Source organism: Chiloscyllium plagiosum, unplaced genomic scaffold (assembly GCF_037043375.1).
Source record: "Chiloscyllium plagiosum isolate Xiang-an unplaced genomic scaffold, Cpla_swu_hap1 HiC_scaffold_7, whole genome shotgun sequence".
Taxonomy (NCBI): domain Eukaryota; kingdom Metazoa; phylum Chordata; class Chondrichthyes; order Orectolobiformes; family Hemiscylliidae; genus Chiloscyllium; species Chiloscyllium plagiosum.
The window spans coordinates 106,901,050-107,045,228 of NW_028270145.1; the positions used below are offsets into that span (position 1 = coordinate 106,901,050).

General features: G+C 42.8%; 2 protein-coding genes across 3 annotated transcripts in view; both read left to right on the top strand.

Moving 5' to 3' along the window:
• Positions 1-53, top strand: part of pdia5 (protein disulfide isomerase family A, member 5) — a 125,530-nt gene extending 125,477 nt beyond the window's left edge. For both annotated transcript variants that reach the window (XR_006312204.2, XM_043694262.2), the window contains one exon: positions 1-53. This exon is cut by the window's left edge and continues 1,011 nt beyond it. The gene's annotated coding sequence lies outside the window, so the exon portion shown is untranslated.
• A 23,016-nt stretch (positions 54-23,069) lies between these two features.
• Positions 23,070-90,984, top strand: sec22a (SEC22 homolog A, vesicle trafficking protein). The gene is made up of 7 exons (XM_043694261.2): positions 23,070-23,249; positions 36,031-36,234; positions 52,567-52,730; positions 54,135-54,314; positions 67,291-67,409; positions 87,480-87,545; positions 89,312-90,984. The coding sequence occupies exons 2-7, from the start codon at positions 36,053-36,055 to the stop codon at positions 89,510-89,512; spliced, it is 912 nt and encodes a 303-aa protein (XP_043550196.1). The 5' UTR covers positions 23,070-23,249; positions 36,031-36,052; the 3' UTR covers positions 89,513-90,984.
• Positions 90,985-144,179: the final 53,195 nt, after the last annotated feature.

The following is a 144,179-nucleotide window of genomic DNA, read 5'->3' on the forward strand; positions in this document are numbered from 1 at the left end:
ATATAGAAGAATTATCTTATTGAAGAAATCTAATTAAACATTCTTGTGTTTTACTTGCACTGGTTTTATATGTTCCACTGGTATTTGAGGCCTCTTGAGTGTATGTGAGGAGGAATTATAGTTCCTGGTATAAAAATGTAAGGAACTCTGAACACATGTTTATTGTGTGTTGCTTTCCACAAAAGAACAAAGTTGATTAAATTATCAATGGGAATCCTTCCAAAGTTTTTGACCTTCTCATCTCCAAACCCAGTAGGTGTTCACTTTTGGGGCTAGACCATTCCTAACTCACGTCCATTGGTGCAAAGTCTTGCCCGCTCTCTGGCTGGGCCAACAGGTACTGCACATCTCGAGCTGCCCTTAAGAACTTGCTGGTTTCCTGTTGGTGAGAATATTTTAATTTGATTGGATCCTGAAGTAAGGGGGCATGGTAGCATTACGGTAATGTCACTGGGCTAGTAATACAGAACTGCAGGGTCATGTTCTGGGGACTTGGGTTTGAATCCTACCTATGAGGACAAGGGCAGCAGATATATAGGTGCACCACATCCTGCAAGTATTCCCCCAAGCCATGAGCCACCCTGACTTGGAAATATGTCACCATCTTTCAGTATCACTGGACCAAACTCGTGAAACTCCCTTCCTAATAGCATTATGGATTGCCGACAGCAAACTGACAGCAGTGGTTCACAAAGACAGCTCACTACTACTCCCTCAAAACCAGCCATGAATGAGCAATAAATGCTGGGCCAGCCAGCGACACCCACATTCCTTAAATGAGTTTCTTTAAAAATAGCAGATAATAAAATTTGAATTCAATAAAAATATGGAATGAAAAGCTATTCCAATGGCACCCATGTAACTGCTGTTGACTGTCTTAAAAACACATCTGTTTCACTAATGCTGACACTTGCCATCCTTACCCAGTCTGACCTACATGTGACTCCAAACCCACAGCAATGTTGTTGACACTTAACTGCTCTTTGGACAATCAACAATGAACAATAAATGCTGGCCTAGTCTGTAATACATGTATCTCATGAGCAAGCAAAACAAAAATTCAGATGTGGTTGTTACAGAGTCATACAGCACTGAAACAGACCCTTCAGTCCAACTAGTCCATACAGATCATCTTCCCAAACTAAACTAGTCCCACATGCCAATGTTTGGTCCCTATCCTTCCAAACCTTTCCTATTTATGAACTTATCAAAGTGTCTTTTAAATGTTGTAACTATACCTGCATCCACCACTTTCTCTGCCAGTTCATTCCATACAAGCCACTGTGTTAAAAAAAAAAGTTGCCCCTCATGCCCTTTTTAAATCTTTCTCCTTTCACCTTAAAAAATATGCTTCCTGGTTTGGACTCCCCCACCCTAAGGAAAAGATCCTTGTCATTCACCTTATCTATGCTCCTCATGATTTTATAAACCTCTATTTAAGGTCATCCCTCAACCTCCTACGCTCCAATGGAAAAAGTCCAAGTCTTTCCAATCTGTTTTTATATCTCAAACTCTCCATTCCTGGCAACATTCTGGTAAATCTTTTCTGAACCTTTTGCAGTTTAATAATGTCTTTCCTATAACTGGGCGAACTGCAAACAACTGTTTGTAGGTACGTTGTTGGAAGGGATTCTGAAGGACAGGGTTTACATGTATTTGGAAAGGCAAGGACTGATTAGGGATAGTCAACATGGCTTTGGGAGATAGTGTCTCACTAACTTGATTGAGTTTTTTTTTGAACAAGTGACAAAGGAAAATTGACGAAGGGAGAGCAGATGATGTTGTCGATACAGACTTCGGTAAGGCTTTCAACAAGTTTCCGCATGAGTTAGTACGGTTGGATCGCATGTATTCAAGAGAGCTAGCCATTTGGCTACAAAAAAATTGACTCAAAGGTAGGAGACAGAGGGTGGTGGTGGAGGATTACTTTTTGGACTGGAGGCTGTGACCAGTGGTGTGCCATAAGGATTGGCTCTGGGTCTATAACCTTTTATCATTTACATAAATGAATATAGGGAGTATGGTTAGTAAGTTTGCAGATAACGCCAGAATTGGAGGTGTAGTGGACAGAGAAAACTGTCACCTCAGATTGCACCTTGATCAGATGGGCAGATTGGCTGAGCAGTGGCAGATGGAGTTTAATTTAGATAGGTGTGAGATGCTGCATTTTGGTAAAGCAAACCAGGGCAGGACTTGTACAGAGGAACCTCAATTATCTGAAGGACACAGGTGGGGAGTATTTCACTTGGTTCATCGAATGCCGGATAACACAGTTAGCCAAGCATCAGGATTATCCAAAATCAGATTATCCAAAATTCGGTTAATCAAATGCCAGATAATTGAAGTTCCTCTGTACACTTAATGGAAAGATCCTAGGGAGCGCGCTGAACAAAGAGTGGTGGAGGCTGGTACAATTGCAACATTTAAAAAGCATTTGGATGGGTATATTAATAGGAAGGGTTTGGAGAGATATGGGCTGAATGCTGGCAGGTGGGACTAGATTGGGTTGGGATTTGTCGACGGGTTGGACCAAAGGGTCTGTTTCAATGCTGTACATCTCTATGACTCTATGCTGCCTGACCAGCTGTGCTTTTCCAGCACCACACACTCAACTCTGATCTCTCGTATCTGCAGTCTTCACTTTCTCCTACTTTTGGAATACTGTGTTGAAATTCTGGTCTCCCTGCTATGGCAAAGATGTTGTGAAACTTAAAAGGGTTCAGAAAATATTTACAAAGATGTTGCCAGGATCGGTGGATTTGAGCTTTAGGGAGATGCTGAACAGGCTGAGGCTATTTTCACTGATTCGCATTCCTGATGAAGGGCTCCTGCCAGAGACGTTGATTTTCCTGCTCTTTGGTTGCTGCCTGACCTGCTGTGCTTTTCCAGCACCACTCTATTCTTGACTCTGATCTTCAGCATCTACAGTTCTCATTTTCACCTATTTTCCCTGGAGCGTCCGAGGCTGGGAGGTGACCTTCTAGAGGTTTATAAAATCATGAGGGGCATGGATAGGGTTAATAGACAAGATCTTTTCCCTGAGGTAGGGGAGTCCAGAACCAGAGGGCATAGGTTTAAGGTGAGAGGGGAAAAATTTAAAAGGGATCGAAGGGGAAACTTTTTCATGTGGAGGGTGGTGTGTGTATCGAATGAGCTGCTAGGGGAGGTGGTGGAGGCTGATACAATGACAACATTTAAAAGGCATCTAGATGCTTATATGAATAGGAAGGATTTGGAGCATTATGAGCCAAATGCTGGCAAATGGGACTAGATTAATTTGGAATATCAGGCCAGTATGGACAAGTTGGACCAAATGGTCTCTTTCTGTGCTGTACATCTCTGACTACAGCCCTGTCACCAAAAATCCCTACATTATATAGTAAGGAATGGTAAAAGAGGACATCCTGGGAATTCTACAGACTTGTCACACATCCTCATCACCTGATGTCATTCTGATACATCCTCTCATGTACATGTTCAGTAACTACTCTTAAGGCAAAGATATAAGCCGTTTGGTATGCTTTCCTTTATTGGTCAGAGTACTGAGTACAGAAGTTGGGAGGTCATGTTGCGGCTGTGCAGGACATTGGTTAGGCCACTGTTGATATATTGTGTGCAATTCTGGTCTCCTTCCTATCAGAAAGATGTTGTGAAACTTGAAAGGGTTTAGAAAAGATTTATAAGGATGTTACCCGGGTTGGAGGATTTGAGCTATAGGGAGAGGCTGAACAGGCTAGGGCTGTTTTCCCTGGAGCGTCGGAGGCTGAGGGGTGACCTTGTAGAGGTTTACAAAATTATGAGGGGCATGGAGAGGGTAGATAGGCAAAGTCTTTTCCCTGGGCTCAGGGAGTCCAGAACTAGAGGGCATAGGTTTAGGTTGAGAGAGGAAAGATATAAAAGAGACCTACGGGGCAACTTTTTCACGCAGAGAGTGGTATATGTATGGAATGAGCTGCCAGAGGAAGTGGTGGAGGCTGGTACAATTGCAACATTTCAGAGGCATTTGGATGGGTATATGAATAGGAAGAGTTTGGAGGGATATGGGCCAGGTGCTGGCAGGTGGGACTCGATTGGGTTGGGATATCTGGTTGGCATAGACTGGTTGGACTGAAGGGTCTGTTTCCATGCCGTACCTCTCTCTGACTTTATGGAATTAACCCTTTTCTCCTCATCTGCTTAACCAGCTCTGACATTGCAGTTGCTGGTACTAGAATGGAAAGAAGTGATCAAGGTGACACGCACTTCACCAAGCCCACTAGATCCTTGCAGGCAGCTTCCTTTGAGGTCATTCGCTGTTGACTGCAAAATCTGAGCCAAAATAGTTTTTGAAATTAGATTACTTAGCATGAACACAGAATTCCAGTGTCAAGCATTTCTGAAGTGAGGGTGGGTGGAGTGGATGAGCTGGGCGCCAGAATTTCTCAGCTGGGAATTTCTGGCAGAAGCATAGTTAATATCTCAACTGTTTTCTGTGAGTAAGTACATATTGCATTATTATTTTGAGCAAGGACTAAATTTAATTCTTCAAATTAGGGTCGTGGGAGCGATTGCTTCAGAGCTGAAGGGCAGCAGCTGTCTGTATCTCCTTCAGAGCCATGCCCTGTTTACAAATGCACTTAGAATTGTGCTTGTTGTTTAAAATTGCTCTGCATATAATTTTTGTCTTGCTAATTTATGTACCACATTGAACTCATCTAATTCCCAAGGGCCTACCATTATAATGTGACCTAAGAACACATGAATCTCAAAGACATTTTAATAAGTATAGATTTGTTTTATGAGATGAGTGACAAATTACGCTAGCCCCTTTTGCGAGCTTTTTAAGCAAAGGTTCAATTTATAAAAGTACTTCCAACGTTCAAAATAATGTTCCAAAGTCACTTTGCCCATCATTGTCATGGAATTATTTTCTTGACATTAGTGGCTGTTTTGGTTACATCAGTCACTGCTTCCAATGGTAAATGATCGTGGGAAATATAACCCTCCAGATATTTTAAGTGCAGTTATTTTTTTTCATTCAGCTATCTTCACAGAATTGTCAGTGATATGAGAGGAGGAGACCATTTGGTCCATTTTACTGGCCCTTTTGAAAGAACAACATGGTTTGCCTGTGCTCTTTCACTCACAGCCCTGCAAGTACTTAACCAATTTCATTTTTTAAAGTTGCTATTGAATATTGTTCCACCACCCTTCCGGATAACATGTTCCAGAATACAGCGCTCTCCTCAGCTTCCTCATCACCCCTGAGACAGGCAATGGCCAATTTGCAAACTACTTCTGCCTGTAGGAAAGCATTTAAAATTGTCAACAATTTGTTTCTGAAATGGTAGCAAAGCTACTTTGCAGTGATGTTATGACTTTTTTATTTATACATTCCCACCTGCCCACTGCCCCCTCTTTACCCTACAACCACATTTAATTACCCCTATCTTTCCACTCATCTCACATCTTCCTTTTTCTTTTCCTCACCACCCCTGCACTTTGTTTCCCTGTGCTATACTCCTTTAAAACCTGCTGCATTTCTTAACATTTATCTGACAAAGATCACAGTCCTGAAACAAAAACCCTGTTCCTCTCCACGGATCCTCCCTGACCTGCTGAGGCTTTCCAGCATTATTTGATTTTATTTCACATCTCCGCAGTATTTTGCCCTGATCTGTTCACCGTGTTGCCCTCAAACTGATCACGAGCAAAACTGAGAGAAAAATTTGTTTATCTAAGGGGTCAGCTCCCAGCGCGGTCACCAGCCACCTCGCCAATCAGTCAGTCAGTTGTGGTTTCAAGTCCCGTTTAAGGACTGGAGCAGAAATATCAAGGCTGATAGTGTCATGCAATACAAAGGGAGTGCTGCACTGTTGAAAGTGCTGGCTTTTGGATATGACGTCAAACTGCATAAATTGTCTGATAATCGATCCTTGTCCAGTGCTTGATCACTTTTATCTGTAGGTGGAACTCCTCAGTCAAGTGATCAACCCTTGGGTTCCTGAGAACACGAGACAGAGAGAATAGATTTGTTATGGATGTACGTTTGCTTGCTGAGCTGGAAGGTTCGTTTTCAGACATTTTGTCTCCATACTAAGTAACATCATCAGTGAGCCTCTGGTGAAGCACTGGTGTTCTGACCCGCCTTCTATTTATGTGTTTAGGTTTCCTTGGGTTGGTGATATCATTTCCTGTTCTTCTTCTCAGAGGGAGGTAAATGGGGTCCAAGTCAACGTGTTTGTTAATAGAGTTCTTGTTGGAATGCTGTACACACTACAAAGAGCAGAGCAAAATCACCTAAATGGTGTACTTAAAAAGAACAGGTACCCAATGAACACAGTCTGACGGTTTCTCAGTAATAAAGCCAAATAAGCTGACAAAATGTGACCAGAAACTCTAGTCACTCACCCCTACATCAAAGACATGTCAGAAATGACAGCCAGACTACTCAGACCTCTTGGCAGCATGGTAGCCCACAAACACACTAAAACAGCAGCTAATGAACTTGAAAGACCCTATACAGACAACAAACAAAACTAATATCATTTACAAAATGCCGTGCAAGAACTGTAACAAACAGTACATTGGACAAACAGGCAGAAAACTAGCCAGCAGGCGAAATGAACGTCAAATAGCCTCAAAAAGACATGACCTTCTCTCACTAGTATCCTTACATACAGGTGAGGAAGGACACCACTTCGACTGGATAACACATCCATCCTAGGACAAGCCAAACAGAGACATGCACAAGAATTCCTAGAAGCATTGCAATGCAACCGGAATTTTATCAACAAACACATGGACTTGGACCCCATTTGCTGCCGTCTGAGAAAAAGAACAGAAAATGATATCGCCACAGGAAATGACGTCACCAACTCAAGGAAACCTAAACACACAAATAGAAAGCGGTTCGGTAATGCCAGTGCTTCACCGAAGGCTCACTGATGATGTTACCTAATATGGTGATGAAACATTTGAAAATGAACCATCCAGCTCAGCGAGCAAAAGTACATCTAGATCCTCAACTGAGATTTGTTATTGCAAGTTAAGGACGACTTAGAGTCATAAAGATGTACAGCACAGAAACGGACCCTTCGGTCCAACCCCTCCATGCAGATATCCCAACCTAATTTAGTCCCACATGCCAGCACCTGGCCCATATCCTGCCAAACCCTTCCTAATCATATACCCATCCAAATGACTTTTAAATTGTGCAATTTGTACCCACCTCCACCACTTCCTCTGGCAGCCCATTCCACACATGCACCACCTTTTGCATGAAAATGTTGCCCCTTAGGTCTCTTTCATATCTTTCCCCTCTCACCCTAAACCTATGCTCTCTAGTTCTGGACTCCCCCATCCCAGGGAAAAGACCTTGTCTATTTATCCTATCCATGCCCCTCATGATTTTATAAACCTCTATAAGGTCACCCCTCAGCCTCCGGTGCTTCAGAGAAAACAGCCCCAGCTTATTCAGCCTTTCCCTATAGCTCAAATCCTCCAACCCTGGCAACATCCTTGTAAATCTTTTCTGGACCCTTTCAAGTTTCACAACATCCTTTTGATAAGAAGGAGACCAGAAATGTACACAATATTCCAACAGTGGCCTAACCAATGTCCTGTACAGCCACAACATGACCTCCCAACTCCTGTACTCAGTACTCTGACCAATAAAGGAAAGCATACCAAACACCTTCTTCACTATCCTATCTACCTGCGACTCCACTTTCAAGGAGCTATGAACCTGCACTCCAGGGTCTCTTTGTTCAGCAACACTTCCTAGGACCTTACCATTAAGTCTATAAGTCCTGCTAAGATTTGCTTTCCCAAAATACAGCACTTCGCATTTCGCTGAATTAAAACTCCACCGACCACTTCTCAGCCCACTGGCTCACCTGATCAAGATCCCATTGTAATCCGAAGTAACCTTCTTCGCTGTCCACTACACCTCCAATTTTGGTGTCCTTTGCAAACTTACTAAGTATACCTTTTATGCTCCAAATCATTTATATAAATGATGAGAAGTAGAGGACCCAGCACCAATCCTTGTGGCACTCCACTGGTCACAGGCCTCCAGTCTGAAAAACAACCCTCCTCCACCACCCTCTGTCTTCTACCTTTGAGCCAGTTCTGTATCCAAGCTGGAGAGGGTTCAGAAGAGATTTACCAGGTTGTGTTTGGGTATGGAAGGTTTGAGTTATGAAGAAAAAGCTGGGACTTCATTCACTGGAACATAGGAGGTTGAGAGGCGACCTGATAGAAGTTTATAAAACAATGAGGGATATAGATCAAGTTAATGGCTGTCGTCTTTTCCCTAGGATGGAGAAATTCAAGATTATGGGCACATTTTTAAGGTGAGAGGAGAGGGAGTTAAAAAAGACATGAGAATTTTTTTACACTGGGTGGTTCATGTGTGAAGTGTGCTTCCTGGGAAAATGGTGACTGTGGGTACAATTACAACTATTAAAAGATATTTGGATAGATACATGAATAGGAAAGGTTTGGAGGGATATGGGCCAGGGCGAGGCAGGTGAATAAAGAAAATTACAGCACAGGAACAAGCCCTTTGGCCCCCAAGCCCGCGCGATCCAGATCCTCTATCTAAACCTGTTTTCTAAGGGTCTGTATCCCTCTGCTCCCTGCCCATTCATGTATCTGTCTAGATACATCTTAAGTGACGCTATCATTCCTGCCTCTACCACCTCTGCTGACAACGCGTTACAGGCACTCACCACTCTGTGTGTAAAGACTTTCCACACATATCTTCCTTAAACTTTTCTGCTCTCACTTTGAACTCATGACCCCTGGTAATTGAGTCCCCCACTCTGGGGAAAAAAGCTTCTTGCTATCCACCCTGTCTATACCTGTCATGATTTTGTAGACCTCAATCAGGTCCCCCCCCACCTCCGTCTTTCTAATGAAAACAATCCTAATCTACTCAACCTCTCTTAATAGCTAGCACCCTCCACACCAGGCAACATTCTGGTGAACTTCCTCTGCACCCTCTGCAAAGCATCCACATCCTTTTGGTAATGTGGCGACCAGAACCATACACAGTATTCCAAATGTGGCCAAACCAAAGTCTTATACAACTGTAACATGACCTGCCAACTCTTATAGCTAATACCCCATCTGATGAAGGAAAGCATGCTGTATGCTTTCTTGAGCACTCTATTCCCACCTGCAGGGTACAATGGACTTGAACACCCAGATCTTTCTCTACATCAATTTTCCCCAGGACTTTTCCATTTACCGTATATTTTGTTTTTCAATTGGATCTTCCAAAATGCATCACCTCACATTTGCCCGGATTGAACTCCATCTGCCATTTCTTCGCCCAACTCTCTAATCTATCTATATCCTGCTGTATTCTCTGATAGTCCCCTCCACTATCTGCTACTCCACCAATCCTTGTGTCATCTGAAAAGTAGGTAATCAGACCACCAAGATCTTCCTCCAGATCATTTATGTATATCACAAACAACAGTGGTCCCAACATGGATTCCTGTGGAACACCACTGGTCACGGTGCTCCGTTTTGAGAAACTCCCTTCCACTACTCTCTGTCTCCTGTTGCCCATCCAGTTCTCTATTCATCTAGCTAGTACACCCTGGACCCCATGCAATTTCACTTCCTCCATCAGCCTACCATGGTGAACCTTATCAAATACCATACTGAAGTCCATGTATATGACATCTACAACGCTTCCCTCATCAATCAACTTTGTCACTTTCTCAAAGAATTCTATTAAGTTGCTAAGACATTACCTCCCCCACACAAAACCATGCTGCCCATTACTGATAAGCCCATTTTCTTGCAAATGGGAATAGCTCCTATCCCTCAGTATCTTCTCCAGCAGCTTTTCTACCACTGACGTCAGGCTCACCGGTCTCTAAATACCTGGATTATCCCTGCTAACCTTCTTAAACAAGAAGACAATAATAGCAATTCTCCAGTCCCCTGGGACCTCACCTGTGTTCAAGAATGCTGTAAAGATATATGTTAAAGCCCCAGCTATTTCCCCTCTCACTTCCCTCTGAAATCTAGGGTAGATCCCATCCGGATTGGAGACTTGTCCACCTTAATGCAGTTTAGAATACCCAACACTTCCTCCTTGTGCCAACTTGGCCTAGAGTAATCAAACAGCTATCTCTAACCTCAAGATCCGTCATGTCCCTCTCCTCGGTGAATACCGACGCAAAGTACTCATTACAAATCTCACCCAGTTTTTCTGACTCCACACATAACTTTGCTCCTTTGTCCTTGAGTGGGCCAACCCTTTCTCTAGTTACCCTCTTGTTCCTTATATATGAATAAAAGGTGGGACTAGTTTAGTTTGAGATTATGTTCAGCATGGACTGGTTGGACCAAAGGGTCTGTTTCTGTGCTGTATGACTCAATGAGGGTGTTGTACTTAAATGCATACAATATACAAAACAATGTAATTAAACTTGTGGTGCAGATTGAATTTCGCAGGTACCATGTTGTGAGTATCATCAACACATGGCTGCAAGGGGCTCAGGGCTGGGAACTAAATATCCAAGGTACATGTTCTATCAACAGGCAGGCAGATGGGCAGAGGGGGCAGGGTGGCCTTGTGAGTAAGAAATGAGATTAAATTGAAAGCAAAAAGCGATATAGGATTGAAAGACATTGAATCCATGTGGGTAGAATTGAGGAACTACAAAGAAATAAGAACCTGATGGAAGTTATGCTCAGACCTCCTAGCAGTAGTCAGGATATGGAGCAGAAAATAAATCAGGAGATAGAAAAGGATATAAGAAAGGCACCATTACAATATTCACGAGGGAATTCAATATGTAGGTGGGAAGGAAATATCAGGTTGGTAGCGGATCCCAAGAAAAGGAATTTGTGGAATGTCAAGAGATTTTTTTTTAAGAGCAGCTTGTGCTGGAGCCCACTAGGGAATAGGCAATTCTCGATTTTTGGATATGAAATGAGGCAGACATGATTAGGGAACACAAGGTAAAGGATTCCTAGGGACAGTGACCATAATATGAAAGAATTCGCCCTGCAGTTTGAGAGGGAGAGGTTTGATTTAGATGTAATGGTATTACAATTGTGCAAAGACATGATAAAGATGCTGGCCAGAGTTGATTGGAAGGGAAATCTTTCAAGGAAGACAGTGGAGCAGCAATGGCAGGACTTTTTAGGAGTAATTCAGGCGGCACAGAGAATTTCATCCCGAGGAAGAAGATGCATACGAAGAGGGGACAAGGAGAGCGTGGCTGACAAGGAAAGTCAAGGACAGCATAAAAACAAAGGGTTCAGAAAAGATTTACAAGGATGTTGCCAGGGTTGGAGGATTTGAGTTATAGGGAGAGGCTGAACAGGCTAGGGCTGTTTTCCCTGGAGCATCGGAGGCTGAGGGGTGACCTTATATAGAGGTTTACAAAATTATGAGGGGCAAAGATAGGGTAAATAGACAAAGTCTTTTCCCTGGGGTCGGGGAGTCCAGAACTAGAGGGTATAGGTTTAGGGTGAGAGAGGAAAGATATAAAAGAGACCTAAGGGGCAACTTTTTCACACAGAGGGTGGTACGTGTATGGAATGAGCTGCCAGAGGAAGTGGTGGAGGCTGGTCCAATTGCAACATTTAAGAGGCATTTGGATGGGTATATGAATAGAAAGGGTTTGGAGGCATATGGGCTGGGTGCTGGCAGGTGGGACTAGATTGGGTTGGGATATCTGGTCGGCATAGACGGGTTGGACCAAAGGGTCTGTTTCCATGTTTCCATCTCTATGACTCTATAATGTGGTGAAGATTAGTGGAAGCCAGAGGACTGGGAAGTCTTTAAAAACCTGCAGATGACGACTTAAAAACAATAAGGAGGGAGAATATGAATGATGACAGTAAGTTAGCTAGAAATATAAATGAATGTTGCAATCATTTTTTTAAATATCTAAAAGGTAAGAAAGAGGCAAGAGTGGTGATTGGACTGCTGAAAAATGAGGCTAGATATGTAGTAATGGGCAACAAAGAAATGATGGAGGAACTGAATAGGTACTTTGCATCAGTTTTCACTGTGAAAGATAGCAGCATACTGGAAATTCGAGAGTTGGGGGCAGAGGTGAGTGTAGTGGCCATCAACAAGGAGAAGTTCTGGGGAAGCTGAAGATGGATAAATTACCAGAACCACCTCTCAGAATTCTGAAGCAGATACTGAGGAGTTTGTCGAGGCATTGGTGGTGACCGTTCAGTTATCACGAGACAGGGAGGATGCCAGAGGACTGGAAAATGGTAATGTAACAGCCCTATTTAAGAAGGAAAGGAGGCAGAAGACAGAAAATTATCGGTTATTGGTAAGATGTTGGAGTCCATCATTAAGAATGAGAATGCGGAGTACTTGGAAGTGCATGGTAACATAGGGCTGAGTCCCCATGGCTTCATCAAGGAGGGTCATGCCTGACAAGTCCATTAGAATTCTTTGCGGAGATAATCAGCAAATTAAACAAAGAAGAGCCCGTGGACGTGATTGATTTGGATTTCCAGAAGGCCATTGACAAGGTACTGCACAGGATGCTGCTAGATAAGACAAGAGCCCATGATGTTAGATGAATAGAGGATTGGCTGACTGGCGGAGGGCAAAAAATATGGATAAAGCAGCAATTTTCAGGCTGGCAGCCGGTGACTCATGGAGTTCTGCAGGGATCAGTGTTGGGACCACAAGAATCCGCATTATACATTAACGATCTGGACAAAGGAACTAAGGACATTGTTGTGAAGTTGCAGATGACACAAAGATAGATGGTGGGACAGGTAGTGTTGAGGATCTGTGGAGGCTGTAGAAGAACTTGGAGGCAAGGAGTGTGGGAAGGGAAGTGGCAGATCGAATACAATGTGGGGAAGTATGAAGTTACGCATTTTGATCGAAAGAATAGAGGCATAGACTATTTTATAAATGGGGAAAGGCTTCAGAAATCTGAAGCACAAATGAACTTGGGAGTCTGAATGCAGAATTCTCTTACGGTTAACGTGCAGGTTCTGTTCGTAGTTAGGAAGTCTACTGTAATGTTAGCTTTCATTTCGAGATGGCTATGAATATAAGAACAATGATGTACTGATGAGTGCTGTTAAGAAGGCATACGGTGTGTTAGGTTTTATTGGAAGAGGGATTGAGTTCCGGAGCCGTAATGTCATTTTGCACCTATGCAAAACACTAGTGCGGCCGCACTTGGAATATTGTGTACAGTTCTGGTCGCCCCATTACAAGGATGTGGAAGCATTGGAAAAGGTGCAAAGGAGATTTACCAGGATGTTGCCTGGTTTGGAGGGAAGGTCTTATGAGGAAAGGCTGAGAGACTTGGGTCTGTTCTCATTGGAAAGAAGAAGGCTAAGAGGGGATTTGATAGAGACATACAATATAATCAGAGGATTAGATAGGGCAGACAGTGAAAGTCTTTTTCCTATGATGATGATGTCAGCTTGTACGAGGGGACATTACAACAAATTGAGGGGTGATAGATTTAAGGCAGATGTCAGAGGCAGGTTCTTTACTCAGAGAGTGGTAAGGGCGTGGATTGCCCTACCTGCCAATGTAGTGAACTCAGCCACATTAGGGAGATTTAAACAATCCTTGGATAAGCACATCAATGATGATGGGACAGTGTAGAGGGACGAGCTGAGAATAGTTCACAGGTCGGAACAACATCAAGACTCGAAGGGCCTGTTCTGTGCTGTCTTGTTCTATGTTCTATCTTCTAGGAGGATGTATAAGGCTCTGGTCAGACTGCATTTGGCAAATCGTGAGCAGTGTTCAGCCCCATATCGAAGTAAAGATATGCAGATGTTGAAGGTCCAGAGAAGGTTTCCATAGGAACTTAGGAAACGTAGGAATGTGGGAGTAGCCAATTCAACCCTTTGAGCCCCGTCCGCCATTTAATACGACCATGGCTGATCTTATTCTGGTCTCAATGCCAGTTTCATGCCTGCTCCCCATAGCCCTTTATCTCACTTTTCATCAAAAATATATCTATTTTTTTCTTGAGTTTTGAGTCTTGATTCCGCCTCCACTGCACTCGGCAACAATGACTTCCACAGATTCACAATGCTCTGAGAGAAGTAATTTCTTTCTGAACCTCTATATCTCACTCTATATCTATGCCCTCTTGTTCATAACTGTCTCACAAGGTGGATCATGTGTTCAACGTCTACCTTGTAAATCCCCTTTAGCATTTTGCATACCGCAATCAGGTCCCTCCTCATGCTTCTGAACTCCAGCAATTACAAGCCCAGGCTATTCAACCACTTCTGGTACGGCATCCGTTTCATCCCTGGAAACAATCTGGTGAGCCTCCCCTGAACTGCCTCCAGTGCCACCACATCATTCCTCATATAAGGAGACCAAAACTGGACACAATACTCCAGCCGTGCTCTCACCGATACGTCATATAATTTTAACAACACTTCTTTTACTTTTATTATCTAGTCCTTTTGCAATAAATGCCAGGATTCCATTTGCCCTTCTTATTCTATGCTGCACTTTTAAAATTCATTCCTGTGATGAGGGCATCGCTGGCCAGTCTGGAATTTATTGCCCATCCCTAATTGCCCAGCGAGTACTTAAGAGTCAACCACATTGCTGTGGATCTAGAGTCATATGTAGGCCAGACCAGGTAAGGATGGCAGTTTCCTTCCTTATAGGGCATTAGTGAACCAGATGGGTTTTTCTAACAATCAACAATGGCTTCATGGTCATCATTAGACTCTTAATTCCAGAGTGTTTTTTTAAATTCAAATTCCACCATCTGCCATAACAGGATTCAAACCAGAACATTACCTGGGTCTCTGGATTAATAGTCCAATGATAATTAACAGTCCATTAGGCATCGCCTCCCCTATAATGACCCTATAATACCTGCATACTCACATTCTGCACTTCGTGGACAAAGATGTTCAGATGCCAGTGCACCGATACACTTTAAATCAGCTTCCCATTTAAATAATAATTTTCCCTTTCTTTTCTTTGGCCAAAAAGAGCAACCTTGCACTTCTCCACATTATACTCCATCTGCCAGATTCAGGCCCATTCTCCTGGTCTATCAACATCCACCTGTAATCTCCTTATCTCATCACTGCTCGGTTCCCCACCTATTTTAGTTTCATCTGCAAATTCTGCTATGTTACACCTCTCCTTGCTTGCAGGTTATTTATATAGATTGAAAATAGATGAGGTCCAAGAACTGAACCCTGCGGCACCCCACTGGTTATAGTTTGCTGTCTAGAGGACCCATTTATCCCAACCCTCTGCTTTCTGTCAGTCAGCCAATCCTCTATCCAAGCATATACTCTAACCTTAACTCCCCTGAGATCTAACCTTCTGGATCAGTCTTTTATGCAGCACTTTGTCAAACCCCTTCTGGAAGTTTAGATATACCACATCCACTGGATGCCCATTATCCACCTTACTGGTTACATCCTCAAAAGATTCCAGCAAGTTTGTCAATTGCCCTTTATGAAACATTGTTCACACTGAGAATTGAGTTTTGTCATTCCAAGTGTTCAGTTATGTCCTCCTTTGTGATTGACTCTGGTAACTTCCCCAGTACAGAGGTCAAACTGACTGGTCTATAGTTTCCCCCTTTTTGCCTATCTCCTTTTTTTGAATGTGTTTGTAATCCACTGGTACATTTCCAGGATCCAGAGAGTTTTGGAAAATCATAATGCCAGCTCCTACGCTAGGGTGCAGGCCATTGAGGCCCGGCAACTATATAGAATCCCTACAGTGTGGAAACAGGCCCTTTGGCCCAACAAGTCCACACCAATCCTCCGAAGACCAACCCACCCAGACCTACTCCCCTACATTTACACATGATTAATGCACCTAACCCACACATCCCTGAACAGTTTGGGTAATTTAGCATGGCCAATTCACCTAACCTGCACAGCTTTGGATTGTGGGAGGAAACCCACGCAGACACTGGGAGAATGTGCAAACTCCACACAGACAGTCACCGAAGGCTGGGATTGAACCTGGGTCCCTGGTGCTGTGAGGCTGCCCTCAATCCCATCAGTTCACTTAATTCCATCTCCCTAGTTATAGTAATTTCACCAAGTTCTTCTGTGGTGACTGCAGTTTTTGGGAAGTATTTATTATCTTCCACTGTGAATATTGGTTTGGTACCCCTGCTATTTTTGAGTTTCCCTTTATTACCTCATCATTTTCATCCTCTAAAGGACTAACATTTACTTCCTTTTTATATACTTACAGAGCTTTTGGTACCAATGATTCAATTTGATTTATTGTCACGTGTATCTAAGTACAGTGAAAAGCTTTGTTTACAAGCAGTGCAGGCAGATCATAGTCAGCATGGATGTACAGATCACAGGGTGAAAAAAATACTTAGACACAGGCATACAGGTTACACTGCACAGGGCGTGTGCTCAGCAAGATAAACATTAGCTAGATCAGCTTTATCTGAAGTTAGACAGTCCATTCATTAGTCTAATAACAGCTAGGAAGGCTTCTGTATCTCCTGCCTGATGGAAGAGATTGTAGGAGAGCATTGCCAGGTGGGATGGCTCTTTGGTGATGTTGGCAACCTTTCCGCGTCAGCGAGTCGTGTAAATGGAATCCATGGATGGAAGGTTGGCTCCCGTGATGGTCTGGGCTGTGCACATAATCTTCTGTAAGGTGAGCCCAGAACCAGAGGACACAGGTTAAAAATAAGGGGTAGGCCATTTAGAACAGAGTTGAGGAAAAACTTCTTCACCCAGAGAGTAGTGGATATATGGAATGCTTTTTCCCAGAGGCCAAGTTTCTGGATTATTTCAAGAAAGAGATGGAGAGAGCTCTTAAAGATAGTGGAATCAAGGGCTATAGGGATAAAGCAAGTACAGGATACTGATTGTGGATGATCAGCCATCATCATAATGAATGGTGGTGCTGGCTCGAAGGGCCGAATGGGCTACTCTTGTACGTATTGTCTATTGTCTATTAGTTTCTTACAGTCTTCATATTTTCTGCTGGTTTCCTTTTATAGTTTTCCCTTTTGTCGTTTCGCAGTATACACGTCTTGGTTTTTTTGATTTTAATTTTATCCTCCAGAGTGCCATTAAGTTTTGAAGTATGATAATCCCTAGTTTCTGCCTTTATGCTATCCTTGACTTCCTTGATAAGCCATAGATGATTTTTCACCTTTTTACAATTCCTCTTGCTCTCAGGAATATATTTTATTTGAGAGATACTTGGTGTCTCCCCAAGCATTTGCCATTGTTCTTCAAATGTCCTGCCCATTGATATTTTTGCCCAGTGCACTTGGGCCAACTCCTTCCTTAGGCCTGTACAATTACCTTTGCCCAACACTAAAGTTCTTGTATGTGACTCTGTCTTCACTCTTTCAATCTGAGCTGAAATTCTAGCATATTGTGGTCACTCATTCCAAGAGAATCCTTAACGACAAGACAATTTATCAATCCTTCCTCATTACATAAAACCAATCTAAAGTAGCTAGTCCTTTGGTTTACAGATCCCAGAGATGAAGGGCTTGTTACATGAGGAGCGGTTGAAGACTACTCAGTGGAGTTTAGAAGGTCGAGGGGGGAGTCTGATCAAAACATACAGAATACTGAAAGGCTTGGATAGAGCAGATGTGGAGAAGATGTTTCCACGTAGTAGAAGAGACTAAGAGCTGAGGCTACAGCCGCTGAGTGAAGCAACAGCCCTTTAGAATTGAAATGAGGAGGAATTTCTTCATCCAGAGAATGGTAAATCTGTGGAACTCATTGTTGCAGAGAGCTGTGGAGGCTGAGTAATGACTGCAATTAAGACTGAGATAGATTGGTTCTTGATTGGTAAGTGGATCAAGGGTTATGGAGAGAAGGCAGCAGAATGAGCTTGAGAAACCATGATTATTCTCAGAGCTAAATGATTTGAGGGAAATTTGATGAAGATAGTCATGATGGCTTTTGATAGAGTGGATATAGAGAAATTGTTTCCACTGACAGGAGTGTCGGTAACCACAGGAGACAGAATTAAGGTAATTTGCAAAGAAAGACTGAGGTAGCTATGAAACTTTCAGATTGCAAGAATCTGTGATCTGTAGCGCACTGCATGAAAATGATGGTGGAAGAAAATTCAATGACAATTTTCAAAAGGAAATTGGATAAATACTTGAGATTGAAAAAAGAACCATCAGTCCGCAGGAACAGAGCAGGGAAAACAGATACTTTTAAACAACTAGAACAGCGACGTTGTGCCAAAAGGCCTTTTCTCTGCAAACAAGAAAAGAAACAATCAGAAATCAGCTACATTTTAAGTTGCTGCTACCATGAGGAGATTTTGTTCAAGGGATTGTAAAATTACATCATCGTAACCTTTTAAAAAATTATTCTGGATAAAAATGCTGACTATTCTTGGTGTATTCTCATGATGCAATAATGGAAACAAAATGGAAAGAATTAAGTAATATAGTCCTTGGAATCTGCAGAAAACCCAGCTGGGACAGAGAAAGACACTAGGGAGGTCATGAGATTTGAGATATATTGGTAGTTGCTTTTTACAATGCAGCATAAGGGCATAACATATGGCAATGGTAGTAATTATTTTCAGAGCTATGCAATAATTTTTACTTCACTGGTGAGAAATAAATCTGACAGAGTGTGTAAGGATACAGTGTCAGATGAATTTGTGTTTAAGTGAGATGTGCAAAATCTCACAATAAGTGAGAGTGACAAAATAACGCAGCAGAACACCTTCACCAAGAATTCAATCTAGAATTCACAAGTGACATTTATTGCTGATGTGTTGCTGAAGATTCTCATCTTGCAGTCATCAGGGCATATGCAAGAATGCCAAATTTCGAAAGGCACAATGATTTACATGGCATGGGAAGAGGGTGCTGAATGTTTAGCGGGTTGACTTTGATCGGTCTAGGCATTGCCATGGAGAATTTACCAGAAGTCATTGTGTTTTTGTTTAATTCAAAGGAAATTGCAATGCCTGGAGAGGTTTCTTCTCTCTGTATAGGACAGGCCCTACACAAGCAAGTGTGAGTGAGCCACATTGCAAGCAAGACTGATAATCTTAAATGAGTTGTTTCTATATTTCTTAGCACATTTGAGATCATTCAGCAATTGATGTCCAATCGCAGAATCACAACTAAGGATAGACATTATTTTATCAGATTTACAAGCATAATCTGCTTGTGAGTAGTCAAATGTCAAGGGGTCTGAGTAGGATTATGGTATCATGATAGCCCACCAACACACTAAACTGGCAGCTAATGAACTTGATAGACCCTATACAGACAACAAGCAAAACTAATGTCATCTTCAAAATATCGTGCAAGAACTATAACAATAACTACATTGGACAAACATGCAGAAAACTAGCCACCAGGCTACATGAACATCAACTCGTCACAAAACGACATGACCCTCTCTCACTAGTATCCTTACATGCAGATGAGGAAGGACACTGCTTCAGCTAGGACAACAGATCCATCCTAGGACAGGCCAAAAAGAGGCACGCATGAGAATTCGTAGAAGCATGGCATTCAAACTGGAACTCTATCAACAAGCACATTGACTTGGATCCCATTTACCACTCCCTGAGAAAAAGAACAGGAAATTACATCACCATAGGAAATGATGTCACCACAGGACATGACATCACCAGCCCAACGAAACTCAAATATATAAATAGAAAATGGGCCACACCACCAGTGCTTCATTCGGAGGCCCACTGAAGATGTTACCTAATATGGTGACAAAACATCTGAAAATGAACCTTCCTGCTCAGCGAGCAAACCTACATTCAGAACCTCAACTTGAGCTACAAATCTTCTCAAAACTCATTAATAGATTATTTCAGAAATTCATCTATTGAAATTTGCTTGTGCATCGTACTGTACCATTATTTGTAGTTAAACCCCTATTCATTCTATTGTAGTTATGACACAATTCTTTCTTTGAGCCTATTTTGGGAGATTAACTGGAGGCAGATGGTGACATAGTGGTAACGTTACTGTGCTAATAGAGTAATACAGCTCAGAAACAGAGCTTTCAGTCCAACTCATCGATACCAACAAGGTATCCTGAACTGAACTAGTCCGGATAGTGAAGAAGGCATTTGGTATGCTTTCCTTTATTGGTCAGAGTATTGAGTACAGGAGTTGAGAGGTCATGTAGCGGCTGTACAGGACATTGATTAGGCCACTGTTGGAATATTGCGTGCAATTATGGTCTCCTTCCTATCGGAAAGATGTTGTGAAACTTGAAAGGGTTCAGAAAAGATTCACAAGGATGTTGCCAGGGTTGGAGGATTTGAGCTGTAGAGAGAGGCTGAACAGGCTGGGGCCGTTTTCCCTGGAGTGTCAGAGGCTGAGGGGTGACCTTACAGAGGTTTACAAAATTATGAGGGGCATGAAGAGGGTAAATAGGCAAAGTCTTTTCCCTGGGGTGGGGGGGTCTAGAACTAGAGGGCATAGGGTTTATGGTGAGAGGGAAAAGATATAAAAGAGACCTAAGGGGCAGAGGATGATATGTGTATGGAATGAGCTGCCAGAGGAAGTGGTGGAGGCTGGTCCAATTGCAACATCTAAGAGGCATTTGGATGGATATATGAATAGGAAGGGTTTGGAGGGATATGGGCCAGGTGCTGGTAGGTGGGACTAGATTGGGTTGGGATATCTGGCCAGTATGGACGGGTTGGACCGAAGGGTCTGATTCCATGCTGTACATCTCTATGACTCTATTTCCCTGCATTTGACCTCTCTAATACTTTCCTATTCATGTACCTGTCAAAATGTCTTTTAAATGTTGTTTTTGTTACTTGCCTTTACCACTTCTCCTGGCAGCTCATTCGATATACCCATCACCCTCCATGTGAAAAAAGCTGCCCCTTAAAGCTTCTTTTTAAATCTTTCCTCTCTCACCTTAAACCTATGCAGTCTAATTTTGAACTCCCCTGCCCTAGGAAAAAGACCTTATCTATATCCCTCATGATCTTAAAGACCTCTTTAACGTCACCTCTCAGCTTCCAATGCTCCAGGGAAAAAAGTCTCAGCCTATCCAGACTTTCCTTAGAACTGAAACAATCCAGACCCAGCAGCATCTTTGTAACTATTTTCTGTGTCCTTTCTAGTTTAACAGTGTTTTCCAATAGCAGGACAACCAGAACTGTACGCAGTATTCTAAAAGTAACCTCACCACTATCTTGTACAGCCGCAACATGATGTCCCAACTCCTATACTTAGTGCTCTGACCAATGAAAGCTAGCATGCCAAATGCTTTCTTCACCACTCTGTCTTTAAAGAATCTATGAACCTGTACTCTTAGGTCTTTTTGTTTGGCAACGCTCTCCAGGGCCCTACCATTAACTTTGCAAGTCCTGCCCTGGTTTCCTTTACCAAAATGCAACTTTAATGCACTAAGTACTAGTTTAAATCTGAAATTCACAACCGGTGAGGTTTATACTCCTGCTCTGTTAGCTGAATTCTAAGCTGATCTCAATGATGGTGACTATTGCATTAGAACATAAGATCTAGGAGCAGGAGTAGGCAACTGAGAACTTGCTCCACCATTTAATACAATCACGACTAATCTCACTTCAGCCTTAACTCCACTTTCCTACATATCCCCATAATCCTTTAACCTGTTACTGATTAAAAATCTTTCATTAAATTTATTCAGTGTCTCCAGTGGGGTATAGATGCATGACCCTTTGAGAGAAGTCATTCCCCCTCATTTCTGTATTAAATGTGCCACTCCTAAGCTTAAAACAGTGACTTCTCATTCTAGATTGTCCGATAAGGAGAAATATCCACTCCACTAGGAGAAAGTGAGGACTGCAGATGCTGGAGATCAGAGCTGAAAAATGTGTTGCTGGAAAAGCGCAGCAGGTCAGGCAGCATCCAAGGAGCAGAGAAAACAGCCCCAGCTTATTCCCCCTCTCCCTATAGCTCAAATCCTCCAACCCTGGCAACATTCTTGTAAATCTTTTCTGAACCCTTTCAAATTTTACAACATCATTCCGATAGGAAGGAGACCACAATTGCACACAATATTCCAACAGTGGCCTAACCAATGTCTGTACAGCCGCAACATGACCTCCCAACTCCTGTACTCAATATACTCTGACCAATAAAGGAATGCATACCAAACGCCACCTTCACCATCCTATCTACCTGCGACTCCCTTTTCAAGGAGCAATGAACCTGCACTCCAAGGTTTTTTTGTTCAGCAACACTCCCTAGGACCTTACCATTAAGTGTTTAAGTCCTGCTAAGATTTGCTTTCCCAAAATGCAGCAACTCACATTTATCTGAATTAAACTCCATCTGCCACTTCTCGGCCCATTGGCCCATCTGATCAAGATCTTGTTGTAATCTGAGGTAACCTTCTTTGTTGTCCACAGTGCTGGAAAAGCATAGCAGGTCAGGCAGCATCCGAGGAGCAGGAAAATAAACATTTTGGGAAACATTCCTGATGAAGGGCTTTTGCCCGAAAAGTCGATTTTCCGGCTCCTCATATGCTGCCTGACCTGCTGTGCTTTTCCAGCACTACTCTAATCTTGACTCTAATCTCCAGCATCTACAATACCCACTTTCGCCTAATAGCATTGAGGGTCTACGAACTGCACATGTTTTTTTCAAGAAGACTGCTCTCCAACTAAGGACAGGCAATAAATGCTGACCAACCAGCAATGCTTGTACTCCAGTCGAGAATATCTTTAAAAGTACATAACCTTTTGGATGATCCAACTCAATGCTGAATGATTTCAAGTACTGCCACATGTATCTGGTAAGGAGTCTGTCATCTCAAAGCATTGCTAAATAAGCGTGATTTCTCACATTCTGCAAGCTGCTCACAGTCTGCAAACCCGTTTGCCACGTAAACACAAGGGTTGCGGATTTTGATTGACAGCCGAGGCTACCCCATCCCGTAAGGCGCGCGTGCACGCCTGGATCCAGCAGGTGGAAGGACCAACGCGCATGCGCCCCGAAGTCCAGGCGTGGAAGAGGGTGCGCGTGCGCTACGCCGTTTGACGCTTGGGAGCGGACTGATGCGTGAGCCGGTCAACACGCATGCGCTGTCTGGGGTGAGGGGCGGTCGCGCCTGCGCGCTGCACTCGCTCGGTGTTTGTCAGACGGGTCGGCGACCTCGTCCCCCACAAACCAGACAGCCGCAGCCCGGGGAGCGGGACACGGACCGGTCACTACAGGCAAAGCACCGGCTCTGGTTCACAGCCCGAGCGGCTGGAGGAAAGGCCTGCGGCCTTGTCTTCTGGGCGACGGGTTTCCGAGGTAACGGATGAGGCCCGCTGCCGGGTAGACCGCGGGTAACCGAGGGCCCCGCTTGAGCTGGGGACTTTGGGCAGCAATTAATCCCCGAGCCACAGGCGGCCTGGGCTCAAATACCAGGCCAGAGAGGGACAAACAACACTAATACTCCCAGTGCAGCAAGGAGGGGGCGCCGCACTGTCAGGGGGTCGGCGCTGAGGGAGGGGGCACTGTCGGAGGGTCGGCGCTGAGGGAGTGCCGCACTGTCGGAGGGTCAGTGCTGAGGGAGTGCCGCACTGTCGGAGGGTCAGTGCTGAGGGAGTGCCGCACTGTCGGAGGGTCAGTGCTGAGGGAGTGGGCACTATCGGAGAGTCAGTGCTGAGGGAGTGCCGCACTGTCGGAGGGTCAGCACTGAGGGAGTGGGCACTGTCGGAGGGTCAGTGCTGAGGGAGTGGGCACTATCGGAGAGTCAGTGCTGAGGGAGTGCCGCGCTGTCGGAGGGTCAGCGCTGAGGGAGTGGGCACTGTCGGAGGGTCAGTGCTGAGGGAGTGCCACACTGTCGGAGGGTCAGCGCTGAGGGAGTGGGCACTGTCGGAGGGTCAGTGCTGAGGGAGTGCCACACTGTCGGAGGGTCAGTGCTGAGGGAGTGCCGCACTGTCGGAGGGTCAGTGCTGAGGGTGTGGGCACTATCGGAGAGTCAGTGCTGAGGGAGCGCCGCGCTGTCGGAGGGTCAGCGCTGAGGGAGTGGGCACTGTCGGAGGGTCAGTGCTGAGGGAGTGCCACACTGTCGGAGGGTCAGCGCTGAGGGAGTGGGCACTGTCGGAGGGTCAGTGCTGAGGGAGTGCCACACTGTCGGAGGGTCAGTGCTGAGGGAGTGCGGCACTGTCGGAGGGTCAGTGCTGAGGGAGTGCGGCACTGTCGGAGGGTCAGTGCTGAGGGAGTGCGGCACTGTCGGAGGGTCAGTGCTGAGGGAGTGCCACACTGTCGGAGGGTCAGTGCTGAGGGAGTGCCGCACTGTCGGAGGGTCAGTGCTGAGGGAGTGGGCACTATCGGAGAGTCAGTGCTGAGGGAGCGCCGCGCTGTCGGAGGGTCAGCGCTGAGGGTGTGGGCACTGTCGGAGGGTCAGTGCTGAGGGAGTGCCACACTGTCGGAGGGTCAGCGCTGAGGGAGTGGGCACTGTCGGAGGGTCAGTGCTGAGGGAGTGCCACACTGTCGGAGGGTCAGTGCTGAGGGAGTGCGGCACTGTCGGATGGTCAGTGCTGAGGGAGTGCGGCACTGTCGGATGGTCAGTGCTGAGGGAGTGCGGCACTGTCGGAGGGTCAGTGCTGAGGGAATGCCACACTGTCGGAGGGTCAGTGCTGAGGGAGTGGGCACTATCGGAGAGTCAGTGCTGAGGGGAGTGGGCACTATCGGAGAGTCAGTGCTGAGGGAGTGCCGCACTGTCGGAGGGTCAGCACTGAGGGAGTGGGCACTGTCGGAGGGTCAATGCTGAGGGAGTGCCACACTGTCGGAGGGTCAACGCTGAGGGAGTGGGCACTGTCGGAGGGTCAGTGCTGAGGGAGTGCCACACTGTCGGAGGGTCAGCGCTGAGGGAGTGCGGCACTGTCGGATGGTCAGTGCTGAGGGAGTGCGGCACTGTCGGAGGGTCAGCGCTGAGGGAGGGGGCACTGTCGGAGGGTCAGCGCTGAGGGAGTGCCGCACTGTCAGAGGGTCAGTGCTGAGGGAGTGGGCACTGTCGTAGGGTCAGCGCTGAGGTAGTGCCGCACTGTCGGAGGGTCAGTACTGAGGTAGTGCCGCACTGTCGGAGGGTCAGCGCTGAGGGAGTGCGGCACTGTCGGAGAGTCAGTGCTGAGGGAGTGGGCACTGTCGGAGGGTCAGCGCTGAGGGAGCGCCGCACTGTCGGAGGGTCAGCGCTGAGGGAGCGCCACACTGTCGGAGGGTCAGCGCTGAGGGAGCGCCGTACTGTCGGAGGGTCAGCGCTGAGGGAGCGCCGCACTGTCGGAGGGTCAGTGCTGAGGGAGCGCCGCACTGTCGGATGGTCAGCGCTGAGGGAGCGCCGCGCTGTCGGAGGGTCAGCGCTGAGGGAGTGGGCACTGTCGGAGAGTCAGTGCTGAGGGAGTGCCGCACTGTCGGATGGTCAGTGCTGAGGGAGTGCCGCACTGTCGGATGGTCAGTGCTGAGGGAGTGCCGCACTGTCGGATGGTCAGTGCTGAGGGAGTGCCGCACTGTCGGAGGGACAGTGCTGAGGGAGTGGGCACTGTCGGAGAGTCAGTGCTGCGGGAGCGCCGCACTGTCGGAGGGTCAGCGCTGAGGGAGCGCCACGCTGTCGGAGGGTCAGCGCTGAGGGAGCGCCACGCTGTCGGAGGGTCAGCGCTGAGGGAGCACCGCGCTGTCGGATGGTCGGCGCTGAGGGAGCGCCGCGCTGTCGGAGGGTCAGCGCTGAGGGAGCGCCGCGCTGTCGGAGGGTCAGCGCTGAGGGAGCGCCGCGCTGTCGGAGGGTCAGCGCTGAGGGAGCGCCGCGCTGTCGGAGTGTCAGCGCTGAGGGAGCGCCGCGCTGTCGGAGGGTCGGCGCTGAGGGAGCGCCGCGCTGTCGGATGGTCGGCGCTGAGGGAGCGCCGCGCTGTCGGAGGGTTGGCGCTGAGGGAGCGCCGCGCTGTCGGAGGGTCGGCGCTGAGGGATCGCCGCGCTGTCGGAGGGTCGGCGCTGAGGGATCGCCGCGCTGTCGGAGGGTCGGCGCTGAGGGAGCGCCGCGCTGTCGGCGGGTCGGAGCTGAGGGAGCGCCGCGCGGTCGGCGCTGAGGGAGCGCCGCGCTGTCGGCGGGTCGGCGCTGAGGGAGCGCCGCGCTGTCGGCGGGTCGGCGCTGAGGGAGCGCCGCGCTGTCGGCGGGTCGGCGCTGAGGGAGCGCCGCGCTGTTGGAGGGTCGGCGCTGTCAGCAATTGGTACTGTTGGGACGTCGGTACTCAGGGAGCTCCGCATAGTCGCTGAATAATTACATGGGGAAATCTGCAATGTCTTGAGTGTCAGATCCAAGCTAGCACCTCATTCTTGGCAGTATCATTGTGGTGGACAGACTGGAGGGTTTCAGTGCTGAGGGGGCTGCCCATTCCATGACTCAGCCCATGAGGCACTTACATGTCTGAGTATCAGTACAGAGAGACATCTAGTTATGTGGGGCTTGGGTGATTCTTATTGGGAGGCATGTTGCACTGATGCTAGAATGTGGCACTTTATTGACCCTGTTTCTCTGTCTGCAAGTATAACCTGTGTTATGAGATGGTTATGTTGTCAGTACTGTTATTGCCTATTCAGTTGGCTGTCAAAAGTCACTGAAGAGGAACCAAGGAGTTCATCCCACTGCCCTGGCCAGTATTTATGCTTCAGGAAGCATCATTTAAAGCAGATCATCAGCTTGTTATCTCACAGCTCTCCTCGAGGTCATACTGTGTGCGCACTTGGGTGCTTTACATCTTATGTGACATTGTGATTAGACTGCAATACTACTTCAATTTGTGGGATCTGGCCATTGCTGGCTGCGCTAGCATTTTTTTATTGCCCTTGAGAAGGTGCTGGTGAGCTGCCTTCTTAAACCTTTGCAGTCCACATGCCAAGGGTTGTCCCACAATGCCAATAAGAGGAAATTCCTGGATTTTGTCCCAGTCCCAGTGACAGTGAAGGAACGACAGTGTGTTTCCAAGTCAGGATGGTAAATGGCTTGGAGGGGAACTTGCGGATAACTGTGTTCCCATACACCTGCTGTCCTTGTCCTTATAGGTGGCAGTGGTTGTGGGTTTGGAAGGTGCTGTATAAGGACGTTTGGTTAATTTTTGCAGTGGATCTTGCGGATTGTTCACACTGCTGCTACTGGGTGTCGGTGGTGGAGGAAGTCGATGCTTGTGGATGCTGTGTCAGTCATTTGGATTACTTTGTCCTGGATGGTGTTAAGCTTCTTGAGTGTTGTTGGAGCTGTACCCATACAGGCAACTAGGGAGTGTTCCATCATGCTCCTGTCTTGTGCCTTGTTGACGATGGATGGGCTTTGGAGAGTTAGGTGAGTTACTCACCACAGTATGTCCTAGCCTCTGACCTGCTCTTGTTGGCACTATGTTTACAAGAGTGGTGATGGTAATACCATTGAATGTCTAGGGGCTGTGGTTAGATTGTCTCTTATAGATTATCATTGTCTGGCATTTGTGTGGCGTGAATGTTACTTCTCTGGATATTGTCCAGAACTTGTTGCATTTGAACATGGATCGCTTCCGTAGCTGAGTCGTTGTGATTGGTGCTGAACGTTGTGCAATCACTGGCGAACATCCCCACTTCTGATCTAATGATGGCAGGAAGGTCTTCAAGTACTTTGGAATATCCAGAGATCGTCAAAGACATTATGCAAATGAAAGTGTTTCTTCACTTCTACACAATTGTGTTTATTGACAACTGTCTTGTTGTTTGTGGTTCCATCCTGACAATGGCCAACCTTTGACCCCTTCATTTGAAACAAGGAGAAGGAATAGGCTTTTCAGTCTTGAGTCTCCTTCAACATTCAGTAAGATCACAGTTGATCTGATTGTAGCCTCAGATCTGCATTTCCTCGTACCCCTAATTATCTTTCACCTCTTTGCTTAATAAGAATCTATTGACCCTGCCTTATAAATATTTGAGCAATCTCCTTCTACTACCTTTTCAGGAAGAGTTCCAAAGAATTGCCTTAGGAGTGTTTGAAATGAGCAATTCCAGATTCTCCCATTGGGGAAATATCCTCTCCACACCTGCAATGTCAAGTCCCCATAGGATCTTGTGTGTTGCAATCAGTTTATTTCTTACCTTTCTTAACTCCAGGCACAATTTGAGCTTACATAAGCTCTCTTCATAAACTAACTCATGCATTCTAGGTATTAGGCGAAAGTGAGTACTGCAGATGCTGGAGATTAGAGCCAAGAGTGTGGTGCTGGGAAAGCACAGCTGCCTGACTCTTCATTCTAGGTTTTAGTCTGGTAAACCTTCTCTAAATTGCTTTGCAGTGCATTTACATCCATCCTTAAATAAGATTACCAATGCTGTACAATAGACAATAGGTGCAGGAGTAGGCCATTCGGCCCTTCGAGCCAGCACCACCATTCATTATGATCATGGCTGATCATCCACAATCAGTATCCTGTTCCTGCCTTATCTCCATAACCCTTGATTCCACATAGTACTGCATTTGTGGTCTCACCGTGCCCTGTATAACTGAAGCATACCTTCCCACTATTAATCAGAGGTAGTCAGCATGGTTTTGTAAAGCAGGAGCCAATGTTGAAAAACGTGATTGAATTTTTCGAGGAAATGACTAGTGTGTTGATATGGGTAGTACAGTTGACATAGTCCATGTGTACTTCACTAAAATGTTTAACAAGGTGGTCATGTGGGGGACTGATCAAGAAGGTAAGAACCCATTGGATCCAGGACAATTTGACAAATTGGATCTACAATTGGCAGGTGAGCAGGATGCAGAGGCTACAAGTGAAAGGTTGTTTTTGTGACTGGACACTTGAGTCTGTTGGCTTACTGCATGGGTCACTGCTGGTTCCCTTGCTGTTTGTACATTTTGGTCTAGATATGAATGTAGTAGGATTGATCAGTAAGTTTGTAGTGTAGTAAACAGCAAATGGGAAAGCTTGGTCTATTGGATGATATAGATGGACTGGTCAGATGGACACAACAGAGGTAGATAAAGTTTAATCCCAGAAAGTGTGAACTGATACATTTCAGGAGAACTAACAAAACCAGAGTACACATGACTTGAGTGCACCTGAGAAGTACTGTAGATCAGCAGGACCTTAGTGTGCATGTCCATATACCCTTGAATCTAGCAGGGCAGTAGAATAGGGTCCTCAAGAAGCTGTATGGGATATGTGCCTTATTCATCAAGGCATTGAATACAATAGTAATGGTGGAATTGTATAAGATATTGGTAAGGCACAGCTGTTGCCCATCCTAATGGAAGGATGTAATTGCACTAGAGAGGGTACAGAGAAGATTCACCGGGATGTTACCATCCTTGGAGTGTTTCAGCTTTGTAGATAGAGTTGTTCTTCTTAGAGCAGAGAAGACTGACAGTGTGAGGGGGTGAGGTGTGAGGAGATCTGCTTGAGATCTACAAAATTGAGGGACATTGTTCGCATAGATAGGAGACTTTCCCAAAAGTGGAAAAGTCAATAACCAGAGTGCATAGATTTAAGTTAAGAGGTAGGAAGTTTAGAGTGGATTAAGGAAGAATCCTTTCACCCAGAAGGCAGTGACTCAATACCTGAAAGGATGGCAGAGGCAGGAGCCATCACACTAAACACAATAGCATACAAGGCTAAGGGAAGATAGCTGCTTTTTGACTGATGTGGGAACAGTGGGTTAAAGGGCTTTTTTCTGTGCTGTAATATTCCTTGGCTCTGAAGTGTTGTTCCTTTTCTGAAGTTGGCTTTCTTGTGTTTCAGCCCTAATGAGTGCAAAACACCATGCTGTTTATCAACACTTAAGTTGTAATGCCATCAATTGTTTTGGAGCACCTTTTCGACTATGGCTATCTCATCTCAGAGGATGGTTGATGAATTAAAATGTTCAAGACTGGGATGGATTTTTTTAAATTAAGAAAGAGATATGAATCAAAGTCTATTAAATGGAATTGAGGTGCAGATCAGCCTTTAATAGGGGAACAGGCTCAAGTGGCTAAATAGCCTACTTCTGTTTCAGTATTTGCTCCTGTTCAAGTGTATGTGCTTGGAGTTAATGATTTCTGAAGATTTCAAGTAAAGGTTTCAAGCTCTTGTTTAGTGAGCCTGCAGTCTGCTGGTCTTAATGAGTTCTGGCATTTCAACACGTTGGCTTGCAGCTGGCTGCACAAGTGAACTAGTGTTTGTAATATAAATACCTTTAATTGCTTACATGACTTTCCATAAGTGACAAAAGCAAAATCAATGCAAACTGTTCAAATCAAAAGTGAATTATCCAATAATTTAAGTTAAACAGTTAAATAGAGGGAAATTTAAGGCGAAGAAAAGTTTGCTGGTTTGAATGACGACACTAGGGATGAAAATCATTGCAACTTGTCTATATGGCCCATCTTGCTGATACTGACTGTTTGAAAATGCTGCTGGTGCTTAGTCCCATGTTCTTACTTTGTGTCAGTAGCTATGATTATACCTGATTCTCACTTATCCATGTTACTTTTATTTATGTCGGTGTTGAAAGTTAATTCTGTAAATAAATTTAAAGATCAGTCAGATGGACAAGTGGGATTCAGGCACGTACAAAATTACGAACAAAGAGTAGGGTCAAAGGGCTAGTGCTATTTTTAAAGAGCCTATATGCATTAGGGGCCAAATGGGCATCACCTGTGCTACAGGCTGCAATGAGATTCATTCAATGTCTTAACTCCACTACCTGATGAATTTTTTTTAGCATTAAATCTCCATTCTATTCTTATTGTTTAATTCAAATGATTGGGTTCTCTCCACTTTAGGTTCTCTGGCTCTGGCCTTGGCAATAACTTTTTGTTTTGTTTTAGAGAAGGAAATCTGCTGTTCTTACCCTGTCTAATCTACACGTGAGTCCACAACCATTGCAAATTGCTTGACTGCCCTCTGAAATGGCCTAAGGGTTTAATCAGCTCAAGGAGAATTTAAGATGGGCAATAATTGCGGCCTTGCCAGTAACTCTTAAGACACACGTGGGAATTTTTTTTACTGATGTCACTGGATTAGTAATCCAGAGGTGCAGGTTAATGCAATGAGGACACTGGTTCAGATTCCACCATCATGGCAGTTGATGAATTTAAGTTCAATTGAAGGAGTCTGGAATTGAAAATTATGGGTAGAGCTGTCATCAATTGTCATACGAGCACACCTTGTTCGCTAATTCCTTTGGAAAAGAAATTCTGCCATCCTTACCTGATTAAATAGATTAGATACAGTTTGGAAACCGGCCCTTCGGCCCAACTAGTTCACACCGACCCTTGGAAGAATAACCCATCCAGAACCATTCCCCTACCCTATTACCTATATTTACCCCTGACTAATGCACCTAACCTACACATCCCTGAACACTATGGGCAAATTAGCATGGCCAATTCACCTAACTTGCACAGCTTTGGATTGTGGGAGGAAATCGGAGCACCCGTAGGAAACCCACACAGACACAGGAAGAATGTGCAAACTCCACCCAGAGAGTCGCTTGAGGTTGGAATTGAACCAGAGTCCCTAGCTGTGAGGCAGCAGCGCTTATCACTGAGTCCCAGGTAACTAGTTCACTTTTAACTACCCTGTGAAATACTTGAGCAAGCCATTCAATTCAAGATCAGTTAGGGATGGGCAACAAACGTTAGACTTACTTTACTCACATTCCGTGAAAGAATGAAACAAAAATCAAAATCCAACTTCTGTAATGTTTCTACAACAAACTAATCTTTACACACGCAATGCTTACCAATTGTTAAAGAGATGGTTTTCATTTATAATTTACAGAGCTGCTGAAACTTGCTGTTGACACAAAATTAGGCAGCACTGTTGACAATGTAGATGACAGTCTATCAATATCCCTTTGTAATTTTATGTTAACTGAATAGGCAAAATGGTGGCAAATGGAGTTCAGTGGAAGCATGTGTGAATTTATCCATTTTGGACCCAAAAAAAGGATAGATTAGCGTACTTCCAGATGGTATGAAGTTAAATATAGTGAATGTCATGTGCAGGTACATAGATCTTTAAAATGTCATGAATAGGTGCAGAAAACAAGAAAGCTAATGGAATTCTGGCCTGAAGGACTGAAGTACAAGGATGCAGAAGTTATGCAAAACACTGGGAGCACTGAGAGTGGATCTGGGCACCACACCTTAGGAAGGACTTATTGGCCTTGGAGGACGTACAATATAAGTTTACAAGAATGATACTGTACTTCAGGGGTTAAGTTATGCGAAGAGGTTACATAAATTAGGCCTGGTTTCTCTAGAATTTAGAAGGTTAAAGGGTGACCATATCAAATTCTTCATGATACTAACAGGATAAGACAGGTTAACTTAAGATAAACTATTTCCACTGGTTGGATATTCTAGATCTAGGGAGTATAGTTTGAGAATTAGGGCCAGACCATTCAAGAGAGATGTTAGGAAGCACTTCTATACACGAAGGGTTGTAGATATTTGGAGTTCTCTTCCACAGGCTTGAGGAGCTAAATGGCCTACTGTTCCAATGAGTGCTCCATTTTTTTATAGAGCAATGTAAATTAATGTTACCCTAAGAATCATTATTGACTCGTTTATAGAGTTTGAACTAATTTGAATAAAGATTCGTGCACCTTGTATCTTTCACTGTGTCTCACACCTGCACACACACAACATTGGTGCTGGGGAAAAAATAAGCACTACCACAGAAAAACTCTGATTTAGCAAGCAGCTTAATGCTAGTCTTTTTGCACCAGATGGGTGAAGATATGTCTTCCCTCAGACTTGCTGATGTCAGTCAGTGGGTTCAGCATACTTAATAAAATAGCTCATCAGCCTGGGAGTGTTTAGTTTCATTTACTTACTCCAAGTGCTTATATGCATGGTTCAATGATAAGCGTGTTGATTTACTTTTACACCTAAATCTATGCTGTGAGGAAATAGCTTTTATTTTATATATTTGCCTTACACGATTTCATGACTTTGTAAAACTTTTAGAACCAATGAAGATGTTTGAAAATGTTTGTGCCGTTGCAGCACTTGGCAGGTTGGCCCATCAACTATGAGCAACAGGTGCAATACTTTTATTACTTTTACACTTAATTCCAACATGTGTCTGGCCAGCCTCCCATCTTGGGCACAGTCCTCTGAACCATCTTGGGTGGTTTCATTATGTTAAAGGCTTTATATAACTGCACGTTGTTGTTATTGAACCATGTGAACTTGACAAAAGGCTTGCTGAGATTGCATTGATTAATTCAGTTGCTTGGTGAAATCACATTTGTGGCAACACGGAACTTGAAAGTGCCATCAGGATTTGAATGTAAGTACTTGAACAATGTAATCTTGATCTCGTTATCAGTGTTACCCAAGAATGTCATACTGTAGAAAGCAATAATTGATTGGCAAACTTGCTTGATGATTTCAATAGCCTGAGAAGCTACAATAGCTAAATTTATAGTTTTAGAATACCTGGGTATTCAAGCAAACTGCACAAGGCAAATGACTGTATTTCACCTGTCCTCCTCTGTATAGCATTTGATCTTGCAAAATGTTGAAAGTCTCTGCATTGTTAAGTCCTGTATTTTGCAGGTTAATGTTGACACCAGCTAAACCTTGACATGGGACTTCAGGTTTGCTGCTTGTAACACTTTTTAAGATATTGGACTTGAAAAGCAGGTGTATTAACCACGGCTTAGTGACATTGGCCGATTGGCGTCAGAGGTTTTGAGTTCAAATCTCAGCTCAGAATCTAGAGCACAAAAGTCTAGGCTGCTACTGGGGGTGCCCTGTACGGGTTGAGGAGTTTGCTTCAGAGTTTGCTGTCTGACAACTTTGGTGGATATAAAAGATCCCCTGGCGCTATTCCAAGGAAGATCAGGGATTATCCCTATTGGCAGTATTTATCCCTTAATCAAAATCATTTTTAAAAAAAACTTATCTGGTTGTTATTGCATTGGCATTTGTGGGAGTAGATTGTATCCAAAATTAACTGCTGTGTTTCCTACATTACAGCAGAGACTGCATTTCACGTTATATTTCATTGACTCTGAAGTGCGTTAGGGTGTTCTGAGGTTGTGAAAAGCACTATATAGATGCAGCTTTTATTGGATTATTCTTGTTTTGCTGTTCTCAGCGTACAGAGTTCAATGTGGTAACTAATGAGTTTGATAGCCAAGTACACTTGTGCCTTTTAAAAAAAGCTGTAGTGAGATCAAGAGAGGCACTTAGATTCACACATGGCAAAGGCTGACATGCAGATTCAAAGTTTATTGTAACCTTTTGATCTTCTGATATTTCATGATCAGTTTAATCAATCAAATTCTAATATGTGTAATAAAAGATATTGCAGTTAAAAAACTAATTGGTTAAGGTTGAAGCACTTGTTTTACATTTTTCTGTAGTGCTTTTAGAGTAGAGGGAAAGAGATATTTTTGCTGTAATTTTATTTCTGTTGCCCTTTTCTTTATTCATTCATGTGATGTGGACATTGATGGCAAGGCCAGTGTTTATTGCTCATCCCTAATTGCCCAGTGGGCAGTTGAGAGTCAAACACTTTGTTATAGGTTTGAAGTCTCATATAAGCCAGATGATGGCAGATTTCCTACCCTAAAGGAGTACAGAAGAGGCCATTCGAGTCTGCAATGACATATCTATGCAACCCCACTTTCCTGGATGAGGCCCATGGCCTTTAACATTGTGATATTTCAAGTGCTCATCCGTGTATATTTTAAAGGTGGTCAGGTTTTCTGCCTCTGTTACCCACCTAGGCAGTTCATTACAGATCCCTACCACTCACTGGATGAAAAAGGTTTTCCTCAATTTCCCTCTAAACTCCTGCCCTTCACTTTAAAATTATGCCGCCTCATTACTGACTCTTCAGCTAACAGAAACAGATGTTTCCTGTTCACCTTGTCCGTACTTCTCATAATCTTATGCACCTCAATCAGGACCCCCTCAGCCTTCTCTGCTCTAAAGAAAACAACCCAAGCCTATCTAGCACCATGTTGTAGCTAAGTGTTCTAACCCATGCAACATCCTGGTGAATCTACTCTGTACCCCTCCAGTGCAATCACATCCTTTCTATAATATTGCCAACCAGAACTGCACGTAATATTGCAGCTGTGGCCTAATCAAGGTTTTGTGTATATATAATGACCAATAAGAGACCCAGCTCTCACTCCTGTGGTATGCCACTGGACAGCAGCCTCCAGTCACAGGCAACCTTCAATCTCTGTCCTTTGTTTCCTACAGCTAAACCAATATTGGCTCTATCTTGCCAAGTTACCCTGAATCCCATGTGCTTTTACCTTATTAGTGATATTAGTGAATTAGATGACAATGATCACCATTAGACTGGCTATTTATTTCAGTTTTTTATTAATTGTATTCAAATCTCACCATCTGCTATGGTAGGATTCAAGCCCCTGTTCTCAGAACATTAACCTGGGGTTCTGGATTACCAATCCAGTGATACTACCACTGTTCCACCACCTCCCAAATATTTTCAAGTTTTGAAAGCAGCTAGATATGATGCACTGAAGTAACAGACAAATATATTTTCCTTAACTAGCCACTCTTTGTCTAAGCCATTGTGCCAATCTGATAGGCAGTTCAAATATCAGATCCATCATGGCTATATCTGAACTTTCATTTGCTCACTATTTCTACTGATAAGCTTCTGGTCACTAGATTGTGATGAGCTGCTGAAACTTCTGTCTTTTTTTCTCCTCCAAGCAATGGGGTGCTAATGCCAAAGTAACATGAGGGAGACTAGAGGAAAATGAAAATATTTAGCAATTTAAGCTCTGAACTTTCAATACATAGCATATTCTAATGCCTGCATGTTTAGTGCAAGCAAATATTGTTGGAAACCTCTCCGGGCGTGCCTTTGTGAGTATGCAGATTATTTTCCATATTCGATAATGATTGAATAATATTTCTTCGTGTGCATCTACCAGTACAATGTTTCACTTAGATCCTTGACAACTAATGTGTCGTATTGCAGTACATGTGCTGACTGTGTATTTTAAATATTCTTTGCAAGTAGCTTCTACAACTATGAAAATATTTAATATATATCAACTTGTTAAAGCATTTTTCTTAAATGTTTTCCAGCCCTTCTGGGAAGTTGTCGGAAATGTCTATGGTCCTGTTTGCTTCTGTTGTGCGTGTCAGAGATGGCCTCCCGCTTTCTGCTTCCACAGATTTTGAACACAATAAAGGAGTACAGGAAGTCAAGAAGCACCTTAAAGTGCTGTCAAAAAAACTAAACCATCTGCCTGACCGATGCACCCTGAAAAGTGTACAGTACAATATACAGTAAGTCCTTGTTAACTGTTTCCCTTTTGCTTTTGAAGGAAAGGAAGCAACTGCATTTTTATCATGTGATTTGTGTGCTTAAGCACCTTGGAACCAATGCAGTGCCTCTACAATAAAATTGGATTTGGTACGGAGTAAAGTGTTGACCTGACATAAATACAAGAAATGTCACAGAAATGCAGCAGGTTTGGCAGCATGCCAAGAGAAAGAAAAAAAGTTAATGTGATGGAAGATGTCTAATTTTTATGTATGTATAAATATAGTTTTGGAGTTGGACTTCAAAATATAAGCATATGGGATTACTAACATTTTTGAATGGTTTGAAAAAAATGGGGCAGACTGTTTTTTCCAGAACATTGCTAATGTGATGCAGTTGTTTCAGAAAGGCTGTAAGGAAAAGCCTAGGAACTACAGAGTCATAGAGTCCTACACATGGAGATGGGTCCTTTGGCCCAGACTGGTCCAAGCCGACCAGAATGTCCATCCACCAACCCCTTTTTCCTGCACTTGACCCATTTCCTTCTAAACCTTTCCTATCCATGTATTTGTCAAAATGCCTTTCAAATGTTGTGAATGTACCCACCTCAACCGCTTTCGCTGGTAGCTCATTCCATATGCGCACCACCCTCTGTGTAAAAAAAAAAAAGAGTTGCCCCTCAGGTTCCCTTTGATTCTTTCCCCTCTAACCTTAAAATGATGCCCTCTAATCCTGGATTCCCTAACCCTGAGAAAAAGACTGAGTGCATTCACCCTATCCATGCCTCTCATGATCTTCTAAACTTCTATAAGATTCCCCCCTCAGTCTCCTATGTTCTAAAGAAAAAAAATCTCTAGCTTGTCCAACCTCCCCCTATAACTCAGACCATTGAGTCCTGAGAACATCCCTGTAAATTTCTTCTGCACTCTTTCCAGTTTAATAACATCTTTCCTATAGCAAGATGACCAAAACTGAACGCAATACTCCAAGTGTGGCCTCACCAACGTCCTGTATAACTACAACATAACTTCCCAACTTCTATACTCAGTGCTCTGACTGATGAAGACCAGTATGCTAAAAGCCTTCTTCACTGCCCTGTCTACCTGTGACTCCACTTAAAGAGGATAGTGCACCTGAACTCCAAGATCCTTCTGCTCCAAAACACTCCTTAAGGCCCTACCATTCACCATGAAACTCCTACCTTGATTTGATTTTGCAAAATGCAAGACCTCACACTTATCTATATTAAACTCCATTTGCCATTTCTCGGCCCACACCCCAAGCTGATTAAGGTCCTGCTGCAATTTCTGATAACCTTCCTCACTGCCCGTGATATTACCTATTTCAGTGTCATCAACAAACTTACTAATCATGCCTTGTACATTCCCATCTAAATCATTGATATAGATAACAAATGGTAATGGGCCCCTGAGGTACTCCACTCGTCATAGACCTCGAGTCTGACAAGCATCCTTCCACTATTACCCTCTGCTTCCTTACCTCAAGCCAATTGTGTCTCCAGTTTGCTGGCTCCCCCTGGATTCCATGCAATCGTACCTTCCTGAGCAGCCTACTGTGTGGAACCTTACCAAAGGCCTTACTGACATCCATGTAAACTTCGTCTTCCGCCCTGCCCTTGTCAACCTTCCTGATCACTTCATCAAAGAACTCTAACAAATTTGTGAGGCATGATCTCCCACACAAAAAGCCATGCTGACTACTCCTAATCAAACCCTGTCTTTCCAAATGCTTGCATATCTTATCTCAGAATCTTCTCGAGTAACTTACCCACCACAGATGTTAAGCTTACTGGTCTATAGTTCCCAGGATTTTCTTTACAGCCCTCCTTAAATAAGGGCATAACATTCGCTACTCTCCAGTCTTTTGGGTCCTCACCCGTGGCCAATGGTGATACAAAACTATCAGCCAGGACACCCGTAATTTATTCTCTGGCTTCTTGCAGTGTCCTTGGATGTATGTGGTCAGGATCAGGAGATTTATCCACCTTCAAACATTCTAATACATCCAAAACACCTCCACTGTGATATGAACTGTCCCCAAGACATGACCACTAACTTCCCCAAGTTCCTAAGTCTTTGTGTCTTTCTCCACAGTAAACAGGGGAGAAATATTCATTGAGGATCTTGCCCATTTCCTGCAGTTCTACACATATATGTCCAGTTTGGCCCTTGAGGGGTCCTATTCTCTCTCTAGTTATTCTTTTTCCTTTTAATATACTTAAGGAACCTCTTTGGATTCACCCTAATCTTCTCAGCCCAGACTGTCTCAGGGCTGCTTTTCGACCTTCTGTTTTCTTTCTTTAGTAAACTCCTGTAATTCCTCTGTACCTCCAGGGATTCCCTTGATTCCAGCTGCCTGTACCTGAACCATACCTCCTATTTTCTGGTCAAAGCCTCACTATTTCTTGTCATCCGGGATTCTCAATTTCTGAAAACCTTGCTTTTCACACTCGCAGGAAGATATAGACCTTGAACTCTAGCTATCTCACTTTTAAAGGCCTCCCATTTGCTGGAGGTCCCTTTGCCTGCAAACAAACTAAGCCCTGCAAGCTCCTGTCTAATTCTATCAAAATTTGTCTTCCTCCAATTTAGCACTTGAATCTATGGATCAGTTTTGTCCCTCTCCATAACTCTTTTAAAATTAATAGAACTATGGTCACAGGTCCCAAAATGTTACCCCACTGTCACCTGTTCTGCCCTATTTCCCAAGTGTAGGTTGAGTTTTGCCCCTTCGTGAGTAGGACCCTCAATATACTGCTTGAGGGAACTTCCCTGCTCTGGCAGTCCCACTCTATGATAGGAAAATTAAAATCCCCTACTATGAGACCCCTACTGCTCCTGTAAATCTCCCCAATCTCCCTGCACATTTTTTCCTGTAATTCCCGTTGACTATTTGGGGGCCTATAATATAACTGCAATAACGTCACCATCCCTTTCTTATTTCTTAGCTCCACCCACAAAGCCTCACTGGATGAGTCTTCAGTTATTTCATCTCTGATTACTGCTGTGATACTCGCCTTAATCAAAAATGCAACTCCCCCTCCCCTCCTTCCACCATCTCTGTCCCACCTAAAGCATATGTACCCTGGCACATTAAGCTGCCAGTCCTGTCCCTCCCTTAGCCATGTTTCTGTAATGGCTATCTAGTTTAAACCCTTCCTTGTAGCACTAGCAAACCTCGCTGCCAACATAGTGATCCTGCTCCAGTTCAGATGCAACCCGTCCCTCCATAGATTGGTGAGCTTTATGTTAGTGGTTGTAAGTTATTAGAGGGGATTCTGAGAACTGGATTTCCAGAATTTGGAAAGGCAAGGACTGATTAGGGCTAGTCAACATGGATTTGGGCATGGGAAATTGTGTATCAGTAACTTGACTGAGTTTTTGAAGAGGTGATAAAGAAGTTTGTTGAAGGCAGAGCAGTAGACCTGGTCTACATAGACTTCAGCAAAGCATTCAACAAGGGTTTGCATAATAGACTGTTGAGTAAGCTTACATCACATGGGATCCAGAGGGAATTAGCCAATTGGATACAAAATTGGCTTGAAGGTAGGAAATGTGTAAGAGGGTTGTTTTTAGGACAAGAGACCTGTGATCAGCGGTGTGCCACAAGGATTGGTACAGGGTCCACTGCTTTTCGTCATCTATATAAATGATTTGGTTGTGAATATAGCAGATATGATTAGTAAGTTTGCAAATGCCACCAAATTAGGTGGTGCAGTGGACAATGAAGAAGATTATTGCAGAATACGATGGGACCTTGATCAGATGGGCCATTGGGCCAAAGAGTGGCAGATAGAGTTTAATTTATTTAAATGTCAGGTATTGCATTTTGGTAAGGCAAACCAGGGCAGTACTTATACAGTTAATGGTTGCCAAATAAAGAGACTTAGGGGTGCAGGTGTACACTTCCTTGAATGTGGAATCACAAATAGACAGGGTGAAGAAGGCGTTTAATACTTCTGCCTTCATTGGTCAGAACATTGAGTATAGAAGTTGGGATGTCATATTGCGGCTTTGTAGGACAATGGGGGGGGAGTGGGGGCGGTGGGGAAGGGAAGAATCCAAAACTAGCAGGCAATAGTTTAAGGTGAGGAGCAAAATTTAAAAGGCACCTGAGGGGTAACTTTTTCATGAAGGGAATGCATGTATGCAATGAGCTACCAAAGGAATTGGTGGAGGCTGGTACAATTACCACATCTAAAAGGCATCTGGATGGGTATATGAATAGGAAGGGGTTAGAGGGATATGGGCCAAATACTGGCAAATGAACCTATGTCATATTGGGATGTCTGGTCAACATGGACGAGTTGGACCCAAGGTTGTGTTTCCGTGCCGAATGACTCTATAACACAATAGATGTTAGAGAGCAAGGAACCCCTGGAGTGTTATAGAAAATAATTTTTACTGTGGCTTATGATAGGTGGGGTCAACATTGAAGACCATTAATTTCTTTTTGATTCTGGATAATCAAGGATTGATCTCAGCTTAGAAAACCTGAAGATTGAAAACTTTTAAGGCAAGTCATAGGAGACCTGAATGGAGTCAGGAGAAAATGTAGTAGATTTTCTAGAAAGGAGCATAGGACAATTCGGGAAAAACACAGTTACTTCAGTAGAAAAGTTTAGTTTGTGATGTTTACAAATAAGGAGTGCAGAGTTAGAAATCTGAGGTGATTAAAAGCTGAGAAAGACTAAACTGATAGTTTTGATAGTATTCATGTAAGAATGTGTTCACAGGAAAGGAACGGAGAAGAATCAGTTAAATTGCATTGAAAGCTTTTTTTTCCATTTGTGGAATATGGTGTCATGAACTAGGCTGGCATTTATTGCCTACCCCTAGTTACCCAGAGAGCAGTTAGGATCAATCATTTGTTGGTTTGGTGTCACATAGACACCACACTAGACCAGACAAGGATGGTATGTAGGCAGTGGCCTAGTGGTATTATTGCTGGACTGTGAATCCAGAAACCTAGGTAGTGTCCTGGGGACTCAGGTTCGAATCCTGCCATGGCAGACGGTGGAATTTGAATTCAGTAAAATCTGGAAGTAAGAGTCTAATGATGACTGTGAATCCATTGTTGTTTGCTAGAAAAACCCATCTGGTTCACTGATGAACTTTAGGGAAGGAATCTGCTGTCCTTGCCTGGTCTGTCCTACATGTGACTCCAAACCCACAGCAATGTGGTTGATTCTTAACTGCCCTCTGGACAATTAGGGATGGGCAATAAATACTGGTATGGTCAGCGACACCCTTTTCCCATGAATGAATCAATTTTAAAAAAGTTTCATTCCCTCAAGGACATGAGTGAACAAGATGGGATTATCTTATTCAAAAACTGACAATGGTTATATTGTTGCCACTAGGCTAGGTTATTTTTTATTGGAGATTTTTATTGGATTCAAATTTCACCATCTGCCATGGTAAGATTTGAGCCCATAATCCTGAGAACATCACCTTGGGGTTCTGGATTACTCATCCAGTCTCATTACCAATTTCGGAGAGACGTAGAGAGATAATTCCTTCGAGTTTGAATCTAATGGATAGTGTTGAGAAACAGGATAAGACTTTTTATTATGTGTTCAAACTGTGTTCTATATTTAGATGGTTTGTTTTTTTTTCCCTTTTGTGTAATAAACCTGTGTCATGAAATAAGGTCTGCAGCCTTGTGTGACTGTTTCAATACGTGACCACTGCATTAACTAAAATTAGAAAAAAGTATAGATCCATCAAGTCCGATTTAATTCTGGGACCTGGCATGCCTAGTACTGCTAAAAACTGGGGCCATTTCAAGCTCCACATTACACTTGTTCACAGATCAAAATTTGATATCTAGTTTTGACAGTACTGACTCGAGTGAAGAATGTTGACCAGGATGCTCCAGAACTTTGTGCTCTTTTTCACATAATGTCACATGGATTCTTTACATTCACCTCAACGAGACTAGGTTTAACGTTTTATCTTAATAGCAGTATCTGTGAACATTGCATCTTTCCCTGTGTAACTGCATTGAGCGTATCTGCGCTTATCACAAAACTGTACGCCGTAAGGATACGATGTGAGCTAGCAGTTTAGGGAGATATTATTGTTGGGGGGAGTTTCTATGCACTCAATGAAAATAGAAAATGAGTGACTCGGTGTGATGGAGAGGAAACGTTTGAGGGACAAAATTGAGTTTATGTTTGAGTGACGCAAGCATAAAGCTGTCATTCATTATAAATGTCGAGAGCCTAAGGGAGGTCACCAGCTGAAATTATAGACTCACAAGCTCTAAGTAAGAGATGATCAAGCCCTTCTTGCTCCTTGGGCTTAGAAATCTTCTCTTTCTCATTCCGCTCTCCAGCTTACTGTGAGTGTGCGGCAATTTTCAAGCCTCAAAATCAGATCACAGTGAGAAAAGGTTTGGGAAGCACTAATATGCATTCTACCGATGAAATTATTCTTATTTCTCTTGCCTGCACTCTTGGTTGCATTATTTCAACATTTGCTTGGCCCCATGCAAATAAAGTAATCGTGAGTTTTGCGGATTGAGACCTGGATGAGAGATGTTGTTGCATGTTTAACAAATGTGGAAACTTAAATGCAGAATAGTGTCTTGCTCAAAGCACTTTTGTTCAAACTTGTAAGCAGGTCGATGTCAGAGTAAAGATCAACTGTTTCTGTAGCACATAGATTAGTCACTGCAATGTGTACATTGAATTAAAGAATAGTTGGTGGAGAATTGGCGGTATGCATGTGGTTGGCTTGGGCTTGTGCAAGACGAAGATGTTAAACTTCTTTTGTTTATTGTACTGGTTGAAACTTGCCTTAAAATGAAAGAAGTGCAAAAAGCCAGCTTTACTATTATTCCAGAGGTCTTTGACTCCCGGACCACATTTGCCTGTTTCATTAATTATCTAAAATGTCACCATGTTTCTGCTGTTCCCATCACAATCTGAGTTCAGCCCCACTGATGTGTTGTAACCTAGCAAAAGAGGTCATTCAACAAAGTCATAAGAGGTGATGACTGACGCTCTTTAGTTCAAAGTTAATGGACTTGTTGAAAACATAAACTGCAGCGACATAAATTTCTCTTCTTCTCTACTGTAAGCTGATGGTTTTATAGTAAATTTGTTTTTCTTCTCCTCCTCCAGTGAAGATATCTAAGTGTATTTGCCCTGATTACACAACAGTGACATTGAATCCAGCTGTAGTTTTCATATATTACAGCCTTCTAAAAAAAATGTTTAGGGAAATAAATAAGCTCAACATTTAGAACAAAGAACAAAGAAAATTTACAGCCCAGGAACAGGCCCTTCGGCCCTCCAAGCCTGAGCCAATCCAAATCTACTGTCTAAACCTGTTGCCCAATTCCTAAGCATCTGTATCCCTCTGCTCCCCACCTACTGTGGTTAGCACTGCTGCCTCACAGCGCCAGAGACCCAGGTTCAATTCCCGCCTCAGGCGACTGACTGTGTGGAGTTTGCACGTTCTCCCCGTGTCTGCGTGGGTTTCCTCCGGGTGCTCCGGTTTCTTCCCACAGTCCAAAGATGTGCAGGTCAGGTGAATTGGCCATGCTAAATTGTCCGTAGTGTTACGTAAGGAGTAAATGTAGGGGTATGGGTGGGTTACGCTTCAGCGGGTTGGTGTGGACTTGTTGGGCCGAAGGACCTGTTTCCACACTAATGTAATCTAATCTAATCTAAATCTACTCATTCATCTGTCCAGACACATCTTAAATGAATCTACCGTGCCTACCTCTACCACCTCTGCTGGCAATGCATTCCAGGCACCCACCACCCTCTGTGTGAAGTACTTGCCGCGCGTATTCCCCTTAAATTTTTCACCTCTCACCTTGAAAGCGTGACCTCTCGTTATTGAATCCTTCACTCTGGGGAAAAAGCTTATCTCTATCTACCCTGTCTATACCCTTCATGAGTTTGTAAACCTCAATTAGGTCCCCCCTCAATCTCCTTTTTTCTAGTGAAAACAAACCTAACCTACTCAACCTCTCTTCATAGCTAGCACCTTCTATACCAGGCAACATCCTTGTAAACTTTCTCTGCACCCTCTCCAAAGCGTCCACATCCTTTTGGAAATGTGGCAACCAGAGCTAGTATGTTCAATGTCTGCAGTGGGAGGCCTTTGGAATCAATCTGGAAAAGAAATAATTCCCATTTGGAAAAATGTGGCTAATAAATCAACATTAGCACAAGATTTGTTAAAACCACACCATATTTGACTATCTCAGTTGCATTCTTTGAAATAAGTGAGACACTTTATGGGTATATAAACTTTAACAAAACATTTGATATAATAGAAGAGAGAGAAGACAGTGACTAATGGTAAATGATTGCTTTTTCAGACTGGAGGGAAGTTGAAAGTGATGTTCCCAGTTGGTGAAAAATGTCCATATTACAGAGGAGGAAGTGCTGAATGTCTTGAAATGCATAAAGTGGATAAATCCCCAGGACCTGATCAGGTGTACCTTAGAACTCTATGGGAAGCTAGGGAAGTGATTGCTGGACCTCTTGCTGAGACATTTGTATCATCGATAATCACATGTGAGGTGCCGGAAGACTGGAGGTTGGCTAACATAGTACCACTATTTAAGAAAGATGGTAAGGACAAGCCAGAGAACTATAGATTAGTGAGCCTGACGTCGGCGGTGGGCAAGTTGTTGGAGGGAATCCTGAGGGACAGGATGTATGTGTATTTGGAAAGGCAGGGACTGATTAGGGATAGTCAACATGGCTTTGTGCGTGAGAAATCATGTCTCATGAACTTGATTGAATTTTTTAAAGAAGTAACAAAGAAGATTGATGAGGGCAGAGCAATAGTTGTGATCTACAACGACTTCAGTAAGGTGTTCAACAAAGTTCCCCATGGGAGACTGGTTAGCAAGGTTAGATCTCATGGAATGCAGGGAGAACTAGTCATTTGGATACAGAACTGGTTCAAAGGTAGAGGACAGAGGGTGGTGGTGGTGGGTTGCTTTTCATACTGGAGGCCTGTGACTAGTGGAGTGCCCTCAAAGATCAATGCTGGGTCCGCTACTTTTTGTCATTTGTATAAATGATTTGGATGTGAGCGTGAGAGGTATAGATAGTAAGTTTGCAGATGACACCAAAATTGGAGGTGTAGTGGACAGTGAAGAGGGTTACCTCAGATTACAACGGGATCTTGATCAGCTGGGCCAATGGGCTGAGGAGTGGCAGATGGAATTTAATTCAGATAAATGCGAGGTGCTGCGTTTTGGAAAGGCAAATCAAGGCAGGACTTGTACACTTAATGGTAAGGTCCTAGGGAGTGTTGCTGAACAAAGAGACCTTGGAGTGCAGGTGCATAGCTCCTTGAAAGTAGAGTCACAGGTGGATAGGATAGTGAAGGCGGTGTTTGGTATGCTTTCCTTTATTGGTCAGAGTATTGAGTACAGGAGTTGGGAGGTCATGTTGCAGCTGTACAGGATATTGGTTAGGCCACTGTTGGAATATTGCGTGCAATTCTGGTCTCCTTCCTATCGGAAGGATGTCGTGAAACTTGAAAGAGTTCAGAAAAGATTGACAAGGATGTTGCCAGGGTGGGTGATTTGAGCTATTGGGAGAAGTTGAATAAACTGGGGCTGTTTTCCTTGAATCATCAAAGGCTGAGGGGTGACCTTATAGAGGTTTATTAAATTATGAGGAGCATGGAGAGGGTAAATCGACAGTCTTTTCCCGAGGGTGGGGGAGTCCAGAACTAGAGGGCATAGGTTTAGGGTGAGAGGGGAAAGATATAAAAGAGACCTAAGGGGCAACCTTTTCACGCAGAGGGTGGTACATGTATGGAATGAGCTGCCAGGGGAAGTGGTGGAGGCTGTTACAATTGCAACATTTAAAAGGCATTTGGATGGGTAAATGAATAGGAAGGGTTTGGAGGGTATGGGCTGGGTACTGGCAGGTGGGACTAGATTGGGTTGGGATATCTGGTCGGCATGGACGGGTTGGATCGAAGGGTCTGTTTCCATGTTGTACATCTCTATGACTCTGTGCCTCTAATTGTTTATAATTTTAAAGTTCACACCTGACTCAAATCTCAAAAATGTGGTAAACATTGAGGAGAATAATAACAGACTTTAGTGGGACGTAGACCAGTGAAATTGGAAGCCAGTGGCAGCAGTATGAAACATTACATATTGGTATGAAAACTGAGAGAGACAATGCAAAGACAATTTCAAAGTAGGTGTAGAAGCAGATATACATGAACATGTACGTTCACATTTTTTTTCAAGATATAAGGTAATGGATTCCTTTACGTTAATAGATAGAGGGTGCAAAGAGTAAAATCTTCATAGACACTGCTCATGCCTCAGTTAAAACATTGTGTTCAATTCTGGGCACTCCCTTTAGAAAGCATACGCATTTCAGCAAATTACTTGCTACAACTAAGCCATTGGAGTGGCATCTCTAAGTGAGATGACCAAATTGTGTCTCATTATAACCCATTTCTCTGCTGTGACTCTGTGCTAACTTAGAAATGATTGTCGCGCCCTTTCATGTGGCCAAATAAGGCTTTTATTCCGTGTTTGGCTGAATTTGAGACCGGACTGTAGAGGAGAAAGGGTAGCCTGTGCTTCCCAGTTTCTATTATGTCACTGGCCCAGGAATCCTGAACCCCAGAATACTTTTCGAGTGACATGGATTCGAATCCCACTGTGGCAGATAGTGAAATTTAAATCCAATTTTTAAAAATCTGGAATTAAAAGCTACTCTAATGGTGACCATGTAACCATTGTTGATTGTCATTATCAATCCATCGAATTAATTGCTGTCCTTTGAGGAAGGCATCTGCAATTCCTTACCTGGCCTACAGAACACTCCAGATCCACAGTAGTGTTGTTGATGCTTAACTGTCCTCTGAAATAGCTGAGGAAGCCACTCAGTTAAAGGGATTAGAGATGGGCAATATATACTGACTGAGACACTGACTCCTGCATGCAATGAATAAAATATTTTTCCAACATCCTAAGATAACATCAGAATGAAAGTAAGGGTTGTGTTTTTAAAGTTCTTACAATTGTCATTATTGTTTTAACAAAATACATCTGTTTCCATGGTTGGTTTGATAAACTCTGAAGAATCATCTAGACTCAAAACATTAGCTTGCTTTCTCTTTCTGTCCATCTATGCTGCCTGACCCTCTGTTTTTATATCTTTCTGGGATGTGGACATCACTGGTTAGGCCAGTATTTATTCCTTGCCCTTAATTGCCTTGGAGAAGATGGTGATTTGGGGAACACAGAGTGAAGTTGGGAAGAGAATTGCAAGATATTGACCCAGAAACAGTGAAGGAATGCCGATATAGTTCCAACTCAGGATGGGGATCTTGCAGCTGGTGCTGTTCCCATGAATCTGCTGCCCTTGTCCTTCCAGGTGTATTAGTTTGCAGGTTTGGAAGGTGCTATAGAGAAGCTTTATTATTGTGCATCTTGTAGATGGCACATACTGTTTCCATCATGCATTAAGGATGTAGGGAGTGAATGTTGCGATATGGGCTGCCAGTGAGGAGGTGATGTCCTCCTGGTATTATCACAAAACTATTAATCCAGGAACTCAGTTAAAATTCCAGGGACCTGGGATTGAATCTCACCATTATGCCAGATATTGGAATTTGGATTCAGTTTAAACAAATCTGGAATGAAGACCGTGAAACCATTGCTGATTATTACAATAATCCCATCGAGCTCACTAATGCAATTCAGGGAAGGAAATCTGCCCTCCTCACTTGGTCTGACCTATATGTGGCTCCAGACCTACAACAATATGGTTGACTCTCAACTGTCCACTGAAATGGCTTAGCAGTTCAAGAGCAGCTAGGGGGCAGACAATAATGCCTACCAGCCAGCAAAGCCCACATCCCACAAGTGAATTTTTAAAAAATCAAGCTGGCTGCTTTCTCCTGCCTGTGTCTGTATCTTGAATGTACTTGACCTTGACTTATCCAAACAGCTGGGCAGTATTCCAGTACACTTCTGACTTGTGCCCTGTAGCTAATGCATAGGCAGTGTGGAGACAGGAGGCAAGTTACTCACTACAGAATTCTAACCTCTGACATGGTTTAGTAGCTAGTTTTTCTATGGCTGGTCCAATTCAGTTTCTGCTCAGTCGTAGCCCCAGGATGTTGATAATGGGCAATTCAGTGATGATATTAGGAACAGAGCAGACCATTCAGCCCATTGCAACTTCTCTGCCGTGTAATATAATCATGTTTGATCAAACACTTCAGTGCCTTTTAGCCACATCATCAATGGCATAAAGAGTTATGGAGATAATGAAACAAAGATTAACCTCTAAACTCAAAAGATTGAGCTTCCACAGTCCTCTAGGGTAGAGAATTCCAAAATTTCACCCACTCTTGAGTAAAAAAAACTCCACTTGGTCCTTAGTTTGAAACAGTGCCCTCTGGTTGTAGATTCCTCTACCAGGAGAATCATTTTACCTACATTAACCCTATCTATCCCTTTAAATATTTTACAGATTTCAATGAGATCTTTTCTTTTTCTTTGAAACTCTTGAATGCAGGCATAGTTTGTGCAGTCTTCATAAGTGGGCGGCATGGTGGCACAGTGGTTAGCACTGCTGCCTCACAGCGCCAGAGACCCGGGTTCAATTCCCGCCTCAGGCGACTGACTGTGTGGAGTTTGCACATTCTCCCCGTGTCTGCATGGGTTTCCTCCGGGTGCTCCGATTTCCTCCCACAGTCACAAAGATGTGCGGGTCAGGTGAATTGGCCATGCTAAATTGCCCGTAGTGTTAGTTTAAAGGGGTAAATGTAGGGGTATGAGTGGGTTGCGCTTCGGCGGGTCGGTGTGGACTTGTTGGGCCGAAGGGCCTGTTTCCACACTGTAAGTAATCTAATCTAATCTAATCTAATCACTTTCCCCCATTCTGGGAACCTACGTTCCCTGGGAACCTGCTTTTATGACATGATTTGGAGGTGCCAGTGCTGGATTGGGGTGGACAAAGTTAAAACTCTCACAACACCAGGCTAAAGTCCAACAGGTCCAAATAAACCTGTTGGACTATAACCTGGCGTTGTGTGATTTTTAAACTTTGTTTTTATGACTATATATTTTGAGCTAAGGAGACCAAAATTGCATAGAATACTCCAGGTGTGGTCTGTCTAAGCTGCTATACAATTGAAGCAAGACTTCATTACTCTGCACATCTGTTCTTCTTTGCTTTAATAGAACTACCTTGTATTGTTTGGCATTCAACGTTGAGGAATAACAGCCAGATTTCTCTTGTTTGGTGATAGTCACTGCCTAGCATTTGAGTGGTCACTTGACACTTATCACTCCAAGCATGTGTATGGTCCAGGACTTGCTGTATATGGACACAGACTGATCCAGAATGCTCCAGAAAGTCTGAGGAGTCGTAAATGTTTCCATACACTGTTCATTTATAAGTGAGTATTCATATTTCTGAGTTTATGTTGGAGGGAAAGTCATTGATGAAGCAGCTGCAAATGGCTGCACTGAGGACATCATCCTGAAGAACTCTTGCAGAGATGTCCAAAGGCCAAGATAATTGACCTACAGATAACCACAACAGTCTTTTGTGCTGGTGAGGCTTCAACCAGCAGAGAGTTTTTCCTCTGATTTGCTAAGGACTGTTGATGCCATTGTTGGTGAAATGTAGCCTTGATGTCAAAGGCAGTCACTCTCTCAATTCTGAAGTGCAGCTCATTTATAAAGTCATAGAGATGTACAGCACGGAAATAGACCCTTCTGTCCAACTCGTCCATGCCGACCAGATAGCCCAACCCAATCCAGTCATTTCTTGTGGTGAAGTCACTTCATGTTCCTTTTCTCAGGAGGTGGTAGATGGGGTCTAACTCGATATGTTTATTGATAGAGTTCCGGTTAGAATGCCATGTTTCTAGGAATTCTCGTGCGTGTCTTTGTTTGGCTTGTCCAAGGATATCCCCGATCTCCTGTGGCTCCACACAAAGGCCACCTTGCTGAACTTTGAGGGGCCCTATTCTCTCCTTAGGGCCCTTTTGCCCTTAATGTATTTATAAAAGGTTTTTGGATTCTCCTCAACTCTATTTGCCAAAGCTTTCTCATTTCCCCTTTTTACCCTCCTGCTTTCTCTCTTCAGTATACTCCTACTGCCTTTGTCGCAGTTTTGACCAAGGCTGTAATGAGGTCAGAAGCTGAGTGGCTGTAGTGGCTCTCAAACTGGGTATCCGTGAGCAGGCTGTTCAACTACAGGTACAGTCTAATAGCACTGTGTGATAGTCCCTTCCATTACTTTGCTGATATGCCATTATATTACATTTGGAATCGGTGCTTTTGGCCGAGACAGCATGTAATTTACTATAGAGTGAGGAGCATCTGGGAGTCAATCTTAATTTTAATTTTTCCCTTTTAAAATTAAATGTTGGGCCGCAGTATCGCTCAGACATTGGAATTTCAACTCGTGACAGAGCAGTAAGCTCATGCCTACTAATCTGTCCCAGTCATGTCACTGACGTGGAAGTGATGACGTTTATTTTTTGCAAGTTGGGCGAGAGAGTCATTCGGTAATTCTTTTCTTGTCGACTATTTTGCATCTTCTGCTGGTTGGTTCAGAATAGCTGAAAGTGTCTGAGCACATTGCCTGCTCTCCTTAATGCCCATGAGGCAGAGACACCGGGATAAAGCAGAAGCTGTATTTCCTAAAAAAACAAGTGTTTATTTGCCCACACTTTCACTGCTCTCCAATTTTGTCTTTTGATGTCTGTGGTCAATATTGTGCTTCAATTGCTGTAGCAGCCCATTGTTACTATATGTTTTGCTGTAAATAAATCAGCAATTTTCATATTTCAACCCAACAGCCCTCTAAGACTATCCTTTAGATTAGATTACTTACAGTGTGGAAACAGGCCCTTCGGCCCAACAAGTCCACACCGACCCGCCGAAGCGTAACCCACCCATACCCCTACATTTACCCCTTTTACCTAACACTACGGGCAATTTAGCATGGCCAATTCACCTGACTTGCACATCTTTGGACTGTGGGAGGAAACCGGAGCACCCGGAGGAAACCCACGCAGACACGGGGAGAATGTGCAAACTCCACACACAGTCAGTCGCCTGAGGCGGGAATTGAACCCGGATCTCTGGCGCTGCGAGGCAGCAGTGCTAACCACTGTGCCACCGTGCCGCCCACAAACTGTGCCACCGTGCCGCCTTTAGTTCACCTATTGATGCCTGAACCTTTGCCATCCACCATGTAGCTCAGAACTTGGCCAAATATCTTTTAAAAAATTAGTTTCGCAGTTTACATGATACTTTAATATTGAGGTTTGCTTCCACACAGCTTTCTTAGCGCAATATAAGATATCAGAATCTCTAGTTGAATCCTAGTTGGCGAATGATGCAAAAGCTTTGGAAATGGTTTAGCATAGATTCACAAGGATGTTACTGTTAGAAAGAGACAAATTTATAATCAAGGATTTTCATTGGTACTGGGAAAGTTGAAGGATGCCCTGCTTATAGGCCTTCAAGATACAAAAGAACACACTGAAATCAATGTCTAAAAACATGTTTCCATTGGTGAGATAGTGCAAGTAAGGCACACATTTTATGATCATCTCAAAGAATCCTGACTTGGAATTATACTGCTGGCTCAAATTCCTAGAATTTATTCCCAACAGCACCGTGGCACTACTCTGTGGTCTGCAGCAGTTCAAGAAGGCAGCTCACCATTACCTTTTCTGGAACATTTGGAGATGGGTTGTAAAATCTGGCCTATCCAGTTAGTTGAGCTAACTGACTGGACAGCTGGTTTGCAATGTAAAGTAATGCCAACAGCATGGGTTCAATTCCTGCACCTGCTGAGGTTGCCCAAGAAGGTTACCCAATTCTCTTTCTCAACCACTCCCCTTGCCTGACTAATGGTGGTTTTACCTTTGATCCATTGACCCCCTCATCCACTGAATGAATAATTTAAAAAAGGCTAGAAAAGTGAAGCACCTGAATAGAGCATAGAATTCTTTTGAAAACCCTCGAAGTATTGTAACTTGTGCAGGAGACCTGTTCATGCTGGTGTAATCCTGCTACTATTGTACTGCCACATTCTGTGAACCTGAGTGGTAGATAAATTTATATACTCTGTCAAATTTGGAGAGCGATTTAAAAAGTGTTTTTAATTTTTTCTATTTAATAGAGGCAAGTGCATTTAATATATTTTGAATTGTACAATAGACTAATTTTAATAATGTACATTCTGCGCTAGTATTTATGAACCATTTTGTTCCAGTAATTGTTTTGTTACAGTAAATGTTCCATTATTTTTTGTATGATACGTTACTAACTTTTTTTCTTCTCCTTAGTTTTATAAGCTCATTGGGACTGGGGTATATGATGATCTGCTCTGAGAATTATCCAAATGTCCTCGCTTTCTGTTTCTTGGATGAACTGCAACGAGAATTTATAACGTTATATGACACGATGAGGATAAATATTGCTGTCAGGCCATACTCTTTCATAGAATTTGGTGAGCTTGCATATTTCTTTTTTGTAAATGGTTATATGACAATGAAAACAATGATAGTTTGTCTTCTAAAGTGGAAATTTATGGAGAGGAAAACATGCAAAGTATTAATTACATATTGAGAAGGGAAAAGCAGATATATTTTAAAAATTCTGTTTATTAATTGTATTACATTGAACATAATTTTTCATTTTGGTCCTGTGAATTCAGATGCATAAGTCACATCTTTCTCTTGTATAGCAATTCGGGTACAAATGAAATTATAACAAGGGGACCAGTTGTATAATTGTCCTCAATTTGATGATTGGTTAAACTAGAATAACGAGCAGGAAAGTTTGTGTTATCCAGCATGTGCAAGATTTGAATCTTGCCAATAAATCAAAAATGCAGCTGAGTTTTAAAAACTAGTTTATGGGTTGTGGGTGGCACTGGCTAGGCTTCCATTTATTAACTGTTCTGCGACTAACCTTGTAAAAGTGGTCATAGTTTGCCGCCTGTATTTCTACAGTCCATGTGACATAGGTACACCCAATATGCAGTCAGGAAGTTCCAGGACTTCTATCCAGCGACATATATGGAATGGTAACATATTTCCAAGTTGGATGTTCTGTGGCTTGAAGGGGAACTTGCAAGTGGTGGTGTTCCCATGCATCTGCTGTCTTTGTCCTAGGTAATAGAGGTTGTGGGTTTGGAAGGTGCTGTTGAAGGATTCTAATCATTCTGTTATTTGGGGACTGTTTACACCCAGTGCTTTGTCAATCATTTCAGACTGACAGCATCAGTATTTTAATTGGTAACTTTGCCTGTTGTATTTCTTTAATAACTGACAATATTTGACCTACTGTTGTGGTCCATGCAACATTGGTGTCAAGGGCAATAAGTCTCACCTTCCCTCTGGATCGAGCAACAATTTCCTTCCCTAAAGGAAGTTAGAGAACCAGAGTTTTTATTTTATTGACAGCGGTTTCACGCTCATCATTAAACTTTCAATTCAGATTTTAATTCAATTCAAATTCTCCATCTGCCGTGGTGGGATTTGAACCCAGGCCACCGGAACATCACCTTGGTCTCTGACTTACTAGTCTTGCAACAAAGCACTATGCACTAAATATCGTCTTTCTTGCATGACCTTGAATTCACTGCACAGATCGTGGAAGTGTACACAGTGAATAGTGTCAAAGGAAATTGGATGAACTCTTGAGAATAAGGGTCTGACATAGGATAGAGTGGGGAAGGGGGGACTAAGTGAATTGCTGTATGTGGGCCCAATGTGGAATTAATGGCTGAATAGCATTCTCTTTCACTCCAAGAATTTTTTTTTTTGAATTAATGTAAAGGTCTTCTGTTCTACTAGTTAAAAGAGAGAATGATTTTCATGTCTTAATTTTGTCTACTTTAAATCTCTAGATAATTTTATCCAGAAGACCAAGCAGAGATACAATAACCCTCGGTCTCTATCAACAAAGATAAATCTTGCTGACATGCAGACGGAGATCAAGTTGAGGCCGTCTCATCAGCTAACTATGCTAGATGTTGGAACAGTGAATGGTAATGTGCATGCACATTCCACCCCTTCCAAGGGAATAGGTGAGGAAATTTTATTTTTTCTATGTTTCATTAATATTTGGACTGCAGCATCACGTTAGAAGCATTAGGTTCTCGTCCCTTGAGACCAACTACCGATTTCTTTTGTTTCCTCTCTTAATGGCTGATGATTGAGCTATCGTTCAACAACAACAATTCATCTTATTGTGGCATATTTAATGGAACCCCCCCCCAAGATACTAAATAAAAATATGATAAGACAAAAATCTCCCCAGATCCCTGGTTACTAACACCATTGATACCTTTCAGGTGCTCCTTAAAGTCTATAATTTTGCCAAAATTTTTGGTCACCTTCCCCAAGACCCCTTTGTAGTTTGGTGCTAAATTTTTGCTTGTTCGTTTCTGAAAAATGTTTCAGAATTATTTACTATTTTAAATATGCTATATTAATTTAAAGCAGTGTTGCTCCATTAGCTCAGAATTTGGTCTTACTCATGCCGTTTAAACCTGCCGGCCTCACCATTCCAATGCCAGAGTTCATTCGGTCCCTCCATACTCCTCTTCTCTTCTGTGGGCTCTGCCTTAACCTCTCTCCCTTTATAAGGCTCTCAAATACTTGAATTTAAATTAAAACCAAAAGAAATGCCAAACATGGAAATCAGAAACAAAAACACAAATTGTTGGAAAAGCTCAGCAGGTCTGATGGCATTTGTGGAGAGAAATCAGATTAAACGTTTTGGGTCCAATGACCCTTCCTCAGAACAGATTTGAATATCCTTGAGAGGCTGCAGAAGGGATTTACTCAAATAATTCAAGAGAAAGGGGAATTTTAGTTACAACGATAGATTGGAGATGCTGATGTTTTCCTCCTTTAAGAAATAGCATTGAGGTGACAGGTTTGGACAAACTAGACAAAGTAAAAAAGCTGTTCCCATTACTTGAAACTAGGACAAACAGATACATGTTTTTGAGCAACAGATTCAAGAGGAATTGCGAGAGGTAATGATCTGGAACTTACTGCTGTCAGGTATGGTGGAAGTGGACACAATCGGTGATTTCAAAAGTAAGGGAGGTGGGCATTTGAAGGAAATAAACTTGAAAGGGCTAAAGGGATTGAGTAGAGGAATGAAACTGGATTGCTTCACAAAGAGCAATCTATAAGCCAGTCACTATTCATTAGGCATTATGAATTCTCCAGACTTGGTCCAGCTGGTAGGGTCCAGGTGAACTTGCTGGGTTACTGCTTGTACTACCCTGAAATTAGATTGGTGAACATTCTGTTCATTCTCACAATGACAATCCTTTTAGGTGTGCTCCATTTCACCCAACTATTCTGTCCTTTCCCATTCAGGTCCTTTCAATATGGGTTCCCTATTGTCCACTATTGTAGGATCGCCACACCCTAAGAAAAAGTCACCATCATGTGTCCCTGCAAGTCCAGTGCATTATCCCTGTTGCATAAATTCAAAAGTGCGCATAGAAAAGTGAAAGGACAACCACCTAACCCATAGCAATGAGGTGGTGAGGAGGATATATTAAATGTGAGGATCTTTCAGCCAGACAAAGTTAGATGATAATGGGTAGAAAGTGTTCATCTGAGAAAGAAGCAGCAACAACTCCGATCTTCTTGGGGATGGATTGGGCATCTGTGGTGAAAAGAAAGTGGTTCAGGCTAGGAAACCATCAGTATTCACACTCAAAAAAGACAATGTGGTCGAGGAGAATACTGAGATACAGGCTGCTAGACTAGATGGGATTGAGGTACATGAGGTGTAAAAGTAGATAAATCCCCTGGGTTCGATGGGCTTTATCCTAGGATTCTCTGGGGCGTCAGGGAGGAGATTGCCGAGCCTTTGGTTTTGATCTTTATGTCATCATTGTTTACAGGAGTAGTGCCAGAAGACTGGAGGATAGCAAATGTTGCTCCCTTGTTCAAGAAGGGGAGTAGAAACAACCTTGGAAATTATAGACCTGTGAGCCTTACTTCAGTTGTGGGTAAAGTGTTGGAAAGGGTTGTAAGAGAGAGGATTTATAAACATCTGGCGATGAATAAGTTGATTAGGATAGTCAACATGGTTTTGTGAAGGGTAGGTCATGCCTCACAAACCGTATTGACTTCTTTGAGAAGGTGACCAAACAGGTGGATGACAGAAAAGCGGTTGATGGGGTGTATATGGATCTCAGTAAGGCGTTTAATAAGGTTCCCCACAATAGACTATTGCACAAAATACGGAGGCATGGGATTGAGGGTGATTTAGTGGTTTGGATCAGAAATTGGCTTGCTGGAAGAAGAAAGGTGGTGGTTGATGGGAAATATTCATCCTGGAGTTCACTTACTAGTGGGGTACCGTAAGGATCTGTTTTGGGTCTACTGTTGTTTGTCATTTATATAAATGACCTGGCCAAGGGCATAGAGGGATGGGTTAGTAAATTTGCGGATGACTCTACAGTTAGTAGAGTTGTGGTTAATGACAAAGGATGTTGCAAGTTACAGAGGGACATAGATAAGCTGCAGAGCTGGGCTGAGACGTGGCAAATGGAGTTTAACACAGACAAATGTGAGGTGATTTACTTTGGAAGGAGTAACAGGGATGCAGAATACTGGGCTAATGGTAAGATTCTTGGTAGTGTGGATGAGCAGAGAGATCTCAGTGTCTGTGTGCATAGATCCTTGAAAGTTGCCACCCAGATTGATCGGCTTATTGAGAAAACAAAATCCACACATTTGGTGTGTTAGCTTTTATTGGTAGGGGGATTGAGTTTTGGAACTATGAGATCATGCTGCAGCTATACAAAACTCTGGTGTGGCCACATTTGGAGTATTGCATATAGTTCTGGTCACCGCATTAAAGGAAGGATGTGGAAGCTTTGGAAGGGGTTCAGAGGAGATTTACTCGGATGTTGCCTGGTATGGAAGGAAGTTCTTACGAGGAATTTGAGGCTGTTTTCATTAGAGAGAAGGTTGAGAGGTGACTTAATTGAAACATACAAGGAAATCGGAGAGTTAGATAAGTTGGACAGTGAGAGTCTTTTCCCTCTGATGGTGATGGCTAGCACGAGTGGACATAGTTTTAAATTGAGGGGTGATAGATATAGGACCAGAAACTCAGCTGAACTCACCACATAAACACTGGTTACAAGAGCAGATCAGAGACTCGGACTCCTGTGCCAGATAACTCACCTTCTGATCCCCAAAGCCTGTCCACTGTCCATAAGGCACAAGTCAGGAGTGTGATGGAATTCTCCCTGCTTTCCTGGATGAGTGCAGCTCCAACAACACTCAAGAAGCTTGACACCATCCATGTAAAAGCACCCCGATTGATTGGCATGACATTCAGAAGCATCCACTCCCTCCACCACCAATGCTTAGTAGCAGCAGTGTGTACCATTTACAAGATGCACTGCAGAAATTCACCAAAGGTCCTCAGACAGCACCTTCCAAACCCACAACCACTTCCATATAGAAGGACAAAAACAAATACGTGGACACACCCCCACCTTCAAGTTTCCGTCCAAGCCACTCACCATCCTGGCTTGGAAATATATCGCTGTTCCTTCACTGTCACTGGGTCAAAATCCTGGAATTCCCTCCCTAAGGGCATTGTGGGTCAATCCACAGCAGGTATACTGCAGCAGTTTGAGAAGGCAGCTCACCACCACCACCTCGAAGGGCAACTAGGTATGGCCAATAAATGTTGGCCAGCCAGCGATGCCCACATTCCACAAATCAATTTTTAAAAAACACATCTAACTATACAAAACCAATCCATTTATCATTCTGTAAACTTCAGTAATATGCCCTTTAAGCAAATGTTTTATTTTTCAAAGTAAGGCTAATTTTTGAAGCCTGTTTTGCAGGTCTATATTCATGACAAAGAACTCCAAAGATTTGTTGTTCTGGTTGTCCGGCTTTGCACCCCTGACACTGCAGTCACTAATGACTGGATGTAATTGGCATCAAAATTCTATCCTGTGGATATACTAATATTTTATTGGTATTGTATTAGATAATGAAATAATGCAAGCTGAAACCCTATTTGTGTCACTTGCAGTTATGAGTTTTGCAACTATATTATTAAAGTAAGATGAAGTGGGTATGTGACCTCTTCTGAAAGCTGCCTGACGGCAAATCTGGTTGGTTGGTTGTTAGAGATTGAAGGCGGTGCAGATATTCTTACTGAGAAGGTTCATGGTGTTTACACTTGGAGGCAATGACAGCAGCCCAAGTGCTAATAGTGAAGAGACTGATTGTCTCCAAAGTCCCAGAAAAATGTTGAGAATGCTAGATTGTAAATAGTTGTGCATTAAACTGAGTACCTGTTTCCAAGATTCAATAAAAAGAGTCAGGATCTCAATCAGCATTTCTGTTTTCATAGGCAGAAGTGGGTACTGCAGATGTTGGAGATTAGAGTCAAGATTCGAGTGGTGCTGGAAATGCACAATGCGTCAGGCAGCATCTGAGGAGTAGAAAAATCGACGTTTTGGGCAAAACCCCTTAGTGAGGAAAGATGTTTTCATGTATCGCCTATTGCATTCACATTGCCATGGAGATGGCTTTGAGAGAGAAATGTTCCTGAGTTAGGCAGATTCGTCTGCCAGGTTCCAGGTGAAGGAGAAAAGTTATATGCACTAAGTTGTGTTTCACCACTCGGATTGAAAAGGCCAATTTCAGGAATTGAAAGGAGGCTGGAAGATTTACCAAGCCTGTGCTGGAAATAGACTTTCCAGGGAAAAACCTGAATGAATGAATGACGGTCCTAAGATTAAAAGTTTCCAGGTTAACAAAGATGAAGATCAGAAATAAATCTTCATGTGTTTGGAATCACTTGAATGAATTCCAAGAGAATTGAATATCCACTTAAAGGACAGTTCAGTATATCTGTCAAGTCTGTTTTCAGTTACAATAACAGAAATAAGGAGTATTCTGTTTAATGATTTAAACTATAAGTTGCCCACAAGTGTTTATTTAAATAGTGTTTTCAGCCTTCTGTACGTTGAAAGTTTTAGAAGGTAAAATTAGCTTGTCATCTTTTGGCTTTTAAGTGGAATTTCAAATGTCCTTTTAAGAAGTTATTGGTCTTAGATCATCGTAAAACCTTAAATGATCATTTCTAATATTTTAATGCAGTTGTTAATTTAACATATACGAGAATATACAGAACCACAAACTTCTTTCACATTAAGTACTTGTTTCTGAATTTCTAATGTTAACTTACACTGTCAAGAATAGGCAACTACAAATGAAAGGTATTTCTATCAATCTCCAAGCTTGTACACTGCAACGTACCAAATAAGAGCAGCTAATGACTATTGAGCAGTGAGATTCATGCTTTCCTTACTTTGCGAGTTATGTTTTTTGAGTGGACTGCCAATGAAAAAATTCAAATGAAGGATACTGTTTGTTTGCTTTTACCTACTTGAAACTGAGACTTTCAACAATAACAAATTAGAGATTTATATTTAGTGGATGTAGGTTTGCTCGCTGAGCTGGAAGGTTCGTTTTCAGACGTTTCATCACCATACTAGGTAATATGATCAGTGAGCCTCTGGATGAAGCACTGGTGGTGTAGCCTGCTTTCTATTTATATGTCTGAATTTCCTTGGGTTAGTGATATCATTCCCTGTGGTGACATCATTTCCTATGGTGATATCATTTCCTGTTCTTTTTCTCAGGAGGTGGTAAATAGGATCCAAGTCAATGTGTTTGTTGATTGCAGAGGCAGTAACGCAGAGACTCGAACAAACAGCCCTGCCAACCATCCAACCCAAACTTTGGGTCAGCTACGTGGATGACACCTTTATCCTCACTAAACAAAACAAAATAGAGGAAACCTTCAGGACCATTAACAATACCCTTACTGGCAAACTGCCATTCCTAGATGTCACAGTAGAACGAACAGCCAATGGGGAACATCAAACCAACGTCTACAGGAAAACAACACATACGGACTAAATATTGTACCACAGAAGCAATCATCCCAACATCTACAAACAAAGCTGCATCAGAATATTATTTCAACAAGCCACCACACACTGCATCACATAGGAACTACGTAAAGCAGGGGAAAACCACCAATACCGTGTATTCAAACAAAAGGTACTCAATGAACACAGTCCACCGATTTCTGAGCAACAAATCCAAACAGGCAGACAAAACGTGCCCAGAAACCCTAGCCACTCTCCCCTACATCAAAGACATCTCAGAAATGACTGCCAGGCTACTCAAACCTCTTTGCATCATAGCCCACAAACCCACCAACACACTAAAACAGCAGCTAATGAACTTAATAGACCCTATACAGACAACAAGCAAAACTAATATCATCTACAAAATACCTTGCAAGAACTGTAACCAAACAGGCAGAAAACTAGCCACCAGGATACATGAACATCAACTAGCCACAAAAAGACATGACTCACTCTCACTAATATCCTTACATACGGATGAGGAAGGACACCATTTCGACTGGGCCAACACATCCGTCCTAGGACAAGCCAAACTGAGACACGCACGAGAATTCCTAGAAACATGACATTCTAACCAGAACTCTATCAACAAACACATTGAATTGGATCCGATTTACCATCCCCTGAGAAAAAACAGGAAATGACATCACCATAGGAAATGATGTCACCACAAGAAAGGACATCACCAATTCAAGGAAACTCAGACATATAAATAGAAAGTGGGCTGCACTACCAGTGCTTCATTCAGAGGCTCACTGAAGATGTTACCTAGAATGGTGATGAAATGTCTGAAAACGAACCTTCCAACTCAGTGAGCAAGCTTACATCCAGAACCTCAACCTGAGCTACAAATCTTCTCAAAACTTGCTATTTCGTGTGTGGAATCAGATTTTGTCAACAGTGTGTCTGTGAAGTGCCTTGGGGTGTTTTGCTGCATCACGTGCATTTAATTGCAAACTATATCATGAGAGTGTTACATTACAAAATTTGGCACTGAATCATATAAAGTAGCATTCAAATAATTGACCAAAAGGTTGGCCATAGAGGCAAGTTTTGAGAAGTACCGACACAAAGGAGAGCTAATGGCTGAGAAACTTAGTGAGGAAGTTCAAGAAGTAGAGTCTGGTCACCTAAAGCTCTTTTAAAATATGTCAACTTAACTTGAGTTTCCTTTAACTTGAGATGGATGAGTTTGAAGGCCTAGACTTTGTATGAATTATTTTGATGTCAAGTTCTGGGCCTATCCAGATGTCGGATCCTATGGTCAATAGATGTGAAGCTGGAAAAACACAGCAGGTCAGACAGCATCTGAGGAGCAGGAAAGTCAACATTTCAGTCCCCCAGCCCCCTCCCTCTATATTTTAGGATTTTAGGAAGAGTTTTAACAGGACTTGCAGGGCATTTTATATTCTCTAGTTTAAAAAGTTAACTTTTGAATTGTGCCTACTAAATATCTGTAAGAATAACTTCAGCTGGAAAGGACAGTGACCCGATGTATTTTGTTTTGTCTGGAAAGGAAGATCTTAGCTAACCCTCGGCTTGTGCAAACAAATATAACCATTAGTAAATATAGATTGAGAGTTAATCACCTGCATTGGGCATTAAACTTGTACTCGCATAACTGAAAAAGTAGCAGTAAATTGATGGCTCACAGTCTCAAAATGATGAATACTCATGGCTAGTAGTGGAAATTGCTTGCTTTGCTTGAATGGAGGAATGGGTAAAAAGAATTGTTTAAATCTATCCTCTATTATTTGGTCTGGAATGCCACCTGGATTCTAAGTACAATCACTGAAAAAACAACTCCAACTTGGCTGCTTTAAGTGGGGGAAAACAGTTGCTGGAAATGTTCTGTGAATTGCGCTCTGACTGTTTAACACTGTGAGGGAGAGCTTCACTCTCTCAATTATCAAGTGTTAGGGATTTGTAATTTTGAGCTGTTTTTGATTTCTGTCACTCTCTAACAGTTGGTAACCTAATCTTGAATGGTGTTTGATTCTGTTTAATGAGTGCAGTTTTCTAGCTTAGCTGGGCCTCGGTGTGAGAGCCTGCATTAACGCAGAGCATTTTGACTGGGATTGAGAGAGAACTGCAGTAGAATCAATGCTATTGTGAAAATCTGTATTGATTGGTGCCTGCACAGGTCCAAGAAAACTTGGATGGATAATGTTAACAGCAAAGGAGATGAGATTTAGATTTATTGTCACATGTATGTAAAAATACAGTGAAAAGTGTTTTGTTGCATGCAAAATGTTGTCTTTCTCCAGCACCATCTTGAAATACTGAATATAATGCAAGATTTTAGTGTAATAGATTTAATCTATCCCTCCTCTTGTTACCCTCTGTTACTCTGTTCGCTGTTTGACATTGGCTGCAGTCTCCGTAACAGGCTCCCAGGTCTCAGGTACGGACTATGGGATCTCAATTACAGGTCCGCCTATGTCATTGCTGACGCTCCTCCAGGCGCAGTTGCTGTAATCCTGGCTCTGGACTCCACCGATGACACTGAAGCCTGTACGCCATCAGCGCCAGAGCCAGCCATGGATTTGGGGTGGTGCAGGGCCCAGCCCCAAACCACTCCCCCACAGAGAAACAACGAAGCTACCATTGCACTGAACGATGAAGTTGTATGAGATGACATAGATATGGCCTACTCTGCTGCCTGGTATCTGTGAATAGCAGGGCCCTTGGATCAGAAGACAAATGCTGCCAACCCACCATCGCACAGAATGGGGCAGAGTGAAATATGCTTTGTCATATTTTATTTTGTGGTCCCTGCTATGTTCTTGTACATGTTCATCATGCTAAAGTCAACATTACATTACAGATGACCCATTCTAATATACCTGAAAGTCCAGAGGTGCCAGAAATAATAAAACTGACATATCACTTGCAGGTATTTTTAAATGGAGTAAGTAGAGCTGTATCATAAACAAGTTTATTTTGCGTGGACTTATACTATAGCAAATTTCATGAAACCCTGTATGACAGTGACCCCAACTAGGAGTGAAGACAATGACGTTATCCCTGACCCCTTTCCATGAATCATTTTACCACTTTTTTTTAAAGCTTCAGTAACTTTAGATACACTCACTGTTCAGTGATTCAAGATTGACCTTCAGATTCCACTGACTCTATTATCTGCTTTAGTCTTTTGGACTTTGAAACTATAAAATTCTTCTTTCCCACACCTTCTTGTTATGTCATGCAAAAAAGAAGTGCGATGTCCTGATTCACCAAGCATATCAAAACCTCATTTGAACCATGAGCGTATAGATTAGTTGGATCAGAATTATCTTGGTCAAACGTGTTGAGGCTGATTTGGGTGTCAGAATGATATCCAGGTGTAAACAATTCCAGTCACTCTGAAATGTGAGATTCCATATATAGAACTTTTTTGAATTTGGATTTTTGAATTCTGAGCTAGTAGTATGTGGGGTATTCTGTTTATTTGAAGGAGTTAAATGTAAGTATTTCTGTAGCCATGGTGACTTAACTTTAAAACAATTTGAGGGAGATCGCCTGCAAGAGTTAATGAGTTTGTATTGACATTGAGAGGGTTTATGAAGAGCACAGCGTAGTGCATTAGGTTTTCCGTTAGAAGAAGCTGGGCATCTTTTAAGCTTCAGAAGGAACGCCCACAACTTAGTGAAACCTTTCAGTTGCAGTTTTAGTTCAAGGCAGGTCTGCTGAGTTCTTGCCTGAAGATGGATGTATAAAGCTGTTAATCCTGAGAAAAGGAGAAGATATTGAGATTTGTTAGAAACATTATTTCCTAGTAGTTACTGACCAGAAGTGTTTCGATAAAACCCTAAGGGTTATTTCATGCTGATAAAAATTTAAGCTCCAGGATGTGGCTATCAAATTCTCCAATTGGGTGGTGAATGAATGAATGATTTTATTATCATATGTATTTTACAGTGAGAAAATTGAAAAATACAGTGAAAAGATGTTTCTCCTGTTGTCACAGTCTGGCACCATTTTGAATATTTTTAAGAATAAGAAAAAAAAAAGATATAGCCCATCAGTGCAGAGCCAGCTCATCAACGACGTCTCCACCACTATCCTTCTTCACCGCTGCCTATACTGGACCCAACCAATGTTGAAGTCACCAGTCTTCAGGCAACATCTTTTGCTGCTGAGCTGATTCTCCTCCGCTACCACCTCGCCACCACCTTTGCGGACCCACCACCGTTATAGTCACATCTCTAGCCGCTGGACCCACCTTGTCGATGTCGCCATGACGCCCTTCCACCACTGCTTCAGCACAGTCAGCGTCAAACCCAACCAACAGTGAAGTTGTCACTCCTCAAGCGCCATCTTTCATCACTGGGCCTACATCACCAATGTTGCAGCCGCCGATTCCAATGCCAGGTCCCACACTCTCCCTGGAAAAGTGATAAGGGGCTCACTTGTCACCACCACAGGTCTGCGCTGGGCCACAAAATTCAGGAGCCAGCTGGAGAGTGAGGAATTGTGCATTTTGGCACTCAACGAGGGGTAGTTTGAAATGATTCAGTCTTGGCAATGGGTAGAGGACCTTGAAACTGGGGGAATGAAGAGATCGGCACTGGGGAAGGGGCCTCAATAAGTAACTGAGAAAGTGGACTGGGAGAAGGTAAGAGTAAGCTGAGTAATTGAGGCTCAAGGAAGGGTTGAGGGATAGCACCATCTTTCTCTGTGGAGTCAGGAATGGCATTTATTAAATGAACATGGAGCAGCACTGAAAGAGGAACGGCCTGTTGAGTAACCAAAGGGGAAGGGAGGAGGAAGCTGTTTAAAACTGAAGGCAAGAGACGAGGAATTATTCACCAGATGTTGGTATTGATGGAGTGTAAAATAAGTTGTTTGCTGAGCTGCTAAGTTTGTTTGCAGATGTTTCATCACTGCACTAGATAATATCATCAGTGCACCTCCAGTGAAGCATTAGTGTTCTGTCCCACTTGCTATTTAGGTATCCCGGTTGGTTGAGGTGATTGGTATACAGGGTCCAACTCCATATGGAGTTCCAGGTTGAGTTTCAAGCAGTGGGCTTGGAAGATATTGTCAGAGACACCTTGACAACTGAGAACAGTGCATGCCTTATAGGCTCTATTGTCCTGCTTTATAGCTACTCCTATTTATATGATGAGTCTAGTTTCTGATCAATAATTATCCCAAGATGGTTGATGGTGGGGGATTCAGCCATGGTAATGCCATTGCATGTCAAACGCTGATGGTTAGATTCTCTCTTGGAGGAGATAGTCATTCCCTGGCACTTAAGTGACACAAGTATGACTTGCCATTAGCACAAGCCTGAATGTTGTCCAGGTGTATTTGTATGCTGGCACAGACTGCTTTAGTATTCTGAGGTGACATCCCAAATGATACTGGACATTGTACGCTTGTCAGCAATGATCCCCGTTTCTTACCTTTATAATGGAGGAAAGGTCATTGATGAAACAGCTGAAAATGATTGGACAGTGAAATAACAAAATTCTGGACATTTAGCCACTTGTTTCTGGTCAATCCAATTTCTTTACAGGTGTAAGAGTTTGCCACTGCAGGTATTCCTCAGTATTGTGTGTTCGTGTGGTATCGTTAGCATACAGCAGCTCTCGAATGAAAGCTTTGTACACATTTAAAAGACTGGTCCAATTCAACACGCTCCTCGTGCTTTATTTCCCATAGTCCTTTAATTTTTTCCAAGTTAATACACATCTAATTCCTCTTTGAAATGTAGCAGATCTGCTTCCACCATCCTTTCAGATAGTTCATTCCAGATTATCATAGCCTGGTCATTTTAAAAAAAAATTTCATCTGTTTTCCTCCTCCTTCAAAACTACTTTGTCAGTTGTCTTGTAGTTATCAACTCTTCTGCAGGTGGAACAGCTTCTCAATATATCTTCAACAGTCATTAGATTTTCTGTTCCCAGTCACTGACATTAACAGACCACATATAACAAATGGTAAATTTACCTGTTCCTCCACCAATGTCATCTGCTGTATCCATTGCACCCGATATGGTCTCCTCTACATCGGGGAGACAGGATGCCTATTTGCAGATCGTTTAAGAGAACCTCTCTGGGACACCCACCCCCACCACTCCGTGGTTGAACACTTCAACTCTATCTCCCATTTCATCAAGGACATGCAGGTCCTGGGCCGCCTCTATCACAGAACTGTTACCACCCAATGCCTGGAGGAAGAACACCTTATATTCCGCCTTGGGACCCTGCAATCACATGGATTCAATGTGGATTTCAACAGTTTCCTCATTTCCCCTCCTCCCACATTATCCCAATCCCAAACCTCCAACTCAGTACCGCCTTCCTGTCCTGTCCATCACCTTTCCCATCTGTCCGCTCCACCCTCCTCTCTGACCTATAACCTTCTCCCTTACCTTCATCTACCTATCATATTCTCAGCTACTTCCCCCCAGCCCCACCCCCTCCCATTTATCTCTCAGCACCCCAGCCCACAAGCCTCATTCCTGATGAAGGGCTTATGCCTGAAACATAGATTCTTCTGCTCCTTGGATGTTGCCTGACCTGCAGTGATTTTCCAGCACCACATACTCGACTCTGATCTCCAGCATCTGCAGTCCTCACTTTCTCCACAGATGGTAAATTACTTGGTATATTTTTAAATTAAAACAATTTTCTTTTATTCTGAAGCAGCCATTATCTCCTAGCTTTTGAGTACTATGCCTCTTTAAACATCCATCATAGATGGTAAAAGTTGACCTGCTGATGGATTACAGAAGCATCACAGTCAAGTATACACCTATGTAACATATTATGAAGTCAGTGGCTAGAGCTTAAGACAGGAATCTTGGGTACATTCCTCGTCCGTTCAAGGTTGCGGTTATTGAGCTTGATTTTTTTGCAGTGTGATTGATGAGCAAACCTGGCACCAAATGAAAATCATAACTAGTCTCTGTGTTCAGTTTTGCATGCAATTATCTGGCAAGCCATCAGGGTGGTTTGTTCTATTGGGAGCGCATGATCTATGTTAGCAATTGAAATGTGCAGCTAACTTCATACCACTTTTTGTATTTGTGTTCCCACAGCTCCAAATCAAAGGCTGGAACCAGTAACGCTACCAGGAATCATATCTTGTTTACTATGTTTCCTGTGCGCAGCTTTAAATCTAATCCGTGCATTTCATGCAATGGAAAATGTGTTTCAGGTGAGGTGTGCAATTTATGAATTTTTTTTTGCAAATACAGTTCCTCAAAGTTAAAATGTTTCTTTTCTTTATGGGATTTTAGCTTAATTGCATAAAATTATCTTGAATGCAAAATGGTTAAAGAATAGAGAAGGACTAGTGTAAATAGCACACCACATCACCAGTCTGTTGCAATTTATCCTCTTCATTTTTCCTCACTGTACAAGAGTTTCCAATCCCAATTGGAAGGTGGTAAGCAATGGTCTACTGAGATGAAGTGAGGGAAGATCTGAGATCTAGTTGAATCGGGCTGCTGTCATTGTTAATAAGCAGTTATTGTGGCTTTAGCAACGTTCTGTGTCCACTTTCCAGGTTCATGGCTTTGAACACAGTGGGATGACAATGAAGATTGTAACAGTGAGATGAGAAAAAATTTTAAATTTCGTAACAATTATCACATTAAGCACAAGCAATCAATTAATATCTGCATGTGTTTGTGTTGTGGAAAGGTTGAATTCCAATGCACTGACTTCAATGATTATTAAGTGATCATCACAATTCGGTTCAAAGGAAGGAACTCTGCCAAAAACTGGAAAAAAATTGCAAGATTCCTGATACTGGATTATGGTTTTTGGCAACTTCTGTTTATTTGTATAAGACACAAACCCAGACTGACTTTAAGCAGTAGACATAGAGAGAAATGAAGCCGACTATTGTGCTCTCTTTTTCTGGGTGGAGATATGAACTTGCCGTTATTTCCTTCCAATCCTGAATCTATGAAATTGTTAAGAAAGGTGTGAGATCTCTATAGTCGGTTTCTCACGAATACTGTCAAATGATTATGAATCATGCCATGACAGGTGTTATTGTTGCATGACAAGTGTTATTGTAAACAAGACCCAAGAAAGGATGTGCTTTCTTCAAATCAAATTCCAACAGTTTCAGGCTTTTCTTCCATTGTTTAGTTCACAGAATTGCCTGGGCTAACTGCTTCCCAATGCAGCGTGAATCTTAATCATCCTGTCATTTCAGCAAACCCCAGAACCGCAGTGTGATCTTTATTGGCCCCTGACAAAACAAACTGCAAAGCATAATGAGATTCAGCAACTTTCATTATTAACCAAAGGCAAGCCAAAAACTTTAAACAAATGAGAGTAAATTCAATGTACCCACACATACACACAGACAGCGTTGGGTGCCTTACAATAGCACACTATAAAAAGTGCAACTGTTAATGTGACTTGGAATAGACATCTTAAACTGCAACAGAAAAGTAGTTTATCAAAAACACCTCAAGGCGAATTGTTGCCATCAGTATATGCTGTAGTGTTATATGTACAGACTGAACAACAAATATAGTCATTTGACAGCTTTCTGTTTTTGTTTTGACTTTTGATCAAATTGTGTTAACATCCCCAAGTGACACTGTACTAGATGATCAGTTTTGGTGGCATATAGTTTACTGTGTTATACTCAAATGAAGAGGGTCTTTAGCTCAGTTGGCCGGAGGGCTTGTTTGCAATACAAATGAACCCCAACAGCATGGGTTCAATTTCTGTCGCAGAAAGGACACTCCTTCTCAACCCGTCCCCTTGTCTGAGGCATGGTGACCCTCAGGTTAAACCATCACCAGCAGCCATCTCTCTCAGTCTAATGAGAGATTTACCTAGTGGTCCACTGGGACTATGGTGACTTTACATTTGCTTTACTTCATTCAAGTGAATTCCATAGTTTTACTGGATGATATTTTATAGAGGTCGCTTTTTTGTTACCAGTAAGCCTCAAGCTTACTTTATAGCTGTTGGGCTGCAAGATGTCCACCCACATTTCTGAGAAGCCAGACTTGCTCACAAATGCTGACCAATTAAATGGTCAGTCCTAGCCATGTCACAGGGACTGAGTGCCATTGCTGAGACTTCATCATTGCTGGAGCTAAGCACCCGGGTAGGTGAGGGGTTTTTGTCAGTGCTAATCTGGCAGGCCCCAGCAAAAGGGTGGATAAGGGTATCATTTGATGGGGTTGGAAGTGGGAGGACAATAAAACAACAGCAACAGAAAGCACTGAAGTGGACATTATTTGACCACCTCATATTTGAATTCATTCATGGCATGTGGGTGGCACTGCTTATCTGTAATTGCCCTTTAGAAAGTGGTTCCTGAAGAAGGGCTTATGCCTGAAACGTCGATTCTCCTGTTCCTTGGATGCTGCCTGACCTGCTGCGCTTTTCCAGCAACACATTTTCAGCTTTAGAAAATGGTGGTGAGCTGCTGCCTTGAATCAATGTACCACTTGAATTATTTGCTGTAGGTTCCACCGTAATGCCGACAGGGAGGGGTTTCCAGGATGTTAAACCAGTAACACAGAAGGAACAATGATGTATTGTTACAATTCAGAATGGTGAGTGACTTGGAGGGGAACTTGCAGGTGATGGTGTTTCCTTGTTTCTGTTGCCCTTGTTGAGGATTTGGGAGGTGCTGTGTAAGGAGCTGTGATGAATTTCTGCAGTGCATTTTATACCCACTGCTGCTACTGAGCATCAGTGGTGGAGGTAATGAATGTTTGTAGATGCAGTACCAGTTAATTGGGGCAGCTTTGTTTTGGATGTTGTCAACCTTCTTGAATGTAGATGGAGCTATGCTTATCCAAGTGGGGACCTTGGTGGAACCTGTCCACAAATATCTGTACGTCATACTATTGTGTTTTATGGCGGACAAGATTTACTGAGTCAGGAAATGAGTTACTCCCTCCAAGCTTCTTAAACTCTAACCTGCTCTTGTAACCACTGTATTTATAAAGCTAGCCTAGTTCAGTTTCTGATCACTGGTAACTTCCAGGATTTCAACAGTAGGGAATTTAGTGATGATAATGCCATTGAATGGATAATGGTTGGAGTCTTTCTTGTTGAAGATGGTCATTGCCTGGCAATTGTATGCTGCAAATGTTACTTGCTGTTTGTCAGCCAAAATCTGGATATTGTCCAGGTCTTGCTGCATTTTGACATTATCAGTTGGTGAGTTGCACTTTGTACTGAATATTATGCAATCATCAACAAACATAGTTAAAAATCATACAACACCAGGTTATAGTCCAACAGGTTTAATTGGAAGCACTAGCTTTCGGAGCGTCGCACCTTCATCAGGTGGTTGTGGCCATAACCACCTGATGAAAGAGCGGTGCTCCAAAAGCTAGTGCTTCCAATTAAACCTGTTGGACTATAAGCTGGTGTTATGTGATTTTTAACTTTGTACACCCCAGTCCAACACTGGCATCTTCAAATCATCAACAAACACGTCCACTTCTGACGGTAGAATGGAAGGAAGGTCATCGATAAAGCAGCTGAAGATGGTTGGGTGTTGGATACTACCCTGAGGAATTTCTGGAGCTGGGATGACTAAAATCCCAATAACCATAGAGCCATACACCATAGAAACAGGCCCTTCAGCCCATCATGTCCATGCTGTCCAACAAACACTAAACTATACTGATCACATTTCCCTGACTATCTACATCCATTCCATCTTTCTATCACACTCTGGGTGGGGAAAAAAAAATGTTTTCCTCTGGTCTCCTTTAAACCGCTTACTCCTCACCTTAAACGTGTGCCTTCTGGGCTTAGACACATCTGCCCAAAGGAAAACAAGCTTAACCTATCCAGTCTCTCCTCAAATTTCTTTATTATTCATTCGTGGTGTCACTGGCTGGGTCAACATTTATTGCCCAACTTTAATTGCCCGGAGGGCAGTTAGGAATCAACTAAATTAATGAGAGTCTGGAGTCATATGTAAACAGACCAAATAAAGATGATAGATATTCTTCCTTAAGGATATTAGTGAACCAGATTGATTTTTCTGACAATCAGTAATAGATTCATAATCATTAGTAGAATCTTAATTCCATATTTTTTACTAGATTTAAATTCTAACATCTGCCATGCTGGGATTTGAAGCTGGATCCCCAGAACATTATTGACCTCTGGGATTAATAGTCCAGCGATAATACCACTAGGTGGCCTCTTGAGTCTTTTCATCCTGGGAACCACCTCTGCACCCTCTCCTGTGCGGTCACATCCTTCTGATAGTGTGGCGACCAGAATTGTCCATGGTTTTCTCTCTCTGGCTTAACACTTCCTTGCTCCTATATTCTGTGCCCCAACTAATGAAGCATCCCGTATGCCTCCACCACCACCCTGTGTATCTGTACTGACACCTTTGAGGGTCAATGACTTGTGCAGCAAGGTTCCTTTGTTCCTTAGTCCTCTCATTTATTGTGTATATCCTTCTGTTATTAGACCTTCCAAAGTGCATTACCTCGCACTTACCAGGATTAAATCCATATGCCATTGCTCTGCCCAGTTTGCCAGATGATCAATCTCAGACTTGTAGCCTGAGACCATCCTCCTCGCCGTCAACAACGTCACCAATTTTCATGTCATCTCTAAACTTACTAATTGCACCTCAACTATCTTCTGTTGTGTTTGGTGCATCTTCAACCAGTGGAGTGTTTTTTCTCCTGATACCCATTTGAGTTTTGGTAAGGTTCCTTGATGTCAAGGACAGTCATCTGGAGTTCATTTCTTCTATACATTTTTGAACTAAGATTTGTGAAGTCAGGGGCTTTATGGCCCTGACAGAACCCAAACTGAGCATCAATGAGCATGTTATTGTGAAGCAGTGCTACTGTTGATGACCCCTTCCATCATTTTACTGATGATTGACAATAGACTAATTGGACGGTAATAAATCAGGTTGGATTTTTCCTACTTTTTGTGAACATTATATTTTCCTGGGCATTTTTCCATATTAGCAGGTACATGCCAGTGTTGTGGCTGTTCTGGAATTGCATTGCTCAGGGGCACAGCACATTCTGGTGCCAGAATGTTTTTGGGGCTAAGTGTTTTAGATCATTTCATGAGATCACGTTGAGTGAATCAAATTAGCTAGCACCAACATCTGTTAGTGTTCTTTGGGACAGGCTGAGATGGATCGTCCATTTAGCACTTTTGGCTGAGGTTGTTGCAAGTGATTCAGAGTTACCTTTTGCTGTGATGAACTGGTCTCCCCCATCTTTGATGTTTGTAGAGCAGTCTCCTCCATTGAGTTCTTCCATTGTCTACCATCATTCATGACTGGCTGTAGCAGGACTGCAGAGCTTAGATCTGATCTGTTGGTTGTGGAATGATTTAGCCATGACTATCACATGCTGCTTATGCTGTTTGGCATGCAAGTAGTCCTGCGTTATGACTTCACCAGGTTGACACTTCATTTTTAGGTATGTCTGGCGCTGCTGTTTCTGTGCCCACTGCACTTTTCATTGAACCAGGATTAATTGCTTGTTTTAGTAATGGTGGAACATGGAATTAGCTGTCCCATAAGGTTGCAGATTGAGGCAGGCTATAATTCGGATGCTGCTGATGGCCCACAGCATCTCATGAACTCATCCATTGAGTTCCTAGATCTGTTTGAATTCTGACCAATTTTGGACAGTGATAGCGCCACGCATTAATGGAGGGTATACTTGATGAGAAGGACTGTGTTGTCGTCATTGTTGTTAACATGGTCTTGGGCAGATGCAGCTGCAGCAACACATCGGTGACTATGAGGTGAAGTACGTTTCTCCAAATTGTTGATTCCCTCTCCACTGCTGCAGACCCTGTCTAGCAGCCATGTTCTTAAAGGCCGGATCAGCTTGATCAGTAATACTGCTGCCAAGTTACTCTTGGTGGTAGACATTGGAATTTCACAACCCCAGTATACGTTGTGTACACTTGCCTCCAAGTGGTATTTAGATTTAGATTTTTAGATTTTAGATTACTTACAGTGTGGAAACAGGCCCTTCGGCCCAACAAGTCCACACCGCCCCGCCGAAGCGCAACCCACCCATACCCCTACATTTACCCCTTACCTAATACTACGGGCAATTTAGCATGGCCAATTCACCTGACCTGCACATCTTTGGACTGTGGGAGGAAACCGGAGCACCCGGAGGAAACCCACGCAGACACAGGGAGAACGTGCAAACTCCACACAGTCAGTCGTCTGAGGCGGGAATTGAACCCGGGTCTCCGGCGCTGTGAGGCAGCAGTGCTAACCACTGTGCCACCATGCTGCCCACCAATGTGGAGGAGTACTGATTCATCAGTTGAGTGAGGCACTGTAAAGTAATCAAGAGTCATAGCCATGCAGAATAGAAACAGACTCTTTGGTCCAACTTGCCTATACTGAACAAATTTCCCAAGCTAAATAAGTTCCATTTGGTTCCTTTCTCTCTCAACTTGTCCAAACATCATTTAAATGTTGTAAATGTACCTGCATTTACCACTTCGTCTGGCAGTCCATTCCACATATCCTCCAAAAGTTCATGGGATCCCAAGTCAATTTCATAGAGTCCTACAGCACGGAGACAGATCCTTTGACCCAAACTGGTCCATGCCAACCAAAATGTCCATCCACACTAACCCCATTTTCCATCACTTGGCCCATATCCTGCTAAACCTTTCCTATCCAAGTATTTGTCCAAATGCCTTTCAAATGTTGTTAATGTACCTGTCTCAACCACTTACGCTGGCAGCTCATTCTATATGTGTACCACCCTCTCGTAAAACAGTTGCCCTCAGGTTCCCTTTTATTCTTTCCCCTCTAACCTTAAAATGATGTTATCTTGTCCTCGATTTCCCCAACTCTGGAAGAAAAAGACTGAGTGCATTCACCCTATCCATGTCTCTCGTGATCTTATAAACTTGTACAAGATCCCCCCTCAGTCTCTTACGCTCTAAATAAAAAAAAGTCCTAGCTTGTCCCACCTCTCCCTATAACTCAGACCATTGAGTCCTGGCAACATTCTTGTAAACTTCTGCATCTTTACCAGTTTAATAACTTCCTTCCTATAGCAAGGTGACCAAAACTGAACACAATACTCCCAAGTGCAGCCTCACCAATATCCTGTATAACGCAACATAATTTCCCGACGTCTGTACTCAATGCCCTGACTGAAGTGCCAAAAGCCTCCTTCACTGCCCTGTCTACCTGTGACTCCACTTACAGAGAACCGCGCATCTGAACTCCGAGGTCCCTCTGTTCCAAAACTGTCCTTAAGGTCTTACCATTCACCATAAAACTCCTACCTTGATTTGACTTGCCAAAATGTAAGACCTCACACTTATCTATGTTAAACTCCATTTGCCATTTCTCGGCTTACTTCCCCAGCTGATCAGGGTACTGCTGCAATTTCTGATAATGTTCCTCACTGCCTACATTAGAGCCTGCTGTGGTTCTGTTTGCCGAGCTGGAAGCTTTTGTTGCAAACGTTTCGTCCCCTGTCTAGGTGACATCCTCAGTGCTTGGGAGCCTCCTGTGAAGCGCTTCTGTGGTGTTTCCTCCGGCATTTATAGTGGCCTGTCCCTGCCGCTTCCGGTTGTCAGTTTCAGCTGTCCGCTATAGTGGCCGGTATATTGGGTCCAGGTCTATGTGTTTGTTGATGGAGTTTGTGGATGAGTGCCATGCTTCTAGGAATTCCCTGGCTGTTCTATGTTTCGCTTGCCCTATAATGGTAGTTTCGGGCATTAGCCCTTCTTCATTTCCTGAAGAAGGGCTAATGCCCGAAACGTCAATTCTCCTGTTCCCTAGATGCTGCCTGACCTGCTGCGCTTCTCCAGCAACACATTTCCATCTCTGATCTCCAGCATCTGCAGACCTCATTTTCTCTTCTATAATGGTAGTGTTGTCCCAGTCAAATTCATGTTGCTTGTCGTCTGCGTGTGTGGCTACTAGAGATAGCTGGTCGTGTTGTTTCGTGGCTAGTTGATGTTCGTGGATGCGGATCGTTAGCTGTCTTCCTGTTTGTCCTATATAGTGTTTTGTGCAGTCCTTGCATGGGATTTTGTACACTACATTAGTTTTGCTCATGCTGGGTATCGGGTCCTTCGTTAGAGCCTATTTTAGTGTCATCTGCAAACTTACTAATTATGCCTTGTATATTCTTCTCCAAATCGTTGCTACAGATAACAAACAGTAATGGTCCCAGCACTGACTCCTGAGGCACTCTACTCGTCGCAAGCCTCCTTTCACTATTACCCTCTGCTTCCTACCATCAAGCCAATTGCATATCCAATTTGCTGGCTCCCTCTGGATTCTATGTAATCCAGCCTTCCAGAGCAGCCTAGCATGTGGAACCTTATCAAAGACCATACAGACTACGAGAAAGTGAGGACTGCAGATGCTGGAGATCAGAGCTTAAAAATGTATTGCTGGAAAAGCGCAGCAGGTCAGGCAGCATCAAAGGAACAGGAGAATCGACATTTCGGGCATAAGCCCTTCTTCAGGAATCCGAAGCCTCCAACAACAGACCTCCCTCCGGATCCTCCGCTCCACGCTTGCAGCCATGCGCCGCTACCTACATTTCCTGCAGTCAGCCCTACCCCAGCTCAGGACAACACTCTCATAGACCTGTAAAGGACCTCTACTGTTCTTCATCCACAGAAGAATCCATACACTAAACAACCAGTTCTTCCTAGCCATATCGGAAATTAAAGATAGTAAGTATCAAAAACTTACCCCCACACTCCGGATTTCTCAACCATTGCAGAATCTTCCATCGGCCTCCGGAAGCACTCGGGCGCCATTAACCACGCGGCTGCTGCAGCAACTGTCGCCGTGAACCATGATGTCACTTCCGCCCCCACCGACCATGCAGCCTCCGCGATCGCCGCCCAGACAACCGTCTCCATGATTGCCAGGAAGACTATCGTCGACAGATTCGCGGCCTCCGCGGGGTCCACAACCACCGGGAACAACACCATTTCTGCATTCGCCGCAGCCACTTCCACCCCCAGTGACATCACTTGCCTGCACAACAACCACACCACATGCGACCCTGCCCCCACGCCGATCTCTGCCCCCACGCTGATCTCCGCCCTCACACCTAACCCCGCCCCCACTCCCAGCTCCAGTCCCACACCAGGTCCTAGCTCCCAGCCCTGCCATATTTTCACCATCCCTCCAGAACTCCCCCTCCCTGAGGATGAAAGATTAGTCCTCAGTAGAGGCCTCACCTTCATCCACCTATGCTCATTCCTGAAGAAGGGCTTATGCCCGAAACGTCGATTCTCCTGTTCCTTTGATGCTGCCTGACCTGCTGCGCTTTTCCAGAAACACATTTTTAAGCACCATACAGACTACGTCTACCACCCTGCCGTCCTCAGCCTTCCTGGTCACTTCATCAAAGAACTCTAACAAATTTGTGAAGTATGATCTCTCATGCACAATACCATGTTAACTACTCCTAATCAAACCCTGTCTTCCCAAATGCACCGATGTCTTATCCTTCCAAATTTTCTGAAGTATCTTATCTAGCACTGATATCAGGCTTACTGATCTATAGTTCCCAGGTTTTCCTTTGCAGCCCTTCTTGAATAAGGGCACAACATCGCTACCCTCACATCTTCCAGGATCTCGCCCATGGCGAGTGCTGATGCAAAAATATTCCAAGGGAATGTGGTGGCCCAATTAAAGCCCCACCGAATGACTTTTTTCTGAGAGCTTTATCCCTTTTTTCCTGTTCCCCATGTTTTTCATGTTCACCATGTGACTATTTGTTGCCCATTAATGTGTTGGCTTTAATGCAAAGCAAAAAGATTGAGCATGCAGCTGGAATGTTACTTAATGGCTGAATTAAATTCAATACAAACAAATGTATTGACTTTTTAAATGCAACCTTTGCACAGTAGGCCCAAAGGGGATTAGTAGTTGTTGAATAGATTCACTTAGTAAGAACATGCAATACTAAATCTTGCAAATGTCATGTATTTAGAATGATTATTTTATTAGAAAACAACAAGGCTTTTAGTCTGGATTTGGAGTGATTATAGATGAGAAAATGGTTGTGGCTCATCGAGGAATAAAGGGAAGTAGTATTCAAGATACAGAATGACAATCAGTTCGAAGAAAAACAGAAATTGTTGGAATAGTTCAGCAGGTCTGGCAGCATCTGTGGAGAGAAATCAGAGTTAATGTTTCTGGTCGAGTGACCCTTAGAACTCAGATGGGATTTGGATCAATTAGAAGAGGTTGCTGGTGAAATTGCCTGTGGATCCAATAGATCTTACTACTTTTTAACAGGTTAACCTATTCTATCCACCTTCTCATAATCTCAAATTCTGGAAATAGAAGGGAAGCCGTATTTCCGGGTTAAAGTTCAGGCTGCTCTCACTTTACTCTATATTGCATGGAAGGCGATAATACTTAGTTCATTGAAAACCAGTGAAGAGACTTGATAACATTTAATGTCCATCTCCAGTTGCCTTGAGAAGGTGGAGACAACTGACTCATTTGCTCAGGTGCTCCAGCTTAAAAAAATGCCAGCCACAGGGATTGGTTCTGCAATCTCATATACAATGGAAATAACACAGAATCATAGGATGGTTGCTGTACTTCTTAAAAACATTTATTCACAGGATGAGGGTGTCACTGGCTAGGTCAGCATTCATTCCTAATGGCCCACAGGGCAGTTAAGAGTCAACCACATTGTTGTGAGTCTAGAATCACCTATAGGTCAAACCTGGTAAGGATGACACTTTCCCTCCCTAAAGGACTTTAGTGAACTAGATGAGCTTTTCCAACACTCAACAATGGATTCATGATCATTTAAAATTCTTAGTTCCAGATTTCCTTTTATTGAATTCAAATTCCACCATCTGCCATGAGTGGATTACCTGAGTCTCTAGGTTAATAGTCCAGTGATAGTACCAGTAGACCATTACCTTCCCCAAGGGGATAACACTGTACAGCCCATACTGAAGAATGCCATACAGCCCCATTGTGTCCTTGCCATTTCTCTGCAAGAGCACTTTGACTAATCCCACTTCCCTGCCCTTCCTCTGTACCTCTGCAATGTTTTCTTTTTTCTTCGGGTGCTTATATAATCCCCTTTTGACAATCCTGGTTGTATCTGTGTCTATCACACTCCAAGCAATGGATTCCAGATCACCAATCCTTACTACATAAAAATGATTTTCCTCATGGTGCTGTTGATTTGTTTGCCAACTGTCTTAAATCAAAGTCTTTCAGTTGTTGACCCTTCTGTCAATGACAGCAATTTATCACTATCTTCTCTATCTACACCCCACATGATTTTTGTCAAAAAATGTTTCCATTTTCTTTCCTCTACCAGCAACAACCCAGGCTGCTGCTTTTTCCTGTGTAATGAAATCCTTCATCCCTGCTGCCATTCTCGTAAATCTTTTCTGCACCCTCTCCAAAACCATCTAATACCATTCCTTGTGTGTTATCTGTTTCAGCCTCAATTCAAATACTCTGCCCAATTCTGAACACTTTTAAGAAGGATTAGAAGTTATTGGAAAAGCTACTAGAATGATGTATGAAAATAGTTCTGAGCACATGAGGTGTCAGTTACAAAGTTAGATTGAGGAATCTGGGCTTCTTCTTTAGTGAAGAGAAAGTTGAGAGGATATTTGATATAGATAGTCAAAATCTATAGATGGAAAAAAACTGTGTCTAGATTAGAGTGGTGTTGGAAAAGCACAGCCGGCCATCTTTCTCCTGCTCCTCGGATGCTGCCTGACCTGCTGTGCGCCACTCTAATCTAGACTCTGATTTCCAGCATCTGCAGTCCTCATTTTTGCCTGAGGGAAAAGCTGTTCCCATTTGCAGCAAGGTCCAGGACTGTAGGGCAGATGAAAGGCAGAAGCAGCAAAGATAACATAAAGGCAACCTTTTTATCTAGCATGGAAACATGACTGGAATGTCCTGCTTGAGTAGGAAACAGATTCAACTGTGGTTTTCCAAAGGAAACTAAATAATTATCTGACCATAAAAATTGTAGGAAAAGGGCAAGAGAGTGGGGCGAGCTGAGTTGCAGAGAACCAGTGTAGGGATGGTGGGCTGATCGGCTTCCTCCTGTGCTGAAGCAATTCTATGGCCATATAGTGAAATAGCAAAGTTGTTCACAACACAGAGCAGGAGAGCAGTCAGAAGAAATGAGTGGAAACTTGCCTTGTTAGAGTAAACAAGGCAATATTTGGCAATTGTAATCAACTTGAGGTAACGGCGGTAACAGGCAGGTAAGAGATGGTGTCAGAAATCATACTGTGTTTTACAGGAGATTTTAGTATCCGGAAGCCAATTGGACGAACTTGACACAACTGGAAGAAAGGGTGTGGTACTCCATCAATTGAGGGCTTATGATTTAAAGCAAGTTGTTCTAACCTGGTGCACACAATTGATGAGGTTATGGCTGAGTTGGTATGTTGTTTTGAGTATCTTGCCATAAAAAGTATATTAATATATTGGAAAGGCTTCAGAGAGGACTGCCAAAGATGATTTCGAGGCCGGTGTTCCAAATTCTGAAGGAAGATCTGTTTAAAGTGCAGAAAAGAAGAGAGTGAATCTGACAGAGGGTTTTTAAAATGCTAGAAGGGGTGCTATCTAGCATCAGCATTCAACTTAAACAGGAAAGGATAAGGTTTACTAGCCTAAAGCAAGACCTGCATTTCGAACAGTGTGTTTTAAATTCTCAGAGTTACAGATGTAATTAATAGATCCCAAGTTAAATTACTGGAGTGGTCACAAATATTTGTGTTAATCGTTACAATAAGCTATCTGACTCAGACCGGCATTGGTGAGAGGTTAATGATTATGAAATTCATTATTTCAGGTGAGAACTGTAAAGAATTTGATTCTCTCTTTACACATGCTGCCTGACCTGACTGTTTCCAGCATTTTCTGATTAAAATTGGGAAAATGGGAGAGCAAACTGCTTCCAGTTCTGGGCAAGAAGTGATATTTTAGCTTTACCTTCAGTGGCTGACAACTGTGGCATTCTGTGGAGAATTCAGCAGTTGAGATCAAAATTATGTTATGATGAATCTAAAAATATCTCAGGATTTTTTTTGGTGTGATAAGTCTGTGTTTTAAATATTTTTCTTTGCTTATCTTATATCTGTTAAAGGTCACTGGAAGACGGAACAAATTTCAAGAAAGAAGTGGTTCTTTTTCAACATATTTTCTCTTCCCTGTCTCTGAATGTCAGTGTAGAACAGGACTTGTGGTTCATTAGGAAGGAAGCTACTGAGACTTACTAAGTGCTTGCTTCGCATGTCCAGGATGCATTCTGCAGATTCAGGACTGCAGCAACAATTTATATAGCACTTGTATTGCATTAAAGTGTCCAAAATATGACACTAAGCCACAACAGAAGGTGTTAGGCCAGATAGCCAATACCTTCGCCAAAGAAGCATATTTTGAGGGATGGTTTAAAGGAGGAAATCAAAGCAGTGAGGTGAAGAGCTACAGGGAGGGTATTCCAAAATTTAGGACTGAGGCAACTGAAGGCACTGCCACCATTGAAGGAAGAATCAAAATTGGGAATTTTCAAGAGATCAGAATTAGAGGAGCACAGATATCTCACAGGATTACAGGGCAGGAGGAGGTGGTTACATATTTAGAAGAGGGGGTAAAACTACGGTAGGGTTTGCAAAGACTATAAGACATAGGAACAAAAATTAGGCCATTCAGCCCGTCGAGTCTGCACTGCTATTCAGTTATGGCTGATAAGTTTCTCAACCCAATTCTTCCGCTTTCTCCCTATAAACTCTTGATCTCCTTGACAATCAAGAACCTGTCTATCTCAGTCTTAAAATACTCAATGACCTGGCCTGCACAACTTTCTGTGGCAATGAATTCCTAGGATTTACCACTCTCTGGCTGAAGAAGTGTCTCCTTATCTCCATTCTAAAAGGTGTTCCATCTACTCAAAGGCTGAGCCCACAGATCTAGTCTCTCCTACCAATGGAAATGTCTTCCCAAATCTACTCTGTCCAGTATTCTGTGTTTCAATTAGATCCTCCCTCATCCTGTTCCCTGGATGCTGCCTGACCTGCTGCGCTTTTCCAGCAACACATTTCCAGCTCTGATCTCCAGCATCTGCAGACCTCACTTTCTCCTCCCTCATCCTTCCAAACTCCATCAAGTATACACTCCAAATGTGGTCTGAACAGAGCCTTACAGAGCCTCAGAAGTACATCCCTGCTTTTATATTCAAGTCCACTCAAAATAAATACCATCATTGCATTTGACTTCCTAACTATTGACTCAAACTGCAAGTTTAACTTGAGAGAATCCTGGACTAGAGCTCCCAAGTCTTCTGAATTTTCTCCCCATTTAGAAAATATTCCATGCCTCTGTTCTCCCTACCAAGATGTATGACCTCACACTTTCCCACGTATTCCATCTGCCACTTTGCCCACTCTCCTAACTTATCCAATTCCTTCTGCAGCCTGCCCACCACCTCAACGCTACCTATCCCTCTACCTATCTTTGTATTGTCTGCAAACCCTACCAGAATGCCCTCAGTTCCTTCATCTGGATCTTTAATGTATAAAGTGAAAAGTTGTAATCCCAACATTGAGCCTTGTGGAACACCACTTGTCACCAGCTGCCATCCTGAGAAGGACCTTTTGTCCTCACTCTCTGCTTTCTGCCAGACAGCCAGGTTTCTATCCATGCTAACACCTTGCCTCTAGCGCCGGGCCTTCTTGAAGTCCAGGTAGATAAAGTCCATTGGTTCTCCTTGGTCTAACCTTCTTACTTAAAGAATTCTAGCAGATTTGTCAGGCATGACCTCCCGTTGATAGAACCATGCTGATTTTGCCCTATTTTAACAAGTATTCAGAAATTTCATCCTTCACAATGGATTCCAGGATCTTACCCACTACTGAGGTTAGGCTAATTAGTCTGTAATTTTTTGACTTCTGCCTTACTCCAATTTTAAACAGGAGTGTCACATTAAGGATTTTCCAGTCCGCTGGGACCCTCCCTGATTCTAGCGATTCCTGAAAGATCACTACTAATGCCTCCACTATCTCTTCAGCTATCTCCCTTAGAACTCAAGGGTATTGCCCATCTGGTCCAGGTGATTTATCCAACTTCAGGCTATTCAGTTTTTCTAGCACCTTCTCCTTGGTGATGGCCACCATACTCAGTTCAGCCCTCTCACACTATTGAATTTTTGGGATACTGCTTATGTCTTCCATCATGAAGACTGACACAAAGTAACTATTCAGTTCCTCAGCCATTTTCTTGTTCCCCGCTACTATCTCTCCAGCGTCATTTTCCAGTGGCCCAATGTCCACTTTTGCCTCGCTTTTGCCCTTTAGCTGGATAAAGAAACTCTTCCCGTCTTCCTTTTAATACCGACTAGCTTATCCTCATATTTTATCTTCTCCCTTTTTTTTTGCTGCCCTCTGTTGGTTTTTGTAAACTTCCCAATCCTCTGGTTTCCCTCTGCCCTTCACCACATTATATGCTTTCTCTTTTGCTTCCATGCTATCCCTGACTTCCCTAGTCAGCCTGGCCGCCTCATCCTCCCTGTACCCTGCTTAGTCTGGCAGAACATTATTTCAATGAGCCAACACACTGCAGCACAGAGGAACTATGCAGAGCAGCAGAAAATCACCTATACTGTTTATTCAAAAAGAACGAGTACCCAGTGAACACAATCTGCCAATTTCTCAGCAACAAATTCAAACAAGCAAACAAAACACGTCTAGAAACCCTATCACTCTCCCCTACATCAAAGACATCTTGGAAATGACTGCCAGACTACTCAGACCCCTTGGCATCATGGTAGCCCACAAACCCACCAACACACTAAAACAGCAGCTAATGAACTTGAAACACCCTATACAGACAACAAGCAAAACTAATGTCATCTACAAAATACTGTGCAAGAACTGTGACAAACAGGCAGAAACCGAGCCACCAGGATACATGAACATCCACTAGCCATAAAACGACATGACCCTCTCTCACTAGTATCCTTATATACAAATAAGGAAGGACACCACTTCGACTGGGACAATACATCCATCCTAGGACAATCCAGACACGCTCGAGAATTCCAAGAAGCATGGCATCCCAACCGGAACTCTTATCAACAAACACATTGAGTTGGACCCCCATTTACCAAACCCTAAGAAAAAGAACAGGAAATGACATCACTAACCCAAAGAAATCCAAACATATAAATAGAAAGAAGTAATCATCAGTGCTTTGGCAGGAGGCTTACTGAAGATGTTACCTAGTATGATGACGAAACATCTGAAAATGAACCTTACAGCTCAGCGAGCAAACCTACATCCAAAGTCTGTCCATAAATTTTATTTAGACAGGGCTCATTAATGTTTGAGTTTTGTTGGTGAGGCACTAAGGTTAGTGATAGTTCCAGTTTAATTGAGCATTATGCTAAAGGCGGTAAAGGTAACTAGACTGATCACATGATCTGGGGCATCATTATTCCTTTGCTAATGGCAATGCACAGATTGTCTGGAAATTTACATAAATTGTTTTTGGGAATTTTCATGCAGAATGTTTCCTTCCTGCGATTGAATGGGTGCAATAGGTTTCTTGACTAAATAGATTCTACATTGCCTGTGTGGAGTCAGTGAACTGAACAGCCTGTTCCTACTCTGTGGAGAAAACATTGGCTGCTGCTTATTCATTTAAGGGATATGAGTGATTCTGCCAAATTCAAAACTTATTGCCAATTTCTAATTGCCCTTGAAACGACAATGGTGAATCACAAGTTATTTGCTAAACCATTTCAAAAGACAATTAGAGAATAAACCAGACTACAGTGGAATTGCTTCCCTAAAGGACATTAGCAAACCAGTTGAGTTTTTAACCATGATCTGGTAGTTTCATTGTCACCTTTCCTAACACTAGCTTTTATTTCAGATATTTCAGAACTAAAATTGGAGGTGTAGTGGACAGCGAAGAGGGTTACCTCAGATTACTACAGGATTTTGACCAGATGGGCCAATGGGCTGAGAAGGGGCAGATAAATGCGAGGTGCTGCATTTTGGGAAAGCAAATCTTAGCAGGACTTATATACTTAATGGTAAGGTCCTAGAGAGTGTTGCTGAACAAAGAGATCTTGGAGTGCAGGTTCACAGCTCCTTGAAAGTGGAGTCACAGGTAGATAGGATAGTGAAGAAGGCGTTTGGTATGCTTTCTTTTATTGGTCAGAATGTTGAGTACAGGAGTTGGGAGGTCATGTTGCGGCTGTACAGGACATTGGTTAGGCCACTGTTGGAATATTGAGTGCAATTCTGGTCTCCTTCCTATCGGAAAGATGTTGTGAAACTTGAAAGGGTTCAGAAAAGACTTACAAGGATGTTCCAGGGTTGGAGGATTTGAGCTACAGGGAGAGGCTGAACAGGCTGGGGCTGTTTTCCCTGGAACGTTGGAGGCTGAGGTTTACAAAATTATGAGGGGAATGGATAGGGTAAAAAGGCAAAGTATTTTCCCTGGGGTCGGGGAGTCTAGAACTACAGGGCATAGGTTTAGGGTGAGAGGGGAAAGATAGAAAAGAGACCGAGGAGGCAACTCTTTCACACAGAGGGTGGTACGTGGATGGAATGAGCCGCCAGAGGAAGTGGTAGATGCTGGTACAATTGCAACATTTAAAAGGCATTTGGGTGGGTATAAGAATAGGAAGGGTTTAGAGGGATATGGGCTGGGTGCTGGCAGGTGGGACTAGATTGGGTTGGGATATCTGGTCGGCATGGACGGGTTGGACTGAAAGGTCTGTTTCCATGCTATACATCTCTATGACTCTATATGTTTAATTCACTAATTTCCAATTTCTCCACTACCATGGAGCGATTTGAATCCATGTCTCCACCGTGTCCCTGGTTTGCAAATTCCATAATAGTGCCACTATGTTTTCGCTCCTGATCTTAAATTTCTTGTGTAATCCAGACTAATTGTTCATTAGTGACATAAATAGGGGCACGTTGAAGCGGTAGTAGCTGATTGGAATATATTGGGTGAGGATTTTGCCAGGGGAAGAATTTTTCTTCCGCATGCCCATGTGCTACTGTATAAGACCCTATTTGGGGTTGTTGCCAAGTACGTAGTTCTTGATATGCCTTTGCAACTGGCCACTGGACAATTCCACTGGAAAATATCTGCTGCCAGTTTTTCCTTTCTTCACTAAGTGTTTGGCTCAGTGCCAACCCCAAAGGGCTTCCTCACTGAAATCCAGACCTCTCCATGTGTACAGTTACTGGCACAGGCCAGTCAAGCTGAAGCATGCTGTAGTTTCCCTCTGTACTTAACGTTGCTTCCAGGAAAGTAGCCTCTTAACTCAGGATTACAGAGTTTTTGGAAAATTATGAAAAGCCAATGGACTTTTCTTTATACACTGATCTCTCGGTCTTTGTAAATGCTAGGTTTTAATGTTGGTTCTTACACTTGTATTTTAATGCAAATATATGATCTTATAGTTTGCGCAATTACAGTCTTCAGAAGCTGCAAGTAATCCTTTCTGCTGTGTTGGAATTTAAAAGGATTATTTAGAAACCAGATCAATTCTTTAAGACTAATTCACTATAATGTATCATGTTATAGTCACTCAGTCACTACATTTCAAGACTTTTGAGCAGGTAAATGGTGATTTGACATGAGGCAGGCTGCAGTCTTATATGGCCCTCTACTGGAATTACAAGCTATGTGCTCAATATTTGTTGCTTCAGATGGTTTGTTTTACCCACTTATTCCTGGCCAAGATAGAGTTCCCCGGCACCTCACTCGCACTTGTGACTGCATCCACGTGGCTGCTTTCCCGAGTGCAAATCTAAACATTGAGTGTGGGCTGATTGTGGAAGAGGTAGTGTCGAACCTGATCCTGTTTGCACAAGTGTGACAGGAGTGATCACTTAAAGTCGATCAGAAGCAGGAATCTTGACTAAATTCTTTGCTTCAGTGGCTCAAGGCCATCAAAATCAATTGTAGTTAACCCACTCCCACAAACTCAAGTCTAGTATTCTAGCCCAGACCCTCTGTGTGGCTTCATGTGCAATAGCTGATGACAGAAAAAAAACTATTTAAAGATTATCGATGAAGATCGGACTGATCCATTTGGTTTGTTCCCATTTTTGATTGCTTGTGGGTTTTGTTTTTGCAAACAGCACTCCCAGTGTCAGTCCCAAGCATTGGGCAATCAAGTTATGACAAAGGCAGTTTCAGAGAGTCTCTGCTCCACTCCTAGCTTTAGAAACTTACCGCAAAAGTGTGACTTTCCTGCTTCTCACACCAATGTGCCTGCAGCCTTTCCAGTCTGTTTAGAAACTATGGATATTTAATTGTGTTGGAGTGCATGCCAAGTGGGAAAGATCAAGGTACTTCATATTTCCTTGAAATCAATTGAGAGACTGTTTTCATTCCATCAATCTGGTTAGGAAAAACGTTGTTAAACTTGAAAGAGTTCAAAAAATATTTACAAGGATGTTGCCAGGGTTGGAGGGTTTGAGCCATAATGAGAGGCTGAACAGGCTGGGGCTATTCTCTCTGGAGCATTGGAGGTTGAGGCATGACCTTATTGAGCTTTATGAAATCATGAGGGGCATGGAGAGGTTGAATAATTCAGGTCTTTTCCCCAGGGTGGGGGGAACCAAAACTAGAAAGCGTAGATTTAAAGTGAGAGGGAAAAGATTTAAAAGGGATCAAAGTGACCACTTTTTCACACAGAGTGATGCATGTATGGAATGAGCTGCCAGAGGAGGTGGTGGAGGCTGGTACAATTGCAACATTTAAAAGGCACCTGGTATGTGAATAGGAAGGGTTTAGAGAGATATAGGCCAAATGTTGGCAAATAGGTCTAAATTAATTTAAGATATCTAAGTTGCATGGACAAATTGGACCAAAGAGTTTGTTTCTGTGCTGTATGTCTCTATGACTCTAACCAGATTCAAACTGAAGTGCTGGGTAAAGTGACATGTCTCGTTCCCTTCATTTACCTTCTCTTTTAATTTAAACAATTTCTCGGTGATATATAATTAATTTTGACGACTGTTATCTATGTCTCTCAAGTCACTGTTTAGTTTAGTTTGACTTGTAAAGAAATGTAAACAAAGAAAGCTCATTAATCTGAGCAATGACATTGACTGTGCTGCCTGACTGCTCAGCAATGGCAAGAATCTGTGATGTGGACATTGCAGTTTTTAGCATAGAATATCATCTTTTGTGCCTTTTTATGTTTGTTCCTTCATGCTTTGAATAACAATTATTTTTAAACAGGATGATGAGGAGGAATTCAACAACATTGCTGTCTTTTTCATCGGTACTGCTGCATGTTTGTATCAGGTAAGTTCCCTGTTACTGAACAATTTCAGGCGAGCTTTCTCTTCTTTGGGGGCAGCCAGGTGTCTAATGCATGTGGAAGCATGTCCTTATGTTTGAGACTTTGAGCCAAGCTGCTGAGAAATCCCCTTGGCTAGAATGTCTGTTTTATTAAATACCATTAAGTTCTTGTTATCATTCTTGCCTGTAGCCATGAAAAATATGTTTTGCATGGACCTGACACAGTTAAATGAGAGAGTCAATGTCTTACAGAAAGTAAATATCAATTCCAGCTGCATCAGGTTAAGTTCAGTGTGATGGAGGGAAGGTGTCGTTTCAAAATATTTCTTCACACAAAGGACAATCAAGAGATTGGGCATGTTGTCAAAAAGAATAGATAATGTAGGGTCTTTCTGACCAACCAGATGTTACAATGAAGAAAAGAATAAGGATTTTGCTTTGGAAGGATAAGATTAAAATGCCCAGAGGGTTGATATTATTAGATCACTTATTGTAATCTGGAATGTATATTTCCAACTACTATCTTTAATACCCTTGGTCACTTCTTCCAAGATTTTGCTATTGTCACCTAAATTGAACTTTGTTGCACAGGAGTAGTACAACTCGGAAGCAAAATGGGATATGTTAACACCTTTCTCACCCTCGGTGTCCCAGAGTTCGTAAGAGCCAATGAACTGCTTCTGTGGTGCACCCATTGTTGGTGGATGAGCACAGCAGCCAGTTTCCAAGCAGATTTTCTTTCCTTTCCCTTGTGATACTTCCTGGTTCCTGCAATAAATTATACCAGGCAGGTTCCTGTCGAACTCTGGCATGTCTGATTGATTGTCTTTTAAGATAGAGATAGGTAAGTTCCTTCTCCATGGGTAAGTTCTTGATTAGTAAGGCGATCAAAGGTAATGCAGAGAAGGGAGAAAAATGGGATTCAGAAACATATCGGCCACTGCTGAATGGCCAAATTCTGCTCCGATATCTAATGATTTTATTATGGCCTTATGGTTTCATTGGGTGGTTGGATATGTTCTGTGTCTCAAATTGATGTGAAGGTGTGGCAGAGATGAAGACTTGGTTAAGCCAGGATTCAAATGCATTCTAGAAGGAGTTTTAGGAAGGTTTTGATTTCTTTTGAATTGTAACTTTGTTATTCAACATAACACTAAATAATATAGTGGAAATGGTGCTGAATATTGAGATTCAGCCATACACTAGAGAAACGTGCATCAGAATACATACCTGTGTTCAACTAAGTATGTGTATGCGCAGAAAAAACCTAATGTTTCACCTTCTGTCCAACTTGGCCCATGTGGAAAATCTGACTAAAAGTTGTCATGCAGCTGATCTTGCAAATGATTGATCCTTTGTGAGATTATACTATCTGAAGTCTATTTACCTACCCCCTTCTGAACCTGACCCGCTGCCTCTCCTTAGAATTTGCAGTTACATCAAACATTTTTTCAGTTGTTTATCTTAATCCATTAGAGTCTTGAAAAGCTTAAATAAAGCCTCAGTGTCTTTTCTCTAGTGTAAGCATGCTCAGCTACTTCAGTCTCTCACTGTGACTTAAGTGTCTAATTTTTGAAATAATTTCACCCTTGTTTAGAGTTGTGTTTTAAATAGGTTGGTCATTTTTCTCAGCTGGAAAAATGCTGTTTGTTACTGGTGAAAGCCCTGTTGATGTCATAGGGATGAGGTCTGCTATTACTCCAGGTTTATTGTCTTTGAATTAAATCTTCAAAAGAAATTCTCTTTAATCTTTGATTTCTTGTTTTCAGTGTTACCTGCTAGCATGTTACAGCGGACGTAGGAACTTGAAATCTTTTCTGATGTTCGGCTTGGTCTGCCTATGCAATCTGTACCTGCATGAACTCCGCAATACCTGGCAAATTCTCTTTCATGTCACAGTTGCTGCATTTGCTACTCTGCAGACACGGTTGAGGCAGCCACAGGGAAAGGCACCAGACTACAACGTGTGACAATCTGTGACTGTGGAAAGCAGCTGTTTCGAGAGATTTGTAATTCTGCAGGAAGCACATGGTGGTGTGGAACAAATAATTAGCTTTTTGCAAAACAAAAGGATGAGAAATGAGCCAAATGGGGGAAAATTGTGTTAGAGTTCTTCAAAGCATTGTGACCAAATGCTGCCATTCTGAAACTGAGCGCTACAAATCAAAATTGAGGATGCATTTGTGCTGCCAGCCCATTCATGTCCCACTGCTGCAATACATGTATAAAACGTCACCTGTTCCAGCATGAAGCTAGAAAACCGTGGATATTATGTTAATTCAGTCCAAACAAAGAACTACTGTGAGCCTTGCCCTTTTTATACTGAAATTTATTTTGATTCTATTTTTCTCTACAGAAGACAGTTATCAGGGGTATGGCTCTGTTGGCCCTGGCACCTTTGTTACCTTAACCTTAATCACCCTTAATTAAGCAGCCATTTTGTTTGTGTGAGAGAGCGCGCGAGAAGGTCCTGCAAGTATTGCATTAGGTGTGGCCTGGGCCAGAGATGCTAACACATACCGAGAAACTGCAGCACCATCTGAGAGTGCTGAGTCTCTGGTGAGGTATCTTTTCCCTTGGGTGCTCATAATAGGTCCCCAAGCTTACCTTAGCATTTCCCAGCTACTATTAATTCTTCAACCACTACCACTTCCAGTGAACTATCAAGTCCATTCCTCCTTTTTTTTAACTTGCTTTCTTTAGTTCTGACCCTTCCTGAATGTTCCTGTATCCACAGTCATGTGGACCCACTGTCCGACCTCCTTGCCTGTGCCAGTATAGGAGGCTGAAGACAAGTGCTTATTGCACCTTATAGTTTTTAATTTGCATTGACACGCACTAGTGAAGAATCTAGCCTTTGTTTCAGGACTTGCCTTTTTGAGTTCAAGGTTTTAAATTTGTGAGCAATCGGCTGAAATGAACCTGCTGTGTCCCAGCCCACAGCACAGTCCCTTCCCACTCCAGCACATTGTGCCTCTATTACCTGTCGGGTTCTAGATAAATTTCCAATCAGATTTTCATAGAAGTGGGAAAGACGTGGGCTGATTTGGGAAAGGTATCATATGTGCTAATGTCTATATACAGTGCGTGAACATGTTCCAAACTTTTGTAGAAAATTGGTAAGAAATAAAATATGTAAGATATATATTTAGAGAAACTAGTAATCCCAAATGTTTCTCCAGTAAAAAAAAATGCACTGAAGTCAACTTGTATATTTGATAAAGCCTGCCGTATGGTAAATAGCTGTTATACACCCAAAAAAACAGAACAACGCAGCACCTATATCTGTATCCTAAATAAAATTAGAATGTTGCTGGAAATACTCTGCAGGATTTCAGCAGTTGTGGGGTCAGAAACAGAGTTAACATTTCAGGCCTGTAACCTTTCATAATGACTGTCAAAGCTTGCCAATGAAAGATTGAAACAAGTAGTTATTTCCTAAGCCTTTGGATGCAATTTCAGGCTCTATTGATTTGTGCTCTTTCTAGAATTTTTTTGCCCCCGTTTGTTGTTGGAAGGCATGGCTCATTTCCCCACAGCCCCAAATTACAAAAGGCAGTGTGTTGATGCAACAGCCACTTTGGTGGTAGAAGTAACTTGTAAATAAAATTGTAAAAAAAAAAATTGGTTAACATAAGTAAGCAGTCATTAATCAGGACATCCCATGACAATGAGTGATTTAGTACTGTATGGTGTAGTGGTAATGTCACTTGACTAGTAATCCAGAGGTCTAGGATATGCAGAGGTATAGGTTTAAATCCCACCCTTGGAAGATAGGTTATTTTTTAAAATTCATTCATAGGATGTGGGTATCAAGGGCTAGGCCAGCATTTATTGCCTATCCCTAATTACCCAGAGGACAGTTAAAAGTCAACCACATTGCTGTGGGTCTGGAGTCACACATAAGCCAGACCAGATAAGGACGACAAACGCCCTTCCCTGAACGACATTACTGAACCAGGTGGGTTTTTCTGACAATGGTTTCATGTTCATCAGTAGATTCTGAATTCCATGTTCTTTTTTGAATTCCAATTCTACCATCTGCCATTTGGAATTTGAAACCAGCTCCCAAGAACATTAGCTGGGCTTCTGGATTGACAATCCTGCCATAGCCTCTGTGGGATTTACATTTAATTGATGAATCTGATATTGAAAACTAGACAATAATGATGGCCATGGCAAATATTCCTGATTGTTGTAAAAGTCCACCTGATTCACTAATATCCTTTGGAGAGTAAGAGAGTTCACATCATAGCAATGGGGGAGACGATGATGTAATGGTAATGTGTATGGCATAGTGACACTCAGCCTTCCTACAGAGGGAACATGGCACAGTGGTTATAGCATTACTACCTCACAGAACCAGGGACCCAGGTTCGATTCCAGTCACTGTGGCCATATGGTTGGAGTTTGCAGGTTCTCCCCATTGCAGAATCATAGCACTACAGTGTGGAAGCAGGCCATTTGGCCCATCAAGTCTCACCAACCCTGTTAAGGTATCCCAGCCTATCCCTGTAACTCTGCATTTTCCCATGACTCACCTACCTAGCCTGTACATCTTTGGACTGTGGGAGGAAACCGGAGCACCCAGAAGGAGCCCACACTGAGACTGGGAATGTACAAGCTCCAAACAGGCAGTCACCCAAAGTTGGAATCAAACCCTGGTCTCTGGTGCTGTGAGGCAGCAATGCTAACCACTGAGCCACCATGCTACCCGATGTCTGTGTGGGTTTCTGCTGGATGCCCCCACCGTTCAAAAGATGTGCAGGTTAGGTGGATTAGCCTTGCTAAATTACGCCATTGTGTCCAGGGATGTGCAGGTTAGGTGGATTAACCATATCGACCATTAACCAAATATGGGGTTACAGGTATAGGGTAACTATGCCTGTATAACTAAATCCTGGATTCTGAATAATAATTCTAGACATTAGGTCTGTAGCTGAACAAAAGAGTTAGCAATTCTTAGCAATACAGTAAATTTAGCAAAGTAAAATTAAACAAGATTTGAACCCAATAAGCTGAAAATGTGTTGCTGGAAAAGTGCAGCAGGTCAGGCAGCATCCAAGGAACAGGAGAATCGACGTTTCGGGCATAAGCCCTTCTTCAGGAATGAGGAAAGTGTGTCCAGCAGGCTAAGATAAAAGGTAAGGAGGAGGGACGTGGGGGAGGAGCGTTGGAAATGCGATAGGTGGAAGGAGGTCAAGGTGAGGGTGATAGGCCAGAATGGGGTGGGGGCGGAGAGGTCAGGAAGAAGATTGCAGGTTAGGAAGGCGGTGCTGAGTTCGAGGGATTTGACTGAGACAAGGTAGGGGGAGGGGAAATGAGGAAACTGGAGAAATCTGAGTTCAACCCTTGTGGTTGAAGGGCTCCTAGGCGGAAAATGAGGTGCTCTTCCTCCAACCATCGTGTTGCTATGGTCTGGCGATGGAGGAGTCCAAGGACCTGCATGTCCTTGCTGAGTGGGAGGGGGAGTTGAAGTGCTGAGCCACAGGGTGGTTGGTCCGGGTGTCCCAGAGGTGTTCTCTGAAATGTTCCGCAAGTAGGCGGCCTGTCTCCCCAATATAGAGGAGGCCACATCGGGTGCAGCGGATGCAATAAATGATGTGTATGAAGGTGCAGGTGAATTTGTGGCGGATATGGAATAGTGTAGCTGTGGAAGATGGACTGTTTCACATATCCTACGAAGAGGCAGGCATAGCTGGGGCCCATGCGGGTGCCCATGGTTACTCCTTTGGTTTGGAGGAAGTGGGAGGATTGGAAAGAGAAGTTGTTCAGGGTGAGGACCAGTTCAGTCAGTCAAAAGAGGGTGTCGGTTGAAGGGGAATACCTGGAACAGTCCATCTTCCGCAGCTACACTGGCACCACCCCGCACCTTTTCCTCTGCTACATCGATGACTGTATCGGTGCTGCCTCGTGCTCCCACGAGGAGGTTGAACAGTTCATCCACTTTACCAACACCTTCCACCCCGACCTCTCAGACTCCTCCCTCCCCTTCCGAGACCTTTCCATTTCTAACTCGGGTGACCGAATCAACACGGACATTTGCTATAAACCGACCGACTCCCACAGCTACCTCGACTACACCTCCTCCCACCCTACCCCCTGTAAAAACGCCATCCCATATTCTCAATTCCTTCGTCTCCGCAGCATCTGCTCCCAGGAGGACCAGTTCCAATACCGTACAACCCAGATGGCCTCCTTCAAAGACCGCAATTTCCCCCCAGACGTGATCGATGATGCCCTCCACCACATCTCCTCCACTTCCCACTCCTCTGCCCTTGAGCCCCGCCCCTCCAACTGCCACCAGGACAGAACCCCACTGGTCCTCACCTACCACCCCACCAACCTCCATATACAGCGTATCATCCGCCATCATTTCCGCCACCTCCAAACGAACCCCACTACCAGGGATATATTTCCCTCCCCTCCCCTCCCCTATCAGCTTTCCGAAAAGACCACTCCCTCCGTGATTCCCTCGTCAGGTCCACACCCCCCACCAATCCAACCTCCACTCCCAGCACCTTCCCCTGCAACCGCAAGAAATGCAAAACTTGCGCCCACACCTCCCCCCTTACTTCCCTCCAAGGCCCCAAGGGACACTTCCATATCCGCCACAAATTCACCTGCACCTCCACCCACATCATCTATTGCATCCGCTGCACCCGATGTGGCCGCCTCTATATTGGGGAGACAGGCCGCCTACTTGCAGAATGTTTCAGAGAACACCTCTGGGACACCCGGACCAACCAACCCAACCACCCCGTGGCTCAACACTTTAACTCCCCCTCCCACTCCACCAAGGACATGCAGGTCCTTGGACTCCTCCGTCGCCAGACCATAGCAACACGACGGTTGGAGGAAGAGCGCCTCATCTTCTGCCTGGGAACCCTCCAACCACAAGGGATGAACTCAGATTTCTCCAGTTTCCTCATTTCCCCTCCCCCCACCTTGTCTCAGTCAAATCCCTCGAACTCAGCACCGCCTTCCTAACCTGCACTCTTCTTCCTGACCTCTCTGCCCCCACCCCACTCTGGCCTATCACCCTCACCTTGACCTCCTTCCACCTATCGCATTTCCAACGCCCCTCCCCCAAGAGCCTCCTCCCTACCTTTTATCTTAGCCTGCTTAGCCTTCCTCATTCCTGAAGAAGGGCTTATGCCCGAAACGTCGATTCTCCTGTTCCTTGGATGCTGCCTGACCTACTGTACTTTTCCAGCAACACATTTTCAGCTCTGACTTTCTCCTTGAACCCAATAACCATTGTTTTCAGCTCCATTCACTCAAAAGGCAAGCAGACAAACACAGTTATGGGATAAATAAAAGGAAAATAACAGAACTGGCCAGATTACTTAAATGGAGCACTTAGATCAAGAACCAACATGCAAACAGCTTTCTAGCCTGGCCTCCCAAGTTTGTCTTTTGCTAACACAAGCTGCCACCCACAGTCCAAAAGTCATCATCAACTCTGATTCATAACTCCAAATATTTGTAAAAGAAAACAATGAAAACATCAGTGAGGGCTCTAACAAATGTCTCTGGAATAGTAATACAGAGCCTCAGACTCATGCTATCAGACATGAGTTTGAATGCTGTCATGAAAGATGGTGAAATCTGAATTCAAGAAAATCTGGAATGAAAAAGCTAATAGTGACCATTGCTAATTGTCTAATGATCGGATGGAAGTTTTACAGGTTTTAGTATAATAGCCTTTGATATTTTTCTATGGCTGGAGGCAGATGAATCATCTCCAACTTCACTGACTCACTTTAGCCGAATTATCGACACAATGCAGGGACGTCCGAATCTTCACTGATTTGATCATGTGGCCATTTTGAGTCTGGCAATGATATCCATTTTAAAAAGAAACAATTTAAACACAGAAGCAAAGAAGAGAATATAGTTTATTGTCTTCCATTGACATTCAATGGCATTACCATTGCCGAGTTCCCCAAACAACCAATATGCTGGGGTTACCATTGACTAGAAACTGAACTGGACCAGCCATATAAGTACTGTGGCTACAAAAGGAAATCAGCGACTGGGAATCCTGCAGTGAGTAACTCAGTACCTGAGTCCACAAAGCCTGTCTACCATCTACAAGGCACAAGTCAGGAGTGTGATGGAATACTTCCCCACTTGCTTGGATAAGTGCAGCAGCAACAACGCACAAAGCTTGACTCCATGCAAGACATAGCAACCCACTTTATTGTCATTCCATTCACCAAGTTGAATATTCACTCCCTTCACCAAAGGTGCACAATGGTAGTGCACCATCTCTGAGATGCACTGCAGTCACTCACTGAGGGTCTTCTGTCAGCACCTTACAAACCTGTGACCTCTACCAACTAGAAGGATGCATGGGAGCATCTTGCAGGTTCTCTTCCAAGCCACACACCATCCTGACATATAATTGTAATTTGTGTTGCTGGGTCAAAATCCTGAAACTCCCTAACAGTGCTGTGTGTGTATCTACACAGGAAGGACTGCAGCAATTCATGAAGGCATCACACCACCACTACATTCAGGGTAATTAAAGACAGAGAGTGAGGGAAGAAAGCTGCCTTAGCAATATTCAATGCCCGTATCCCATGAATGAATAAAAAGCAGAACTCCTAACTGCCCTCTTAAAGTGTCCTTTGGGCCAATCAAATCATGGTAATTAGGGACGATTAAAAGAGGCCAATGAGGTGACTTTCCACAATTACATTTTAAGAAATGAAATCCTGGTGGAAGTTATTCAACCAGGAGGAGGCTCGTTAGCCTTTTGAACCTCTTCTGTCTTTCAGTGAGGTCATGGCTCGTCTATAAGCTGGCTCCATACTCCCCAGTATCTTTGGGAAGAGAGAAGGGAGTTTCACTGTGTACATCAGCTTGGCTAAAATGTCACATTTAAATGATGTAGATAGCATATTTTCTTGCAAGGTTTCATTTGTCATCTAGTTTGAATCAAGTCTGAAATGCCATGAATGCAAACAGAAGCACAACAAACTTTACATCAAATAATTTAAAATAAATTAACCCAAACACCAGTACCAAATCGTTGAATGAACCTCAACGTACTGAAATGTAATAAAATAAATGCAAAATACTGTGGATTATGGAAATCTGAAACAGTATTGAATGTTCAAGAAATACTCAAGACCAGCAGCATCTATGGAGAGAGAAAGAGAGAGATGTTGCACACTTGTGGCTCATACATAGAGTCATAGAGATGTACAGCACGGAAACAGACCCTTCGGTCCAGGCCGACCAGATATCCCAACCCAATCTAGTCCCACCTGCCAGCACCCAGCCCATATCCCTCCAAACCCTTCCTATTCATATACCCATCCAAATGCCTCTTAAATGTTGCAATTGTACCAGCCTCCACCACTTCCTCTGGCAGCTCGTTCCACCAGATGGGCCAATGGGCTGAGAAGTGGCAGATGGAGTTTAATTCAGATAAATGCGAGGTGCTGCATTTTGGGGAAAGCACATCTTAGCAGGACTTATACAATTCATGGCAGCAACACATCCTAGGGAGTGTTGCTGAACAAAGAGACCTTGGAGTGCAGGTTCATAGCTCCTTGAAAGTGGAGTCTCTTTCTTTTATGCTTTCTTTTATTGGTCAGAATGCTACTATCGACATACATTTTTTTAAAAAGTGTTGAGGTCCTAAAAGCAGAATATAGAGAACCAGGAAGAAAGTTGAAACATAGAGGGGATGTCAGAGGCGGGTTCTTTACACAGAGAGTTGTGAGAGATGAACATGGGGCTGAAAAGATGGTGTGAGGGGACGTGTTTCAGATTCATGGAGCATTGGGACTGGTTCTGGGGGAGGTAGGATCTGTACAAAATGGATAGGTTACACGTGGGCAGGACCGAGACTGGGGGATACGTAGTAGATTGGTTGGGGAGGGTTTAAAACTAGTGTGGCAGAAGGATGGTCAGAGGATAAGGCAGGAAATTGAAGGAGAGTAGAAATGAGGAAAACGTGACTCTCAGTTGAAAAATGTGGCGCTGGAAAAGCACAACCAGTCGGGCAACATCCAATGAGCAGGTGAGACAATGTTTTGGGATAAGTCCTTCATCAGGAACTGGGACTGATTATATGCTAGCGGCTTGGTTGGGGCAGAACTTTTAAGCACCATGCCTGATGAAGGGCTTATGGCCAAAACATTGATTCTCCTGCTCCTCGGATGCTGCCTGACTTGCTGTGCTTTTCCAGCACCACACTTTCCAACTCTGAATCTCCAGCATCTGCAGTCCTGACTATCTCCTCCAAATATGACTAAAAACAGGCAAGGAAATGCTGCTAAAAAGAACAGGGGAGGTGGTCTGAAATGCATGTGTTTCAATGCAAGAAGTAAAATTGTCAAGGTAGATGAACTCAGCGTTGGTTAGTACTTGGAACTATGACACTATTGTGATTACAGAGACTTAGCTGAAAGAGGGTCAGGACTGACAGCTGAATGTCCCAGAAGTTACATGTTTCAGGTGTGATAGAAAGGGAGGTAAAAGGGGTGGGGGAGTTGCATTACTGGTAAAGGGGTATCTCACAGCCGTACTGAGGGAGATAACATCAGAGGACTCATGTTGGGGGGATACTACAGTCTTCCCCACAGCCATCGGAAGATAGAGGAGAGAATATGTAGACAGATTTTAGCAAGATGTAAAAACAGCAGGGTTGTTGTGGTGGGTGATTTAAACTTCCCCTATATCGACTGGGACTCACTATGTGCTCGGGGCTTGGATGGGGCAAAATTTCTAAGGACCATTCAGAAAGGTTTCTTGACACAATATGTGAACAGTCCAACCAGGAAAGAGGTAATACTGCACCTGGTTTTGGGAAATAAGCTCAGCCGGATGAGTGAAGATTTAATGGGGGAGCATTTTGGGAGTAGTGACCATAACACTGTGAGTTTTGGGATAACAGCAGTCCTCTGGTAAAGGTGTTAAATTGGGGGAAGGCGAATGACAACAATATTAGGCAGGAACTGGAAAATGTTGATTGGAGGCAGCTCTTTGAGGGTAAATCCACATTGGATATGTGGGAGTATTTCAAGTGGCAGTTGGATAAGAGTTCAGGAACGGCACGTTCCTGCAAGAATGAAGGATAGGAATGGGAAGTTATGTGGATTTTGGATGACCCGAGATATTATGACCTTGGTCAAAAAGGAAAAGGAAAAGCACACTTAAGGTTTAGGAGGATGTGAACTGACAAAACCCTTGGAGTACACAGGGAAAGTAGGAAAGAACTTAAACAAGGAATTAGAAAGGCTAAAAGAGGTCATGAAAGTCATTAACTATATATATTATATATATAAAAAGTAAGAGGATAGCCAGGGAAAGGGTTGGCACAGTCAAGGACAAAGGAGGGAATGTATGTGTGGATCCAGAGAGATTGGTGAGGTCCTAAATGAATACTTTGTGTCAGTGTTCACCAAAGATAAGGAATTGATGAAGGACAACCTCAGAATGGAGTGTTGAACTTCTGAGCCAAGGTGCTTTTAAAAATGAACAGATATTCTGCATTAAAAAGTATTAAGGTAGATAATTCCCCAGATCCTTATGGGATCTATCCCAGAATATTGAGGGAGGCAAGAGAACAAATTACTGGAGTATTGACAGATATCTTCTTTGGCCACAGATGGGGTCCCAGAGGTCTGAAGAATAGACAAAGTTGTCCCATTGTCCCAAGGAGGGTAACAGGGATAATCCTGAAAATTACATAACGGTGGTAGGGAAATTATTGGAAAAGATTCTCAGGGACAAGGTCTATATCATTCAGAAGCAAATGGACTGATTAGTGATACCATGGTTTTGTGAGGGGGAGGTTGTGCCTCACTAATTTGTTAGAGTTTTTTGAGGAGGTGACGAAGATGATTGATGAGGGAAAAGCGGTTGATATTATCTGCATGGACTTCAGTAAAGCTTTTGATAAGGTCTGTTGTTGCAAACTGGTGCAAAAGGTGAAGTCACATGGTATTGGGGTGAGCTGGCAAGAAGGATATAGAACTGACTTAGTCATGAGAGACAGAGGGTAGTGGTGGAAGGCTGCTTCTTGGATTGGAGGGTTGTGACTAGTGGTGTTTCACAGGTATCATTGCTGGGACCTCTGCGGTTCCTGATCTACATAAATGATTTGGGAGATACATTATTAAGTTTGTGGACGATACAAAGATTGGTGGAGTTGCAGATAGTGAGGAGGATTGTTAGAGGATACACCAGGATATAGATCATTCAGAGATATGATCGTAAAATGACTGATGGAGTTTAATCCGGACAAATGTGAGGTGATGCACTTCGGAAAGTCAAGTACAGATGGAAATTATACAGTAAACGGCAGAACCAGACATTGGTTAGGCCACTTTTGGAATATTGCATGCAATCCTGGTCTCCTTCCTATTAGATGGATATTGTGAACCTTGAAAGGGTTCAGAGAAAACTTACAAGGATGTTGCCAGGGTTGGAGGGTTTGAGCTATAGGGAGAGATTGAATAAGCTGGGACGGTTTTCCCTGAGGGGCACGGATAGGGTAAATAGACAAGGTCTTTTCCCTGGGGTGGTAGAGTCCAGAACGAGAGGGCATAGGTTTAGGGTGAGGGGGAAAGATATAAAAGAGACCTAAGGGGCAACTATTTCATGCAGAAGGTGGTACGCGTATGGAATGAGCTGCTGAAGGAAGTGGTGGAGGCTGGTACAATTGCAACATTTAAAAGGCATCTGGATGGGTATATGAATAGGAAGGGTTTGGAGGGATATGGGCCGTGTGTTGGCAAGTGGGACTAGATTAGTTGGGATATCTGGTCGGCATGGACAAGTTGGACCGAAGGGTCTGTTTCCGTGCTGTAAATCTCTATGACTCTATAAATTTCAACTTCTGCTATATTAGTTACAGCAATGCTATTACTTTCACCATTTCATGGTAAAATATTTGCCACTGTTGTGCACTGTTTTACTTACTAATTTCTCTCTTCAGTTCCTACAGGTCTCGTTGAAATTGATGCTCGATTTACTGAGCATTTTTGACATATGTTCCAATTTGCTTTCTTGCAACAATTTCATAAAACATAACCATTATACATTCTCTCATAAAACTTACATTTTGTTTTTTTTTTCAGGTGTTGTAACTCCCACTGGCTGAGTCAGCATTTATAGCCCAATCTTAGTTATCTTGAGAAAGTGTACTTCTTGAACCACTATTTGCTGTGTTAGACAGAAAGTGCTGATGGGAGAGAGTTCCAGGATTTGGATCTGGAATACTGGAGGAATAGCAATATACTTCAAAGTCAGGATAGTGAGAAACTTGGAGGGGAACTTGCAGGTGGTGGTGTTCCCATATATCTGCTGTGATGAGGAGGTGTCGGTGTTGAATTGGAGTGGACAAGGTGAGAGGTCACACGACACCAGGTTATAGTCCAACAGGTTTAGTGAGCTGACGAAGGAGCAGCACTCTGAAAGCTTGTGATTTCAAATAAACCTGTTGGACTGTAACCTGGTGACTTGTCCTTCTAGATGGTAGCAATCATGGGTTTGTAAAGTGCTAACTAAAAAAAAACTTGGTGAATTTCCACAATCAAAAAATGTGACAAAAAGAGCTCTTCTAGTTTGCGACAGTTTGTAGGATTTAGCAATGAGCACAGAAAATCACAATTCAAGCATGTCCAGGGCTAATCGTAAGTGTCTAGTTTCATACTATGGCTGAAGATTATAGTAAGCATTTCATGTAGAAAGGAAATATTTTGAATGATGAAAGTAATTACTGTAAAGATATTGGAAGTGCACAATACTCTGTTCCCAACCAAAAAAGAATTGTAGGTTTTACTTTCTTGAGGGATCGGTGGGTAGGCTCTGAGAAAGTGGTGATGACAGTTCGAAGAGGTTAGGAGTGTTATCCTTGGAGAGGAGAAAGCCAAGAGGAAATCTGACAGAGGGCTTCAAAATCATGAGGGGACTGGATGGACTAAGTCGGGAGAACTTGGGAAAAGTATTGAGAACAAGAGAGCACAGTTTTTAAAGTAAGCTGCAAAAGAAACATTTGCAATACGCAAATAATTTCTTCACGTGACTGACTCAAGTCTGGATAGAAGCATGGCAGGTTTAACTGAGTTATGGAAGAGGAAATTGGGTGGTTATTTAAATGGAAATAATGTGCAAAGGAAAAGCAAGGGAATGGCACTTAGTAAATATACTAATTTGGAGAGTGGGTGCAGGCACAATGGGCTGAATGGCCTCTTCTTGCACCAAAACACTAAAATGATTCTGTGACAATGGCTACAATGAACATGCATGTACGCTAAGATAAAGCATAGGATAATGAGTCAAAGTAAGGAAGCAATGAACGAGAACGGAATTAACACACAACAATTTGTAAATGATACTAAAAGATAAAAATAAACGTTTTTAAAGGAAATTGAATGGTGGTTTGGTAGCACAGAACTTTTCATATTGTTAAAAACAGATTTTGTTGAAATTTATTATCTTGCATTCATTGTGGAAATTTGTAAGAATTACCAAAGTAATGGGAAAGAAACATTTATACTGTGTGAGAGGAGAGTGCTGATTGGTAGAGGTGTTCCTATGCAGATGGAATTAATTAATGATGACAGACAATTAATTGACTTCACCTGACAAAGCAGCAGTGCTCCAAAAGCTTGTGATTTTAAGTAAATCTGTTGGACGATCACCAAGGTTGTGTGACTTGTGACAATTAACTGTCAAACTTTGTTTAAATTTTAAACCAGGAAGGTTGACTATAACTGTTCAAGTCGAGAGTGTGCTGTTGGAAAAGCACAGCTGGTCAGGCAGCATCTGAGGAGCAGGAGAATCAACGTTTCGGATATAAGCCTTTCATCAGGAATGATGCTTGAAACGTCGATTCTCCTGCCCTTTGGATGCTGCCTGACCTGCTGCGCTTTTCCAGCACAACACTCTCGACTCTGATCTCCAGCATCTGCAATCCTCACTTTCTTCTATAACTATTCAAGGGATATATTTTTGGAATATAAATTGGGAAAAACTGACATTTACTGTGTTGCAAAACATGTACAACGTATATGTTTTCACAACTTGAAAATGGTGTAAATTCTGAAGAAGCTGGATTTAAAACTCTTCTGACATAAGCTGACATCAGTGCCTTTAGGTTGTAAAGCTATCTGACAACAGCCTTTTGATTTGTTCTAAACTGCAGGTTGTCACCAATCTGAGAATCAATTGCACTCCAGAAAGCTAGTGGTGTGTATTTATAATTCTCTACACCAAAGGACTACGAATGTTCACTCATTGGGTATATTTAAGGCTGAGACAAGCAAGGATAAAGTCAGGATGAGTAATTGTGGTGGAAGGTTAGCCAATCTTATTGATTGGTATAATTGACAGAAATGACCTCCTACTCTTCCTATTTCATATTTATTTATGTTGGATGTATGGCTTTTTAGAATCATATACTCCTGATAGTGAGGAAGCAGACCAACTGGCCCATCAAATCCACACTGACTCTCTAAAGAGCATCCCACCCAGACCTACGCCCTTACCTCATCCCTGAAACCTTGCATTTTCCACAGCTAATCCACCTAACCTGCACATCCCTACATATGTGATGTGGAGATGCCAGAGTTGGACTGGGGGCTGAACAAGGTCAAAAATCAAACAATACCAGGTTATAGTCCAGCAGGTTCGTTTGAAATTGCAAGCTTTCAGAGCTCAGCTTGTACCTCAGGTGTGGTATGATAGAGAGGTATAAGACACAGTATTTATGCAAATTTGATGTTGTGCAATTTTTTTGGAGATCCTCTCTACTTTGAGCCAGCGGTTCATGGTGTTGATCATAGCCATGATGTGGAGATGCCAGATTGGGACTGGGGTGGACAAGGTCAGAAATCAAATGACACCAAGTTATAGTCCAAGTATAAGAGGCTCAAAGTAGAGAGAATCTCCAAGAAAATCACACATATAGACACAGACATCAAATCTGTGTAAATACTGTGTCTTATACCTCTCTATCATTGCAGTCCTGAGGAAAGAGCGGAGCTCTGAAAGCTTGAAATTTCAAATAAACCTGTTGGACTATAATCTGGTGTCATTTGATTTTTGACCATATCTGTGAACACTATGTGCAACTTAGCACGGCCAATCCACCAAACCTTTATAAATTAGATCTACAGAGATCAATGCATTGAAGGACCCTAAGCCATTAGCCATTACCTACATTGGTCGGTGAAATAGAATGGCAACTTACTATCTAAATGGGTAGAAACTTCAGAGTGCTTTGATGCATGGGGATCTGAATGTCCTTGTGCTTGAATTGCAGAAAATTATATACAGGGACAGCAGATAATAAGGAAGGGAAATGGAATGCTAGCATTTAAAGGAATAGAGTATAAAAGTAGGAAATGTTGTTACCAACTGTATGAGGGCATTACTGAGATTTCACGTGGGGTATTGTGAACAATTTTGGTCCCTTTGTTTCAAGGCGGATGTAATTACATTGTATGCAGTTCAGAGGAGGTTGACTAGATTGATTCCAGAGATGAAGGGCTTGTCTTACGAGGAGACATTGAGTAATTTAGGCCTGTACTCACTGGAGTTTAGAAGATTAAGAAGATATCTAATTGAGGTATTTAAGATGCTAAAGGGAATTGATAAAGTAGATGTAAAAAGGATATCTCCATGTGAGGCAATATGGACAAGGGGTCATTGTTTTAGGATAATGGGTAACAGAATTAAAGAGAGGAGAAACCACTACTCTCAAAGGGTTGTGCATCTGTGGAATTCACTGCCATAGAGTGAGGTGTATGGATGCTGGGATATTGAGAACATTTAAAAGGAATTTTAATTAGTTTAAGCTTTATGGAGAATGGACAGGAAGGTGGAATTGAAGCTGAGATGCAATCAGGCATGATCGTGTCAAATGGCAGAGCAGGCTCGAGGGACTGAATTGCCTCCTCCTGCTGCTGGGCTTTACAGTCATTATCTGTAATTACCCTTTGTGGTGGCTACAAGCGAGGTAGGTAGAGGGACGTAGGAGACTCACTCCTTGAGCTTGTCTAACAGGTGTGAGATCCCACTTCAAGGTTTGAGAGCGGGGGTTATACAGAGGATAAGCAAAGTGACCATAGCGCCATGGTACAGGGAGAAATTCAAAAGGAGGGAGGACAAAGAAATGGATTATAATCAGGGAAAGTACGTTCAGGGAAATAGACACTGTTCTCTGTGGTCAAAGGTGATGTTGCCTGCCTGGATGTTTGGATTCAGGATATATCCTCTGGGTTGCTAAGGAACTTGGAGTGACTCGGGAAAGATCCGGTTGTCATGGTCCATGTAGGTACCAATGATATAGGTAGAAAGAGGAAAGAGGTACTGCTGAAGGAATGCAAGCAACCAGAAGCTAAATTACAAAGCAAAACCAAGAAGGTAATAATCTTTGGCTTGATACCTAAGCCACGAGCTTGTTGGCACAGGGTCAACAAGGTTAAAGATGTAACCACATGGCTCAAAGATTGGTGTGGGAGAAACAGGTTTGAATTCATTGGACATGGGTACAAGTACTGGGGAAGTGGGAGCTGTACCAATGGGATGGGCTCCACCTGAATCATGCTAGGACCAGTGACCTGTAAAATCACTTAACTAGGACTGCAAATAGCGCTTTAAGCTCAATAATGAAGGATGAGAATTTTTTGGAGCATATTGGAGGGGGTGCATTGAGTCATGGAGATGTACAGCACAGAAACAGACCCTTCGGTCCAACCTGTCCATGCTGACCAGATATCCTAACCTTATCTAGTCCCATTTGCCAGCACTTGGCCCATATCTCTCTAAACCCTTCATATTCATAGATCTATCCAGATGTCCTTTAAATGTTGTAATTATACCAGCTTCCACCTCTTCCTCTGGCAGCTCATTCCATACACGTACCACCCTTTGCGTGGAAAAGTTGGCCCTTAGGTCTCTTTTAAATCTTTCCCCTCTCACCCTAAACCTATGCCCTCTAGTTCTGGACTCCCCCACCCCAGGAAAAAGATCTTGTCTATTTACCCAATCCATGCCCCTCATGATTTTATAAATCTCTATAAGGTCACCCCTCAGCCTCTGAAGCTCCAAGGAAAACAGCCCCAGCATATTCAGCCTCTCTCTATAGCTCAAATCCTCCAACCCTGGCAACATCTTTGTGAATCTTTTCTGAACCTTTTCAAGTTTCACAACATCCTTCCCATAGCAGGGAGATGAGAATTGCACACAATATTCCAAAAAGTGGCATAACCAATGTCCTGTTCAGCCACAACACAACCTCCTGACTCCTATCCTCAATGCTCTGACCAATAAAGGAAAGCATATCAAACATAAAAAAGTCAAAGGTAAAGGCACAAGTCGGATTGCAGGTTGGTGACGAAGCTGATTTATAGAATGCCTGCAGTATGGAAGCAGATCATTCAGCCCATCTAGTTCAAACCAACCCTCTGAACAGCATTCCACCCAGACCCACCCTATCCCTGTAGCCCTGCATTTCCTGTGGCGAATCCACACAGCCTGCACATCCCTAGATGGTGCAATTTACATCCATAAGAACATCAGAACTAGGAGCAGGAGTAGGCCTTCTGGCCCTTTGAGCCTGCTCCGCCATTCAATAAGATCATGACCTTTCTGTGGACTCAGCTCCACTTACCCGCCTCTCATTGTAATCCTTAATTTCTTTACTGTTCAAAAAAAACTACCGAAGCCTTAAAAACATTTACTGAAGTAGCGTCAACTCCTTCACTGGGCATAGAATTCCATAGATTCACAAACCTCTGGGTGGAGAAGTTCCTTCTTAATTGAATCCTAAATCTGCTCCCTCTAATCCTGAGGTTATGCCCCCTTGTCCTAATTTCACCCACCAGTAAAAACATCCCCTCTAAGTCTATCTTATCTATTCCCTTCATAATTTTAGATGTTTTTATAAGATCCCCCCTCATTCTTCTAAATTCCAACAAATATCATTCCAGTCTACTCAGACTCTCCTCATAAACCAACTCCCTCAACTCCAGAATCAACCTGGTGAACCTCCTCTGTATCCTCTCTAGTGCCAGTACATCATTTCTCAAGTGAGGAGACCAAAACTGCACGCAGTACTCCAGGTTTGGCCTCACCAGCACCCTGTACAGCTACAACATGACCTTCCTGCTTTTAAACTCAAACCCTTTAGTAATGAAGGACAAAATTCCATTTGCCTTCCTAATTACATGTTGTACCTGTAAACCAACCTTCTGTGATTCAATAGCAAGGACACCCAGGACCTTCTGCACAGCAGTACGCTGCAACTTTTTATCATTCAAGTAATAGTCTTTTTACTTTTCTTCCTACCAAAATGGATAACTGCACATTCTTTAACATTGTATTCCATCTGCCAGACCTTTGCCCACTCACTTAAAGTATCCATGTTCTTCTGCAAAGTTTCACATCTTTTGCTCTGCCAATCATCCTAGTGTCATCGGCAACTTTGACAAACTTCTAGATCATCGATGTAAATTGTGATTAATTGCGGTCCCAACATTGATCCCTGAGGCACACCACCAGTTACTGATTACCAGCCAGAATAGCACTCATTTATCCCCATTTTTTGCTTCCTGTTAGTCAACCAATCCTCTATCCATGTTAATACTTTACCTATAATGCCATGCATCATTATCTTATGCAGCTGCCTTTTATGTGAGACCTTGTCGAAGGCTTTTTGAAAATCCAGATATACCACTTCTACTGGGTCCCCGTTTTCCACTGTGTTCATAATGTCTTCATAGCATTCCAAAAAATTAGCTAAGCATTACCTGCCCTTCATGAACCCATGCTGCATCTGCCTAATGGGACAATTTTTATCGAGATGCCTTGCTATTTCTTCCTTGATAGTAGACTCAAGCATCTTCCCCACTACAGAAGTTAAGCTAACCAGTCTATAACCAGTTTATAAGCTAACCAGTCTATAACCAGTTTATAAGCTAACCAGTCTATAAATACTGTTTTTAAATAATGGCATCGCAAATTACAATCTGCTGGAACGGCCCCAGAGTCCAGCGAATTTTGGAAAATTACCACAAGTGCACTTGTTAGTTCTCCCACCATCTCTTTTAGTACCTTAGGATACATTCCATCAGGGCCAGGAGACTGGTCTATCCTTAGCTCCATTACTTTGCCAAATGCTACCTCTTCTGTGATTATATTTCCAGGTCCTCACCTACCTTCACCTCTTTGTCAATTACTGGCATGTTGTTAGTGCCCTCCGCCGTGGAGACCGATACAAAATACGTGTTCAATGCTTTGGCCCATTTTATCATATCTCATTACTAAATGGCCCCTCTCATCCTTTCTCTTTATGTATACATTTATTGAAAAATAATTTCACTCTTTTACAAAAAACCCAAAAAAGCTATAAAGTACAAAAGTATAGAAAAGTAGAAATAATATCGTACTATTATATATTACAATAACATTGACAATAAACTGCCTACTATTCTTCAAGATATGGTTGTCGCATATTTACTTTACCCAAATTAGCATAAACTCAAATTAAATAAAATAACATTAAATTAGATTACAATCCACTAAAAGTAAATTACACTACATTGTACTATATTACATTATTACATTACACTACTTGCCGTACCTCCATCAAGGCTCCCGTCCATGGGAGCAACAGTTATTATTCCTGTATTTACTGGGCCTTCCCCCTGCCATTGTCCCTGGACCATCATATATGATCCTTGTGGCTATATAAAGGCCCTAATCAGTACCGCTGACAGATCCATGTCTATGTAATTTAGAAAGGGCCGCCATGTTTTATAAAATTGCTCAATTCCAGGGCACACCAGACTTGTCAGGTAATCTTGAGGGACGTGCTCCATTGCAAGTTTGTGCCACCTTGCAACACCTGGAGGTTTTTCTGATAACTAATTCATTAGGATGCTCTTCCTCGCACAGTGTGTAAGAATATTGAATAACCTCTTCCCATTCTCACCCAAAGAGGGAAGATTCGGTAGTCCCAAAAGGAGGGACACTGGATCCTCCCTAACTTCCATTCCCAGGATCCTCTCCAGCTCAATCATTATGGCCCCCCCCATATCCACGGATCTTGTAACAGGACCAAAAGCAATGTGTAAGGGTGCCAATACTGTTTTTACATTTGGGACATTTCAGGGAAGATCCTTTCTTAAACTTTGCTAACCTCACTGTCACCATATGGGTCCTGTGAAGGATTTTCAATTGCATCGCTTGCACCTTATTGCATATTGAAATTTTCTTTGCATTCCCCCATCTATCCTCCTGTGTTTCCGATGAGATATCTTCCCCTAACTCCTGATTCCAAACCTCATGGAGTCTCTCCATAAACCCCCAGGCATTCCCTCCCTGCAGATGATATACGGTATTAACTGAGAGAGCATCCTACATCAGAGCACTCTTCATTCTATATCAGATTTGTAGGGCTGGGTCAAGTGCGTGGTCTTCTTCTGTATGTAATTCCTAAACTGGAAATATCAGAAAAGGTCTGTATTAGAGATTCCGTATTTCTGACCTAATTGGCTGAAAGACATAAGACCACTCCCTCAAATAAATCTCCCAGACAGGAGATACCTTTATCCTCCCGTGCTCTGAAGCCGGACTCCATTGACCCTGGTCTAAACTCTGGGGCTCCCACTAACAGGGTAAATGGTGAAGTCTTAAGCAAATTGCCTTCACCCTGCCGCAATAGCCTCTATGCTTTCACCGTATTTATGATAATCGGACTTTCACAGTGCTCAACTCCCGATCTCAATTTTTACAAGAACAGTAAGTTTATGAGGGGACATCTCACCTTTGAGGCCGCTACATCAAGCCATATCAACTTCGAGTCATTGTGCATCCATTCACCTACATATGACAACAACCCTATGCGGTTTCTCTTCAGATCGGGGAGGATCCCCTCCCCCCTCCAATATCCTGCGGAAGTTGCAACTTGGTAAATTTAATTAGGGGGCGCCTACAGCACCAAATAAATGATCCAAGCTATCCCGCAAACCTCCGCACTGCCTGTTTGGGTAATAACGATGTGAGCATCCTCATAGAATATAACAACCAAGGAAGAAAATGCATTTTAATCAAGGCTATATGGTAACCTAGCCATGATATGGTTAATCCCTCCCATCGCTGCAAGTCCTGCTTTATTGTCTCAAACAACTGCACAACGTTAGCTCCATACAGCTGCCAGAAGTAAGGGGTAATGAAAACTTCCAGACAGAGAAACCTTTCTGTGACCATCTAAAAGAAAATTCCATTCCGTCCTCCAGCTTCAGTACTTCCGCCAATCCCCCCACTAGCGTGACTTCTGACTTTGTAAAGTTTATCCTGTATCTCAAAAAGCTGCCAAATAATTTAATTTTTTGTATTAGCCGGGGTATGGACTTTTCAGGGTTTGCCAAAAACAGAAGGACATTGTCTGCACAGAGAGTGATTTTGTGTTCCCCAGCTTTCACCTTTGGTGCCATTATTTCAGGGTCCTTTTGGATAGCCTCCATCAGTGGTTCAAGTACCAAGGTAAACAGCAACAGCGACAGGAGACATTCCTGTTAGCTACCCCTCCCCACACCAAAAGTGCTCAATTTAACCCCATTCATGATAACCGCCACCTAAGGGTCTTTATATAACCCTGCCACCCACCTGGCGAAGGTCTCTCCCAAACCAAAATGATCTAGAATAGCAAAGAGATATGACCATTCCACCCGATTAAAAGCCTTTTCTGCATCCAGGGAGCCCACCAAACTCAGAATCATTCTCTGCTGACATATTTGCACTATATTCAATACCCGCCTGATATTATTGGAGGAGCTGCAGCCCTTGATAAAACCCGTCTGCTCCTCTTTTATAATAACAGGCAGCACCTTCTCCAGTCTCAGAGCCAACACTTTTGATAGGATTTTAAAATTCACATTCAACAATGAGATGAGTCTATACGATGCGCAATCCTCAGGGTCTTTCCCTTTCTTTAACATAAGGGAGATATTGGCCTCCCTAAAAGAGGGCGGAAAGCAGTCCTGGCTATATGAATGACTATACATCTCCAGCAGTTGTTCAGCTAACATGTGTATGAACTCCTTGTAAGATCCACTTGGGAACCCATCTGGACCCGCTGCCTTGCCACCTTGGAGCTGCCTTACTGCCTCTTACACCTCCTGTACTGTCAGAGGTATATTTAAAAGGGAGGCCTGTTCTACATTTATACTGGGGAGATCCAAGTTTTCAAAAAATGATTCCATTCTCACTTCATCCCCACGGCCCTCCGACTGGTATAACTCTGCATAGAACTCCCAGAATCTGGCATTGATCTTTTTCAACTCACAAGTGACATTGCCAATTCTCTCCCTGATAGACACAATGGACTGTGGAGCACTTTTCTTCCTAGCTAGGTAAGCCAGGTATCTACCTGGTTTATTCCCATATTCAAACAGTCTTTGTTTTGCAAAGGAGACCCCTCTCTTTGCCACTTGTGTGAGCGCTAAGTCCAGAGCAGCCCGGAGAGCCATGACCCGTTGCAATTTGATCACAGGTGGTCTGGTATAATATGCTGATTCGGCTACCTTCAGCCAGGCCTCAAGCATCCACTGCTGCTCTTTTTTCTGTCTCCTTTTTGTTGTCAAGTATGAAATAATCTTACCCGTTAAAAATGGTCTCCCAGAGCACTGATGGATTACTGGCTGTAGCCCGACTGATATCCCAAAAGGCCCTGAACTCCCTTGTGATATACTGTACAAAGTTGTCATCCTTCAACAGAAATGGATCCTTGCGCCACTGCCGCGTGCCTGCTCCACTACCTTTGGTCTTAACATCTAAATATACTGCCACATGGTCCGAAATAGTTATGCGCCCAGTCCTGCAGGCCAACACCAAATCCAAACAAACTGACAGAACAAAGAACATAGCAATTCTTGTGTGGCACTTGTAAAGACCCTCCCATTTGGGTGGAGGCACCTCCACACATCCACTAGCCCCAACTCCTCACACAAGTCCACCACCTGTCTAGACTGCCATCTTGGCATCCTGACTATGCCAGGGTCCATGAGATGATAAGTCTCCTCCTATAATTGTACGATGCATACCAAGACCACACCACAGCCTGCAGCCCCCCGAGAGGAAGAAGCCCATTCAATGTGCAACGAGTGGAGAAGAAACAAACTTTATCAAATCTAAAGACTATTCCTACGAATACTACCAAAACTACTAAAACGATAAAACTAACTTCTACTCCTAACTTGAACAAATAAACAAAAAAAACACAAATCTGCAGAGATCTCCCCCCCCACCTTGCCCATAGGGGGCCTTCGCTCCCAACCTCACAACCATCCTAGCGCCTTCCAGTTAAGGCCATGCCCCAAACCCAAGCAATGGGAAAAAAACATATTACTTACACTTCTACAAGTTAACAATGGACGCCCACCCCTCCCCCTCCACATCTCAGCCCCACACATCTTTACATCAAAGGAGTAACCACCCCTCACCCAGCAAAACAGAACAATAGAATAACTAATAACCACCAAACAGATATAATATAAAACATACCAAACCTGTAAGACCCAAGACTCCAAAAGGGAAAAGAACAAAGTCAGGGAAGATGGACAAAAAGTTATATTATGCCATTATCCACACGCATCTTTTCCTCCTTCACCCTCGGCCAAAGTCTATCATTTCAGCACATTCAAAAACTCTTTTACTTTTTCCACCAAATTAAAGTTGTGGACAGCTCCCCCATAATTGAAACGTAGCACTGCTGGGTCCGTCAGAGAATATAGAATGTTGAAATCTCTTAATTTTTTTCTTTACATCATCAAAGGTCTTCCTTTTCTTAATCATGGCCCCAGAAAGTCATGAAAAAACATGATCTTCAAACCTTTATAAGCCAAAGCCTGTGGATCTCCTCCCAATCTTCTGGCTGTTTCTATTACGAATTGCTTTTCCTAGTAAGGCCAGAGTCGCACTAGGACCGGGTCAGCTGGAACCTGTGCATCACAATCCGGTAGGCCCACTCCACACTCATCCGGCCCGACTCGATCTCCAGGCCCAGCATGCCCAGAAGTCACCTCTCAAGAAAGTCAGTGGGGTTTTCACTTTCTTCACTCTCCTGTAAGCCCAAGATCCGTAGATTTTTTTTGTGCAACCCTCGATTTTCGAGGTCATCTACTTGTTCCAACAGGACGCGAACCTGGCCTTCCAAGGTTCAGACCCACTCCTTGGAGCTCTCTGTCACGGCCTCCGAGGCTGCTGTCCTTTGTTCCACTGCTTCCACGTACTGGTCCAAGGCCCAGAGCTCCTGCTCATGCTTTGCCAGTGTGGCAGTAATTGGTTCCAGCCCTCCCTTGCTTTTTTTCACAGAGTTTTGCGAACTCCATGAGTAAATGCTGTTGCTTCACTGAACTTAAGGGCGTCACCATGGGAGTCAAGGTAACGGCTGAGGGTGTGCCCGACATAGTAGAGGAGTGTCCTGCCTGCTGCGTTCCCTTTGCTCTCTTTCCCTTGGATGTCTTCATTTCAGCTCCAGATCTGTCAAATCTTAATTTAAAAGGACTCTACATATTCTACTAACTTTACATTACAAACTTTCTTCTGGGGTGGTGGGGTGGTGGTGGTGATGGTAGGAGCCCACTTTGCCTGGGGTATGGCATAGAGCCCAACACAACAGACTGTTCTGACTACTGCCATCTTGAATTCCCGCACCCACCACGCCCCCCAGCCCTTCTCATCCTCTAAAGGACCAATGTTTACTTTAGCCTCTCTTTTTCGTTTTATATATTTAAAGAAATTTCCCATGGCCAATCCACCTAACCTGCACATCTCTGGACTCTGGGAGGAAACTGGAGCATTCAGAGGAAATCCATACAGATGGAATGTGCAAGCTCCACACAGGCAGTCACCTGAGGGTGGAATCACACCTGGTCCCCGGTGCTGTGAGACAGCAGTGCTAACCACTGAGCCACTCTGCCACCCCAATTGTTACCAGGAAATTAAAGGATGAGACAGAATGTGTGAAATTATATTGTACCAAGGAACCATGAAAGTGTTGGAAAATTCTTTAATAGAATTAACTTAAAGGCTTTGTATCTTCATTTGTAATAAAGTTAGATGAACTGATGATGCAAATCAACCTAAATGAATATGATCTCATAACCATTACAGAAACATGGTTACAAGGAAATCAAAACTGGGAACTTAACATTCAGGGATATTTGATATTTTGGAGAGACAGAAGGGATGGATAAGGTGGTGGCACAGCACTATCTGTAAGGGATTAATTGAGGACAGTTGTGAGAGATGATCTCAGCTTGAAAGGTGTAGAGTCTGTTTGGGTGGGGTGTTAATAATCAGAAACGAAAAGAAGACACTGGTAGGGATAGTGCAGAGACCCTGAGAGAGTAGCTACTCAGTAGGCAAGACTATAAATCAACAAATAATAAAAGCATGTAAAAAGAATAGAGCAATAATTATGGGTAACTTTAATCTTCATGTTGTTTGGGTTAAGCAAATTGGAAAGATAGCTCTGACAACAAATTCATAACATGAATTAGGAATAGTTTCCTAGAGCAATACAGCATGGAGCCAGCCAGGGAGCAGGCTATCTTGGATCTGAAAACAGGTATTGAGGAAGGTTTAATAAATTATTTCAGAGTAAAAGTTCCTGAGGAAGTAGTGAACATGAAATGATAGAATTGAATATTCAGTTCAAGTGTGAGAAACTTGGGTCAGAAACCACAGTATTTAACTTAAATTGCAATTAAATTACAATGACGGGATAGAGTTAGCTAAAGTGAACTAGGCGGGTAGATGAGTAGGAATGACAGTAAGCAAGTATAGCAGAAAATCGCGGAAAGATTATGGCTCTGAGCAAAACATACATTCAAGTAAGGAAGAAAGACTTTCGTCATAGAATTTATCATAGAATCCCTACAGTATGGAAACAGGCCATTTGGCCCAACAACTCCACACTGACCCTCTGAAGAGTAACCACCCTTCCCCAAACCTATTTCTCTACATTTACCCCTGACTACTGCACCTAACCTACACATCTCTGAACACTATGGGAAGGGAGGGATGTACCAATTGTGGCTAACCAAATAAATTAAGGCGAGAATTAAGTTGAAAGGAAAAGTATATAAGGAAGCTAATTTCAGTGACAGCTCTGAAGACTGGGGAAATTTTCAGAACCCAGAAAAGGAGGACTAAAAAGACATTAAAGGTGGAGAAAATAAACTGAGGGCAAACTATCAAGGGATATAAAAACTGACAAAAAGAGCTTCTTTAAATATATAAAAAGGAAGAGACAGGTCAAAGTGAACAGACCCTTTAAAAAAGTAAATCTGGAAAAATAGTTTTGGAGAACAAAATAATGGCAGAGCAGCTCAACCATATTTTGCATCAGTCATTATGGTGGAGAATATTTTGATCATCCCATTAATACTAAAAAGTATGGAGGAAGAATTAAGTACCATCACCATCACTGGAGAATTAGTATTAGACAAACTAATTGGCTGCAAGGCAGATGAGTGCCCTAGCCCTGAGGGTTTTCATGAAAATTCACTAATGGGACATGGGTGTCTCTGGCTGGTCAGTATTTATTGCTGTTCATAATTGCTCTTGAGAAAGTCAGATGTCACATGACATCTGGAGGGCGGGACGGTGGCACAGTGGTTAGCACTGCTGCCTCACAGCGCCAGAGACCCGGGTTCAATTCCCGCCTCAGGCGACTGACTGTGTGGAGTTTGCACGTTCTCCCCGTGTCTGCGTGGGTTTCCTCCAGGTCCAAAGATGTGCAGGTCAGGTGAATTGGCCATACGAAATTGCCCGTAGTGTTAGGTAAGGGGTAAATGTAGGGGTATGGATGGGTTTCGCTTCGGCGAGTCGGTGTGGACTTGTTGGGCCGAAGGGCCTGTTACCACACTGTAATGTAATGTAATCTAATTTAATCTGACGCCAGGTTATAATCTAACAGGTTTATTTGAAATCACAAGCTTTTGGAGTGCTGCTCCTTCACCTGATTAAGAAGCCTCATTCCAAAAGCTTGTGATTTCACATAAATCTGTTGGATCATAACCCTGTGTCGTGTGACTTCTGACTTTGTCCACCACAGTCCAACACCGCCATCTCCACATTATGCTCTTGATACCATCCAAAGCAGGCTCCTCAGCTGACACTACTTCCACAAGTACCCACTTCCTCCACCACCGATATTCAATAACAGCTGAGTGTACTATTTACAAGATGTGGAGGAGCGGATATTGGACTGGGGTGGACAAAGTTAAAAATCACACAACACCAGGTTATAGTCCAACAGATTTATTTGGAAGCACTAGCGTTCGGAGCACCTCTCCTTCATCAGGTGGTTGTGGAGGAGGACGATAAGACACAGAATTTATAGCAAAAAATTACAGTTTCATGCAAGTAAAAGGTCTCATGAGGAAAGGTTGAGAGACTTGAACCTGTTTTCATTGGCAAGAAGAAGGCTAAGAGGGGATTTGATACAGACATACAAGATGATCAGAGGATTAGATAGGGCAGACAAGTGAAAGTCTTTTTCCTAGGATGATGATGTCAGCTTATACGAGGGGGCATAGCTACAAATTGAGGAGTGATAGATTTAAGACAGAGATCAGAGGCAGGTTCTTTACTCAGAGAGTGCTAAGGGTGTGAAATGCCCTACCTGCTAATGTAGTCAACTCAGCCACACTAGGGAGATTTAACCAATCCTTAGATAAGCACATGGATGATTTTGGGATAGTGTAGGGGGACGAGCTAAGAATAGTTCACAGGTCGGCGCAGCATCAAGGGCCGAAGGGCCTGTTCTGCGCTGTATTGTTCTATGTTCTATGTTCTAAAATCATTTAGTATACTGGCATGGCTAGAGACTTGGCTCATGGGCAGGATACAGTAAGTGGGGATAAGGAGTTCTTTTTCAGGTTGGTGACCTGTGACTGGTGGGGTTCATATATTATTGGCTTGGAGGAAAGAAATCAATGTACTGTAGCCAAATTTGTAGACAACCCAAAAATAGATGGAAAGAAATCAGAGTTAATGTTTCAGATCCAGTCACTCTTCTTCAGAACTGATGGTTGCTAGGGAAACATTTTTTTTAGTGCAGGTGATAGTGTGGGGGAAAGGGATAAGGAGCAAACAGTAGATGGAGATAGAGCCCAAAGAGAGAGAAGTGGACATACATAGAAGTGGATAATGGTCAGCCTGGGAGAATGAATAGCTACTAATGGGGAGTATTAGTGGCTAACTATGGGCTGTGTGTAACAGAGCGTGTGATAACAAGACCTGGTGTGTGAGGGTTGGGGTGAGCCCAGAAAAAGGTGCCACAAGCCCTAAGGTTGTTGAACTCGATATTGAGTCCAGTAGAATTTCCAAGCGGAAAATGTTCTTCCAGCTGTGCTGAGCTTCACTGGAGCACTGCAGCAAGCCTGAGACAGGGATGTTGTCAGGGAACAACATGGTGTGCTGAAGTTGTAGGCAATGGAAGCTCAGGGTCTTTTTTGCGGACAGAACATAGGTGTTCTGTGAAGCAGTCACTCAGTGTATGCTTAGTTTCTCCAGTGTAGAGGAGACCACATCAGGGGCAGCGAATACAGTAGACTTGATTGAGTAAAGTGCAGATAAAACATTGGAAAGTGTGTTTGGGAACTTGGATACTGAGGAGGGAAAAAGTAAATGGGCACCTTCTATGATGGCAAAGGAAGTTGCCATGGAGCTGTGGGGGCATGTTGGGAGTGAAGGGGGATTGGGCCAGAGTGTCCCAGAGGGAACAGTCCTTGGGGAAGGTTGACAAGAGAGGGGAGGGGAATATGTGTCTGGTGGTGGCATTTGACTGGAGTTGGAAGAAATGGTGGCTAATGCGGGAGAGAGGGGGTGAGGGCTGAACTGTGGATGAAGGATGGACCCTGCTGAAGGCCCTCTCAACTACAGTGCTGGGGAATCCCCAGTTGAGGAAGAAGGTGGGCATTTCGAAGGCCCCCTTGTCAAAGTTGGCATCATCAGAATGACTGGTGAAATGGTTAGACTGTACAGTTAAGGTGAACCCTGAGTATTGGTTTGAGGAAAGCCAAGTATGTTGGACTAGGAAAATGTGAATGTAAATTGCTGAAGACAAATGTTGCAAAAAAATGTTAGGAAAATCAATTGTTGGCTGCATAAGTTTCTGGAATAATCTGATAATACTCCTTTCTAGTTAGTGCTTATCCCTTTGTTAGAAAGGGATGGATTTAAGTCTGAACTCAAGACTTCAGTTTGTAATTCCAGCTACTTGTGTTACTAGCATTATTAGAAATTCTGTCCTTAATAATGTATCTGCACAGACATAAAAGATGCTCCTGGCACTTGGGAAGAAGAGGGAATTCTGGCATAGCAACCAACCTAGGCACAGGCGTAGATTATTTGCTCCCTGAAGCCTGTTCTACCTTACTGCTTAATTGTTGAAATCAAAACAAATAATAAAACTATGTACCCAGTTTATTAAAATGTTGGTGTTCCACAGTTAATCATTCTCCAACAAAAGAAATACCAAAGTTGACTTTATTCTTATTACTTCTGCGTAAGTTAGCACATGAAATTCAATATAGAGACTGAGCTAAAGCAATTACAATAGCAAAAAAGCTGATCCTTGCATTTGCTGCAATCGATACTGAACTAAGACATGAACATCTAATTTGCTGTTGATTTTTATAAGGCACCAGCCCAGTCTTCATCAGTTTTGCTATGAGAGTATTTGTGTTTGAGAGTAAATTAGAACTACATCAAACGGAAGCGTGGAGTTATGCCTTTAGGGAATTCAAATGCAATCTACAACTTTTCTTCCAAATTGTAGAACCATTTGCAACTTTGAAATTTCCTTCTCAGGTGTAGCCTGGACCTCCGATTTAAAAGCATAATTGTTTTCTCTTTATCAATGGTAAGTTATACCGAAGTATCCTTCTAAGTTCATTGGAGTGCGCTCAAAAATAAAATGGACAAAAATCAGTGTAAATGACCAGTAGTTATTTTAATCATTCTGCTCAGAAATGTTATGACACACCTCTGGGACAGGAGGGACATGAAAACAGCTCTTCTGGCCCAGAGATAGGGACACAATCATTGTACCACAATGCTATCTCATTTTTAAATAAAAGTTGGGAGAAACTCATCTTGTGTTCCTGAGGGGATACTAAAGCTTTAGTGATATTTAGGCATGGTTTCAAACTGGGGATGTTTGCATGTCAGATGTGATAAATGCTACACTACAAAAACACACCATTTTGAAATGACTCGCCCAACATGGGGCTGGAAACTAGGACCTTGAGGTTAAATATCTCATGTTACTAACTGGGCTAGTAAAATTGTAGGGATTGAACCCATGTCCCCAGAGAATTAACTGGGGTTGATGGATTGCTAGTTCAATGACGTTACTATGACACCACAATTTCCCCCAATGTGAGTTGTGTTCACCTGTTCATCAATGGGTCTAATGTCTGATCCTGGAACTTCTGGCCCAGAGGGAAGGGTACTGTACCACAAAAGCCCTTCAACCTCAATGATCAATGGCCACTACCCCTCGAAAATGTCAAATTCAAATCACTGTATTCCCTCCCCATATCTCACACTTAGAGCTTTAACTCATTTAACCATTGTTTTTGAAGCTAATTTGTAATTAAGGAAGCTTTTCAGTTCTTCCATGACTTCTGCCATTCAAAGTTTATACAGACAGACTGATAGGTTAAGTAAGTGAGTACAAAGAAGGCAAATAGATTATAACATGGGAAAATGTGAAATTGTACATTTTGGAAGGCAGCACAAAAGAACAGTCTTATTTAAATGGAGATAAACTGCAGAAAGCTCCCATATAAAAGGTTTTGGGGGCAATTGTGCATGAAATATAGAGAGCTAGTACATAGGTGTAGCAGGTAATCGGGAATGAAATGTTAGCCTTTATTTCAAGGGGTTTAGAATATAAGATTAGGGAAGTCTAACTGTAACTGTACAAGGTGCTGGTGAGACCACATTTGGAGTATTGTGAGTAGTTTTGGTCTCCTTATTTAAGGAAAGACATTATTTAATTAGAAGCAATTCAGAGAAGGATGATTCCCAGTACAAAGGATTGTCTTATGAGCAAAGGTTAAACAAGTTGGAAGTCTATTTGTTGGAATTTAGAAGAAGTCTATTTGTTGGAATTCATCGAATCATAAAAATATGACAGAGTCAATGCTGAGAGGATGTTTCCCCTCATAGGAGAGTCTTGGACTGGAGGGCAGAGTCTCAGAATCAAAGGGACACCAATTTAAGACTGCGATGAGGAGGAATTTCTTCTCTCAGAGGGTTGAGAGTCTTTGGAAGTCCTTACCACAGAGAGCTGTGAAAGCAGAATCCTTACATATATTTAAGGTTCTTGATCGGTCCAGGAATCAAGGGTTGCAGGGAAAGGACAGGAAAGTGGGTGTGAGGAATATCTGATCAGCCATGGTCCTCTTAAATAGCAGAGCAGGCTATGGTATTAAAGGAACAAAAAAATTCAAAGCATAGCTCCTGTGCAAATTCTTATGTGGGAAGTATTTAAAAAAAGCCTTAAGAAATTGTTATTAAAATTCCAAAAGCAGGTTTATTTCCTGCTGCATCTGCCAATATGATACCCCTAAATGAGCAAAATTGAGATGTCATGGACCAGGCATGACCCCTTTAAAAAGTTTTGAGAATAGACAATATAGACAATAGACAATAGGTGCAGGAGTAGGCCATTCTGCCCTTCGAGCCTGCATCACCATTCATTATGACCATGGCTGATCACCCTCAATCAGAGTGTATCCCAGACCTCAACTTTCATTGTTGTTTTAAACAGGTGAAAAGTGTAATGATGCAGCTGGCCCAACTATTCCGTGTTAACCAAAACATAATTTATTTATACATGAACAAAAGAGAATATAGAATAACATAACTTATCTGAAAACCCAATCAACTGTATTGCAACTTAATAATACTGTTCCAAATACTTGCAACATTCCATAAAAACCCCTTGGCAAAAAGGTAAATTCAAACACAGGTTCTTACAGGAGAGAGATTGCAGAGAGATTTAACATGGAACCTCCTTCCACTGGAGCTGTTTCTTTTGATTCTGCAGTTTAAACTGACCAACAGCTTCTGAACAGGCAGACTGCTAAAACCAAAATAAAACAGAGAAAAGCTGAGCTGGGAAATGTGGCCACTCTGCTTTCATTGTACAAGTGTTTTTTTTAAAGCTTGGACGTCTGAGGCATTATCTGTTGGCTATAATCAAATTGGCCCTAAAATCCATACAAATCAGACACATCGGAACCTATGCATTTATGACCCCCTCTCAAAAAACACAAGGACAGAATAACCTTGTCAAAGGAGCAGCATCATCAGAAAGAAATAGTTAATTGATAACAGAGATGAATTCTAATCGAACTTTTAGAAGAAATAAAGGACACCTGTAGTACCTGGATAATTTGCTTATAACCAAAATTTCACAAATTTGTGAGCCTTGTAATTTGCTTGTGCTTAAATTATGGGACTAGAGCATGATCAGATACAGACTGTACATTTATTGAATATTGTCAAAAAATATACATTATGTTGGAGGTTTTCATCTTGCACTCAGGACATTTGTAAGAATATCAATGTAAAAAAATCTTTAAAATTGTTTAAATTTAAACAAAGCTTGACTGACTTATCTGCCAGTCATCCTATAACTGGTACATTTAGCACTCTCTTCTCATTCAGTATAAAATGTTGTTCCCTTTTACCATTTATATTTCTTGCAAATGTCCAAATGAATGCAAGATCAAAAGCTTGACAAAATGTGTCTTTTAACAGAAGTACCCAAGGAATGAATGAGCAAAATATATTTCCTTTCCTAAAGGATAATTGTGAACCTATTAAATTTTAATGATGATACAACTTTTTTTTTTCAAAACTGACATAAACTTTGATTTTGCTTTCAGATTTGTTTGTAATTGAATTCAAATTCTCAGATTTGATTTTGATTTGATTTTGATTTTTGGTTCGATTTAATTTATTATTGTCACATGCTGCGATATAATAAGAAGTATTATTTTGCGTGCTAACCAGACAAATCATACGTTACATAAATATTTCAGGGTAATAGAACAGAATGCAGAAATATACTGTTACAGCTACAGAGATGGTGCAGAGAATGACCACATCCAATATATGAGAACTCCATTCATAAGTGTGATAACAGTGGGGAAGAAGCTGTTCAGAAATCTGTTGGTACATGCTTTCAAACATTTGTATCTCCTGCCTGATGGAAGAGAGTAGAAGAGAACATAATTGGAGTGGGAGGGGTCTTTATGTTGGTTGCTTTCCTGAGGCAGCGGGAAATGTAGATGGAGTTATTGGAAGGACGGTTGGATTTCATAATGGACTGAGCTGCATTCACAACTCTCTGTAATTTCTTGTGGTCTTGGGAAAAGCATAGAACATAGTACAGAACAGCACAGCACAGGCCCTTCGACACATGATGTTGTGCCGAGCATTTATCTTAATCTAAGGTCAACCTAACCTACACACCCCTCAAATTGCTTCTAGTTGCCACACCAAGCTGAGATGCATCCAGATAGGATGCTTTCTATGGTGCATCTACAAAAATTGGTAAGAGTCATTGTAGACATGCCGAAATTCCTTAGCATTCTGAGGAAGTAGAGGTGTTGGCGTGCTTTCTTAACTGTAGCGTTGGTGTGGCTTGACCAGGACAGATTGGTGGTGATATTTACTCCTATAAAGTTGAAGCTTTTGACCACCTCCACCTCAGCATCATTGACACAGTTCCATTTCCTGAAGTCAATGACTAGCTCCTTCATTTTGCTGACATTGAGAGAGAAATTGGTGCCTTTACACCATGCCACTAAGCTGTCTATCTCTTTCCTATACTCTGTCTCGTCATTGTTTGCAATCCAACCCACTATCGTGATGTCATCAGCAAATTTATAAATGGAGTGGGAGCCACACAGTTGTGTGTATATAAGGATCACAGTAAGGGCTGAGCGCACACTGTTGGGGGGCACCGGTTTTCAGGATTATCATGGAGGAGGTCTTGTTGCCTATCCTTACTGATTGCAGTCTGCGGTCAGGAAGTCAAGAATCAAGTTGTAGAGGTGGGAATACAGTCCTAGGACTCAGAGTTTGGAGATGTGTTTGGTTGCAATTGTGGTCATAGAATCATAGAGAATCCCTACAGTGTGGAAACAGGCCCTTCGGCCCAATAGGTTTACACTGACCCTCCAAAGAGTATCCCATCCAAACCCATTCCACATTACTCTACATTTACCCCTGACTAATGTACCTAACCTACACATCCCTGAACACTATGGGCAATTTAGCATGGCCAATTCACTGAACCTGCACATCTTTGGAATGTGGGAGGAAACTGGAGCACCTGGAGTAAACCCATGCAGACACGGGGAGAATGTACCTTTTCCTGTATAGGTCAAGGTCCCCCAACTTGAATGCCTCAAACCTGGACTTCAGTAGGGAGTGGATCTTCTAGTTCATCCATGGTTTCTGGTTGGGGATTAACTTCTTTGGCATACATTTAGAATTTGTCTAAGTTTTTACTGATGAAATCTGTGATAATACTGACAGTCGCCCGTAAACCTGGGAAAATGGCATCTGCCATGGACCTATTGTGATGCTCGGCAAATAATAGTGGATCAAGATAATCTAGGAGGCTGGAGTTGATACGTACTATACCAACTTCTCAAAATACTTCAAAATGATAGATATCGGAGCCACCAGGTGGTAGTCATTTATGCTCATTGCCTTGATTTTTTCTTTTGTACTAAGTTAATGATAGTCTTCTTGAACCAGGTGGAAACCTCACACTGCTGTAGGAAGAGGTTAAAGATGTCTGCAAATACTCCCGGCAGCTGGTCTGGGCAGGATCTGAGTGCATGGCTGGGGACTCTATCCAGACCAGTCACTTTCCATGGGTTCACTCTCAAGAAGACCGATCTGACTTCTGCAGCCGTGACTGTGGGTACAGGTGCACCCAAGGTGACATCAATTCACTGGCTTTTTTGAAACAAGCATAGAAAGCATTGAGTTCATTGGGGAGGGGTGCATTGTTGCCAACGATTCTACTCAACTTTGCTTTGTAGCACATTATATTGTGTCAGTCTTGCCACAGCTGTTTGTGTTTGTGTGGTTAGTCTCATACTCTGATTTAGTCTGGTATTGTCTCTTGGCATCCCTGATGGAAGATCATACCTAGTTTTCCTGTATAGGTCAAGGTCCCCCAACTTGAATGCCTCAAACCTGGACTTCAGTAGGGAGCGGATCTTCTGGTTCATCCATGATTTCTGGTTAGGGATTAACTTCTTTGGCATACATTTAGATTTTATTACTGATGAAATCTGTGATAATAGTGATATACTAATTTAGGTTGGCCACTAAGTTCTTGAATATATATCTGTCCACTGACTCCAAACACTCATGAAGGAGCTCAAACCAGCAATGTGTGACTTTTTGTACTGGATCCTCACTCTTCAGTTTCTGATGTAAACCAGGAGAGCACAGTGTTACAGTCTGGTTTACCAAAATCAAAGAGGGATTGAGCGATCTTTGATGGTTGTGTAGCAATGGTCATGGGTGTTTGGACCTCTGGTGGGACAGGAGATGTATTGGTGTTATCTTGGCAGCACATTCTTGAGATAGGCCTGGTTGAAGTCACCAGTTACAATGAACAAGGTCTCGGGGCATTCCGTCTCAAGGCTATTTGTAACGGTATATATTTCATCAGGCGTGCTCTTCATTTCCGAATGGGGTGGGATGTAAACTTTTGCCAGGATAGTGGAAGTAAACTCCCATGGCAGGAGTACGGATGGCACTTCACTGTTAGATATTCTAGGTTGGGGAGCAGTAATTTGCCAGGGTTCATCAAGTCCAAACACTTAGAGGTGTTGATCAGAAGACAGATCCCTCCGCCCTTTACCTTCCCCCAGGACGCCATGTGGTCTTTCTGGTGAATTGAGAAGCCCTCAGGTTGTAAGGCACAGTCAGATGAAGCAGAAGTGAACCAGATCTCTGTAAAACAGAGCACACAGCAATCTCTCAATTCTCTTTGATTGGCTGTCGTGGTAGGATCTGGAATCATATTGCCTGGTAGAATATTTTGGCACAAAAGTGAAACAAAGAACTGGGGATGCTGGAGATCTGAAACAAAAACAGAAAGTCTTGGAGAAAGTCAGGAGCTCTGGCAGCATTAATGGAGAGACATCAAGTCTGTTTTTCTCTCCATAGATTCTGCCAGACCATTTAGGCATCTGGATTACTCAATCATTAATGTAAACATCACACCGCTGTGATGAAGGGCTTTTGCCCGAAATGTCGATTATCCTGCCTCTCGGATGTTGCCTGACCTGCTGTGCTTTTCCAGCACCACTCTAATCTTGACTCACACCACTGTACTGATCTGCAGGAGGGGGTTAAAACAGGGGAGAGGTTATAATGGGAAGGGGAAATGTAGTGAGATGAGTGACCCTAGAGAATGAGTGACAAAGTAAAGAGGTATGAGAAGAAGAGTGAAGAAAAATAGGGGAAAAAAAAAATCAATCCACTTGTGTTGTTTCAAAAGCAGTCACATGTCTTAACCATAAAAGAACTGTTTGGAAGATGTATCTGACAAATATTCAGTGATTTGATGTGTACATGTCTACTGGTGGAGATTTGGTCAGCACAGATGGCAACTGTGTGGTTCAGAATGGTGTTAACAACATAGGTTCAATTTTTGGTCAGCTGAAATAAATTTGGGACTTTCATCTTATCTTTATATTTAATAAGGAGTGGTGTCCCTCAAACTGTACCTATTAGAGCGATATGCCTCTCCAGAGTCTTGTGAATGATGGCTAATTAGTTATCTACCTACTCCTGATGGTTTACAGAATGTTGGTCTTGTTGCTAAAAAATGTGATTTGTCCCCTGTTTTAGTCTGTGTGGTATGGATGACATAGGAAGATAGGCAGTGCGTACGCTGAAATGCAAATGACAGGAAATTTAGATTTAAAACATAAGTGTTGTGTTATGTCTCACAGTTTTTATTCAATATACATTTAAGAGACAAGCTCATGATACCATCACCATATCAAGGACATAAAGGTATCAGACTCCATCCGAATTGGGTCCACTTGAAGCATGACACGTTGGATAAAGGATGCTTTTCTTTTGTAACTGAAAGCTTAATATTAGCCTAGACATCAAAGTTACTGTAATATATGTAAGGGGGAGAAGATTTAAAACAGATATGGAGAAATTACTTCTCTCAAAGATTGTGATTCTGTGGAACTTACAGTCCCAGAATGTGGTGGATGCTGGGACATGGAGTAAATTTGAGAAGAAGGTAGACGGATTTTTAATTAGTAATGGGTTAAAGGGTTATGGAAAGTGAGCAGGAAAATGGAGTTGAGGCCAACAAGAGATCAATGATAATCGTCTTGAATGCCAGAGCAGGCTCAAGAAGCTGAATTGCTTACAAAAAATAGAAATTGCTGCAAAGCTAAGCAGATCTAGCAGCATCTGTGGAGAGAAATCAGAATTAACTTTTTTTTGTAAATATACTTATTAGCAAATATTTTTTGACTTTACAAACATATAAAATTATTGAAAAAAACAATCAGTAACAAATATTAGTATAATAAAGAGAAAAAAAACCCACAAATTACAATACAACCACTATCTATTAACTACTAGCCTACCCTGTAATGCAAAGCAAACCCTAACACTGTGCAAAGTAACACCAGAAAAAAAGAAAGAAAAGCAAAGAAAAACACAAAATACAGAACAGCTATACTCGGCACAAAGCTCCCAAACAAAGGAACGGGAGCATTGTATATATACCCGTATTAACTCAGGAGACCCCCTCCAGGGCCCAGGGCTTGACAAATCTAACCATTCTGATTAAACAAACACCCTCGTTAAGATAACTGACAAATCTATATCCAAATAACTCAAATAGGGCTACCATGTCTTATAAAAATGTCTGTTGTGTGGTGCACCATGTTTGTAAAAAAGTCCAAGGGAATGTGCTCCATAATTAATTTCTGCCATCCCAGCCAACCCAGTGGGTTCTCAGACACCCAATTCATCAGAATATTCTTCCATGTACAGTATTCAAGAATATTAAATAGTTTCTTCCCATGCCCGTCTAAAGATGGTAAATTCGGTAGACCTAAGAGGAGAGATATCGGGTCTACTTTGACTTCAGTCCTCAATACCCTCCCTATCTTTCCCGCCACAGCGCTCCAATAAACATGTCCAGAAGCAATGGGTAAGAGTACCTACACTTATTTTACATTTGGGGCACATTGAAAATGCCCCTTTTCTAAACTTCCCCAGATGGTCTGGTGCCAGATGAGCCCTGTGAAGAACTTTTAACTGCGTGGCGCATATACTATTACATATTGAGATCTTTCAAGTATTCTCCCATATGTTCTCCCATGTTTCAGACGAGATCTCCACTCCAGCTCTTGCTCCCAGACCTCACATAACCGGTTAATATCCTGCCAGGCCCTGCCACCCAGCAGGCGAAAGAGGGCACTAACCAAAAGGTTGCTTGTGGAACGTAGCAACAACCTCTCTGTATCGGGCTTATAGGCTTGGTGAGAAGCGTAGTCTTCTTCTGGATGAAATCCCTAACCTGAAAAAAATGGAAAACGTCTCTGCTGGGTAACCCGTATTTGCAGCTCAGTTGCTCAAAAGATATCATAACCTCCCCCTCAAACAATTCTCCCAAACTAGAAACTCCTCTCGCTGCCCATAGTTTGAACCCTGAGTCCATCATCCCTAGTCGGAACTCTAGCATGCCAACTATAGGTGTAAGTGGCAAAGTCTCTGACGCATCGCCCTCCCTGCCTTGACTGTACTAATGACAATGGGGTTCCGGCAGTGGTCCAAAACTGTCCTCATCTTATCCATGAACAATAGATTAATAAGAGGGCACTTTGCTTGGGAGGCTTCAATATCCAGCCATATTGAGCTTGGATCGTTACCTACCCAGTCGCAGACAAAGGACAGCAGAGATACCTTCTGATGTCTGGGAAATCAACTCCTCCCCATCCTTGAGGCAACTGCAATTTAGTAAGTTTGATGAGAGGCTGCCGACGATGCCAGACAACGGAACCAAACCACTCCATAAACTTCTGCAGCGTTGACCTGGGAAACATTATAGGGAGCATACGCATGGGATAAAGCAAACAAGGAAGAACATTCATCTTAATGAGAGATATTCGGCCCAGCCATGAAATTAGAAGAGCCTCCCATCTCTGGAGATCTCGCCTAATATTGTTGAGCAAGTTAGCAAAGTCAGTCCGAAATAACAGATTAAACTTGGGGGTAATAAAAATGCCTAGGTATCGGAGCCCTGCCCGTGACCATTTAAAAGGGAACTTAGGGCCACCTTCAACTTCTGGCACATCCTTAAGGTTCCCCAAAGGCATAGCCTCCGATTTTGCAAAGTTAATCTTAAATCCTGAAATAGCCCCAAATGAATTGATACATTGCATCAAATGGGGTACAGAGGTTATCGGGTTCGATAAAAACAGAAGGACATCATCCACATACAGTGTAATCTTGCGTGCCCTCGATCCCACTTCCGGGATGGTTATGTGGACATTCTGATGAATGGCTTCTGCCAGTGGCTCTATCACCAACATAAACAACAATGATGAGAGGGCGCAGCCTTGCCAACTACCCCTACAAATCCTAAAATTCCCAGACTTCACCCCATTGATGATGACCATGGTCAGAGGGTGGCGATATAAAACCTCTACCCACCTAACAAAGACTCCACCCAACTCAAACTGTTCTAAGACATAGAAAAGATACGGCCATTCCACTCGGTCAAATGCTTTCTATGCATCTAAGGAAATCACCAACCCCTGAAGCGATCGTTGCTGACAAGCTTGGACCATATTCAGCAACCTTCTAATAATATTGGAGGATCCTTATAAAGCCTATCTGGTCCTCTTTAATAATAATAATAACACCCTTTCCAATCTCAGCCCCAGGATCTTGGACAGAATCTTGAAATCTGAATTTAATAGAGAGATGGGCCTGTATGAGGCACAATCCTCAGGAACCTTCCCCTGTTTAAGAATTAGGGAAATATTAGCTTCTCTCAAAGATGGTGGTAAGCATTCATGCATATAGGAATGATTGTACATCTCCAAAATCGGCCCTGACAGAATCTCTATAAACTCCTTATAAAACTCACCCGGAAGACCATCAGGGCCTGGCGCTTTCCCACCCTGAAGTTGCCTAGCTGCCTCCTGTATTTCCTGAACTGTCAAGGGGGCATTAAGGAGAGAGGCCTGTTCCAAGGTTACCCCTGGGAGGTCCCAGTTCTTAAAAAATATCTCCATTTTAGCACTCCTGTCCTCGCAACCTTCAGACTGATACAATTCAGAGTAAAAGCTCTGAAAAGCCTCATTAATCATTTTAGCATCGTATGTAAGGACCCCGGCGCTGTCTCTGATTGCAGTAATGGATTGGGAGCATGCTATTTCCTAGTCAGGCACGCTAAATACTTCCCTGGCCTATCCACATATTCGAATAGTCTTTGTCTAGCAAAAGCAAGTTCTTTCTTTGCGTTTGTGTCAGTATTGAATTCAAGGCTGTCAACTGCATCTCAAGTAGACGCTGCTGTCCCTCCTTCTGTCGTTTCTGGTGTGCCAAATAGGAAATTGCTAATCCCCTAGCAAAGGCCTTAGCAGTCTCCCATAGCATAGATGAACTACTAGCCATGCCTGAGTTAATAGTCAAGAATTCCTGAAACTCCTTCAAAAAGTATTCCACAAATTTGGAATCCTTAAGGAGAAAAGGGTTCAAATGCCAGTGCCGCAAACCTAGTCCCTCACTCTTGGCCTTAACATCCAAATACACTGCTGCATGATCAGAGATAGCTATATTCCCAATTTTACAACCCGTAATCGAATCCAGAAGGGCCGAGGGAGCCAGAAAGAGGTCAATCCTCATGTGACATTTATGTGGGTTTGAAAAATAGGTGAAGTTCCTGCTGGTCGGGTGAAGACATCTTCAAATATCCACCAACCCCAACTCCTCGCATAAATCAACCACTTGCTTGGCCTGCGAAGAAATAGTTGGGGGCCCACAAGGCACCCTGTCCACTGTTGGATCCAAAAGACAATTAAAATGCCCCCTATAATAATGTGCCGTATTCCAAAAGCACTCAATTTAGAGAAAGCACTAATCAAACATTTGAGGGGATGCGCCGGAGGACAGTGGACATTTAAAATGCCATATTCCTCCCCATGTATCAGGGCTTTAAGTATCACAAACCGTCCCTGCTCATCTTTCACCTACTCTAATAATGTGAATGGAAGATTTTTCTGGATAAGTACCACCACTCCCCTACTTTTAGTAGTAAAGGATGAAAAGAATACCCGGTCATAACCCCCCTGTTGTAATTTCAAGTAAATAAAGACTCATAGAGTGGAAGAACTATATATACAAAAGCTACTCTATCATAACTATAAACAACTATTACTACCAAAAAAACTACAAAAAAAACAACAATAAAACATTGAATGGAAGACTCTTCCCCCTGCCCATAGGGGGCATTCACCCTACCCATCCCCTCCTTCACAGCTTCTTCAAACCCAGACTGTGCCCCAGCCTTAGGCCAGAAAAAAAAACAAGGAGATGATCCTTAAGTCAACTGAAAAAAACACAAAGTCAGGATGAGCACTCCACCCATCCCTGGCTTCACGTCACCCCTACTTGTGATTAAAAGAGAAGCAGAACAAACAAAAAAAGGGGGGAGAGACAACAAAGAACATCCACAAAATTTCCCATCAGAAAATCCAGTTATTAAAAAAAAAGAACAACTTATTCCAAGGTCTTTCCCCGCCCCTCCAAAAAGGAAATTATTAGGGAGAAAGAAAGGAATTTAAAAAAAGGGAAAACGTGGGGAAAGATAGAAAAGAGAACAAACATTAACGATATTCTTCAGTCAATCCGTCTATTTTAAAGTGTCTACAAAGCTTTTAGCTTTATCCGCTGAGTCAAATTTATAAACTGAGTCCTCGTGGCTGAAATGGAGCACTGTGGGGTATCTCATGGGGTACTGGATTCCCAGGTTCCTCAGCCTCTTTTTAACTTCATCGAAGGAGTTCCTCTTTCAAATTACAGCTGCAGAGAAATCCTGGAAAAACATGATTTTTGACCCCTTGTACAGCAGTGCCTGTGGATCTTTTCCCAGGGATCTGGAAGCCTCTATGACTTTTGCTTGTCCTTATATGAATGGAAGTGCACTGGGACCGAGCGGGGGCACTGCACCAGCCCTGACCTGTGCACTGTAACCCGATAAGCCCTTTTAATCTGTAGCCTGCTGGACTCAATGTGAAGGCCCAAAACTTCGGCAGCCAGTTTTCAAAGAAACTGACTGGCTGCTCACCTTCCTCACCTTCAGGGAGCCCAACAATTTGTAGATTTATCCTCTGACCTCGATTTTCGAGGTTGATGATATGGTCTCGCAAGGCCCGCACCTCTCGCTCCAGCACCTGTATCCGACTGGATGAGGACTCCATTGCAGCTTCCGAGGCCTTAGTTCGACCCTCCACCTCCTCCAGCCTCTCCCCGAGGCCCTGGATCTCCTGCTCATGCTTCTGCAGCATGGATGCAATAGGTTGCACCTGGGCCTGAATCTCCCCACGGATTTCCTCAATCGCAGCTGCAACTTTCAAGGTAAGTCTCTCCATCACTGCAGCCAATTCCTGTGAGTCTGTCAGGTCCCCGGGGGCTTCAGGAGAGGCTGCTGCTGCTGCAGTCTCTGGTGTGGTAGGTGCTGCAGGGGATTGTCCTCCCTGCTGCTGTTTGCTTCCTTCCCACTCCCACATATTAACAAGTATGTGTTCTGTAATGTTTTAAACTAATAATTCTACCACATAGGTTGGCAAAAAACACCAGTATGCCTTGGCTGTTAGGCAGAGCTGTCCACAGCAGTTCTACAGAATCGTCGCCATCTTCAGAGTTTTGGGTCAAGTGACCTTTCCTCACTCACTCCCTTCCTCCTCATGCGACCTGAAATGTTGACTCTGATTTCTGTCCACATTTGCTGCGAGAAAGCATCTGCAGTTCTTTCAGTTTGAATTGCTTATTCCTGCTTCCAGTCCTTATGTTCTTATGTGCAGTGATCAGAATACGATTGAATTAGCACTGCATTTTGAAAAGGAGGCAATAGAATCAAAAGAAATGGTTTTGGATTTAAAATATTAGTGTTGTGTTGTTTGGCCAACCATACTCAACTCTGCCGCTGACTCTCTTGAATTTTTTGGAGATTACTCTTGTCTTCCACCGTGAAGACTGACATGAAGTAATTATTCAGTTCCTGAATAAAGGCAATTTCAGACGTAAGAGGGAGGAGCTGGGTAGAATTGACAGGGAAAGGAGCCAAGCAGGAAAGACAGTGGAACAACAATGGCAGGAGTTTCTGGGAGTAATTCAGGAGACCCAACAGAGATACATCCCGAGGAAAAAGAAGCATGGTACAGGGAGGATGAGGTAACCAGGGATGACTAGGGAAGTCAGGAATAACATAAAAGCAAAACAGAAAGCATATAATGTGGCAAAGGGCAGTGGGAAACTAGACAATTGGGAAGCTTACAAAGACCAGTAGGGGGCAACAAAAAAGTAATAAGGAGGGAGGAGATTAAGTATAAGGATAAGCTAGTCAGTAATATCAAGGAAGACTGGAAGAGTTTCTTTAGACATATAAAGGGCAAAACAGAAGCAAAAGTGGGCATTGGGCTGCTAGAAAATGACGCTGGAGAGATAGTAGTGGGGAACAAGGAAATGGCTGAGGAACTGAATAATTACTTTGTGTCAGTCTTCACGATAGAAGACAAGAGTAATATCTCATAAATTCAAGAAAGTCAGGGGCAGAGTTGAGTATGGTGGCCAACACCAAAGAGAACGTGCTAGAAAATCTGAATGGCCTGGAGGTGGATAAATCACCTGGATCAGATGGACTATACCCCAAAGTTCTAAGGGAGATAGCCAAAGAGATAGTGGAGGCATTAGTGGTGATCTTTCAGGAATCACTAGAATCAGGGAGAGTCCCAGAGGACTGGAAAATTGTTAATGTGACACCCTTGTTTAAGAAGGGAGCAAGGCAAAAGACGGAAAATTACAGACCAATTAGCCTAATCTTGGTCTTGGGTAAGATCCTGCAGTCCATTGTGAAAGATGAGATTTCTGAATACTTGGATGTGTATGGTAAAATAAGGCAAAGTCAGCATTCTTCCATCAAGGGTAGGTCATGCCTGACAAATCTGCTAGAATTCTTTGAGGAAGTAATGATTAGGTTAGACCAAGGAGAACCACTGGATGTTTTCTACCTGGACTTCAGGAAGGCCTTTGACAAGGTGCCACATAGAAGGCTACTGAGTAAGATAAAGGCCCATGGTGTTAGAGGCAAGGTGTTAGCATAGATAGAAGTTTGGCTAAATGGCAGAAAGCAGACAGTGGGGTTAAAAGGGTCTTTCTCAGGTTGGCAGCCGGTGACAATTGGTGTTCCACAAGGCTCAGTGTTGGGACCACAAATTTTCACTTTATACATTAATGATCTAGATGAAGGACTGAGGGCATTCTGGCTAAGTTTTAAGACAATACAAAGATAGGTAGAGGGATAGGTAGCATTTACAAGATGATTAGGGGGTTAGATAGGGTCGACAGTATGAACCTTTTCCCGCGTATTGAGTCGGGTATTACAAGGGGGCATAGCTTTAAATTAAGGGGGGGTAGATATAGGACTGATGTTAGGGGTAGGTTCTTCACTCAGCGAGTCGTTAGTTCATGGAATGCCCTGCCAGTAACAGTGGTGGACTCTCCCTCTTTATGGGCATTTAAGAGGGCATTGGATAGGTATATGGAGGATAGTGGGTTAGTGTAGTTTAGGTGGGCTTGGATCGGCGCAACATCGAGGGCCCAAGGGCCTGTACTGCGCTGTATTCTTCTATGTTCTATGTTCTATGTAGCATTGAGGAGGCAGGGGAGGCTGCAGAAGGACTTTGGACAGGTTAGGAGAGTGGGTAAAGAAATAGCAGATGGAATACAATGTGGGAAGGTGTGAGGTCATGCACTTTGTAAGGAAGAATAGAGGCATGCACTGTTTTCTAAATGGGGAGAAAATTCAGAATACTGAAGTGCAAAGAGACTTGGGAGTTCTAGTCCAAGATTCTCTTAAGGTAAACTTACAGGTGAGGCAGTAGTTAGGAAGTAAAATGCAATGATGGCATTTATTTTGAGAGGACTTGAGTATAAAACCAGGGTGTACTTCTGAGGCTTTATAAGGCTCTGGTCAGACCGCATTTGGAGTATTATGATTGTTTTTGCACTTTATATCTCAGGAAGGATGTACTGGTCCTGGAGCATGTTCAGAGGAGATTCACAAGAATGGTCCCAGGATTGAAAAGCTTAATGTGTGAGTAACGTTTGAGGACTCTGAGTTTATACTCGATGGAGTTTAGAAGGATATGGGGGATTCAAATTGAAATTTACAGGATACTGAATGGCCTGGACAGAGTAGATGTTGGGAAGATGTTTCCATTGGTAGGAGAGACTAGGACCCAAGGACACAGCCTTAGAATAAAGGGAAGACCTTTTAGAAGCGATAAGGAGAAACTTCTTCAGAGTGAGCGTGTGGGTCTGTGTGTGTGTAGGAGTGTTTGAGTGGCTGTGGTTGTCTGTGTGTGTGCATCTGTCTGTGTTTGTGCATCTGTCTGTGTGTGTGCACAGTGCAATGGGGTCACCTACAGTGTGACATGAACCCAAGGCCCTGGTTGAGGCCATCCCCATGGGTACCGAACTTGGCTATCAGCTCCTGCTTGCCCACTTTTCGTTGTTGCCTGTCCCGAAGTCCGCCTTGGAGGATGGTCACCCGAAGATCCAAGGTCGAATGTTCCTGACTGTTGAAGTGTTCTCCGACTGGGAGGGAACACTCCTGTCTGTTGATTGTTGTGCGGTGTCCATTCATCTGTTTCTGTAGCCTCTGTTTGGTTTCACCAATGTACCATGCCTCAGGGCATCCTTGCCTGCAGCGTACGAGATAGACAACATTGACTGAGTCACATGAGTACCTGCCACATACATGATGGGTGGTATCCCCACATGTAATAGTGGTGTCCATGTCAACACGTCTTGCATCATCTACCGTAGCAAGGTGGTATGGTGTTGTTCTGAAAGCCGGGCAGTTTGCTACAAACAATGATCTGTTTGAGGTTTGTTGGTTGTTTACAGGTGAGAAGTGGAGGTGTGGGGAAGGTCTTGGCGAGGTGTTCATCCTCATTGATAATGTGTTGCAGGCTGCGAAGAACATGCAGGGTTCAGGACAATGGGAAGTACAGGACAATGAAGGGTACCCTGTCGGTTGCAGCTTGTGTCTGTCTCCTGAGGATTTCATTACGGTTTCTCGTTGTGGTACATCGGAACTGGAGGTCAATGAGTTGAGCACTGTACCCCGACTCATGCGACTCAGCCAACGTTGTCTATATCATACGCTGCAGGCAAGGATGCTCTGAGGCATGGTACATTAGCGAGACCAAGCAGAAGCTACAACAACGGATGAATGGACACCACACAATAATCAACAGACAGGAGTGTTCCCTCCCAGTCAGAGGACACTTCAGTGGTCCGGGACATTTGACCTCGGAGTTTCGGGTGACCATCCTCCAAAGCGGACTTCAGGACAGGCAACAACACAAGTGGCCGAGCAGAGGCTGATAGCCAAGTTTGGTACCCATGGGGATGGCCTCAACCGGGACCTTGGGTTCATGTCAGACTACAGTTAGCCCCATTGCACTACACACACACACAGACAGACGCAGACACGCAGACACTCCTACACACACACACGCACACATGCACACACACACACACTACTACAGACAAATGCACTCTCTTACAGCCCCATACACTCACGCAGACCCTCTCTCATACGATCACACATACACTCCCACGCTCACACATGCATCCTCTCACAGACGTATATCGCTTTACATTCACACTCACACACATAAATTTTCTCACAGAGACTCATAACCTCCTCCCCTCCACCCTGCCACACACATACCCACATGCACACATACACATATAAGTTTGTGGGGTGAATTTGTACTTGCAGAATTACATTTTACTTTGCTCAAAAACTGCACGAATCCATGTAAGATTCTGTAAATACATTTATTAGATTAAAATCAATCTGACCATTGTGGCACAGATAGTCACACACAGGGCAGCTCACACCTTAAATGCATTATCTGGGCTGACATGACACCAACTGCTAAAGTTCACTTGAGAATTTAACTTTTAAATAAAGATCTGAGATTTACATATGAAAGAACCGAAACCAACATGTCCATTCGAAAAGGTGAGAGACTTAACAAACAATCCAGGTCTTTTTCAATACATAATTTCACACTGTAAACTTTTGCTATAAATTCTGTGTCTTACGATCTTATACTACACAACCACCTGATGAAGGAGCAGCGTTATGAAAGCTAGTGCTTCCAAATAAACCTGTTGGACTATAACCTTGAGTTGTGTGATTTTTAACTTTGTACACCCCAGTCCAACACCGGCATCTCCAAATCATTACTTTGCATTGTGGTTCACTCAGGGACTGTATGTGCAGCAATGCAGAAGGCCTGGAATGGTTTGTGCTTCCTGCAGTAATTAAAAATGTTGCCTCTGAACATTTGTTGCCTGGTTTTTGGATAATTTGTCCCAAAGGTTTGCTCTCAAGAAACAAGAAAATCACATCTCAAATGCCGCGAGTTAGAAGTGAATTTCCAATTTTAGTAATCAGCAAAATGGCCTGAATAATGAATTTTCCTCAACACTGGAATGTTAAAAGGAATAATTTGTACGGTAGGATTGAGCAGATAAAATGACGTGCATTAAAGGTTGGTAATTTGCTTTTGAATTATATCTAAGACCAGAAATTATTTGCATTAATTGTGATGGGGATCACACAAAGCTCACACAGCTGAGGATATGTTGAATCTATCCCTGTTCAGCCTTTTTCAGTATTTAATGCATAAAAGAAAATTGAAACCTTTTTTCTTATAATTGTTTTGGCTTCATACAATGCCCATTAGCCAGCTGTTGGGGCACTGAACTTGGCTGCTGTTTAATCACATCATGTTATTGGTGCTTTACAAAACAGCAATCCTCTGCAGTTGGTAAGTCTTTGTTGGTTTCGTTACATTAAGAAATGAAATTTTATTAAAGTGGTAAAATGTGTGACATAGGCAAGATGGGTTTGTGAGCTAGCTGCATCTATAGACTTTTTAAATCTTCCTTGATGCTGTGAATCTGAACTCATCCAAAACGAGGTTCTACCAAATCTGATACCCCTTTTGCGAGGTGGCGATGGTACAGTTACTGGGCTAGTAATCCAGTAGCCCAGTCTATTGGTCTGGGGGCAATGGTTTAAATCCCACCGTGACTTATGATATAATTTAAATGCAATTAATACAACCTGAAACTGAAAGCTAGTCTCAGTGGTAACTGTGGTAACTATTACTGAGTATCGTACAGATTTTTTTATTCATTCACATGATGAGGGTGTCACTACCTGGGCTAGCATTTATTGCCCATCCCTAATTGCCCAGAGGGCAGTTAAGAGTCAACTACGTTGCCATGGGTCTGGACTCACATTGGGCCAGACCTGTAAGAATGACAGTTTCTTTCCCTAAAGGACATTAGTGTGCCAGATGAGTTTTTTTTTTAACAGCAATCAACAATATGGTCATCATTTGACTCTTCATTCCAGATTCTTTATTGAATTAAAATTCAACCAGCTGCCATGGTAGGATTCAAACTCAGGTCCCAAGAACATTACCTGGGTTGCTGAATTAGCCGTCTAGTGATAACACCACTAGGCTATCACCTCACAAATCTGATTCACTATTGTCCTTTAGGAAGGAAATCTGCCATCCTTACTTGGTCTAGCCTAGATATAATTACCGACATTAATGAGGTGAACTCTTAATCATCCTTTGAAGTTATCTAGCAAACCACTCAGTTAGGATAGGTAATAAATGTTGGATTTGCCAGTTAGATCCGTAGTCCAGGTGTTAATGTTTTAAAAAAAACGGACGCGCCTTTGAATGCTGGCCTGTAATGGCCCCTGTTTTTAGAACATAGAACATAGAACAATACAGCGCAGAACAGGCCTTTTGGCCCTCGATGTTGTGCTGACCTGTGAACTATTCTCAGCTCGTCATCCCATCATCATCCATGTGCTTATCTAAGAATCGTTTAAATCTCCCTAATGTGGCTGAGTTGACTACATTAGCAGGTAGGGCATTCCACGCCCTTACCACTCTCTGCATAAAGAACCTGCCTCTGACATCTGTCTTAAATCTATCACTCCTCAATTTGTAGTTATGTCCCCTCGTATAAGCTGACATCATCATCCTAGGAAAAAGAATTTCACTGTCTACCCCATCTAATCCTCTGATCATCTTGTATGTCTCAATCAAATCCCCCCTTAGCCTTCTTCTTTCCAGGCAGAACAGGCCCAAGTCTCACAGCCTTTCCTCATAAGACCTTCCCTCCAGACCAGGCAACATTCTGGTAAATCTCCTCTGCACCTTTTCCAATGCTTCCACATCCTTCCCGAAATATGGGGACCAGAACTGTACGCAATATTCCAAGTGTGGCCACACTAGCGTTTTGTATTGTTGCAGCATGATATTGCAGCTCCGGAACTCAATCCCTCTATGAATGAAACCTAACACACCGTATGCCTTCTTAACAGCACTATCCACCTGGATGGCAACTTTCAGGGATCTATGTACATGGACTCCAAGATCCCTCTGCACATCCACACTACCAAGAATCTTTCCATTGACCCAGTATTCTGCCTTCCTGTTATTCTTCCCAAAGTGGATCACCTCACAGTTAGCTGCATTGAACTCCATTTGCCACCTCTCAGCCCAATTCTGCAGTTTATCCAAGTCCCCCTACAACCTGTAACATTCTTCCAAACCGTCCACTACTCTACTGACTTTAGAGTCGTCTGCAAATTTACTAATCCATCCACCTATGCCTGCGTCTAAGTCATTTATAAAAATGACAAACAGCAGTGGTCCTAAAACAAATCCTTGTGGCACACCACTAGTAACCGGACTCCAGGCTGAATATCTTCCATCAACCACCACTCGCTGCCTTCTTTCAGAAAGCCAGTTTCTAATCCAAACTGCTAAATCACCCTCAATTCCATGCCTCTGCAATTTCTCCAACAGCCTACCATGTGGAACCTTATCAAAGGCTTTACTGAAGTCCATGCATACCATTTCAACTGCACTATCCTCATGTACATGCTTGGTCATCTTCTCAAAAAACTCAATGATGTTTGTGAGGCATGACCTGCCCTTGACGAAACCATGTTGACTATTTGAAATCAAATTGTTGCTTGCTAGATGATTATAAATCTTATCTCTTATAATCCTTTCCAAAACCTTTCCTACAACAGAAGTAAGGCTCACTGGTCTATAATTATCTGGGTCATTTCTACTGCCCTTCTTGAACAAGGGCACAACATTTGCAATCCTCCAGTCCTCTGGTACTAAACCTATAGACAATGACAACTCAAATATCAAAGCCAAAGGCTCTGCTATCTCCTCCCTAGCTTCTCAGAGAATCCTCGGATAAATCGCATCCGGCCCAGGGAACTTGTCTACTTTCACTCCCTCTAAAATTGATAACACCTGTTGGTAACTAACCTCAATCCTTTCTAATCTAATATCTCATACCTCATTCTTCTCCTCTACAATATTCTCCTTTTCCTGAGTGAATACCGATGAGAAATGTTCGTTTAGCACCTCTCTGATCTCCACTGGGTCCACACTCAACTTCCCGCTTCTGTCTCTGTTTTGTTTCTTACACATTCATAGGTTGTTTGTATCACTTGCTAGATCAGCATTTATTTACCATTCCTAATCACGGTGAGAAGGTGATTGTGAGTTGCCTCCTTAGAACACTGCAGACCTCGAGCTGTAAGGACACCTGCCATGCTGTTAGGAAGGGAGTTCCAGAATTTTGATCCAATGACACTGAAGGAGCAGCAATATATTTTCAAGTCAGGATGGTGTTTCTATCGTCTGCTCTTATCTTTCTAGATGGTGGAGGTTGCACGTTTGCTGGTACTGTGTTAAAGGAAATGAATGTTGAAGGTGGTGGATGTGGCTGCTTTATCCTGAATACCATTGAACTCCCTGAGTGTTTTTGGAGATGCACCATCCAGGCACAACATTGAGGGCCAAAGGGCCTGTACTGTGCTGTACTGTTCCATGTTCTATGAAATAAACAGTATGTACTCAATCAGCTGAATGATCTCCTTCTCTATCATTAATAAATCTATTGACTCAATATTGTGTTTTCCCCCTGTGTGTATTTTCATTATGGAGGCAATTAAATATGACAGCTGCTTAGCACACTACCTTCCTGCTCACCCCCAAACTGATTCCTTTTGATTTTAGGGTTGGGTAAGGCAGCCATTAAATGCCCTGACCTTTAGCCAATTGAAGCTGAGTATTGTCCAGGTAGGGACCTCAATCTATACTGTTTGTTGGGAGACTGACAAGCCACTTCCTTCTCACCAAAGTTGATATAAAGATTGTACCTCTCTCCCTGTCTCCTAGTTGGCCCACTTGGCCCAGATCCCCTCTTCCATTGGATACCTGATCCCACAAAAAAGCTCAGAACTTACCCATTTTGATACCTGTGATGGGTGACTAGCTCACATCTATCCTGTTCACCCCCTGATCTGATCCAATCCCATTAATAGTGGTGAGGAGGTTGGTGGGGTAGAGGCTGGAAGAGGTGTAGGAGTTCCTTACAGTCCCAGCAGGGTCCACTACTCTTGTTTGGTGCTACTGGGCCTGCAAAATCACTCTCAATGGTGGGGCTCCTTTTACTGAGGGGTAAATCAAATTCTGAGCTTGTTAAGGCCACCCAGAGTGCAGCATAACTACTGGACAGCCATTCTTCTAGAGAGGAGAAGGTTAGTGAAGTTGGAGGAGGGCAAGGAGTATATTCCCCCCACCCCCCCAAACCCCCATTAAAAAATCAGACCTATTACTCAAAAATTAAATCTTTGACCATGCAGTATTTTGCTCATTTCTCTTAAAATTGCCCTATGTGTAATTCTCAAAGCTTGTTTTATTAACAGTCCTGTGAGATGCCTCAGGATGTTTTATTCTGTTAAAAGGTTGTAATATAAACAGAAACTTTGTGTTTCAATTAACTGAATCCCATCATGCATTTCCCATATATAGATCTGAAACCTAATGAGTTCCTTGAGGTTCTCTGAAGTTTTATTTCCATTTGCCATGCTAAGATGTGTATTGAACACGTTTCCCAATAATCAACACAATTAGTTAGGAATGCCCCAGAGCTATTGAGATGTTCTTCAAAACATGCTTTGGGTTTAAAACAAATACTGTGAGAAAATGATGTCCTCCAGTGAAAATCAATGAATTTCTACTTTTCTTTCTCACTTCTTCATCCTGAATGAATCCAGTGCATTAGATTTTGTTTTTCTCTCTCTTGACAAGATTTGGTTGATATTTGTGTGGTGCTGTGGCAAATGGGCCTATACCAGGTATCGCATGGGAGCCCACACTTCAATTATTTCTCTCACTTGGGATGGTAAGGTCTGGTGGGCAAATTTCAGAATGATGAGGTTTGACATAACAGTCATCATTTAAAAAATAAAATAAATAAATGATTAATAAAAATGACCTTTAAAAATTACCAGCAGCAGATCATTGACTGTCTCTTTGCCTTTCTAGGTTAAAAAGCAGAGCTAGAGAGAGACAGGCTAAACCTCAAATCCTGATCAGCAAGGAGGGGGAGGAAAAATGGGCCTGAGCGAAGGAGTTGGAGTTTAACTAGAACAGACCTTGTTACATCTCTGGTGGAGCACTCTGCAAGTTGGCCTCGACACCATTCATATGAAGAGTTGGAAGTGAATTATCTTTCAATCTGGTTTCTTTGGTTCATTTTGGGAGAGAAAGGATTAGAAAAGAAAGGGTAGATATATGTCAGGTTCACTCTTAAGCCTCAGAATTCATACACTTCCTTCCTCTCCCTCTTCTGTTACAAGCTCACAGGACCATAGTTTTTATGGTATTGTATTTTATTAAACTTGCTGTAAGATGAATATTTGCAGTGAGCGGCTCAATAAAAGTGACATGACTGCAGTAAACCAGGAGGTACATTTGTAGAGTATTAAATTTCTATCCCAAACATCCTCCTTTTCATACAAAAACAAAAGAAGTGCAAGAATGATCACTTATACTGCAAATCACTCAAATTACCAGCTATACACACCACTGTTAGCAGTTTGATAGTCAGTGATATAGTCAGACGTATGCCTGACCGTGACCAAAATTCCTGGACTGCGTGTGGACTCTGCATTTGATGGAAGGTACCGAGAGCCTGAATTACAGCAGCCCTTTAACTTGACAAAGGACTGTGCTCCACATAATTTGAGACACAGTCAATTGCTTGAATGAAAATGCAGTGTATTCGCTGCACAGGCAGCTAACATATGTTACAGATGTAGGATTGACATATTGTTGTACTATACAGCAAGCTCTCCACCCCCTGGATTAATCTCTACTGACAAGTATGACAAGCAGCCTGGCTTTGTATGTGCATGGACCAGTAATATAATAAAGCGGTAATATGAGCCTTTAGGCTCTGATTGAAGCACCAATGTATTAAAAGGCACAGCACAGACCGGATGCTGTGAAATACATGTAGGTGCTGAGTGAGTGAGAGCTGGAATGCAAATAAGCAGATGTTTGGACCAAATCATGAGCTGGGTGCCTGTCCCTGTGCACAAAATACCTTTGCAGTTGCATTGCAATGCTAGACAAAAGTGAGGACTGCAGATGCTGGAAACCAGAGTTTAGATTAGAGTGGTGCTGAAAAAGCACAGCAGGTCAGGCAGCATCCGAGGAGCAGGAAAATCGACGTTTCAGGCAAAGGCCCTTCATCAGGAACAATGCCTGAAACATCGATTTTCCTGCTCCTCGGATGCTGCCTCCCCTTGCAATGCTAGATGCCAATGCCTCTCAAAGTACAAATTTAAAATTCAAATGAATGCATTTGAGATGCATGTGCTGGTGACCTGAAGCATACTCTGACACCATGATTCCAGGCATCTAAGATGTTGGCCTGGAGGAACAACCAACTAGCTAAAGTTGGCAGATACCTACTCGAACTTTCACATCAGGAATTGTTAACTTCTAATTTACTCACAATGAGTGATAGAATAGGCACCTGGATATTAATGTTCATGAACAATAATCCTATTTAATAATCATCTCACTGCTTCCTAGCAAGAATCTTGTCTCAATGTCCAGAACTCTGCTTGAAAATGCAACAAGGTGCTCCCAGCATCAAGAAAGACTTTGCCCAAATTCTCACACCATTCTCTCACAGCCCATGCCATTTGTGTCTCTATAAGATTCTGCCAATAATATTTAAATTATGCCAATTTCTTAACAGGACACACTCAGTTTGTCATTGGTTATTCATCTGGGTGATGATACTTCTTTGGGGAGTGCTGTTCTTGTGTCATGTCTTGTTGCCGTAGTAAATGTTGCACTATTTCCTTTGTTGAAGTGCTATGGATCTCTTGGAACTGGGGGTTGATATGTGGTCAGTGCAGATGGTGAGTTCACATCTTCCTAATCAGTTACATTGTCAGAATTTTGAAGTTTGGGATCACAGTTACCTAATACAAACAATTTCTAATAATCAATGATTGACTGCTTATGCTTGGGGAAACGAGTTATTTGAATTCTCAAATTACGCTGAAAATGCTAGAAGAAAATCAGTTTTTAAAAGAAATTTAATTTCCATCAGTCTACAGTTGTGCTTATGTGCCAGTAGTTATAACAGGTACATTGTTCACTCCTACCATGTAGGATTGAAGTTACAACTGCTCCACACAAGTATGAAATTAACACTTGGGCTGACTTTTATGGAGTATTGAAGGTTTGTACCCTGACTGGCTCCCCAGTGTTCAACTCTGGCAAGAGTTTTACTGTTTAGTCAAAATGAAGTTCAGCTTTCTGTCATTTCATCCAGATTTTGTCCCTCACAGCTGTTACGACGTCTGGCTTCAGCAGCACTATTGCCCTTGAAAGAGTAGTTTGGGGCCAGCAAGACATTAGTCATTGTAATGAATTACTTCTCCATCCATTCAGTAAGTGTATTTCTTCACTTAAAAATTATCCTGTATATATCGGCATGTAATTTGCTTGACTTTCTTACAAGTCCTTTGGTGAGTTCACTGCCATTTCTATCTTTGCATTTGATTGGGGATGCTGTGGTGTGTTGAATTTCCCATACATTTATGAATGAATGAATTCTTCATTCATGAACTAAGGGCCATTGTTGCCCATGACAATGTTAGGAATGCCATAATGGCTTGAGTATACTTTTAGGCATTCAACTATGTTGAAGGGAATTAGACAAATCCAGTCTGAGTAGGTTATAATAAGATGGTCTTTATTCAAGCTTGTACCAACGTGATGTGGGAGAGGCCTCAGAGTAAAGCTCCAAGACATCTGC

What these genes read in the sequence shown, in the direction of transcription:
- sec22a (XM_043694261.2), top strand. Translation starts at nt 36,053, where the DNA reads ATGTCTATGGTCCTGTTTGCTTCTGTTGTGCGTGTCAGAGATGGCCTC. An exon ending in AGTGTACAGTACAATATACA is followed by an intron (nt 36,235 to 52,566) that starts GTAAGTCCTTGT and finishes TCTTCTCCTTAG; the next exon opens with TTTTATAAGCTCATTGGGAC. An exon ending in CAATGGAAAATGTGTTTCAG is followed by an intron (nt 67,410 to 87,479) that starts GTGAGGTGTGCA and finishes ATTTTTAAACAG; the next exon opens with GATGATGAGGAGGAATTCAA.